Source organism: Mus caroli, unplaced genomic scaffold (assembly GCF_978045245.1).
Source record: "Mus caroli unplaced genomic scaffold, Mus_caroli_1 scaffold_8, whole genome shotgun sequence".
NCBI lineage: Eukaryota > Metazoa > Chordata > Mammalia > Rodentia > Muridae > Mus > Mus caroli.
The window spans coordinates 98,338,440-98,482,618 of NW_028227263.1; the positions used below are offsets into that span (position 1 = coordinate 98,338,440).

Below are 144,179 nucleotides of genomic sequence, written 5' to 3' on the forward strand. Positions count from 1 at the left end.
GTGATTCAGAGCCACTGCTGAAGTACAAGGTTAGGATCTTGACATGTTCTAAAATCTCTGGTCATATTTTCATCTGCCAATCGATTCACAACCCTCTTTGATGTGTTTCTGTTCGAGACACCTTACTCCACATACGTATTCATTAAAATTGATTCTCCTCCAACGGCATTGTATCGCAGAGCCGGAACAGAACCTATCAAACACACAACTCCTCAGTAGAGCACGCCAGAGCTTAGGAACACTGGAGAGCATGCAGCCTGTTCAGGAATGTTTCAAACAGCAGACTTGAGAATGCACAAATATGAAAAAAAAAATCCCAAAAGCGCTGCGCAAAGTGGATCACACAAAAGGCACTTGTTTGCGACAACTGAAGCACAAAGGAAACCACCGCCTGGCTTCACTTCCCCCTGGGAACGCTCCGGAAGAGTGGCTCAAGTTTTCTCTGCTGCTATGTACATGTCTAAAACTGACCGGAAAGCACAATTAACATCCATTTATGGGTGACAAATGCACTCTAGCAAGTGCTTCAGAAGCCGTAGCCCACGAGGGTCCAATGCATACGTAGAGATCCCTCGACAGTCTCTCATGTTGAAAGGCAGGGGGTTGGTTTCGTGAGACTGAATGGATTCTGTTTTCAGAAAGGACACATCTGACACCCATAGTAAGGCCTGACTCTCGGAGCCACTGTGCACCTCAAGCTAAGCACTGTGGGAAGGAGAGAGAAAGGGCGTGTACTTAGACGTGGGTAGAAACCATCCCTGGTCCTCATCCGTTGTCCTGACAGCCATCTGGGAGGAAGTACCACCAAGTTCAAACTCTTTGCAGTATGTGCTGAGCCCCTGGCTCTGGAGTCCGCGGAGAAGCCAAAGCTCCCTCCACTCCACCTCATCTCTGTCACTCTTCCTGCTCTGCCTTGCTTCTGACATGCTGGCCCCCTTGGTGTTTCCTGGGACACCCCACGCAAGGACAGCCCCTGCTTAGAGCCTTTGTACCTGCTGCCTGTTCTACCAAGAGCACCTACTAGATTGCTGCCTTCTTTCCTCTCTGCCCCACCCCCACATCCCCATTCATTCCCTATTTTGCCTCAGTAGCAACTGTTACTACCTGTTATAGTACCACTTTCTTCATTTATTATCTTCCCCAACAAAAGAAGTGATGAAATTTGACATTTTAAAAATGGTTCAGCCGGGCGTGGTGGCGCACACCTTTAATCCCAGCACTCGGGAGGCAGAGGCAGGCGGATTTCTGAGTTCGAGGCCAGCCTGGTCTACAAAGTGAGTTCCAGGACAGCCAGGGCTATACAGAGAAACCCTGTCTCGAAAAAACCCCCCCCAAAAAAAAAAAAGGTTCATGTGTTGTGCACTTTCACTTCAGTAAATTCCCAAAGGTAGTACGGTCATGCTCATTGCATCTGAGGAGACCAGGATCCAGGGTCCATTGTGCAATTTAGCTGGGCATCTAGATGGAGGCTGAACTTCAGCTCTCCCAGTCTCTCCTCACTTGAGAGCCACCACACCAGTACTTTCTTGTGATGAACCTATGGTGTCTTCTCTCCTCCTCCTCCTCCTCCTCTTCATCCCTCTTCTTCTCCTCTTTCCTTTCCTCCTCCTCTGGCACTTGAGATTGGTAAAAGAAAGATAATGTAGAGGAACATTCCAGAACAAGATACATGCTCATGATGCCACAGCAGCATTAAGGTGTTTGAACTGTCTGCACTGACTGCCCCACACAGGTGGGAGCCACTGGGGGCACAGGCTTTTGTTCAGCAGCTCCGCCCTAAACCTAAAGCATTAGTTGTCCTAGGTCGTCTGGATTGGAATCGATGGGCCATGAGAAACGATTGGGGGAACCTGAAATCCTTTTGCTCTTGGTGCTGTAGAAGGTAAGTCTCCTCTCTTCATTTTCAGGTAAGAAAATAGATTTTTTTTTCCCTCTGTCTAGAATGTGGCCTCGTGGCATCTCATGGAGTGACTCTTAGTGAGCTATGGGGTCTCCTCCCTAGAGTGACCGTGTCCCTCCTGAAGCATCTTATCAAATGACACTGCCAGCCTGTCACCACCATGTTACCCATCACTACCAGAAATAGATAGTTCTCTCCCTCCCTCCCTTCCTCCCTCCCTCCCTCTCTCCCTCCCTCCCTCTCTCTCTCTCTCTCTCTCTCTCTCTCTCTCTCTCTCTCTCTCTCTCTGTCTCTGTCTCTCCCTGTCTTTCTCCGTGCAGTGTGTGTGTGTGTGTGTGTGTGTGTGTGTGTGTGTGTGTACATGTGTGAGCATGGGCTGCAATTTCAGGGCCTCTCATGTGCTAGGCAAGCTCTGTGCTGCTGAGCTGCATCTGCAGTAAGGATACTTCTGTCTATTTTTACTTGCTTTCTTCCCCCACTCACTGTGTCTCCTCTTCCTACACCTAGGACCCTGCTGAGTCTCTGCAGGACAGAACGGAAGAATGTGGTGAGGAAGCTGAAGAATAAAGGGAGAAGCTTGCCTGAGGTCAGTGCAGGAAAGGGTCCATGCTAGACACCAAATCCATTCAGTCCCTCAGCAGATGCGATGGGCATCTCCTTCTCCATTCAGCTGCCAAGCTGGGTGCCTGGGTAGATGGGCAAAGCTCCTTCCCACTGGTGGGTCCCAGCTCAGCTATACACAGGCTTGGTCCTCCTTGTCTTCCAGCTCTTCCTTGTCACCTGCACATTTTTCCACCCATAAACACTCTCACGTGGCTCTGCTGTCATGTGAGTGGTTGACACCTGCTCCTGAGGTTGCCAGGAAAATGCAGAGGAGCAGGACCTGGAAGGAAGGGACTAAGTGGACTTCTGAGCTGTGCAGAGAAAGCAATCTATTGCTTCCCTGAAATCCAAAGGGAACTGAGCCTTTAGCTTTTTCTTCTCTTCCCCTTTTCCCCTAGTTCTAGCAACTCCATTTTAAGATGAGAAAACTGGGTCACTGAAAACAAAACAAACGAACAGACACACACACACCCCAAAAAAACCCAAACCTAAACAGCAGCAAATCTGCTGCAAAGCTCAGCTGAGGAGTGAAGCCCCCCCAAAACATAGACAGAGAACGTGGACAAGCCCTACCCACTAGTGAGCGATGGACTAAAACTTGTGAGTCGGTATGTATACCTGTCCTCTGCTGCTCTCTATTCCCATGTCAAAGGCTCTAGTGCTGCTAGGCCCAAGCCAACCCACCATCATGACCATGTCCGGAACACTGTCTGGTACTGGAGTATCTCTGGATTCCAACAAGAAATGACTTCCCACATATTTCGTCATTTTAGCACTTCTGTTTATAAAGATACTAACTTGGAAGGCTGGAGCACTGGCTCAGAGCTCAAGAGCACTGGCTGCTCTCTCAGAGGCCCCAAACTCGATTCCCAGTTCTCACACAGCAGCTCACAACAGTATAACTCCAGTTCTGGGGGAATCTGATGCCCTTTTCTACCCTCTGTGGACACCAGACGCCCATAGGTGGGCACATAGACACACAAGCAAACACACAGGCAAAGTAAAGTGCCCTTTCCCCGCCCTAAACCAGACAAGTATCAAAAATAAATTAAAACCATCTGGAGTTCCACCCTGAGCTGATATCTGGCATTTTTGTGTATTCTTCCAGATCTTTCCCAGACAGCATTAGCTCCTCACAGCATTTGGTAATATCACTCACTGGAGGTGCTAACGTATTTAGGAGGCTAAGAGGCTAATTTCCTTGGCCATGCCTTTCACTTAGCAGGAAGCCATAACACAACCAGATTTAATTTGTCAATTTTTTTAAAAGCATGGAACAATTAACAGCAAATAAGTTGAATTAAAATAAAATTGATTATAGTCTTTCAATATGTCTTAGAATTTGATTTCAGACATAGTAATGGATATGAAAATGAAAGCTTTGGACTATATAAACGGTTGGATCGTCTGGAAACCTGGGCGCCACCTACTGGTCACAGCCTGCCATGACATGCCAACTTTCTAAAAACCCGGAGCCATAGTCGCCCCTTTTCCTGTATGGATTTGTATACTCTCCCAGGAGCTTTTCCAAAACCTCCTTTCCCCTTTGCATTTCACAGTTCCTAGAACACAGGAGTGCACTAATAAATTTTAGCTGAGTGAAAGCAAGATGGATGAATGGATGAGTGGACAGACGGATGGAGGGACAGATGGGTGGGCCTTATTTTCCTTTTTTCCTTATTGTTCCTTGTGAAAAATAAGGGAATAATTCCTGCCCTCCCTGTTTTACAGGTTTCCCTGGAGGAATGAGCGCTTGCCACTGATCTAGACCTTCTGTTGTGACATGGTATGACAAAGCAGGGTGAGACTGTACCAGAGTCAAATGGCTGGGGCAAGCCCAAGGCTGCCTAAACAAGTCTCTATGTTAAACATAAGAAACAGGGACAAATGTACAAACTCTCCAGCCACGCTCCCAGCAGGCATCTGGAAATGGACAGGTGGTTCCCTGCCCTTCTCCCACTTTCAGCTTCTTTCACAGATCCTTCCCAATGTCCGAAGCATAGAGATGTACCTCTCCTGGGCTCACTCGGAGGGGAAGTGATGGATGGCGCTGGTTGTCAGTTCTGCAAGGGTCACTGTGCTCTGGGATGTACGCTGGCCCATCATATGCCCCTCCCTCAAGTTAGGAAAAGTGGTGTTCTGAACCGGGACTGTCAGCCAAGCTGACAGACGGTGTCCATCTGAACGTGTCCACCATCGACATTGCTTGACAAGTGTGGTTCCAGCTTTGCTTTTAGCTCCTGCCAGCAGGGGCTGTGATCTGACTAGAGGCAATATGATGTGGCAGAGGAGGGCTGACATGGAGTTTCATGGGATGACCTAACAAGAAAATGACCATGAAAATCCTTTGTAAAATAAAACGTGGGGTTCAGAGTAAGATATAGCTACCACTTCCCCAAGCAAACATCATGTTAGGGTGTGACTTGACCCTATGCAAAGGCTACAGAGAGATCCCCATATGTGCACGCACCTGTTTTCTTATGGAATCTGACCCTATTCTACAGCTGTGTGAAGAATTCAGCCATGGCCCACTATGTCCTCCCTCCCCTGCTGGCTTTTTTTTTTATAATAGGCTTACATTTTATTCATTCTTTGATTTGCCTTTAACTTAAATGTAGACTTTAGGTTGCATTTCCACTAGATTTTGTGCGCACGCGTACACACACACACACACACACACACACACACACACACAGACACACTTCCTTCTGGTTTGTATGAGGTGGTTTCATTATGTAACACGGTAGACCATGCTGGCCTTGATCTTTTGTCCACCTTCCTGTCTCTGTCTCCCAAGTGTTAGGATTAAAGGTGTGATCCCACATCCAGCTATTACAGTACAGCAAAATTTCTTTGTCTGGTCCATATGTCATCTCAGCCTGCAGACATGGTGAGGACTGAACAAGTCACCAGGATCCAACCCACTGAGGATGTATTCCTATATCCAGAATTTACAGCTCTCTGGCCTGGATTAGAAGTCAGGAGATATTGACAGTGTATCTATCTGACAGAGGGCGGTGAGTTGGAGTACAGAGGCACACCAACTGCTAATGTGAGAACACTGCATACCTAGTAATGAGCACACAGGTTTTCCAGCTCTGGGAGTGGGGCAGAGGCTAACATCCAGGGTTTTTTTGTTTGTTTGTTTGTGTGTTTATTTTGATTTGTATACTTGTATATGAATGTTCACGTGTTTGTGTGCATGTGTGCATACAATTGCATATGCACATGTACGTAGGAGCCAGAAGTTCTTTGAATACCATCTCTCAAATGTGGTTTGCCTTGTTCATTGTGTTTGTTTGGTTGGTTGGTTGGTTTTTGCTGAGGTCTCTCATTGGCCTGGAACTTGACAAATCACCTAAGCTGCCAGGTCAGCAAACCCCATGGATCTATCAGTTTCCACTCACCCAGCACTGAGATCATACATGCTTGCTACCAGGCATGGTAGACAGGAGTTCTGGGGATCAACTAGGGTCCTCCTGACTGCAAGGTAAGCGCCTTACTTACTGAGCTGTCTTCCCAGTCCCTGCATACCTCTGGATGACATTTTCTGACTGCAGTGGTTCTTAACGTTTCCCTTGCTGACCCTGCTTTCTGGGCAAACAAACAAACAAACAAACAAAAAACAAACACAAAGAAGTTCATAGCAGAAGACGTCACATAGCCACATATCTTCCCTGGCTCAGGAACTTCAGGTGCCAGCAGCTAGGTTGTTAATGTCATTTAAAAAAAAAAACAACAACATTATTTTAATTAAAATACTATATCATTTTGACCTTGTGATACCCTGGCTAGTGCACATGTTCACCCACTAGGTAAAGTCCCTATAATAGGCCAGGCACTATAGCAGGCTCCAGGGCATTTCTTAAATCCTGAGTGCAGAATCTCATCCCCAGGGGGTGGTGCCTTCTCTGTCTTGGTGGACCCTTCTTCCCTGACCCCTGTATCTCTCAGCCAAGGTCAAGGCTTGAGCCTCTGTATCTCTCCACGCTGGGCTGTCCTGGGCACTCCAAACACGGGCAAAGTGCTGAGGCACAGAGTCAGGGGAAGTCTGGGCTACTGGACTGTCCATTAGGTCACTGTAGTTACCCAAGCCTGGGGTCAAGAGGCATAGATTCCAGGCCAGGGACCGTAGCTCAACAAATTTGCAAATTTGAATAAGCCCTTCTGAGCCTATTGTTTAAAAGCCCAATAAAGAAGTAAGCTGGGGAAACCACATCTTAGATTCACACCAGCACAATATTCTAATTCTTCCCTTGCAGGTTCCCAACTCCAGAGTAGGGCTTCTATTCTCTTCTGACCTACCTTCCCGGAACAACAAGAAAAAATCACAAGGGGTTGTGGGGGTTAGGAAGAGGAAAGAAGGCAGCCTGCCTTACAATGACACATCTGCGGGCAATGAACAGCCTGGAGCCTTCAACAGTCACTGAAGGATACAATTTCAAGAGTATCCTGGGACCTTTCCTGGCCTGTCACCTGATTTCTTTTAGACCCAGACTAATTTTGTCCAGACTCAAGCTCTGAGTTAATTGTCAGGCCCCCATTTGAATTATTCATGAGTCTCCACACTGGGTAGTGTGAGTGCTGTTCTCTGCAGACGTGTTCATCCTTCCACATCTTCCGTGACTGCTAATGATGAGCCGTCCGGAGAGGCAAAGCCCTTTGACATCCTTGTCTGAGTTTCTCCACTACACAGGAAGACAGTTCCTCCCTTACCTCTGACTCTAGAAGACCTTTAGGTGTGTGGCCGCCGTTGCCTCAAGCTGGGATTCCACATGCAGCTCACGGCCAACGGAAAGTCACACAGACAGTTAAAAAGAAAATAATGAAGGCTGCCATGTGATGATTAAGCTCCAAAGGAATTATGCAATTAGCAAAGGACGTGGATCATACAACATGTGAGTCTAATTGCAGTGCAGGAAAATCTTGCTAAATTAGATAAAGACAGGGTTGCAGCCGCTCTGGTTCACAGATTGAGTTGTAAAGTTGAGGGAAATATAAAAGTTAATTATAAGACAGGAGCGATAGGCACAGGGTATGTACATGCATGGGGAAGATTAGGATTATTAACCAAAGGCGCCATCTCATGCCAAAGATGAAGAATGATAGACATGCCAAGCCCACAATCTGACCACTGCATAATGAAGACAGGACACTTTATAAGATGTGGAAAGCATGCTTCACCTTCACACAGCCAGCACCTGCCACCCTGGGAACATCAACCCTGGCAAGCAGGTTATGCTGGCTCACCAGTCTGCATGCAGATACAGCACATCTCAGGCTGGTCAGCACACTTCCTTTCTGCCCTTCTTATCCAAATTCAATTATGCAGACATCCCGTGGTTGTTATTCTTGCTCTGTGCATTTCCTTGATCTTGTGCATTTGTTGCAGTGTCCCAAGCTGACAGGTGCACACTGGTTATGGAGTCTATAAAACAGCCACTTTGAGAGCAGGCCTATCCATCTGCTGGGCTTTTCTACGCAGAGGCAAAGAACCCTGGGAAAGGTAGTGAGATGCTTAGGAATCACTTAGGAGACACACCTCTGGGGGATTGATCTGGGAAGGGATAGCTCACTCTGAACGTGGGCAGGACGTTCCTGGACTGAGGCCCCACGCTGAAGAAGTGAGAGAGAGAGAGAGAGAGAGAGAGAGAGAGAGAGAGAGAGAGAGAGAGAGTGTTCATGCTCTGCTCCCTAATTGTGCACACAATGACTAGCTGCTCACGTCCCCACTCCTATGCCTTCCTTGGACTACTCCTTTGCTCAAACCAGGAGGCACCATGATGTCTTCCTCCTCCAAGTTTTCTCTAATCAGGTACTTGGTTGCAACAATAAGAAAAGTAACAGAGAGAGCTGCAGTGGAAGCCAGGGTTCTGGGAGCAGAAGACCTGGACTTGAATCTCAAACCTATCACTACCTGTCAAGGCTGTTGCAAGGCTCACAGGAGTGATGCCTGCTACTAGGACTAAGAACAATGTCGGCAACAGGAATCACTCACCGTATTGTAATAGTTCCTCACTACTGTATTTCCCCCAGCCATTAATTCAATCATTTGAACAAGGGCCCACCATGTACTTTGCACTATGACAATGGTCAAACTAGTTCACATGCACACACACACACACACAGAGGCACACAAACCAGAGATACACAAAAACTGGGGAACATATCCACTGGGACACACACACACACACCTCGTATTCACTTTGAGATAAACTCTGGCACACAAATAATTGCACTGAAGCAGCATGGGAGGTGCACTTCTTAAATGTTGCAGAACGTTGAAGGAAGAGCCCCTAAAGCAGCTACTGGAAGCTTCTCTATCGCAGGGCTTCTCAACCTTCCTAATGCTGTGACCCTTCAATACTGCTCTTCGTGCTGTGGTGACCCACGGCCATAAAATTATTTCTGCTGCTACTTCCTAATTGTAATTGTGCTACTGTTGTAAATCGTAATGCAAATCTGTGATATGGGGGCCCCTGGGCAATGGCTGTTCCACCTTCCAAAGGGATCACGACCCACAAGTTGAAGACTGATGCTCTAAAGCTTGGCCAGGAGATTCCGAACGGAGAAGGCTGAAGGGCAGGAGGATGTTAAGATACTGCATAAGCAAAGATTCTGAAATAAAAGAACAAAACTGCCACTAACAACCAAAAAAAAAAAAAAAAAAAAAAAAGCAAGCATTAAACAAAAAAGAAGCAACAACAAAACAAAAGAAAGGTAACTTTAAATGATCACAGATAGCGATGGGTAACCCTGGGGAAGAGCTCAGAGACGGCGACGACATGGGAGGGAGAGTGCACAGCAGGGCTTTATGCTGTGCACAGTGTGACTGGCCCTGGCACATGCAGGGTTATAGGAAGACTGATCTGCCTAGGCCGGGTGGACAGGATGGAGAGCCTAGTGACAAAGGGAGCAGGCCACTGCCCTGGACCAAAGTGAGCTAGTGAGGCTAAGAGTGAAGACAGGATATAGGGACACCAAGGCCAACGGATGTGACTCAGTAACCAGATGGCTGTCCAGGGAAAGGCAGCCCCAGCCTGGTGCTACATACCTACAAGTCTGAAGGAGGAGGACTGCTGTGAGTTTGAGGCCAGTCTGAGCCACACAGATTTAAACCACTGGACCTATAACAAACTCTGTAACCTCTCCCTGGGGGTTAGGGGTGGGGCTGCCTGGAGGTGGGGGAAAGACTCTGTGATTTTGAACTTAGCCCTCTTTTCTTCCTAGGGGAGGAGGCCAGCTGCCCCTCCCCAGGTTCTAACCCCCCAAGAGCTTCTGTTGTCTCCGCAAAAAAAGGGGATTGAACTACCACCTTCTCTGGGGTAAATGAGAGCAAATGGGTGAACCAGCTGGAGTCGATGTGACGTGCCTGTGGCAGGGTCTGCCACATAAAAGACTGCTCAAGGAAGGCTTGAAGAGAATGTCTTGAAATGCAGAACACTAAAAGTATAAGAGCTCAAGCTGCCCTGCTCCTGTCTGTTCATGTTCTGATGACTCAGAAGATTTTTCCGGGATCCTGACACTCATCAGCACTGTCACCCTGCTTAAGCCTTATAGGGACGCTTCTTTGGGCCATAATGAAATAAGCCAGATCACTGTGCAGACCCTGCAGGCAGAGCTTGGGGCGGGGGCGGCTGACAGCCACCCCTGTGGGATGGATCTGCAAATCTGAGTGGGTTTTTGCTGTGTTCTCATCTGCCTGTCATTCCTCTTTCCCAACCGCCCCAGCAAAGCTTCCTCCCACGTGCCTTCTATGAATTCTTGTGACCGACTTTGTGGTGATGGTCCCAGGGGCTGCTGACCAGTCATCCGGTGTGTATGTGGACTTCGACACAGCTGCACACCCGAGCCTAGGATCAGAACGGCCTGAAAGGTGTCTGCTGCCACTCCCTGAGAACAACAGAGCCCACCCAAGGGGACCTATGCTCTACCCCAGCTCTCAGAGCACTGGGGTTTAGTCACTGGAAATTCCACACGAGGGACCTACCACAGAATTTGGAAGTTACAGACAAGAATCCTGACCTGATACTTTCCAATTTTTCTTTGTCACTGGAGACTTTTGCCCCCAAGCTGATCTCTCATTGCAGGCAATTTCCCACTTGAGTCAAACAGCTGCTAGTTAAGGGGAAAAAAAGTCATGACATCCACGGACATGCCAAACTGCAAAAGGAAAAGCCCGTGAGCTCTCAATTCTATACAAAGAAGTACAGGCAATTGAAGAGAGCTAGAAGAGGGAGAGGTGACCCTCCTCAGGGAAACACATGTCAACTGGGCCAAATGGTGAGCCCTGAAACATTAGATGGGCCCAACAGGTTATGTCTGGGAATATACATGTATAAATGCAAACATACACATAATAACATCGATGAAAGAGACTATGAATTTGCAGGAGAGCAGAGAGGAGTATGTGAGGGGGCCAAGGGGAATTCAAATTATAATCTCAAAAATGAACAAAACCATCAAGAGCAGTCTGAGGCAATCCTCTACTGACCTGAAAGATGTCCGTCTGTAAAGCTCAGATGGATCCCAGTTGCTAGGCTTCAAAGTCTAGTGTGTTCTGATTCCCAAGGGAGCCTGACACCAGTACTGAATTGAACAAGGTCCAGGGATTTAACTTCCTCGTGTCAGAGGCAGACAACCACAGCTCAGAGGGGTCTAAGATCATGCAAATGCTAGCTCCTTCTGTGGAACTAATGAGCTAGGAAGGGTCTTGATTAGATTGCTAAGATTATTTCCTTATCATCAAATCGCAACTAATGCTTCCAAACAGTGATCCCCCGCCCCGACCCTGCCCCACACTGTCTGCTTGATTTCCACACTGCCGATAAAGCTGCCTTCACAGAGAAGATACTGAGGCTCAGAGTGCCCAGGAGCTTTCCTGAGGTCCTAGACCTCGTAGGTGTGGAGGCAAAGTTGAGAGCAGGGGCCTTCGGATTCCGAACCATTTCATGAGTAGCCACGGACTCCGGGACTCCAGGGACAGAGTTGGACTTGTAGCGTTTAAGTGTCTGTGTTCTGGGAGCAAGGACAGAACAACATCCAGGAGAGGAGGATGCTGACTGACACACAAATAAGCCAGGAAAGGTCACCCTTCCACCCACTCACTAACTCTGGTAAGAACACGTACTCTTCAAGCGTTCTTCAGGCTAGCTTTCTGAGGCATTCCTAGATACTAAGTCTCAGACATGTAAAGAAAGACCCTGACGCCGGACATCCTCCCACAATGGGCACCTAGGGGGAGGCTGGGAAGGGGCAGAGGGTGCAGAGGCAGCCAATCAGAAGAAACCGTTTACAAGGAATCTCGCTGTGGTGATTAGAACATTTTTTTAAAAAGGCAAATCCAGATACACACATGTATGGATTGTTTTGGATTAGATTACATATGGCACTATGTAACAGCTTTCTTTATTTAGCACATGTTTTTCATGCACTAACTCATCTTCTCCTTGTAAGGCCCACACAGGGTTATATTTTAATTTCTCTCTCAGTATATGTGTATCGGGGTTGTTGAGAAAGTGTTCATGTCTACAGAGTTGTAATGTCATTATGGGGCTTTAAAAGCAAAGTCTGTTTTACTCCAAATCCTATGCTTTGTTTTTTCATTGGGTGTACATGTGTGGTAGGGGCTATGTCTATGCTAGTGACCTCAGAAGACAGAAGCATTTGGATCCTCCAGAGCTGGAGCTGTTGGGCCTTGAACCCAGGCAAACATCTTCCTCTATGAATAAAATGATTGTTTTGGTCCTGGGGATGGAGCCCACATACAGTCTCATGCTTTTTGCTAGGCAAGCACTCTGCCCCTGAAATATCCTACCCCAGCAACCTTGTGTATAGTTCGACTAACAATAAAACGGTGGCAGTGTATTCCAAAGATTGAATGTGTAATAAAGTTCAGCCTATTCTAAAAGCACATGGGCGGACCCAGATGCAGCTCATCTCTAACTGTGGCTGCGAGACCATCGATTGACTGCCGACCAGTTTCCACATGGACAAACCCTTGGAGCTTTCACTGAACATCAGCTAAGATGCAGAGAATGACCTCGAGTGAAGGGTAGATCCTGTTCTCGTAACCGTGTGACAAAGTGATACAGCGAAGAGTAAAACTGTAGCACACCTGAGCATTTGAGAGATGATAGCCAAATTAGATCCTCAAATTCATACCAAAAGGGGTATTCAAAAGGGCTGGGGAGTGAGCAAGAGACCGGCTCAGGAATAGGTAGTTAAAGCTCTTGGTGACTGCCTAGAACCTCATATGGGAAGAGCCATGATCTTCAGAGCCATCAGAGTCTCTCTCTCTCTCTCTCTCTCTCTCTCTCTCTCTCTAGCACTCAGGTCCAAGGCCAGAGAGAACACGATCAGGTTCAACAGCCTCATTTGCGCCAATGCCAGCCACTTCAGGGGGTTGCGGGGTAGGGGCACAGCCACCTCCAGTGAATCAGAAGCCTCAATTCTGAAGAACCCAAACAAGCCACCAATTTGTACAAAACAGGTTCACATCCCTGGAAAAGAAATGAGAAAGGGAAGGCCAGTGAGTAACTGGAGCTGGATCTAGTGTTAGGATCCAAGGGGAGCCAGTTCATTCTGAAGTTGACGCTGAATACAGGTCCCAGTTTCAGGGCAAGATGTTTAGATACATTTTAGTGAGTGAACAACTAGCTGAGGTGTTCGTGTGCTCCCGTGGATTCTCTCTCTCTCTCTCTCTCTCTCTCTCTCTCTCTCTCTCTCTCTCTCTCTCTCTCTCTCTCTCTGTCTCATTTTTAATCTGGTCATTATGAGAGTCACTTTTCTCACTTTACTGAGCACTTGGTGTGTGTTCACAATTGCACTTGACACTTCAGGCGGGGAGAAAAGCATCCTTGCTACTTGGTAGGATAACCATAACCTGCTAAGGTAGAACCAATCAGTGGACCAATCAGTGTTCACCGAGATGCTGGGAAGACCAAGTGAGGACAAAGTCCTCTCTCTCCTGTTCTCTGGGAGCACACGGTGGGGCCAGAGGGAGGAGTCCATAGTAGAAGGGCAACTACCAGGATAGGGATTCTGTACTCAACAGGATGTGAGGCATCTGGCTGGAGGGGATCCACACAGATGATCCTCCCACCATGCTTCCACACTTTAAGCAAAACGCAGCAGTGGCTCATCAGGGAGGTAACGGGGATTATGCCCTGGTTAGGAATTTGTTTGTGTGTGGCCAATCCCCACCCCTACTCCCCAGAACCTGTACACATACTTCTGCCGTGTCCTGGAACTGGACTTCTGCCGTGTCCTTCCACCCTCCTGAGAAGCACAAGAGGACGTGACCTCAGTTCTATAACTGTTTTAGATTCTATGCACATTCATACAATGATAGAATTCAGACTCCACTTCTGTAAAAAAGGGCCCTTTAGAATTTTATGTTGTTTCCTCAAGGCATCTTAAAACTGCAGGGGCAGTAATTGCTCAATAAACAGCAACAATGGCAGCTGCTGCAGCCGAGTCCCTAGCTGCAGATATGTGCCCAGGCTCAGGGAGGAGCTGCCCACAGTATAACAGGCAGGTTTTCAGCTCTAGCTAGGGCAAGCTCTGACCAAGTCCTGCTTCCACAGCCAGCAAGCCCAGGACCAGTGCCAGCTGTCCCATCTCCTAGGTCCCTTGCTCTACTGTTCATCGTCTTAAAACACTTTCAATTTGAGTCTGATACCACTTATTCACAGAGTAACCATTTTTGTTCCAGGGACAAGGGAGGGCTGAGGTCTGGTTGTGAACAGCTGTGGTGATTGGTATGATTTAATGCTCCCAACAGCTGGTTTTGGGTGGATATGCCAATGCATATGGCAAAGGCTAAAATCCAATCTCTAAAGGAAGCCGGACAGACATACAGCTAGTCACTGAAGGACCTGGGAGGAAGGGACTGTGAAAAAGAGAACCCACCAATAGAAAAACATTTCCTTAGCCTCTCATCCTATCCTGGCCATGGGGGAGGACTTGCCTGGCCCTCTCCCACCCATGATTATGGGAAGGGACACGATTCAGAAACCCCTAAGGTTACCTTTGAATCTAAGTACCTCAGATGACATCCATCATCCCCCTACCTTTGATATCTTTTTTTCATAATATTTATTGTTGAATCTGTCACACAATCTTCTGAGTTGTACAACACAGAAGAGTGACAGTGGCGTGGAAAAACTGGCCCAGCTCAGTGAGATATGAGCTATGGTGCAACTCCTATGACCAGACACAAAGGCATGGAAATCTTCTTGGGTTATATAATCAATAACAAAAAAATAAGATTTGAAGGGAAAAGTGACTTCAAGCTTGTCCTCCGACCCCTTCTTTGCACAGTAAGCATGAAGGTATTCTGTGGTCATCTTTCCTTTAACATCATGCCAAACTTCAAATTGACGCACTATATACTTGTGTATGATGCTGGAGATGACCCCTGGGGCCTTGAGCCTGTTAAGTAATCCCTCTGCCCTGAGCTAAATCCCAAGATTCTTGCTTCCTTTTCAAGGTCTCATGACTGACAGCGTCAAGACTTCAAACCTCTCTTCGAAGCACCATTTTTTCATTCTGTTCCACGACTTTGATTACAACTGACAGGGAAGCCACCACTAAACAAAAATGATGTATCCCACCCTTTCTTCCATGTTGAGGGAGGGCTTGAAATGACTGTGACCTGGACTACAAGTCACTGACTTTGCTGTCCTGAGAATTTTCTGAGGCAAGGCATGAGGATATAAGAAGTGGCAAGGGGTGGGGGCTTGGGGGTAGGGTAGAGGTCCTGAATTCTGGCTCTGGATATAAGCTGGGCATCATTCAATCCTTTGGAGCGCTAAGCACTGACAGGTGAAAAATTTGACAAGTAGCCTGACAGACAGTGGCTTAGACAGAAGCCCACACACGACTTCTTGGTGATATATTTAAACTTAGTCCCTGCTCAGTAAAGATTTATCTGTTCTGTAAGCATCCTGTCCTGCCTCATGACGGATTTTTATTTTACATCCGATGCTACAGCCAGCCAGCCCCTTGTGTACAGCACGTGAACATTCAGGTCCAATCCTGGTCTTGAGGAACACTTGGGTGACCCTGAGCAACGGAGCTTCTGATAGCTACTAGAACTGAACAGAGAGACACAAAGATGTGGCAGCATCTTGGAAGCCACCCTCAGGAAGAAGACCCTGGCTCATCACCCAGGGTGATGGGTGATGGGCTCCGCCCAGTGTGCATTCCCTTTGCACCTGGATCCCGGGTGGTGTTATGGCATCCACGCCCTAACCACCGCCAGGAAAACACAGTATCTCCCTTGGAGTCAGTGACGGTTATTTACTGATGGCCAAGCTCAGTGATGGAACTTGGACTGCGTGGCCCCGAGTCCTTCTAGAGGCTGAAGATACAAAGATAAAAGCAGGAAGAGCCCAAACCACAATCTTAGATGTAAGCGTGTTGGGCAACATGCGGTCCGGGCGATCCCAGAGTGATTAGAAAAGGGGAAATGTTACAAGGCAAAGGCGGGTGCAAAAGAACTCGAGCACGGAAAGGCAGAGTTGGGGTGCCGAGCTTCTTTTTCGACTTCTGCAAAATGAGGGTTTTGGACGAGATGGTCTCCTAACTCTAAAATTCCCTTGACCTGTTCGATATACCAGGCCGATGTCAGAGGCTCATAAAAGGAAAAGGAAGAAAAGCGGGAAAGAGCAAAGAGGGGATCGGCAGATGCAGGACACTGGGGACAGGCTTGGCGGGTTTTCTGAGTTTCTCTCCCTCCTCCCACACCTGCGTGTTCAGAGATCGGCCAACGCCCCGCATCCTTGGGCTTCGGACAACGAAGCTCTTTCCTCCTCACACGTTTCTTTCTGGAAACCGTGGGGCAGAAGCTGCTAAGCAGTCATGCAAAGGGTCGCAGAGGGAACGGTGTCGCTAGGGTCCAGAGGGCAGGTGAGCAGACCCGGTTGACGTGGCCCCAAGCTGGGGATGGCGGGGAGCCCTCGAGTCCCAGCCAGCCAGTTCTGGATCAGCCAAATTTCATCCCCCAACTTCGATCTCGGATAAAGGGTGTTTGCAAAAAGAAAAAAAAAGGAAAGAAAAGAAAAGGAAAAAAAAGTTAAAGTTTTTGAGGACTTTTCCCCAAGTCTGGTTGTAGGCGGGGTCGGAGGGTGGTGCCTACAGTCTGATTCGCCGCGGCGGCAGTGCAGAGGCGCGGATTGGCGCGCGGGGCCCCGGGCCGGGAAAGCGGGCGTGGGGGAGGGGAGGCTCCGCGCCCGCGGGAGCGGCTCGCGCCGGGAGCGGGTTAATTTCAAATCGGGGGCTGGACTGCTCCTGGACGGCCACGCTCCCGCGGCCCGCCCGCCGGCCCCCCCAGCCCCGGCCCCGGTGGCGCCCCCGGCACCCACCTCTGCGCGGCGGGGCTAAGCGAGTCTCCCTGAGACGCGCTGGCTCCCTGAGACGCGCAGCCAGGATTCGGGGCCACCCCGGACCGTCAGCTCTGAAGGAGGATTGACAGGTGAGCGGGAAGCAGACTGTCGCGGTGGGGTTGTGGGATCCCGGGAAGGCCAGGGTGAAGGCGGCCGTTTCCCGCCTCCCGCCCAGCCGGGGCCCGTGGGGAGGAGCCGAGCTCCCGCGCAGAGGGCGGGGGAGGGGCTCGCCCGCGCTCCAGCCCCGCGCACTCGGGGGCGGTGCCAGCTACGGTCCCGCTTTCCGCGCCAAATTTTTAAATCGAAGGCGGAAGGTCCGGCCCCGCCTTGGGGACCTCTAGCCAATCGCGGGCCTTCGCCGGGCTTACTGATTGGCTCGGAGCCGTCGCCCTGGAAACCGTGAGATGCTGTCTGGCGGCCCCCGGGGGCGGTGCAGTTGGCGGGGAGGAGGAGCCAGTGCTTGTGCCGGGCCGGACGCGGGCTACTGCAGGGGACTGTACCTGGGACCCGGAGCACAGCTTACGGTGCGCTTTGGCATCGCGGTGATTTCGGCACCTAGGGAACCCTTCCCTCGCCCCAGTACTTCGTGTATTGAAAGAAGCCTGAAAAAGGGGGTCAAAATCCCAAAGCTCTCTGTAAATGCCCGGTCGTGCGCTTAGAGCGCAGAGGCTGAATTGGAGGGTTGTTCTCAAGCCACTTCACAAGTCCTTCCTTCTGAGCCTGTGCACGTGTGTGTTAGGCGAGAAACTTCAGCATCTCCCCCGATGCAGGCTCGGTGCGTGCTCCATCGGAACCCGGGCTCGTGCGCTCTGTCCGCAGCCCGGATCAGTGCACAGGTGGGTGCTTGCTACAGCCATCTCTGAACCTGAGAGAGGACTGTCACTGCAGATTCTGTGTTTGCTTGAAGTCTCGTGACAGAAGGGTTTGATGGAGGAATTTACTGCTGTCTGTTGGCGCGGTCTGCCTAGAGGCGCTGTCTGTCCTCGAGGCAAAAATAAACCTGGTTTGTCATTTTTTTGTTTGTTTCCGGGGGCTCTTGTGTACGTGAATCATTTTCATCAGCTCTTAATTCTCGCTTTACTTTTTTTCCTTTTAAGGATAGTAAAAAACTTTAATCGATTGGACTACTTAAACCACTGGAACTTGGGGAGGAACTTCAGATTTTTCGTTTTTAAAGACACACTAAATGTATGAGGAATTGACAAAATGGAGAACCAAAAGGTATTTTTAAAGTTCAGTCTATACTGTTGCAATGTCAAATGAAGTATCATCCTGAGTTTTTCGTTAATAAGTTTTCCTTAAATTTTTTGTTTGATAGTCATGAATGCTGTATCCTTTTGTTAACTTTTACAGAAATCCAGAAGGAAATATTAATTTTTGAAGAGGAATAGGGTTGTCCAAGCTTAAAGTAACCTTTTTGTTTCAAAAGTTTAGTATAAATTTCATATATATGGAAAAAGCTTTGGGTTTTTTTGTTGTCCTTAAAAAAATATGTATATGTTATTTACATGAACCATTGGAATTCAGAAAGGTCATAATTTGATATTGGATTTCTTTGTAAGATAACATTTTAAAATGTCAGCCCTTTTACCTACTGGGCCTCCAAATGCTGTTCCTGACAAATCTCCTGGAAGCATTTAGATGTTAGCTCAATGCTGTCCTTGGCAGTGTTCACTGAAACCCCATCCTTGGATCAGCACCTCCTGAGGGCACCATACTGAACTGAAAATTCCGGTGCCAGCCCCATGTGACCTCCCTGTGCCTCGAATCCTCTTCTGCTAAGTAGCAGATTCAGCAGAAATACACACTGGAAGAGCACTTGATGAGCCCTTAGTTTCATGGTTGTAATAGAGGATTGTTAACCCAGGCTCCCAAAGTGACTGAGGAAACAGTGTATCTCTGTTCTCTGAGTTGTTGCCTTCCAAATCCCTTTCTTTAAGAATGGTGCACTGTCTGGTGTCTAAAAGTGAAGAGGGCCCAGTCTCTACTCTCAGTATGAATTGCTATTAACTTACCAGTGTAGGTAAGTGCTAACTTACCATAGCAGGAACTAGCTCTGAGGCCTTAAATGGCTAACCTTATTACTTCCCTTGGTCCCATTTTCTTCATCTGTGCTTCAAGCGTTGATGTTGAAAGCAGATTTTTCTGGTCAGAAGTCCTGCTGGTAGGTGGGAGGCCCTAACCATAAGGGCACCCTCACCTTGGCTGCTTGAGCCTGTTCCCGGTATGCCAATGAGCAACCAGTGCTCACAGCCACTCCACTGGGTGGAGCCTGGTGTGGGTCCTGAAAGCCTTTACTTGATGTCTCATTAGTAGGAATTTAGAAGTAATCAGTTACTTAGAGTGATTGGTTCTAGGAAGGAAAGGGAAGGGATTGAGCTCTAAACTATCTTTACAGCCCTCCTTTCTCAAAATAGAATTTAAAAATAAAACCTGTAGTTAATGTTATTTATTTATTAATGTGAATTCTTAGATCACATGGTGAAGACATTTAGATCCATAGTATCCACCAAGTTAAAAGTGGGAAGTTTAACTATTAAATTTACCGTAGTAGCAAGGAACATGCCTGTAATCACAACAGAGGCAGAGGCAGGAGGGTTGTTAATTTAGGGTCAGCTTGTTACTACATAGTAAGTTCCAGACTGGTTGGAATGTATAGTGAGACCTTGTCTCAAGCAAAAAAGGAAAATACTATCAAGAGATCACTGTGATATTCTTAACCTATTTGGTCAATATGAAAGGCAGAAAACTTTCTGATAGGTTCTGTTTTACAATGAACTCAGTTATTAATTCCTTCTAAACCAGGAAAACCTCTTTTCTGAGCCACATAAAAGGGGACTGATGAAAAGCCCCCTGCATACGTCCTCGAAGGCCAACATGGTGTTGGCTGAGATCCAGCCTGATTTGGGCCCTGTAACCACACCAACCAAGCCCAAGGAAGTCTCCCAAGGAGAGCCATGGACACCCACAGCCAACCTGAAAATGCTTATCAGCGCCGTGAGCCCAGAGATCCGAAGTCGAGATCAGAAAAGGGGCCTGTCTGACAACCAAAGTGCGTTACCTGAAGCTAGAGACTGTTTGCACGTAGGTTTACAGGGGGGACTGGGTGGCGTCTGGGGCCTTGTGGAGGAAGGGACGGTCAGTGTGGAGCCCGGAGCTGTTGGAAGGCTGCTGTTGACCTGCTGAACATGGGAAGAGTTTGTAGCTTTGCAGCACAACACCGGGAATTGTGCTCTATGAGTGAGCTTCATCCCAGGCTTTAAGACCATTCTTATTCCCCTCCCACTTTGTTGCAGCTGTTCAAACCGCGCCCGCGTGTGTGTGTGTGTGTGTGTGTGTGTGGGGGGGGGGGTAAGAGGAGTTAGTCATCTAGCACAGAGGCCCCCCAATAAATCTGTCATGCTTTATTCCAGAATGAGACATTATTTACCTTTCCCTCTGCAGGAACACTTATCTGGAGACGAGTTTGAGAAATCCCAGCCGAGTCGGAAGGAGAAGAGCTTGGGGTTGCTATGCCACAAATTCTTAGCGCGGTACCCCAAGTACCCCAACCCTGCTGTGAATAACGACATCTGCCTGGATGAGGTGGCCGAGGAGCTCAGTACGTATGCCAGTTGCCAGGATGGTTAATGATTAGTGTGAGTCTGTGGACTTAACTCTTTTGGATCTGAGCTCATATAGTCACACTTATCACAGATTCAGATAAGACCGTGTGGGAATTCAAAGCCTCACAAGTCCTGTCAATTTGAGCATAACTCAGTCTTAGAAGCAAACAAATGCCGATGGAGAGTTTCTGGGTTCGAGTTGTCCCTGAAGCTGCACAGGAAGGAAATGGTGTTTTATGACTTGTTTCACAAACAGCTGCAGCTCTGGCATTCACCTTGACCCTACTAGTGTATCCACAGTTGCATAAAGGGAAGATCTGCCTCTCTGCCATTTGAGACTGAGGATGGGTTAGGCAGCTATTCTGACTTTGGCATAAATTATGGGTGTCCTCTCTTTACCACTTGTTAAAGACCTAATTCTAGAGCAGGAAAGGAGGCTAGCAGATAAAAAGTAGCTTTGCGGTCATTAAAATACGTTTTTGTGTGCATGTGTAAGTATGGGTGACTATGTGTGTTCCTGTGTGCACAGGGCCAGAGGCCAACTTTGGATATCTTTCAGAGACCTTGGTTTCTGAGAACAAGGAATCTCACTGGGACCTGGGGCTCACCAATTCAACTTTGCAGTATATGCAGGATAGTGATTTAATGTGTAGTTTCACTCCATAAAGAAAAAGACTGCCTTTCTAAGCAGGAACATTAATACACTGCTTGGATCCACCTGTTCTTCATATACACTCTGTCTGGCTAGGTGTTTTGTGTGTGTGTGTGTGTGTGTGTGTGTGCAGGAGCTTGTATAGATCTGTAAAAATTTGAACCTATCTTCAGTAGAACAATGGTTACCAAGCAAAGGACATATGCGAGTTAGGCAATATATGTTACAGAAAAGGGGCGGGTTATCTAGAACATCATAAAAGGGCCAGGCATGTGGGAGCAGTGCTTTCTGACCATAAACTAAAGGCTCAGATCAGGCCTGGCTCTAATGCAGACATCCAGTCCAGGTCTTGTAAGAAGAGAAGCAGAGGCCTGTGAGAACTGGTGGGGAAGGGCTCCTGGTGTGTGTGTGTGGGGGGGGGGGGGTGGCGAGGAACAACCCAGGAAAGAACCCTTTATGCTGGTTCTCAACTGGAAGTCACCAGGAACAGCAAGAAGCCACTAGGGGGAGCTCTATTAAGCACATTTCCAGAAAGGATAGATCCTGTCCCGGAATGAAATGGAATCAATAGTAAAGGTACATTTCTGAAATAAGCAGAACCTCACCATGCAGAACACTGAAACCCTCTCTGGATGTACAAGAGCCGTAGAACTGCTAATCTTGGCATCACTGGTGCTAGGTAGAACGTGGACCAAATTAGATCCCAAAGAAATGTAACTTTCTGTTCTTTCATTTTGGTTTCTAAGAAATGACATCATGGGTTTTATGCTTTTTTGAAATCTCAGCAGTTTTAAACGAAGTGTGTGTGTGTGTGTGTGTGTGTGCGCGCGTGTGTTTGGTCTTGGAGACCAGAAAAAAATGTTGAATCCCTTGTAGCTGGAGTTACAAGTGGCTGTGAGCCGCCCACTGTGGTAGTAGGAACTGAACTCTGGTCTTCTGGTAGAGCAGCAAGCGCTCTTAACCATTAAGCCATCTCTCCCTCCCTAAATCTCAGCACTTTGTGCCTGTGATATGATTGTGGCAGGTAGACGTGGGTAGTAGGAGGGGAATAAAGGAATGGGCTCAAAATTGTGGCAGTTAGACTATTAGAGGCTTGTCTTCCCACTTCCCAGCTATCATTGAGGCAAGTCTGAACTTCTATGCCTTCAACAGTAAAATACAGGTAACAATGGTCACCACGCGCATTAGAATACAATTGTCCTGGATGATACAATCTAGATCCCTCCGTAGACGGTGACTGTAATTTAAATGAGCTCGGTTCTGTGAGAGAGCCACGCCTTTCTCCCCTCTACAGTGCTTGTGGTGTGTACTGTATTACTGCATTATTCAGCTGTCCCTGCTGACTAGTAGGAAGAGTTACTCCATTGCGAACACACAGTGAAAAGTCTGTGCCTTCTTGGCAGATGTTGAACGTCGGCGGATTTATGACATTGTGAATGTCCTAGAGAGCCTGCACATGGTGAGCCGCCTTGCCAAAAACAGGTACACTTGGCATGGCCGGCACAACCTCACCAAAACCCTCGGGACGCTGAAGAGTGTCGGGGAAGAGAACAAGTACGCTGAGCAGATCATGATGATCAAAAGGAAAGAATATGAGCAAGAGTTTGATTTTATCAAGAGCTGTGGCATAGAGGACCACGTGATCAAGTCACACACTGGCCAGAATGGGCATTCAGACATGTGCTTCGTAGAACTCCCTGGAGTGGAATTCCGGGCAGGTGAGAGGCGATATTGCATGGTGCTCCTTGCAGGTTGCAAAAAAAAGATGCCACGGAGACTCCGGCGGCTATTCGGCACTGCCATAGCTTGTGTTTGGGGTTGGGTTTGGTTTGATGAGACGGGTGTCTCTGTACCCGAGTCTGGCCTTGAGTTCCTGATGGTCCTCTCACTCTGCTCCCCCAGTACTAAGGATTTGGGTGTGTGCCGCCATGCCCAGCCACCACTGCAGCTGTTGGCTATATGGTCCAGTGGTGCTATTTTTAAGGCTTGTTACTTTGCCTCCTTGAATGTTAATTCCCTAATCCCCGTTCTTCTCCAAAGCTTCTGTAAACAGCCGCAAAGACAAGTCCTTACGAGTGATGAGCCAGAAGTTTGTGATGCTGTTCTTGGTGTCGACGCCTCAGATAGTGAGCCTGGAAATTGCTGCCAAGATTTTAATTGGGGAAGACCACGTGGAAGATCTGGATAAAAGCAAGTATAAAAGTAAGTGTCACAACTGCCCGGGAGGCCTGGGAACCATTCGTGAACAACAGAACTCCACTTAACCGTTTGATCGGGCACCGAGCAGATTTCTGGGTACACGTCTATATTTGATCTCTGCCCGCCTACCTCATCCCCACCCCTCCAGTGAGGCTACCGCTAACCGGTGGAATTCAGCAAGACATAGAACCTTCTTATGGTCTGGTGCTTTAGTGCCACCTGACACTGTGACTGTCCCCATTTGATGTGGTTAGAAGCTCCCACGACTCAAATGAGCAATCCGTTGTAATGTAGGTCCAGCTTCTGGACCTCATCCCTCTACTAATGCTGATACGTGAGGGTAGAAGTCATCTTCACTAAATTGTCCCCTGATGGTCTTGCAACACAGATGGCTTGCCACTTTGAAGGAGTTCTAGACAGACGGCTGCTGTGAATTCAGCTGGCTCCGAACCAGCTCTCTCTTTGCATGGTTGTGGCGGGCATTGAAGGAACCTCCACAGAAAAGGTGTGGAAAGGAGCCGAGTAGACAGGCATGAGCATCCTTCCACATGCTTGTATCCACAGGAAGATGATGCAGACATAGCTACTGGGGGAATCAATAAGGCAGAGCTGTCCCGAGAGCTTGTAGATTGTCTGGGCCTTTGCCCTGAGATGCCATATCCTGTAAAGCTCTGGATAGTGTGTAGAAGTAAGTTAAGACATCCCTGGGTTGATAGTTCATCCACAAGACAGAATTAAGTAGAGAGTAAGGCACTAATACTGTCAGTGCTTGGAAAAAGTGTAATTTGAGGAGACGCATCTTGATACTGCCAATGGGTCCTCTGCTTTTCTGAATCACCAGGGCTTTTCAGCTCCACGCTGCCACTGGTCAGTCACAGCCTTGGAAGCTGTTCCAGGAACTACAAATGTGTCATTTGCCAAATCCTTGGGGGAATAAACACAGAGCAGGGCTGTGAAGCAGGAGACTCAGTTTGTAACTCCGTACTCTGAACACTGACACAAGGGCAGACTTGTTAAAGGCAAAGTGTTTCAAGATCAGGGAGGTGTGTAGAGTCTTTGCATATTTTGCAGGGTTAGTATATATGTTTGTGGTATAGAACTTTGCAAGCTTATAATACTGTGTAAATCTCATTATAAACTATCATGGTTAGAAAAGCCATACATTTCCAACTGCTCCATTTCTGATTCTTCCCGTTCTGACTCATGAGAAGACACCTAGGAACATGACATTTCACAAACAGATCATCTCATCCAGTTACTTCCAACAGGAACCTAGTTACCACCGCTCTTTCAAAACTCAGGACCAGCAGACACTCCTGAAAAATGTAAAACTCTTTTTCTGTTTTGTTTTGTTTTGTTTTAATTCAAGCAGTGTTGCTAGAAGCTATAGTTGTTGTATATATATCATATTATAGTTATTGTTAGACTAACTTGAAATGAGTCAGGAGTTTCTGCCTGGTGCTGGCAGGTAGCTCTTGGATACACCTGACTTTCTTAGGAGACAAAATCCTGTGGTCTTTCATTATTCTATTTAATGCTATACATGCTTTTTTCACCCCCTCCCCCACCCCCCAGCAAAAATTAGGAGGCTGTATGACATTGCTAATGTCCTGAGTAGCTTGGATCTTATCAAGAAAGTCCATGTTACAGAAGAAAGAGGTCGAAAGCCAGCTTTTAAATGGACGGGCCCAGAAATCAGCCCAAACAACAGTGGTATGTATGCTTTTGTTGTTGTTGTTTTTATTTATTGTTTGTCTTTTAAATCTAGAGGGATTCTCTCCCCTCCTCCCTACATAGCCCCACACGTGGGAAGACTATATGTAGATAATTGGAAAAACAGTGCAAGATGAACACTCCCACAAAAGGTGGCTACCATGACTTTGGGCGCACTTGCAGGGAGAGGTCCTTTGGAGCAGGAATTTGGAATGAAGGCTCTGGAGCAATAGTGACGACTGCTAAACCCAGGGCCACAATATTTTCATTAACGTTTATGCTTGGCCAGTGTCTTCTGTGGCTGTGCTCGTAGATCTATTGTGGGATGCATTTCTGAAGAGGGGCCTCCCAAGTGGCGCAGGCACGAGGGTCACCAGCTTCCACCAGCTCTCACATTCCCCTGATGAGAAAGTAAGCAAGACTTTATATACTACAAGAGAGGAAAATCAATAGTGAATGCACTCCGGCATTTCTCTGGTCTTGAAATACAGTCCGATCTCCATAGCCACCTGTTTAATATTGAAGGGTTCAACCATAGAATGAAAACATTGCTTTGGTCTGTACTGAATGTGTGCAGATGTCTTCCCGGTCACTGCTCCCTAAAGAATATGCTGTGACAACTCTTGGTAAACATGGGCATTATGTTAGGTATTTCAAGTAACGAAGAGAAGACTCAGCATAGACTGGAGGCTGTGTTTAGCTTCTATGCCACTGTACGTGAGGGGCTTGTGCTTCTGCAACTCTTGGCATGTAAGAGACATTCTGGGACACGTCCTCCTCAGATGTGGAGGACCAGCTGCACAGTGCAATGTCAGAGACGGAGCATGAAGAACCGTCTCTAACTGCTAGGTTCCCGGTGCAGAACGTTGAGAGCAGGAGCACACCGTGGGCACCCTACGCCGTTACCTTTTGCTGCATTTTGATTTCCTCTGTGACAGGGAAGCAGGGTCAACTGTGCTTTCACACAGTGGCTTTTTCCGTTTCAGGCTCCAGCCCCATCATGCCTCTTCCTGCCTCCTTAAAGGCCGAGCAGTCTGCAAAAGAGAACTGTGCCAAAAACCTCTTCTCTACTCGGGGGAAACCCAGCTTCACTCGACACCCGTCCCTCATCAAGTTGGTAAAGAGCATAGAAAGTGATCGGAGGAAGATCAGTTCTGCTCCCAGCAGCCCTGTCAAGAGCAGCAAAGGTACGTTTCCCTGGAAGGCCAGGGCCCCACTCAGGAGCACTTCCTATCAGCCTACTTGATCGCTCGCACACAAAAGATAAAAAGTGCTTTGTGGGGTTTACCTGCAGTACGTCTAGGTGGCGGATGCATGCTTTCTGGTCCCTGGATGCCCGAGTTTTCTTTCGAGTGACTACTCAATCTTTGCCTTTGACCATCCTCTCCCTTCTCTATTTTACCAGCTGAGAGTTCTCAAAATTCTCCACCCATCCCGAACAAAATGGCTCAGCTTGCCGCTATTTGCAAGATGCAGTTGGAAGAGCAGTCAAGGTAGGCTGGCAGTGTGGCTGGAAAGGACATGTATTGCCATCTCAGTGTGGTCTTAGACACTTGGAAACTGGAGAGAGAGAGTCTTTACAGTATCTGTCCTTAGCCAAAACAGACCAAAAAGCTGTTGCTGTTGTCATGAAAGTGTGGCTTTAACTGGGGCAAAAAGTGGTAGGATGCGGGGATTGGCAAACGGTTCAGTAGGTAAGGTACCTGGGGCTCAAACGTGAGGAGCTGAGCTGAGATCCCTGATGCCCACATAAAAGGCCTGGCATGGCAGCACCCGTCTTTAATCACACAGTGAAGGTGTGGCCGCAGCTAGAGGCTCCCTCGAACTCATTACCCCAGCCGCCACAGCTAAACTGATAACAGCACCCATCTTTAATCCCACTGTGGCCACTGAAGGATTCCCGGAGCTCATTGGCTGGCCAGTCCATCTAAACTGATGACCTCCAGGCTCCCTGAAAAGATGAAAATCACTAAGGAAGACGTCTCATGTCAACCTTTGGCCTCCAGTGCCTGTATGTTCACACACATCCAGACAAGAATACTTAGGAGCAGTGTGGCTCCATGATGTTCCATAAATCTTCTCTTTCAGTGAACCCAGGAAGAAAGTGAAAGTAAACCTAGCAAGATCTGGGCACTATAAACCACTGGCTCCCCTGGACCCTACAGTGAACACTGAGCTAGAGCTGCTTGCACCGTCCCTTATCCAGCCCCTGGGCGTGGTCCCCCTGATCCCTAGCCCATTGTCATCTGCAGTGCCTGTGATCCTACCTCAGGCCCCTTCGGGCCCATCCTATGCCATCTACTTACAACCTGCCCAAGCCCAAATGTTGACACCACCCCCTGGCCTGAGCCCAACCGTCTGCCCCACCCAGCCCTCTAATGCTACTGGATCCAAAGACCCTACAGACGCCCCTGCTGAGAAGACGGCCACAGACACCACAACCGGAAGCTTGCAGCCAGCACCAGAAAGGCAAGGTGCTAAGCATCGAAGCAAGGAGACGACCGGAGATCGGGGCACAAAGAGGACGATCACCGCAGAGGACAGTGGTCCCAGTTCTGTAAAGAAACCTAAAGAGGACCTGAAAGCGCTTGAGAACGTCCCCACCCCCACGGTGAGTATAGCTTGAAATGGGATGGTGCTTTTTAAATTGTAGCAATCCCGAGGCTGACTCCACAAGAATCTGGTGACTCGTGAAGTTTACCAAAGCAAAGAACTGTCTCTCAGAAGACAAAGAATGATCCCTTAACATCCCCTATCCAAATGAGGTCCCAGGCAGCTAATCCTCACGAGGATGACAGCAGGGACATTTTTAAGCCTTGAGAGGAAAAGCTGACTTGCTCTCTTTTTAAAGCGTCACAAGTGGCTGTCCCTAAGTCCTTTTCTCCGTTCCCATTACTGGAACACAAACACCTGTCATGGGAGTCATAAATAGTTTCTAAGCAGTTGTCACCACAACTGCAGGGATACACAGGCCTCCCTCCCGTAACTCATGCCTTCTGAGTCATCCCCCAGCGTTTGCTTGAAGTCATGTACCTGGCATCTGTTGGCTGGGAGAGAATTTGCCCACCCCATCTTTTCCTTCCTCAAATTTCCCACGTTTTCCGTGTAAGCCGAACCATCAAGCTGATCTTGTCCACCCAGAGGTACGGTGGATGCCTTGGCTTCCAGAGATGTTGGCCCTCTAGGTGATTTTCTTAGGTAAGATTAGATCAGGAAAGAGTGAATAGTTACTGGACGACTACACACATTGTGTGTTGTAGACGCGAAAGTCTTACTCAGAAGTCCCCCTTGAGTCACAGGACCATGGCCCATGAAACAAAGTGTCGTTAATGGGATGCAACCGAGCACAGAAGCAGAACTCAGTCTCTTCCTTTGCCCCTGCTGTTGTGCTATTTGCCTTCTCCACATCTTGTTCTTCTTTATCTGTCATGAGTTTATTTCTCCAACACCCCACACCCCTCCCTCCCACCTACTAGGTTAGAAGAAATTGCCCCAGATCAAGTCTAACCCAGCACCCTCCTTTGATACCTGCTTCTGTGTACTCACCCCAGTTTTTGTGGGATTAGGTTGCATGAAGAGATGTATAAAGGGCTTTGTGGTCCCTCTAGGACACCGTATTGGCAGGGTGGCATTGTATGTCACTGCTTGTTGAGGCAGCTTGAGTCTGGAATCTTCCCCAAGGATGGCCTCCTAGGAACCATTCAAGTCATCAGCTATCTCATGTATTATTTTATGCATGGCCCTGGTGTACATTGGCCCTGGCTTGACTCGGTATTCTGGAAGGGCCATAATCTCTCTAGGCCAGTGTGTGTGTATGATTTTGCTATGGTTTCCTGGTGTTCCCTGGGTACCCCAGATTAGAGGTTTTAGATTTCTTCTGTCCCCTAGTTCTCCTCTCTGTTGAATTCATCTTAACTCTTTAGTGTGGACTGAACAGAAAAAGAAAATGATTCAGGTGCTAAATCCATTCATTAGACATGTTCTGAGAACCCAGACCTGAAGGGATGGAGTGGAGTCAGTATGCAAATAAATGCAGCCATATCTGATAGTAGGTCATAAAGAGAGAGAAAACGAAACAGGATAAATGATCAGGAGATAGGGGTACAGGAGGCAGTAGGAGGTGACATTCAAGAGGAAAAACAAAATCCATTTTGCTAACTTCAAGAAATGGTATTATAGGCTAAAAGAATTATAAATGTAATTTGTTGAAATTGAGTAAGTTGGTAATCACAGTAACTTGTCCATCAGAGAGGATAACTATCAGTGACATTAGCAGCCCTGTGTACAATGCCAAAACCCAGCCATTAAGCGGTTCTCGGCCCCTGCATCTTTCAGGGCACCATCTCCCGATGACTTTGAACAATACCAGGCACTTAAGAAACAATTTAAGTCTTTCAGTGCCATAGACTCTGAGTTCCGTTAGTTCCCAAGGAAAAGACCGATCAAAAGCTGGGGATCAAAGTGTGGGCTGTTGTTTTGACAACAGAGAAGCAACTGAAGGAGGATGAAAGGGGAACCTCTGCTTCTAAGAGACGCTTTCAGAGTCCCCCGTCCCAGCACAGGGTGGGGGGCACATCAACAGCCACAATGGAGGCTTGTGCCTACTGGCATCTGGGCCTCTAATATGTACCAATTGGTGCTGCTTTTCTGCCTGTCAGCTTTGGCCTCTGGCTCAGTTTGCTTTCCACGGGACGAAGAGAAGAAAGAGCCTGCTTGTGCAGTACTTTTATGTCTAAAGCAGGAGCTCTGAAAACCTGGAAGGCCAGCTAGCACATGTGTTTGGCTCCCTAGGATGTAGGTTTCTGTTGAGGTACCCCACTCAACTCTGTCCCTGTTGGGGTACAAACAGTCCCTATACAATGGGTGTGGCTGCATTCTGATGAAGCCTGTGCAAAAAAAAAAAAAAAGAGTGGGGGCGGACGTGGTCTTGGGCTGTATTCAGCCACTCCTTTTACTAAATGGAGTACCTGACCCCATGTTCTTCTAGTGTGCATGTTGTGTGAGGTAAATGCTTTCTCCTTATTTTGTAGCCCCTGTTCCCATCAGGATACCTAATCCCTCTTACCCAGTGCTCATCCCTGGGGCCAGACTCTATGTTGTCTAACACAGAAAACTCAGGTACACCCTCTCCAAACCACCGGATCTATGGCTCCCCAATTGCAGGTGAGTAGATACCATGTATCATGTATTAAGATGTGAGCTGGCCTGCAGTTCACTTACAGGATGTCAGCTTCCTGGACTTCCTGCTTTAAGAGGTCACCCCCCGCCCCCTTTCTTTTCCAGGTGTGATCCCAGTGGCATCATCGGAACTCACTGCTGTGAATTTTCCCCCATTCCATGTGACACCTCTGAAACTTATGGTCTCCCCAACATCTATGGCGGCCGTACCTGTTGGGAACAGCCCAGCCCTCAACTCCGGCCACCCTGCTCCCGCCCAGAACCCAAGCTCGGCCATCGTAAACTTTACCCTGCAGCACTTGGGACTCATCTCCCCGGGCGTGCAGATGTCTGCCAGCCCGGGGCCTGGAGCTGGCACAGTCCCAGTATCCCCACGTGTAGAAGCAGCTAGCGTCATACCAGATAACTTGAGCTCTCGGCAAAGGAGGGCCACCAACCATGACTCGCCAGTCCTGGGCCAGAGCCAACTAAACGGACAACCAGTCGTGGGGACAGGGGCACAGCAGGTAAGAGGATTTGCGTGTTAGGCCTAAAACTTGAAGGTGACCTTGACCTTCTGATTCTTTTCTTCTGCCTCCCATGTTGCTGGGATTGCCATTTAATTTGATTACTTGTGTCATGGGAGGGCACATGTTTGCCTTCCTTCATCGGAGAGGGAATTAATTATGACAGGGTGAATGGCTGAGGGCAACCCTTCCTTTCAGACCCAAGAAGAATGCCCAAGGAATCCATATTACTAGGCTGTCATGAGGTTTTGTTTCTTAGCAAAGTAATTGAGAGTTCAAAGGAATGCACTGAGGCTCACCTTGCCCACCTAGGGTATATTAGTCTCCCAGCCATCCAGATATCATCTAGCTGGGTCTTGAGTCTTCTGGGGAGCATGGTTCACCAGGCGTCTGATACCTTTTTCCCTCATTCTCTCCAATCAGCCTGTTCCTGTGACACCCAAAGGCTCCCAGTTGGTGGCTGAAAATTTCTTCCGTACTCCAGGTGGACCAACTAAGCCTACCAGCTCACCCTACACAGATTTCGATGGTGCTAACAGAACCTCCTTTGGAACCCTCTTTGTCCCACAGCGCAAACTGGAAGTCTCAACTGAGGATATCCACTGATTGACAAGATGGTGGCTTAATTTAATTTTTCTAAAGAGCTATTTAATGAGACCATATACACATAGAGATGGAGAGAACACCACCTTTAACAATACTGTAAATATTTGGGGTTTTTACTCAATATCACAGCAGATATACACACATGCACGTGCGAGTGCACCCACCCATACACACACACACACACACACACACACACACACACGCACCCATACATGTGCACACATTTGTCCAAGACCAAATTCAGTCTTCAGTACTATAAAATGTTGAACTAAGGTACATTAACTTCTGGGGGGGATTAATTTTTTCACCTGTGCCTCTATTATTATGCAAAGTAACTTTATTAAAGTTTACTTCCCTTTCAGCAAATGTTTGACTTACCTAACACAGCACCTGCTCAAACTTTTTGCACAAAGGAAATGCTGTGTGATGTATAATGTATTTTTACATAGGGAGGCGATAACTATATTTTTTTTTTTTGTAATTTCTTTAATCCTTTGCTGTTGCAGTCTGTCTTTTTGTAGAGTTTACAACCCTCCTCAATCAAGTCTATGGAAAAAAATTATTTATAAAATGTATTTTTAATCATAAGTTGTTGAAATTAAAACTCTTCTAAAATGCACTTAACATTTTCATTTGGCCACATAGGGCACTCTCTGTTGGGAGAAACTGACAACTTACCTAATCTCAGAGGCAGGTGTTTGGGAATGGCTTCCTTGGATACTCAGGGGTCATAGGTAGGTTTCACATTCTCCCAACCCCTTGCCCTGTCACAACCCAGAGCATTGCTAGAATAGTGAACGACGTGATGTGGATGGGCTAAGAGAGCGGGTGAAAGGCAGGGGAGCAAAGATAGTCCTAGCTCTGCCCGGCAGCCATTGTCCTACCCCTTCTCTATGGAGCAGCTCTAGGGAGGGAAGAGCAGTAAGGGTTCTTTCTTCTTGGCAGGGAACCAACACATACTACACCCCAGTGGCCTCTAGGAAAAAGAATAACTATGGTGTGCTCAAGGTGCATCCTCTTGACCCCATAAGAGACAGGCTGCATGCTGAGAAGACAAGAGCCGCCTCTGGCCAGGGCTGTTTCCTATGTGCTAATGTTGGAAACTACAGACATTTGGATTGCGTGTTATGAACCCAGATCACAAGGCTACTGAGATAGAATTTGAGGGCCGGGCGTGGTGGCGCACGCCTTTAATCCCAGCACTTGGGAGGCAGAGGCAGGCGGATTTCTGAGTTCGAGGCCAGCCTGGTCTACAAAGTGAGTTCCAGGACAGCCAGGGCTACACAGAGAAACCCTGTCTCGAAAAACCAAAAAAAAAAAAAAAAAAAAAGAATTTGAGGCAACAAGTCCATAGTCATTGCTAGGAGTCAACCTTCCCATCCATCTCCGTGAAACCGAAGACCTGTGGGAGGCTTTGCACGGCTCTGGACATTCATAGGGTCGCCTCTCTTTAGATATGCACTCTGTATGACCAATGCCAGGTAAGATGACAGATTTTCCTGCTAGTTTAGAGAGCCCTTCTCCTTGAGTGTGTGTAGGTCCGGTGCCTTGCTTCCAATCAAGACGTCACTGAATGAATGTGGTGTGTGTAGTCTTGTGTGTGGTTATCAGCTCCTACTGAACTAGTTCACATCTCAACTTGAATCTTTGCCGCTTGCTGGCTTTGAGGACTTAACCACCAGAGTCCAACACTGCAAGGAAATAGAGGTGGCCTTTTGGATCTAAAGGTAGCCGGCAGCTAACACAACCAGAAGGAAACAACTCTAGTTCTGCCAGTAGCCACAGAGAACTGGATTCTGCCAGCAGCCTCATGGTGGAGAGCAGGGTACGAAGGGTCCCCGAATGGCTAATGTGTTGAAGGTTTGGTCCCCAGGGCATCAGTGTTTGGAACCAGCAGATGAGCTGGAGCATGAATGATTAAACCGTTGACAAACTCATACTTTGATGAAATATGAGGAAGTGGTAGAAACCTTAGGAGGTGGAGCCTGTTTAAAGAAAGCAGTTCTTGAGGGGTCGGGGGTGTGTGTGGAGGATGCAGTCCTTCAAAGGTATGTCCGGGCCTGGCCCCTTCAGCAGTCCTTGACTCATGGCTGCCATGCACAGAACAGTTTTGCACCAGACAGTCCCCTTTGCTCCCCCCTCCCAAAAAACAATAGTCAAATGGCCATGTGCAGGGAGTGCCAAAGTTGTTAGTATCTTTAGATTGTTTTCTGAGATATTTTAGTCACCGCAACAGAAAGCTGACAAGAATCAGTCCACGGGGGAGCCTCAGAAGGATCACAGTCCCAACTGCCTTGGCTGCAGCCTTGAACACCAAGCAGAGGTCCCTGGGCCATGCCAGGCAACTGGCACACTGAAGCAGATAGTACATGGGTGCTGTTTTAAGAGATACTAAGTTTGTGGTAACTCCGTTGAACAACAACAGATAATGTGCAGCCACATAGCCCGCCAGCGTCCATCCATACCCTCTTCCTGTCGGGGTATGGTTCGTAGGTTTTGTGGGCATTCACAGAAGGAAACGTGACTCTGCAGGATTTTCTGGGAACACACCCCATTTCCTCGGCTGGGAACAACTGTCAAGATACGAGGCACTGCACTAATAAAACTTCTCTGAACATTTCTTCCCCAAACTCCTATCTCTCTCCCCATCTTCCCCTTGTGAGACAGGGTTTAATATGCCTAGGTTGACCTCAAAGTCACTATACAGATGAAGATGACCTTGAACTACTGATCCTCCTGCTTCTACCTCCTGAGCGCTGGGCTTACAGGCCTGCCTCACCACTCCTCCTTTATGCAGGGCTAGGGATCGAACCCAGGGCCTAGTGTATGCTGAATCAGCATTCTACCAGCTGAACTATATCCTCAACTAGTTTCCCCTTAAGGAATTTTATTTCCATGGGGATGGAGCCCAGTGGGCCATAGCTGGAGGCTGCCTCAATGCTAACCAAGAATGGATCAGATATCCAGCCTCATCTGAACTCCTGGAGTAGGATGCTGTGAACGTCTACCAGTCGCCTTGCCATTTTGACTCCTTAGTGCACCTTGGCCGCCTCTGCAAGTGCACTTACTTGTCTCACCCTCTGCAAAGGCTCCCACCTATGTGTAAATCTGAACTGAAGCCATCTGCCAATCCCCTGATCCTTTGTCATCTGATAACTATCTCTTGCTCAGAGCAAGTCATCATTTCTGTGACTGGAAAACCAAAGGACACCAGATCACGGAGAGAAAATACAGCTAAGGACTTCAGAATACCAATCTCGCCAGGACTTGTCAGGATGGTCAACTGGTAGAGAAGCAGGTAGGAGACAACATCAGATTCCAGCCAAGACATCTGAGGTCTGCTTAGATCCTGTAGACGGTCCCTGGTTTATGCTTTGCATTATGACTGTGGGACTTCACTATAGCATAAAAGCGGTAGGCATTTATCAGAAGCAGGGCTTTAGGTTTTTGAATCTGGATCATGTCCTGGGCTAGTAATATGCATTGCAGTGGTCTCTTATACTAGGCATTGCTTGCTGCACCTCCCAGGCTCGTGGGATTGTGAAGGAATCCAGATGTTTTCCCCCAGAGCATTGCTCTGCTGATCTGTGATGCTGTTGGAAGATTTAACATATTATTCATTTTCATCTTAAGCTAGGATGGTCTACCAGGATGTAAGCAGAGGCATCTGTGTGTGCAACTTTTTAAAAGTCTGCATTTGATTTTACACTTAGACATTTTGATCCTGTTGTACAAAACTCATTTGCTCTGCTGTTTCATACAATATTCTCTATGTGAAAATTCTTCCCAAGTTTTATCATGAGTGAAAATATTTTTAGGGCTGGGGAAGTACCTTAGTAGTATGCGTGGCTGGTATGCACAAAGCTCTGGGTCTGATCCCCAGTCCTGCATAACAAAGACATGGTGGTACATGCTTGTAATCCCAACACTTATGAAGTCAAGAGGGGGAGGGAGGATCAGGGGTTTAAATACTTCTGATAGTGAGCCAGAGGGCCACCTTCAGCTAATGAGAAACAAGAGAAGAAGAAACATTTTTATTTTAGATACAATAGATTAGGATCGTTCTAAAATGATAATGTAGTTCCTGGGTTCCTAAAGAGGATTGTAACACAGTTTAAACTTCTCATCATGGTTCTTAGGCTCCTGGCTACTGTTTAGGAACACAAACTCAAGGAACAGAACATAGGCATCTGAAAATACAGACGTTATTAATTGGGCAAATGAACATCCTTCTGCGATTTATAGCCCAGGATTTTATGCTTTTCTAGTTCTACATTTTAAATTTTTATTATGTTTGTTTACTTACTAATTAATTGATTCATTTACTTATTGTGTCCGTGTGTCCTCGCTCTAGCATACTTGTGGTCAGAAGGCAACTTGCAGAATCAGGTTTCTCCTTCCACCATGGGGAAGCTGGGAATTTGACTCAAGTCATCAGGCTAGGTGGCAAGTGCCTTTACCTGCTGAGCTATATACTGGCCCGTTGGTCCATGTTTTAGAGTTCTTGGTCTCCAGCTTTGACGTCAGCTTCTGTTTGCTTTGTCCTTCTTCCATTATGATGGATCTCTTTCCTGACCCAGAAAAATCTGAAGACTTCCAAGGGAACTCATGTTATCAAATTTGCTTTTGTAAACCACTCGAAGAGGGGGCTGGAGAGATGGCTCAGTGGTTAAGAGCACTGATTGCTCTTCCAGGGGTCCTGAGTTCAATTCCCAGCAACCACATGGAGGCTCACAACCATCTGTAATGGGATCCAATGCCCTCTTCTGGTGTGTCTGAAGGCAGCTACAGTACTCATATACACAAAATAAATAAGCCACTCCAAGTAGAAGATTCCTTTCTGACCACGTAGGGAAGATCTTTTCCTCTCAGATGGGGAACAGAACCATACCTTAGGTCAGACTTTCCCCGACAATCAATGATCTTTTTCACTATCCCAGAAGCCCAAATGTGTTAACACTGGAGAGCTACAAACCTCAGTAATACTGGAAGTATGCCAAATTATAATAATTTCGTATCTATCTTCACTAGCAGTTCAACCCTTGGACAGGACAGTCATGTCTACATAGAGATATTCTAAACAAAAAAGTTTTAGAAGTGCTGGGTAGAAGTGAGGTTGAAAGTTGTCAGAAATAAATGCTGTTGGCTCCTGCTGTTAGCCAGCCTGAAAGCAGTATTGCAAGATAATTATTATCAAGCCCATTTTGGGAAGGCTACTTTCTGAAAGGTAAGGGTGCAAGTCTCCCCCATACAGTAGGCATGCAGGGCCAGTGTATAAGTGCAGATGTGCCTCGTGACAGCATCTGCACTGATCCCACCATATCACTTGCAAACTGACTCCAAGTTGCTCGTGACAAATGAGAACAGTGCATAACAACTTGCATTACCCATGGGAGGCAGCCATCTCTGCTATCTCACTCAGGCTCTCTGCATGAGAGGCGATTTACTCTGTATCAAGCTGCTTACCCCAGAACGTTGCATCAAATTTGGTTATGCTATGGCTGAGGTTTGAGTTGGTCCAAATGAGAATTTGCACAAGACGTCGGAAGCAGAAACAAAGCCACCATTACTCTCTGAAGGTCACGGATATTTAATGCAGTGACAGACAGGAAGGTACCAAGGGGCTCCAACTTGCCATCTTCTACTTCTTCAGGGTGCCAGGTTCTGCTTGGAGCAGTGGCTGCAGCTTGTCACCAGAAATATGTTGTTTCCCTATTACTGGCCATCTTGTTCTCTTTGGTTCCTAGACATCCTCAGCTTCTCAGACCAGCATGTATATATGGTTTCACGGATCAAAGCAACCTGACATTTCAAACCCCCGCTTCCCTCTCTCCTCCCCTAAATGTGTCAAGGTCTATTTCCTTTAAGTTATTTCTAACTCACAGTAGTTCTTCTTCCCCTACTAAGTCCCAAACATATCATGTGGGACTTACAGAGGAAATGGGTTGGAGTCCAAGATTGCAGGAGGCTGCCTGCTTCCCACAGCCCAGAGAATAGGATGTACCTACAAGTCACAACTTGGCAAGCTATGGGCCATTTTATTGGCCAGTACTTTCAAAGCTGCAAATTCCAGAGCCGAAACATTCTGAGATCAAAGTGCCCTTTACAAATGCATCACATGGAGTTTAGTCACCTCCCAGCAGCCTCTGACCCAGCTGGTGTAAATGCCTGGAGCTCCCTCACCAAAGATGTTTGGCCTAAGAGCCGAAGTCTGGTTTCTTATGCTGCTTGTGTGCCCTGGGTAAGGAACTCAACCTCTCAGAATGGTTGTTCTCCCCTGAGAACAACCTCAGTGAAGCTCACTGCTCCCCACAACAGACATGAACATAGAAGGGTGACTAGTTAAGGGGAAGGGCATCAATGGAGTAATTGGAGTGTTGGATGGTGAAAACATAATATACCTGTATGAAAATACAATGAAAATCATTACTGTGCATGATTACCATATGCATAATAGTTTGGTGGTAACAAAAGTCCCAGAAAACAAAAAGAAGTTATATTGTATCTCAAGGAGTTGTGTTTGAGGTCCTTTACGGAAAGCAAACTTATTCAACCTTACTAGTGCTTCAAGGTGCAAAAGGAGAAAGAGCATTCAGACAATGGTGTCAAGCAAATGGGAAAGGGCTGGTCCTAAGGAGGAAAGGGGGCTCCAGGGAAACCACTAATCCTCAGACTTCAACACACAGGCTGTGTGTTCCTTTTGGCTAATACCACATAAAGCAGATTTAGAGCTGACGGCTGCTACTATGGCAGGAAGTGGCTACTTCCATGAGAGAATTCTGACACACGGAGATCCCTCTCATGCTTCTGTTGGGTTTATGCCTTCACTTTACTTCTTAGCCCTAGAACTGTCCTTTGCCCTCTCGATCGTCCCTTGTGTGTCGTGACCCTGTAATCTAGAGCTTTCGGTGAGGACTGAAGGGAGCCGGCAGCCTGGCACCTCGGGAACAAGGAGCTGTGTGAGTCATTCTGCATCATAGTCTTCCAGGTCCTGGAAGGTTGGCTTCCTATTTCAACCTTAATTTTGGGTCCCCAAACCAGTGCTAGGTTGGCTGTATCAAAACCACCCAGAAGGCATCAGTGGAGTGTGACCTACAATTTTTGGAGGGTTCTTTTTCCTGAGGCTAGTATAGAATAGAGTTCTTGAACCTATGGTTGGTTTGTTGTTGTTGTTGTTGTTGTATTTGTTCTTTAAGATTTTTAGGTAGTTCTGTTGCTAGCTATGAAGATTAATAATCTAGGGAAATCTTCCAGTGTCCAAATTGTCCCTGAAGACGTCTGACGTTAGTCAAGACAAATAAAACTCCATCACATGCTCTCTGGTTGCAAATCCAGCTATCTGAATGTATGAGCAGTGTGGCAATGAGCTGGGCGGTTCTTTATTTCTCACCTGGGACACTGGAACCTCCACCTTCAGAAGGTGAGACACCAGGTTGACTGATGCCAAAACACACAACAAACCAAGCAATGTCTATGAGAAGGTTTCTAATGGGGCCCATAGATTTTGTACATAATGTTCACAGCGGCAGGGGATATTTGGAAATTAACTGGCCAACATGAAGGTAAAAGAGAAACCAAACAAAAGGAAAGGAAAGGCTGGCCAGCTCTGACAGGAAGAGATAATAGACACCAAACTGAATTGCAAAATAATTCTGAAGTGAATGCTATGACGCCGCCTTTGCGAAGAAAGATGAATTCTCCTGAAATGATGGAATCAGCCTCTCTTCAGAATAATAATAAACTTTTGAGAAAAGAAACAGTGGGAATTTAGACTTTAAGATATACCTGAAAAATTGTCCATTGGGGCTCAATAAGACAAATAGGCTAATGCATTATTTAACAGAGATATTATATTAGTCTGGCCCAGAGCCAGTAGAATGGGCTAGAGAGTCCAGGGAGGCTCACAGTAACTACAGTCAGTTAGTCAGTCAGTGTAGCACTTCAGGGGAGGAGGGTCGGTGCCTTTCATCACATAGGGATAGAACACTTAGTAGCCACACACGAAAGTACAACCCCCACCCCAGTCTTCACCTTACACCCTGCAAAAATCTATTTCATGTAGACACAGGCCTAAGTATAAAATATAAACTTACCCAACATTTAGGAGAAATGCTACGTTGGGTTGAGTGAAAATGTTTATGTACAACCCCCAAGTATGACCTATAAAATTGGACCTATGTAACCTATAACCTGGACTTCAAAATGAATTTTAAAATGTTCATAAAGATACTGTTTAAAAAAGGAAAAAGGAAAAACCTGACCTGGAAGGCTGGCCTGTTATAGAACCTGATTTATATGAAAATCTGGAGAGGGCAAAAGTTTGTGGTGGAGAACAGATTAGTGGTTATAGGTGATTAGGAGCAAAAGTAGATGTGACCATAGAGGAAATCACAGGACAATCTGGGGATCTATTAGGGTTCCTTAGAGGAGCAGGATTAATAAAATAAATATACAAATTCAAGGAGGTTTTATTAGATTGGCCTAATACTATCTCACACTGGAGAGAATCCAGCAGTTTCTTGGTACACAAGATTGGCTGCCTCTGTACTCTCAGACTGGTGTTGAATGCTTGAAGACTTCTTGGAGAGTGACTGGTCTTTATTACAATATAATGCTACAGTAATATCAGTGCAGAAATGCAACAGTAGCAGACAGCAGGATGGAGGAACTCCCCAGTAAGATTGGAGGAAGATAAGCAGGCAAAAGTCTAAGTTTTCTGGTTCTGTCTCCCTTTTATCGGGCAGAAGGGACCACCCACATCTAGGGTGGGCCTTCTCACTTCAAATAATCCAATCTGTGAAATTCATCCCAGACCTTTCCAGCAGCTTGTGTTTTAGTTGATTCCAGATCTAATCAAGTTGACCAGAGTTAATCCTCACCAGGGTGGTGATGGTCACTTGGATCTATATGTTCATTAGAACACATGCAACAATACACCAAAAGGCACATGCAGTTAGAGATATTTTTATAAAATTGCTGTGCCATACTCTGGATTGTTGCCAGACCTTACCTGAAGGTTTCCTGTGATAAAGCATATTCACTGGTTTTGAAGATCACAGATCCCACTAAAGTAGGTCTTCTTCCCAGTGGATCTGCTGGAAATGGGTTACAGGTTCCCAAGCTGTCTGTCCTTCCAGCCTCAGGCAGGTGGAAGCCACTGCACTGCTCTCCCACAGTGGGCTATAAGAAATGTTTCATTTTCTATCACTGTCATAGAGTGGGAAACAAACCATTGCCCTGTAAAATAGCTTGAAATTTTTCTTTTATGTTAAAATAAAATCAATTCATCTGCTACTCTGCACTCACTGATTTTAGTTTTGTTTTGCTTTCCCCTGAAACAGAGTTTCTCGTAACTTTGGCAACCTGTAACCCATTTCCATCTGACTGGGAACTGGTTCTGTAGACCAGGCTGGCCTTGAACTCAGAGATCCACCTACTTCTGCCTCCTGAATACTGGGATTAAAGGTTTGGGCCACTACCGCTTGTCAGTTTTCTTCCTCTTTTCCCTGGGTTTATTTGTGTATATATTTTATGTATGAGTGCTCTGTCTGTGTGTACACATGCATACCAGAAGGGGGTGTCAAATCCCATTATAGAAGTTTGTGAGCCACCATGTGGTTGCTGGGAATCGAACTCAGGACCTCTGGAAGGGTTCTTAATCTCTCAGCCATTTTCTTTCAGCTAATTCTTTCCAGCTCCATTTTCTTGAAAGAATGTGATTCCTTTCTTTATGATAGTTCATCATATATTTGAAGATTTCTTGTAGGTTTCATCTCCAGGTCTTCTCTGAGTATATGTGTCTGGTTCTTCGGGATTTCCTTTGCAATGATCTAAGATTATCACTTCCCAGAGTGTAGGCTTCATTTTCAATATTTCTTCCCAATCACCACACTAGAAAATGATATTTAACTTCCAACTAGCTTCTACTTTACAAAGATGGGCTTTGTTATTGAAATGGATCCCATGGTCTCGGATTTCACATGTGCAGAAAAGAATGCATAATGAAACCTTCTTTGCAGGTCAGCCAACATTAAGTGTCAACTTTTGTGGTCAGTCTCTCCTTGGCTCCATAGCCTCTGGGAATTCTTAGAGAGCTTGGAAAGTGTAGGATTGGGAGACAACCCACAATCCAAAGGAATTCGTGGACCTGAAACATTACCAAACAAATCAACGATAACTACCACTCCACTCCTATCGTCGTATCTCAGCAGCTATAAAAGAATCCACAGCTATAAAAAGATCTGCAGTTGTCACAGCACATGCTCAACCTTTTCCTGAAGTGATTCATGATCACCATGACCACTTTCTTTCAAATACTACGGAGGCAAACTCTTGTCATCTTCCAGGAGCCAGGATGTCTTTCTTACGTACTAGCTGATCTCAGAGCAGCGTTCCTTGCTTGACTAGCATCTGACTGCCTTGGCAATCACACCATAGCTGATAGATACTGCACTGTGTACAGACTCATTAAGAAATCCATTTTTCCTTCTTGCTTTATGGAGCATCAATTGAAATCCTTTGACCTGGGACATAAGACACAGCAAAATAGTTCAGAAACAGCTTTGAAGTCTGCCATCCCCCACGACATCTGATCCTCAGCGAACTTTGGAAGCAGGTTGAATTTGATCACAAGTGGTTTCTTTTAGGCTTTCTAATTGCTAAATCCAGGAAATACAAACAAAACAAAACCTAATCTGACTAGGGCTGGTGGCTCATGCCTTTGTCTTAGCATCCGGGAAGCTAAAATAGGAGGATTACAAGCAAATCAAGGTCAGCTTGAGCTGTATTTTACGAAAGTCTGAGCTACAGAGCAAAACTCTGTTTCTAAAATAAAGCAGCAACAAAACAAAGGCTGGATATGTGGCTCAGTTGGAAGAGTATTATTTACTTAGCATGCAAGGGGTTTTGGGTTTGACCCCTACCACTGCATAAACCAGGGAATGATGGCCTGTGTCAGTGATCCCAGGATTTTTGAGGTAGAGAGAAGTGAATTAGATGTTCAAGGTCATCTTCAGCTACATAGGGAGTTCCAAGATAGACTGGGAAACAAGAGACCCTGTCTCCAAAGGGAAACAGACAAAACAAAAGAAAACAACCTTATCTTATAGGTTATGAGAATAGCTCTGGGTCAGGTTTCTATAGGGCACATGGTGGACCTTGCTGCCAGAGAAATGGGCATGAGACTGAAGAGGCAGAACATGCTTAAAACTCAGAAATCTCTGAGCTCTTGGAGACAGCAAGAGTCTAGCTAACTCCCTCCCTATTTTCATGCCTGCTTTGGGGCACATAACCTTGCCTGTCAACTAGATGATCATAGGCAATCAATTATGAAATTCTCCCCCATGCAAATAGAACATCACCAGCATCTTAGTCTCAGCCAATAGAATGTATTTACCCCTCCCCCCAAATCCCATCCCACTCCCCAAGGTTCATATAGTCCCTGTCCACATGGAATAAAGCCCACAATTGATTTCACCGAAGATCATCTGAAACTGGGGGTTCACTCATTCTCTCCCAACGGGGCCCAGGGTGGGGGGAATGAGTGTGTATTCATACTAAGCAGTGGTATATGGAAACCTTGTGACTTCTACCCAGTTCTTCTGTGAATCCCAATATTTACTAAGACACAAGGACCACTTTTAAGAAATAGAAACATCAGGAGTCCTTTTTTTTTTTTTAATGGAAAGGTTGTCACAGCATTCATTTGGAGCCAGAGACAGTGTTTCATAACACTTTGAATGCTTCAGCTTTAACTGAGTTTGTGTCCATTTTGGGCAGCTTTTTAGAGGGACTTGAATTATAAACTCATCATCTAATAATCTTCTGTTTCATCTTCAAGTGTTTACCAGGTGTGGCAGGTGTAGTCTGTCCTCCATTTTTACTATCTCATGGATTACCTAATATTTACTTGTTTGCTTGTTTATTGATATGTTCTTACTCATAACCCTCAGATGGCCTGGAAGTCACCTTGAAGATTAGGTTGGTATTGAATTTATGGCAATCCTCCTGCCTCTGCCTCCCAAGAATTGGTGTGAGCCATACACTCAACAGAGTTGAGCTATTTCTGAAGTCTCTTTCTTCTCCTTGGGTTGTTACCCACCATCCAGCACCAAAGCAAAAGGGGTTGCTCTAGCAATACAACAAACTACCACGGAAGGGAGGAGGGCTGTTCTTGTACTTCCCTCCATATCTAGAGCTCCTACTCAACAAAATACCCTGTGCCTTTCCTAATGCCTCATCTTATGAATAGGGCCACCAAAGACAAATGACAATCTAGATTGACCACTTCTGTTGAGAAAGATCGTTCACACTCAGAGGGAAGTGAAGGCTCAGCTTACATGGCTGGAAAAATAAGGATGATCAAATTATAGCCTTGGAGGTCTTCTCATCTAAGTGCACACCCCACAGATAACAAAACCAGAAAGGTGTATGGCTAATAGTAACAAAGCTATATATAACTAGAACCATAGCTGAGGAGTTTAGGGGTGTGGCTCAGTGGGAGAGTACTTACCTAATGTGTAGATTCTGTACCCAGCATGGATAAAACATACACAAAAAACTTTCTATTCTAATCTAGCGTTCTTGCACCATCAACACAATAAATCTAAGTAAAGCCAATACAAGACCTCCAGCTGTTGTGAAAGCTTATTTAACCACTATTTGAATATTTTAAATGAAATGGCTATACCCATAAGTAATGTTTTTGTCTGACTATTTACATCATTGGTTGCTGCTTATCTTAGAGATGGTGGGAATTTAGCTCCTTCAGATCAGTCAGAATCAGACCAGTGAGATGGGCCAGCAGGTAAGCTGTTTTGCAGCACATACTTGGTGAGCTGAGTTCCAACCCCAAGCCCTGTGTGATGGTGGAAGGAGAGAACTGACTCCCCCAAAGTCCTCTGGCCTCCACATATTCATAAGTGCACACATACATATATCTCACACATAGAAATAATAGAAGTTACATTACAAAACTATCAAAAGCATTCAGTTATAGAATTTATTATGGTTTGTTTTTGTTTTGTTTTGTTTTTTGGGTTTTTTGTTTTTGGTTTTTGCCAGTGAGGTACAAAGTCTTCCTGTGTAATAGCCCAGGCTAGCCTCAAGTTCCCATTCCTTCTGCTTTGGCATCCTCAGTGCTGAGGTTATAACAAAAGATTCAAACAAAAATCTCCAGAAATATGCTAGGGATCAAAACCAAGGACTAGCCCTTACCAAGCTCACTGAAAAACGTACCCAAAAAGGCACATCCTGCCTAGAACAGGCGGTGTAAAGACCCTAGGGAAAAAGAATCATGTGAGTAGCTTTCTGAAGGATGAGGAAGATTCCACCAGGGACGACGTGAAGGTGGAGAACATTCCTGGCGGAGCACGGAACATGAGCAAAGCAGAGAGGCACGAAAGCCCTGGCTATTTTGGGAACACCGCGATTAGACTGGAGAGGCTGAAAGATAGGCTAAAGGAAGGGCCAAGGAGACGTTGGGAAGCTGGTTTGGAGTAAGATGAAGAAACTCAAATGCCATGTCAAAGTTTTGAACATGACCTCATGGCAGGGGACTCGAGCAGAGGCCTTCCAGTTCAAAGTAGCCATGGTCAGATCTGCTTCGGGTGACTCTGGTGGGTGTAACAGATGAGAGGAAGGTGGCAAAGCTCAGAGAGTGCTTCTAGAAAAGTCTACCAAGACATCTGAGGGAGGGCAAAAAGAGGAGCCACAAAAAGAGAAAGAAGAAATGGATTCAGAAGACACTAAACATTTTTTGTTGGCATAGGTGACCAGTGCCTATTCAGTTTACCGAACTATCTACTAAGACAGTGTCACAGACTGAATGGTGGTCACATGATTTGCCTTGGTCAGTTTGCTGGCTGTGGTAGCCACTTCAGAGACTATATTGCTCAAGGATACTCTAAAGGGATTCAATATAGAAGCAGTTTCTCCTGACCATGAAGGACTAAATAAAGCTCTGCTAACTTTTAATGTAAGCTAAAGTTAAGTTTGTATTTTCTCTGTGCAGGCGTCAGACCTAGAGTCCTCCAAGGCATCGGTGTAGTAACACTGTAGCCAGTTTCCAACAAGCCATTGCCTTTGGTGTGGAGTCCTGGGTCCAAGCTTTGACTTACTAGCAATATGATTGAACCTCTCAGGCCAGCTTCTTCATCAGCAAAGAGGGCGTAATTGCACCTATATTCTTCCTCTGCTTCAGAGAGAAAAAAACAGACATAGAAGGACAGAAAGACAGACAGATGAACGCAAGAGAAACCATTCAGAGAGCAACAGAGAGCTCTGAAGTTGAAAAGTATTATGTAAGAACACTGCTATCACAGAACTGAACAATTAAAAATGCCCAAATAACGCGAACAATTGAGCTATTTGCTTTTTCCAGTCTCACCTCCTTTTAGTAAAAATGACAATTTTGTTACGCAGTTTTGGTAGAAACAGCCATTGAAACACACTCAGGTGTCTGTCCATTTCTATGCCTTTCAGAGACAAGACACTGGGCCAGGATCAACCCCTGAGGGGAGGGTTTGAGTTAACTCTCTTTTTGAAATAAGAACCACAGACAAATATCAGACCACTGGTGCATAGAGACAGCCCATAGCCCTGGTTACTTTAAGAATGCTGCTGACATAGAATACATCAGGGCCCAATTATATTTCTTTTCAGAGGAGATTGGATGAGTGGATGGAAGCAGAGGCTCCTAGTTGCCAGCTTCTTCATTAAAATATTCCTTCTTTTGTGTGTCACCGTTCAGAGCAGTGATTTCTAAAGCCAGGAATTGTGAGCAGCCACCAGGGGAACATGGGAGATAATGGAGAATGAGAAAAAGAATTAGAGATGCTATTTTATTTCCTTCCTTCCCAGTGCACAGCTTAAACATGCCTCGTAATATGCATATTATAGGGATGTGTTAATAACGTAGATACACATAATATATATGTAAATGTGAGCATTCGCATATGCAATATTGGTATGTTGCTCAAAAATGTTTGCTGAACAGACCAAGATCAAACTAACATAAGGACCATTGTGGGAAGGGTTTTAGAGTTAGACCTACATCTGAGTGCCTTTGTTCCTTTGTGGCTGATGTGTTCCAATGACTTGCTAAGGGTTAGCTACTCCAGGGGCACCTAATAGGGGAAGATGTGAATTCTCAGCCCAGGGCTGCCAGACTTGCATGTGTGTGTGTGAGGATTGACTGTCTTAAGGAGCTGCATCTTCATTGCTCACCAATACAGTGAGAGGAATAATAATACCTTCTTGGCAAAGCTATGGTGTGGATTAACGGAGAGGTTCTACAGCAGAGCAGCCCAATAGAACTTCTATAGAAATGGACCTTTCCCCTCTATGCTACCGTAGGCACCTGACGAATGACACACAAGGACTAAGAAATCTCACATCTTATTTAAATTTAAACCATTTCAATCTGAATAGCCAAATGTGGCTACTGGTTAGACTGAGATTCCAGAAAGAAATTTAATATGAAAAAAATGTAAAAAAAAATGTAGGGAATAGGGGAAAACAGAGAGTGTCCATCAGAAGGTAAGAAATATAGAAAGTAGAAGTTTTGGATTGCTGGAGAAAGAGGGCCCAAGCACACAGCAGAGCCCAGTGCTGAGGGTGAGGGCTGTTCTGGGGGACACTTCAAATGGAATCAGTAGAAATATAGGTGAGAAACTGTGACGACCACCATCATAGTGAGCAAGGAAACAGGTCAAGGGTCAGTGTGGCCCAAGTCTAAGGTGCCAGGAGCTAGAGAGATTCACAGAGAACTAGTGACCTTGAGAGGTGTTGGAGATTTCCATCCCATACCTAGATGACACAGCACAGCACTGTTCAGCAGGATCCATCCCTGCCCCACTATTGAAGGGAAATTATTAGGAACCCTAAAGTCAATGCATAAAAGAAACAATAACCAAGAAAACAGAACAGAGAAAATAGACTTGTCCTCAGTGTCATTAACGTCTGTAGAGATTCAGGATGATATGCCAACCATAGGACAAGAATGGGCTGGCTAAAAAAAAAAGAAAAAAAATTAGATGTGCTAACAATTATATAGAGCCAAGTGCAATCCCACAAACATTTTGAGTTCAAGACCCAGCTGGGCTATGCGGTGAGACAAAATTTTGAAAAACTTATAAATGGAATTATTATTTTTTAAAGATTTTTATTTATTTATTTATTATATGTAAGTACACTGTAGCTGTCTTCAGACACACCAGAAGAGGGAGTCAGATCTCATTACGGATGGTTGTGAGCCACCATGTGGTTGCTGGGTTCCTTACATTATGGTAACCACCAACCATAAAATTATTTTTGTTGCTACTTCATATCTGTAATTTTGCTACTGTTATTAATCAAAATGTAAATATCTTTGTGTTTTTTGATGGTCTCATGTGATCCCTGTGAAAGTGTCATTCAACTCAAAGGGGGTCAATATCCACAGGTTGAGAACCACTGTTCCAGTCAATGGTGAGCTAAGACATTTTTGAATAAATACAAAAAGAAAATGTTCTAATTTCTAATAGTCATTAGAGAGAGGAATTAATTTAAAACATTAAAAATTTCCAAAGCTAAAAAGAAAAACCACTGAATTTTCAGACTGAAATTACCCATTAGATTTCAAGTGGCATAAACTTTAAAAGACAAAAAAAAATATATCGTAAAATTTAAGAGGTCATAAAAGTTTTCCAAAGGAAACAAGTTAATGAGGAACCTGAATAAACTGGCACCACCACCACTGGCCACTCTAGCACGACTGGGCTATATTACAGATGGTTCCCTCCCAGTTCTGACTAAAGGCCATTTTGAATATAGATTCTCAGATGTAAGCATGATAATCGCCCAAGTGCAGATTGAATTTGGTCCCTAAAAAATACACATTTACATCCTTCTGACCTCGGCATCTCAGGATGTGGTGCTGTATTTGGAAACAGGGGCTTCAGAGAAAGAACTGGGTCACAGGAGTAGGCTCTTATCCAACATAACTGGTATCCTTATAAGAAAGCATGAGACTGACCACACATACACAGAAGGACGATCACAGAAAGACATAAAAGAGAAGACTTGCCTACATGCCTGTGGTTTCAGAGAAGCCTATCCTGGGACACTTCGATTTGTCACAGCTGAGATCCTTTTGGCTATGTAAGAATTTGGTAAAGTCCATATAGAATAGACTCTCTTAATGAATTGACCCAGAACATTCTAGTGCTCAGATTTTAAAATGTAACATGAAAAAGTCATTCTTAATCTTGTTTTATTGACTTTATGTGTTGATGTCCCATTTAACATTAATTATGTTAAAAAGTATTGGTGTCAAAAGCACACAAAATTTTGACGGGTTTTGTTTTATTTCAAATTTTTTGATATGTTAATTTTTTTGAGGCAGAGGCTGGCTTTGAACATGTTATGTGGCTGAGAATGGTAACTTCTGATCATCTAGCTTCCACCTTAAGGACTGAACTAATTCTCTCTCTCTCTCTCTCTCTCTCTCTCTCTCTCTCTCTCTCTCTCTCTCTCTCTCTCTCTCAACTTTAAACACTGCCATCCTACAAGAATCCTTAAGATCCCCCAACCTTGCAGGGCAGTCATCTCTGCTTTATTTCTCAGACAAATAAGCTATGCTGTTCCCCATGATAACACAGATGGAGCAGATTTCTTATAAAGCAATGCTATGCCCATCTTTGTGAAATTACCACAAGCCCTGGTCTAAACCATGAAATATTCCATTAATCAATATAGTTAGTGACTCAAGACTTGAGAGAAAACATTTCTTCATTAGACACACAGGCCTTTGATGATTAGCTGATGTCAGTCCCACCTCCCCGCACACCCTCCTTGAAGAGATTAGTTAAGTGTGCTCCAGGCCCCCATCACTCTTATTTTTAGCTCTGAGTTCTCACAGTGCAGTGACCTGGGTCTTGGAATTCCAAAGGGCTCCCAGGCATGGCTCATGATCCATTTGCAGGTAGCCTGCACTGATTTCCAGAACAGGCAGGGCATTAGGGGTGGGGGTGTGTGGAGGGGAGTGTTGCAAAAATTATTTTAAATATAAAACCCTTTATACAAGTTGAAGTCTTCAGTCAGAAGCTGTACACTTCACAAATGCATCCCTTGGTGCCTTAGGCAAATGGCAATTAAAATAGAACCCAACTGATATTGTTCTCCGGGAGGCTCCCGGCTGGCATGGGGGGTGGGGTGGGGAACACAACTAAGGGCTTTGGTCACGGGCTATTTTTGGCAATTGTGTTACTCGTGTCTTATTCACCCCCTCTCCTCAGCCTCCCCACTGCCCTTCCCTCAGCGAGCCAAGACTGGTGACAGCCTCTATATATTTAAAGAGGACAAGAGTCCCCTTACTCAGTTGAGCCGACAGAGACCACACAGGCAGGCAGGTAAGTAGACCACAACAGGCATTTGGGTGGGCTGGCTGATTGACTGGGTGACTGGATGGGACTTTATGGAGTCCTATACAGTGGAGGCATATTTTACAACCAAGTCTCAGCACCCACCCTGGCTACAGATGAGGAGGATCAAGTTTATATACTTGACCCATATACGGCTCTAGCATTAGTTTTGAACTTCCTAAAAGTATGATTGATATTGGGTGGCAGGACTTGGGGAGCATGTGTGAAGGTCTGCATTTGATTTCCTGGCACCCTAAAAACAAAGCAAAACAAAAAGTTGGGAGCAATGGCCATGGGATTAATCTGGGTCTAAAGTCATTGTCATAGTGGAATGGTCCCATCTTCTGAGGCAGATGACAGGAAAGCAGAGTAAGATGAAGTTCAGACGTACACCGCAGTCTCAGATCGGCCACAGAAGACACAAATGAGTAACTCTAAGGAGGGGTCTTGGTCACTTTTCCTTCAAGGGTTTGATGCGAAAGTAGTGACATTTTTTAAACTCCACATTGTTATATGGTGATAAGACAACTGTATAGTATATCAGATCTGTCAGATATCCGATAGCACAGAAGAGCACCTTTCCCACCTCAGTTCATGAAACGCTGCTGCTCACAAGGTGTGGGTGGATGAATGAGATCCCAGATTGGTTTATTTTAAAATAAACACACACCAAAGATGTTCAGCCACAGGCATGCTTTTAGCTGTTTAAAATTAATCAAAACTGGTCCTTAAAAAAGACATCATGATGCTGAAAATTCATTACAACCTCTTATTAAATGGGAAGATGAATTCCTTGCCCGTGATGAGAGGTGACTCCCAGTATTCTCTCCAGGTCTCAATCAAGGGTTTCTTTTCAATATCCAGTCAATGAGAATAAGACATGGTTTTAAGCAATGGCCTGGATGCTGTGCAGATCAAAGCTGCCACCTCTGATGTCTGTTCTGGCCCTTAGCCATGGTGGTGACCCCTCCATGGGGGAGCTGGGTAACCATTGGAGGGCGCTCGTCTAATTGTGGTGTGGTGCAACGCCAGTTAATAAGCAGTATGGACTGCCTCCTAGCTCAGGGGTAGAGCAGAGGGAGGCACAAGCCACGAAGTAGGGTAGGGGAGTGGGGGTAGTCTGCATACTCAGTTTCCTTTGAGGACTGAGCACTAAGGGAAACAAGGTAAGAGGAGCATGCTCTGCTGGCTTTTACAAAAGAAAGACCAGGGGTATCTCATAGGAAGCAAGGGGATAGCCATCTACATGAAATGACCACAGCTCTCTCAATTACAAAATGTTCCATCGTTCAACCAGTTCATTGCAGTGTGTGTAAAACTGTTTTATGTCCCAGAAAATGTGGAGAGTTTCCTGATTTGGCTTTGATTTATTTCTGAATAACCCTCTCCTTGGTGTTCAGTGTGAGGAGCTCCCACGGTTAAGAGGAGATATAGCTGAGCCAGGGCTTAGTGTCTGCCTGGACATACAAAATATCTGTCAGAGGCAAGAGAGCTCAGCAGAGAGGCAGCCTTGGGGCAGAGGAGCAAGTGGCACCATGCAGCAGACAAACCAGAAGGACCTCACCCAGAAAATGGAAACAGAACTGTGATAGATGCAGAACTGTGCTAGATGCAGAACTGTGCTAGATGCAGAACAACTGTGATAGATGCAAACACTTAACTCTTGAGAACCATAGGAAGAAAAGCAAAGTAAACAAGAGTCAAAGGTTCAAATCATAACTGAGTATCTCTTAGCTTCCCAGTTGTCACTTTCAGAACAGTAAAATGAAAGGATGACCACCTATCTCCAGGGATCTGTGTGGGCTAAATAAGATCCAGGGAAGCTTTATGAATTCAATATGGCTGCATGCATAAATGAAGCCTTTCAGAAAGGGTGCAGGGCCTTCTCTGCATTAGGAAGGATGCCCTGTGAAGTACGAGATGATGACAAAGTCTGGCAGTCAGAGTGGCTAACGAGCTGGTCAGCGGTGAGAGGTGATTGATGTGTTTGTCAAGAGAATGGATACAGGCCTAGGAGTATCGTATACAGGAAATACAACTCCAGGCAGGCAGCCTTCCAAGCACAAGCATGCTGCCCAGATGTCTGGGAATACTCACTGTATAGAGAGTTGGGAGTAAGATCCAAAGAGAAATATGATTCCTGCCTAGGTGGAAACTGAGAGATGCAGGGATTTTTTCTAGGAGCTCTGAAGCTCAGGGCCTACGCAGAGCTCCACTAAGGTCATTGTTGGACACAGCGGCCAGCATCGACTGCTGCTTACCTGCTCTCATGCAATCTCAGAACATGTGAGGGCTTCCCTAGAGTCTCAGAAAGTCCTGGAAAAGTCATTCTGTAGGGGAAGAAACTAAAGTTCAAGGGACTGCTGCAATCACACAGGGTCACATGGCCAGAAAGCAGCAGAGCCAGGATGTGATCAGGATACGGCATGGTCTTTAAAGCACAAAGGTCAAAGCAGAACCAAGAACAGAAGTAAGCATACTACAGAGATAATTTCAGAGCAGGGTACTGCAATTGCGCATTATGGTCTTGTTAGTCACATATCCACCATGCCTGAGAGCCAACATTCATGTTTTTTTTTCTAAGCACCAAGGGCTTCCAAGGCTTTATGAAAGGTGGTGGTGGAGAGACTTCATACATACACCTGGCTTAGAAGATCAGGAGGAAGCCACCCACTGCCCTCGACTCCTACTGTAGGAGCAAAATGGGTGAGCTTCTCCTCAGCCATAGGAACTCTCTATGGGCATGCTTCCCTTCAAAACCCCTGTGATTAGTAAGTCAAGCTCAGCGAGAGCTTCAGAGAGGCAGAGTGGGTCGGAGGCCAACTTAGTCAGTGATACAGGCAGCCTGAGATGCGAGCAGACACTCCCCTGGGCTGACACCCACACATGGGTGACTGAGATTCTAAAAACTGGAGAAACAGTTGATTTGTGGTCTGAAATGAATATTCACGAAGAAGGAAAAAAAGAGAGGTTTACTTGTATTACAAAAAGAGATTCAAACACTGCACAGCAAATCACATCAATCAACTATCATGGTAATCTAAAGGCAGCAACAATCATTGGATCCTTATGTGCACTAAGAGTGTATATGTAGTCACTGTTATTACCTTCAGCATCCTGAGACAAACCTGCTCATTTTGACATCCATGGGGGCTGTGCTCAGGAGTCTGAGCCGTGTGCCTCAGATCAGACTGCTAATGTCCTGAATGGAGCTTTAGTTCTTTCAAAAGTGCCTTTTCACACTTCATCTTCTGCCTTGCTGAATTAAGGGAAGAGATGGCACTTAAGAGGGGACTCTGCTGAGCAGCGTTTCTGCAAAGAGAGGTTTCTATCCTTCACAGTTCAGGTCCTTAAATTGGTCTCAGGGCTTGAAGGATGCTTCGCTGTATTTTAGTTACGTAGATGTCCATCCCCAAAGGAGATGAGAATCAACAATGAAAAGAGACTTCCAGCTTTAGAGGAGTCCTTCCGTGTTTGAGCACCACTTATTCCTGGGTTGTCCCTTATGTTACCAAGTTGAAACCCCCAGGACTCCTCTCATCAATGCTTTCTATGCCCCATAAAGAGATGATGGATCTATAAGACCTCAGTTCCCACCAGATGAGATGCTTAGTCACTGGAATTGCTCACCCATGTCTGTCTCCTGGAAGACATGTTATAGCAGAAGCTTGTATAAGGGTCAAGTTAATTAGCCTTTTAAATGTAGCTCTCTCATTTTTTGGTTGTGTGATTTTGGTCAAACTATCTATCTAGCTTTCTGTATAGTTTTCTCATTTCCAGCTTAGGAACAGCACAATTTACTGTGTTGGGCTGCTGTAAGTATCACCGATAATGTATGAAATGCATTGATGTAAGCATGAACAGTGGTTGGCATCAGTATGGGAGCACAGGTCTGGAGTCAGAGAGTGGAGTTCCAGCCTAACCATGAGATCTAGGACAGGGATGTTAATTCCCCAAGTGCACATTTCCCTACCTGAACAGTTGGTTTCAACAGCACCTGCCTGGAAGGGTTACTGGTCAGGTGTTATTGCAGTGTCTGCTCCAAGGCCAGTGCTCTAGAACCTTTCACATCAGTGGCAATTTCTGAGATAGTACTAACTCTACCACAAAGTCCAGGAAGGGTTCCTATGAAAACTTTGTCTCAGCCCGTGTTGACGTTCAACTCACCATGTGAAAGCTTCTGTTAGACTTGGCCAGTGAGCCAGCAGTGAGCTGAACAAGTTACTGAGCTGCTGGAGGTCTCCGCTCCAACTATTGGCATAAGCATCACTCCCAGATCCATCCATCTATCTATCTATCTATCTATCTATCTATCTATCTATCTATCTATCTATCTATCTTTGTTTTTCTGAGACAGAGTTTCTCTGTGTCCAGGACAGACAAGACTGTCTTGGAACTCACTCTGTAGGCCAGACTGGCCTCTAACTTAGAGATCGCCTCTGTCTCCCTAGTGCTGGGATTAAAGGCGTGTACCACTACCGCCTGCCTGCCTCCCAGATTTTTAAATGGACTCTAAGAAGAAGTAACACAACCACTAAGTGGCTATTTTTGTCTACCCCACTTTGTCCTAGAATACCATCTTTTACTTTTATAGTTAGTTGCAGGGAGTGGGGGGTGGGTAGGAAGAGGAAGAGAAAGGAAGAGGAGGAAGTGGAAAAGGATGAAGGGAAAAAGAAAGGGAGGGAGGGAGAAAGAAAGGAAGGGAATGCAGACTACTGTCCAATAAGTAGTTTGGACTTATTTTAGAAAATTCAGATGACACAAGACAGTTTAGAGTGGTAGCAGAACCAATTAGAACTTCCATTCTGTTACTGAGTACCATACCGAAGCAATTCTCTGAGCACTTCCCAAAGAGCCCCCATTTAGGAAAGGATACTAACGGTAGGAGAGGTTAACGACTTTCCTGGACCACAAAGCATTGAAGAAGCTAGAAAGTGGACCCAGATCTGATTCCACTGACTCACTATATATAGAGAGTTCCCACTTAGGAACAATTCTCTTTCACAGTACTATTCTTTAAGAAGCCCATTCGAGACCATCTCTCAGTGGGATCTGAGTAGCTGAGACTGTCCAACCTGTCCCCAGCTGGTATGTTAGACTCCACCTTCTACCCCATCCTTATAAATTCTTGTCTCCCCTTTTCAACTCTGACCCATGGTTTGTCTATGGCAACAGCAACCTCAGGAAACCCAGAAAGCAGTGCCAGGTGGTGTGATGGTGACCCAGGTGATAAACAGTGCTGACTGACAGTCAAGTCTATATTTGGTGTTCTACCTTCAATGACCCTTGCCAGTTCCAAGTAACGCTGATAAACAAATGGCCCATCTCTTGGTACTGTGCCAAGGTAAATATTCATCCTGAGCCCAGTTCTGGGTGTTGAAACACAGCTATTCCAAAGCAATGCAGAAGCCAAAAAGGCCATTTGTAAGCCAGGACCTAAATGTACTTTCAAATCGCAGTGACTTAATTAGCACACTGGTAGTGTTTGAGAAACCTGCAATAGAGAAAATAATCACATTTGCCTTAGAATAGCTCAATAGTGCTTTAAATTCCCACCATATTTCCATGACCCTCACAAAGAGCCTGTGCACAAGAAGATATTAACATTTATTTTCCTTAAGTTCCAGCGACAAATGACAATCAGAACCCATGTTTTCCAATTCAGGACACACTATGATTTCGGCAATGAGCATTGGAAGACATTTTCCTTGCATAGCTCCAATTGCTGTATCGGTTCCCTTCTCTTAAATGAATCTTTATGTGTTTCTATTTTGGGTTTTGAGTCCTGATGTATGTAAGGCATAGAGTTCTGATCACTTACAAGCAAGGTTGGTGAGCTGCCTTAGCTGGTAAGGAGGTATTATATGTAATCTCATTCTCATTTTGTAAGGTATACCTAGACAAATGCATGGACACACACACACACACACACACACACACACTCATATACTCTCCCAAGAGGCATATCAGTCTCCCATTTAACTTGCTGGGCATGCCGATGAAATCACCAGCAATAAGAAATGAGAAATATGACCCAGGGCTGTTTGCACAGAGAGTTCCACATCATTCCTTTCACAAGGTCACTGTCATGTTCACAGATGAAACATATTACATTTCTTCTGTTTGTATGACGTTGAAACCCACTATCAAAATGAACATGAACACAATCACATGATGCCTCTCTTTTCTAGAAAATGTGTTATCTTTCACAAGTGAAGGATGGATCCAGGAAATAGAAATTAGCTAAGAATTAACATTAAGTGTTTGTTCTTGTGTATCCATCTTGGCTGAAAATGAGTATGTTGGGCAATTTTCAAAATTCGTTGCAACCCAAGAGTCTATAGTTTGAATGGAGTCTAATAGAAATATGTAGGCTCTTTTTGGAGATATGAAGTTATTATGCTTTTTTCTTTAATTCTTAAATCTTCCTGAAATGCTCTCCCAACTTTTTGTTTTGTATCTGCTGGATTCTTCTTCACCCTTAAAAACTGTCTGGATATGGTCTCTTCTGTGTCCTGTGACTCATGGCTGTTCTCTTGTCTGAATTACCATGATGCTCTGGTGCAAAGTGTTCTGGCTCCTGTCTGCTTTCCTCACTAGAATATGGGCTTCTTCAATGTCAGGAGACACAAGTCACCATTCTTCTATGTTTGTGCCTCGATTCACTACTTAGTACCCAGTACAGTGTAGCAGAGAGGCAGGTAGTAAGCACGTGGTGAATGAACGAATGAATGAATGAATGCAGACTTGATTCAGCCTTTCCTCCCATTCTTTCTGTTCCTCTGAATCAATTAAGTGGCAGAACAGAAACTTCCACGAAATGTTTCCTTTTGCTTTGAAGCTTTCGCTAAAATTTTTCTAAGTAAACAGAGAAGACAGAGAAGAAGCTTGGACTTCTGATGGGAAAGGTATTTCAGAGGATGCTCAGATAGGGACTGTCCCTCAGCCCAGTGTCAGTGGTGTCAGGTTCAGCGGTCTGTTTTCTGTTTACTTTTTGTTTCCTAGCAAAATCTGTCATTGTTATGAGACTGTGAGACACAACCCAGAGAGCTGACCCAAGAGGGCTTAGTGCTAATCGCAGCTATTATAGGAAGGCAACTGTCTTTCCAGAAGGGAAAGGGAAGGCCAGAATAGCCTCAGAAAGTGGCAGGATAGTGCTTAGTGTCCATGATATCATGACACACTAAGCTTTTAAAAGGCCAAAGGGATCCTGGGAAAGCCCAGTCACCGAGGCAGATGGCAAGGGGGCTTCATACGTGTACTGGGTACCAACAGATTAATTCAGCTTCACTCCCAGGAAGCTAAACACTGGGGTTCACACTTACAGGCCCACTCACGGCAATTGTGCTTTACTCTTTGCTAACATCTCTTAAACACCATCCGCCAGTGAAAAGCTGAGAGAAGAGAGGTGTGACTATAGGCAGAATGTGTCTTAAAGGTGCAGGGCGACAGGTCAGTATTGTCTCCCATGAGTCCCCCTGAGCTCTGAAGTCCCTTCCCACACACTGAATCACCTGGTCCCCTAACAACACTGTGACATCCCAGAAAGAAGTGTCTGGGATGAAGTAGAAAAAAGGCCCTGCAGCCCCTCTAGATGCACATAGCATGCTAAGGGCAGCTGGGAGAGAACACAGTCTATCTTGCCAGATTGCTGAGCTACTAGAGTGCTGAACTGTACGACTGGAAATGGTATTCTTAGACAACAGACTATTTACATAGTCTATATTTTTGCCAACTGGATAAGCTAAGACTGCAAGCTACTATTTGCAGCATCCACACTGCCTGCTCCAAGGAGTTCCAAACCAGAACCTTCACCGTATCTAGTCAGATTTAAGGTGGTCTGGGGAGAGTTGAGCCAGACATGAACATGTCATGTTCAGAAGCTAAGCCCACTTCCGATGAGATACCTTTCAAACTTTAGATGACAAAATATAGTATTAGCATACAATTTTACAAACATAAGACTAGCCGTCTATTCCTTCCAGGAACCATGGGAGATACATAGGGGCAGATGTTTGTGGCATTTAACAAAGAGGGAACTGAGCTGATTTGGTAAATGGATTTCTCAAAGCCTCTAGCATCTGAGCCATTTGTTGAATGAGTAAATGAAGATGTGACCGAATGAGCCAGGCTGTCCCCTAGTCCTCAGATCACTGTACTTCTAGGTCAGTTTCCCCTTAATGCCATCTAAACCTAGGGTATTTGCTTTATATCCTCTTAGATTGACCTTGGCCCAGAGTCTTCACCATGCCAAACTGGGGTGGAGGTGCAAAATGTGGAGCCTGTGAAAAGACGGTCTACCATGCAGAAGAAATCCAGTGCAATGGGAGGAGTTTCCACAAGACCTGTTTCCACTGCAGTGAGTTGGACAGACCCCTATGGGGGGGGGGTCTCGGGTGCTACGGGGTGGGGGTGGGGATTCAAAGTTCTCATTTAGTCCTACCACTGTCTGTCGGTGGTTCTCATGCTGTGGGCAGCATGTAGGAGCATGAGCAGGAAGTCATGAGACATGCTGCCTGTGGACTCCACGGGCATTAGGCACAGCACTCCCTCGAGCACTTTCTCTAGCTGTGTACCAGCTCAGAGGTGCTCTCACCAGGCTCAAAGTCAGGACAAGTGGGTCTGGCCCTGTTCTCTGTAGCTTAGCAAAGAAAGGAAACTAGCAGTTGTCTGGGGCTAGATTTGGCTCTTTGTGTGGTCCTGGTCAGCTGTCACTGAAGCTACCTGTGACTGGTCTTCCCTAAGAAAGGACTTACTTAGGTCAGGAAGTGGGCAGCAATTCCATTTCTGTAAATTTTGGGCTTAGGCATCAGAACTTCTTGGAGGAACTCTTTACCATCAGCTGCCAGACAGATTTACAAATGGCCAAACTAAGGGAGCTCTGAGCAACTGTGATCTACCTGAGGGTCTGTCATGTGACTTTGGTCAAGCCATTTCTCATCTCTAATCCCGAGTGGTATGCAGAGTGAGGACTAAGGGCTAGTACTTAGTCCTTTTCTGGGAGAAATGGGCTATGGCTTTGAGATGGTCATTTACTGTCTCTGCTTCTAGTCTGCTTCTAGGTTAAGGTGATGGATAGCTCACAGGTTAGCTTTGCTCAGTATCTGGCAGGGTCCATCAGCTGGATCCGTTCTAACTCTTATGCCCCACCCTAGTGGTTGCAAACAGAACTTCAGTGCCCAAGTTCCGAGTATGAGAGTGAGAGCTATATACTCCAAATGTATCTGTCAGATGGCCTAGTCGGCCATCACTGGAAAGAGAGGCCCATTGGTCATGCAAACTTTATATGCCCCTGTACAGTGGAACGCCAAAAAGTGGGAGTGAGTGGGTAAGGGAGTGGGGGGCGAGGGTATGGAGGACTTTTGGGATAGCACTGGAAATGTAAATGAGGAAAATACCTAATAAAAATATTTTTAAAAAAAAGAAACAATGACATGCTGTGTTCTCAGCTGCAGGCCCTGGTCCTCCCCTTCTCAGCAAGCATATTTATAGAGGAAAAGGAGGGTTAGCGATTAGATTGACAAACCCACTAGTACTTTGGGTTTTAATAATGGGTAATTATCTTTTAAGACATCTTATACATTCCTCATATTGATGGCTTATTTATAACTATCTAGAACCTATTATCCATTCTGAAAGCCTTTCGGTCTTTCTCGAAAACAGCTAATGTTCTTTAAAGTGAATAGCATCAGAAAGAATGCTAGAATTAGACAAGAAGTAAAGTTTGAATCTAGGATTTTCCATTCACTGTGTCCCTTGGGGAGTTGTTTTACCACCGTGGGCCTCAGTTTCTCTATCCATAGGATGAAGATGGATTTTCCCCATGGTTTGTTATAGAAGAAAACTGGGGACCTAAACCTGGAAATTCAGCCTCCCAGGTTTTGTCTTGCTTGTATTCATTAATTTTGATGTTGGCATAGGAGGTGGAGTGGATGGAAGCTTCCCACTGGGGACTGTCTTGACTTCTGTCAAGACAGATGCTGGCTGTGCTCAATTGGAGCCACAGGAGAAGGCTCTGGGCACTTGATAGCATATCCCGTTTGCCCCAGCCCATGGGTACGGTGAGAGATGAGCAGTGTGGGCTTCAGCTGTGGGGCTCTGGGGAGAGGCACACTTTCCTATATTATCTCCAAGAGATTGACCAGACTCCAGCCAAGCATAGGCTGGCAAGAATCAGGGCTCAGAGAGGCAACCCTACCTCAGTTTATCCTACCAGGGTTGTTCTGACTTCTAGATTATTCCAGAGCTGACTGACTCTTCCATTTTAGTTATACAAAAGAAATAAATGCAAACCATATAACACTCCATAGTACTCACCTGTAACCATACATGCAACATTTCATAGTACTCACCCTATAACCATACATGTAACATCCCATAGTACTCACCATTTTTTTTAAAAGATTTATTTATTTATTATATGTAAGTACACTGTAGCTGTCTTCAGACACTCCAGAAGAGGGCGCCAGATCTTGTTACGGATGGTTGTGAGCCACCATGTGGTTGCTGGGATTTGAACTCTGGACCTTCGGAAGAGCAGTCGGGTGCTCTTACCCACTGAGCCATCTCACCAGCCCAGTACTCACCATTTTATAAATATACCTATCAGGAACTAGGTAAAATCAATGTTAAAATATCTCATTTAACACAATACATATGAGATATCTGTCCTTTATATGTCTCATTACTGGTGAGATATTTTCTATTCTCTTAGTGTTCACATTGTTTAAAGTTGGGTATGATTTTGTGAGCATATTAGTATATCATCCATAGCTGGTTGCCATGGTGCCGGACAGGACAGTTTTCTATTGCTATGTAAAAAAGTTCTTCAGGGGAAAGAAGAGGCCAGCTGGATGGCTTAGTGGGTAAGAGTGTTTGCTGCTAAGACCGATGACCCCCCCACCCCACTAAATAAAATATAATAACTTATGTTTAAAAAGCTCATTAGAAGCCAGAATTAGCCAGGACTTGTGAGGTTCTCTTCACAAGCTGTCATGGAGAGCTGAGAGTGAGAAGTAGGTGAGGCACAGGAAGTGAGGTCAGTGTCAGCTCCGGAATTCAATACCGTGTACCAGAGGGAGTCAGTGATATCTAATGACAAGTAAATTCACCCACACAGTCACTCACCAGACATTTGCAGACCCAGGTGCTTTGTTACAGTCTGGACATGGTAAGATAGAACAGCCCTGTCTTCTGGAATTCAGCATCTAAACCATCAGCAAATATGTTAGCAACCACAGAGGACAGAGACTGATGACAAGCAAGGGCAGACACGGTATCTGCTTTTTACGCCCCAGTGTAAGACATTTCCCCTAAATTATTCTTCAAAGACAAATCCGTTCTTTATTTAAAGCATTTTAAAGTGTCTCATGCTATTGGAGACCCAACTGAACAACTTGATTTTTTTTTTTTAGCAAAGAATTTGTGACCAGTAGATACTTGAATAAATTCTCTCCCAGACTTCCCTCTTCAAAGCTCCACAACCTTTAGCCTCTGGCCCATTCTACTTCATTGGGAACCTCAACTTCTTCTTTTATTTCTGTCTCAATTTCACTATTTTTTTTTAACAACAAAATACCACTTCAGGAATACATACTAACCTGGGACAATCTCACCTGTGCCAGATTGCTTACAAAGATCACTTGGAGAAACTGTTGTTGTTGTTGGTTTTTTTTTTTTTAAGAAACATATAAAAAGAATATACATGTCGTATTATTTCTGAGGTTATGATCCATTTAAAGAGTATGGCTATAAGTACTTAGCAGCCATTATTGCAAAGCACTATAGCGTTTTGGTTGAGTTGTGGAAATTCTTTACACTTTACACTGTCTTAGTGTTGTGGTGAGTAAGAGGCTGTACATGTGGAGATGGTTTTCATGCTGTAGCCTCCTGGTCAGGGAACAAACAAGGTCTGCCTGTCAAGGGCTCAGGTAGAGACCTAAGTGAACATGAGCTGTTCAGGGAGGCTAGCTACAATCAGCTGTCCCAGAAATGAGTGGTTGAAAGGGGGATGCCAAGAAACAATGGGATCCCTGAGTGTGTGTGAGATTAGGAACAAGGAGAATTTCCAAATCCATGTGTATTGCTAGATATTATTTGATGATTTAACATTTTTATTTACTTCCTTGAAAGTCCCACCTTCAGGATTGCTTGTGTAACTCAACAGTGGGTATGCCTGAGGCCCTCAGTTAAATTCCAAACACCATATGTGCACACATACACACACATCACACACACACACACACACACACACACACACACACACACACACACACACACACAACTTTGGTCCCTACTTCCCGACTTCCCTGACACCATTCAGCATTGACTCACTGGATGGTCAGAAGCACTATGGCGAGCAGGTCCAAGACTACATACATGATTGCAGTGCTTTCTGCCCCCTTTCCAGCTGGGGATGCCAAACATCACAACTTGTCTCTTCTCTGAGTGTCAAAATGAGTGACTCAGGACAAATGCTCTGAATATTTCAGATGTGTTCTTGGCTTGGGGCTCTGTGCATCAGGTACAGAGAGAGAGAGAGAGAGAGAGAGAGAGAGAGAGAGAGAGAGAGAGAGAGAGAGAGAGAGAGATGGGGAGCTCACCTCTAACTCCCTGACCCTTCCATTCCTCTGCAGTGGCCTGCAGGAAAGCTCTGGACAGCACCACAGTGGCAGCTCATGAGTCAGAGATCTACTGTAAGGTCTGCTATGGGCGCAGGTATGGCCCCAAGGGGATCGGGTTCGGACAAGGCGCTGGCTGCCTCAGCACAGACACTGGCGAGCATCTTGGCCTGCAGTTCCAACAGTAAGTTACTGCCATGCTTCTTTTTTCTCTGTGACTCTCAAATTATCAAGACAGTTCACTCTGTTCCCATAGCAACATTTTCTAGAAGTGGGAGAATGGACTCTATTGTTGATTCACCAACAATAGGAACACTCACTCTGACCAAGTCCTAACAATGTGTTGTCTCTCTGAAGACTTTCTTTAAATTATCTGTCTTTCTAAAGGGCAATTACTTTTACATGGCGGTTCTTGGTTTGCATGTCAAGAGAAAACCAAGACTGTACAGATGTTTCATTATTTGGCCTTTGTAAACTGCACGGAGTCTCTTTGCTTCACCCTTGAGAGCTTCTGTGTAAATCACATAAATGCAGCAGGAAAGCAATGGCCATTCTCTGTGTGCTTGCCGTTAACGATTTCTTTCTTAGGCTGTAAGATGAGTAACGTCTGCAATGCGAGGGAAGGGTCTGGGGATGAGTCTCTGAAGGAAAGAATCAATTCTAATGCTTTTCGTGGGCCTTCTTGACTGCCTGCAGCCCATACAGTGCTGATGCTCCCCAACTCAATCCTAAGGGTGTGGGAAATCACAAGGGCCACGGCCAGCTCAGTCTCCCCACCCCAAACCCCAGTTTCACTGCTGATCACCACTGACCATGAGCCAGAATTGAAAACAGTCTGACGGTGGCTGAGCTACAGCTGCAGTCTGGCCAGTGGGTATCTGTCTGGGCTTAGCTCTATGGTGGCTGGCCAGAAAGATTAGCTCAACTGTGTAAGTCCCTCAGAGAGCAGTCTGTTATTTGGTCCCTTAAGAACAGAGTCATCCACCATGGAGCCTGGAAAAGTTTAGGGACGTGTGTTCACTGTTAACTAGGGACACCCCTCCTTTATTTTTTCTCATTACTCACCCATCCCAGCTGGAGACCTTTTGTTAAAGACTAGGACATGATGCCAACTGCATTCTCTGTCTTGCATCATTTAAAGTCCATTTTCTGCCACTGGGAAAACAGGAAACCAAGGTTTCTTTCCAGCTCCACCAGCAGGAGATGCCGACTCTTATTATTGCCTGTCAGTCCCTCTTTCCCCACTATCCATATCCACTTCAAACATCAGTAAGGCTCAGGGGATACCAAGTATGAGGAAATATTGAAGAGTACAGATGCAGGGCGCTGAGTCTTTCCTCTATTTTAGATACTGCTCTTAAGGGAACAGGTGACTTTGGGATGAATGACAAGGGGTAAATTGTTATAATAGATCACAGATTTCACTACTCAGATAGTCAGCTGGCTTCATGATCATACAGAGAAATCTGAAGCAAAAATCAAACCAACAACAGCACAACAATAACAACACACGGATGTGTACAGAACACTCACCAAAGTGTGAAAGCAAAGGTGTAAAAGCTGGCTCACATTTGGCCACCCACACCAACAGGAGCTGAGTTCGGTGCTTTAACACAGTCATCATACTTAACATGCTCAACAACTGAGACAGGTCCCATGATTGCCCCATTTTCCAGATGAAGAGAAAGAGGCAACACAGTGGAGTGAGGTACTCCACGCAAGACACAATTTTCAGAGTGCGTGCCAAGGGAAGTCTTCATTTAATTTATGCTTCCACCAGATCCCCAAAGCCAGCTCGAGCAGCCACCACGAGCAACCCTTCCAAATTCTCTGCAAAGTTTGGAGAATCAGAGAAGTGCCCACGATGTGGAAAGTCGGTATACGCGGCTGAGAAGGTCATGGGAGGTGGCAAGGTGAGGTCACAGTGAGGATGTCTGGGTGAGCCAAATCACAGAGTCTCATCTCCAGTGGGTCTGTGGGAGAACTGAAAGTGGGAACTGTGGGAGGGGGCCAGACCCTTCATCTTCCTTAGCTCCCACAACCTATTTTAGAAACCATACATTTCCCAATTTTGTGACTGCTGCCCTTTGAGAACTACAACTAGTATACTTTGTCATCATAAGAATTAGTGTACTGGGGTGAAGGCATATAGTTATCTTCATGGGTACAAAGATGCACATGTCCCTCTTCCTCTTCCCCTAATTCTGTGCCCACTCCCTCTGGAGGTGTCAGCTCTGGGACTCTATCAGTGCTGTCTACCTCAGCCTGATTCTGCTATCACTCCAGTTTAGTCGTACATGTCCTGGCTTGCAGGAAAGTCATCAAACATACACAGAAATGTGCCCTGCCCTGATGATTCTCTGTTTCAAGCCTGAAGTCAGGGTGTTTACCAAAGAAACTGAACTGGGGGAGGGGGATGTGTTTATTCCATATATGGCGAGGGGGAGCCTTGAAGGGATCTATCTAACTTGAAGCTTAGGACTGTTCCCACACAACGACCAGCCATTTGTAGACACACAAGAACCAATGGGCCATGCCCGACAGACGAGGATGTGTGAGAGAGAGGTGGCTTGCTGGAAGGCTAAGCCATGCACCTCTCTGCTATCATAGTTTACAGATAGTGAAAACAAGATTGGCTTGCCTGGGTAACTGCCTGGCTCCTCATCTCTCACTTTCTGGAACTTTAATATAAACATCACCACTGCCTGTTGGGCAAGTGTTTCTTAACTAGTTTGTCGTCCCCTCACCCCCCCAACCTTGTCACTCAGGGGAAGCCCTTTTCTGTTGAGTTTATTCTGAAGAATCCCACATGCAAATCATCATTCTAAATCCACTAGCAGGGTTCTAAGAATTGCTGGCTAAAACCACTGCATCTTATTTTCTTGAAAGCCCTGGGATTATTAGTTGAGGGCCCCTTACATAAGAGAAAGGCTAGGGCAGTAGGACTGCTTTGTGTGCGGCTTGCCTCCCTGATAAATAACTCTCTGTGACTCCCAGCCCTGGCACAAGACCTGCTTCCGCTGTGCCATCTGTGGGAAGAGCCTGGAGTCTACAAATGTCACTGACAAGGATGGGGAGCTCTACTGCAAAGGTAAGGGGTTGTACAGACTTTCTTGAAGCTTATTTGACCCAGGGGTCTGAAGGGAGGGGAAGATGTGCCATGCTTAGAGGCCTGCCTATGTCTGCCACGAATCAGGATGCTCAACTTGGAAGTTTGGGCTCTTGGAAGAAATGGTGTAGCCACTGGCCTCAGCTCTGGGTTTCCCCACTGGAAATGTGCAGATGCTCATGGGTTGAGGACCACAGGTACCTGGAAGGGCAAGGAGGAAAAATGGTGTCCTGCCTTAGGCCTAGACAATCAGCATGGTAATCCCTCTGAAAATGCAAACCTAGCTCTTCTTGTGGTAGGCATATAGTGGTGCCTGGCTGAGGGGAGGGTCACCCTGCCTCATCTGTATGCCTTCTTCTCTCCTCCTGACATTTGCTTCTGATGTTGCAAGTCACTTAGCAATCACAGGGACTAAACTGATCCTTTCAGCCCTGCCCCTCGACCTCTTCCACAATTCCTTGGTCCTGTGTGGAGATGACAAAGCCTAGCTCCCTCCTGACACCTAGTAAAGAAAGGCCACACTAGGGGACAAAGTTAACTTGTCCTCAACCCTGCAGCATCTCTATTCTGCAGCTCAGAAGAACATCATCATCTAATGATGTTTGAGGTGGGCAGAGAAAAGGAGAGACTATGTGGGGTGTGTGTGTGTCAGGGGTAAAGAGGGATTGCTACTTGAGGTGAGGTAACAGGTATGGCAGCACATACCTGTAATCCCCACAACGAGGAAGGCAGAAGCAAATAGAGAGTAAGTTCAAGGCCAGGATAGGTTATACAACTGTCTCAAACAGATCCAAAAACTACAGAGTGCCAAAACTTTCTCCATGATGACACAGGACAGGAATTCACGTGCTATTTAACAGCTATATGAATGTGCACACACAAACATAAGTATATATGTATATACATAATGTATATATATATACACACATATAAGTATATATGTATATATAAATATATGTGTATGTATATAAATATATATATATAATTTATGAACTTTATATTCCTATTGAAGCAGCCCCCTCTCCTCCTGATCTCCCTCCCCCATCTCCCCTTCCCTTCTCCTCTGAGAAGGGAGAGACCCCTCTGGGAATCACCCCACCTTGGCACATCAAGTCACAGCAGGACTAGGAACATTCTCTCCCATTGAGGCCAGACAAGGCAGTCCAGTTAGGGGAATGCGATCCAAGGTAGGCAACGGATTCAGAGATGGCCCCTGTTGTAGTTGTTGGGGGCCCACCTGGAGATCAAGATGCACATCTGCTACATATGTGTGGGGGCCTAGGTTGGAGGCCAAGGATCCAGGTTAGTTGGCTCTGTTGGTCTTTTTGTGGAGTTCCTCTTCTCTTCAGCTCCTTTAATCCTTCCCCAACTCTTCCCACAAGACTCCCAGGGCTTTGTCTAATATGTGGCTGTGGATCCATGCATCCATTTCTAAAATCTCTCTCTCTCTCTCTCTCTCTCTCTCTCTCTCTCTCTCTCTCCCCATCTATGGACATAGATAGAGACATATTTGGGCTTGAAGGGTAATATGGGTGTGAAAAGGGGCATTCCAGGAACAGGAAACAGCAACCTCTTAGGAAGGACAGTATAGTACATGACAGGAGCTGCAAGCATTTCTGAGTGCCTGGTGGGTGTGGCAGTGCAGAAGGCTGGGCAGGTAATTCTAGCTGGTTTATGTAGAGTATTGTATAACAGAGTGTCACTAACTCCATGAAGTACAAAGACATAAATGAAGGTTACTAGCAAAGCCAAGTACAGTTTGGTTTCTTTAAAAGTTAAATTTACCCAAAGGTTACCACTGGCAAGTAAAAAGGATGATGTTCAGGCAGGACCTAAAATAGCAATGCTAATCAATCTATTCTCTCTTATCTTCTGGTTCACAGTTTGCTATGCCAAAAATTTTGGCCCCACAGGCATTGGGTTTGGAGGGCTTACACAGCAAGTGGAAAAGAAGGAGTGAAGCTGCCTGCTTTCTCACAGCCCTATCAGTCAACAGCAGTGCCACGTGACCCCACAGATGTAGTTTGTCCCCAACAGCCTCCTTTGTAGCTGGACAGCATTTCTCTTCAGAAGCAGTCATAGGCTGCACCGAAGTAACAAGAGACCACTGGAAATGTAATCTGCAACAGATGCTTCACGATTTACTGTTCTTGGGGTGGGAGGGGCAATAAATGTTTTAGTGGTACCATCTCTATATTTGTCTTCTTTGCAGAGAGAAAGAGGGACAGAGGGAGGGAGGGAGGGAGGGAGGGACAGAGGGAGGGTGTGTGTGTGAGAGAGAGAGAGAGAACACTAGTTTTTAAAAACCATCTGCAAAAGATGAATTTCAGAGTTGGCCATGCAAAGGAAGATGATGTTCCAGTGTTTGGTACGGAAGGAAGCGCCCTCTCTTCCTCATAACTGAGGGAAGAGAAGAACACAGGAGGAAATAGAAGCCATGAAAGCAAATTCTGAGAGGAAAAGCTAAGCTAAGAGAAGGACTGAAAAACCAAAAAAAAAAAAAAAAAAAAAGAAAAAAAAAAAGCCGGGCGTGGTGGCGCACGCCTTTAGTCCCAGCACTCGGGAGGCAGAGGCAGGCGGATTTCTGAGTTCGAGGCCAGCCTGGGCTACAAAGTGAGCTCCAGGACAGCCAGAGCTATAAAGAGAAACCCTGTCTCGAAAAACCAAAAAAAAAAAAAAAAAAAAAAAAAGAGAAGGACTGAAAGGCTGATCATTTAGTCCTATCCTGGGCTTTCCACACGTGTGGAAACTGGGAGATATCAGCAAGGCTTGGCCTACGGTCCTGTTACAAATGACAAGATGGTTTCCTCTTATTCTACAATTCTTTGGGGTTCAGCAAGTTTCTCAAAACTCCTCTTACATCAAATTGCTGGCCTCACGAATAAAACAGCCAATTAAACACGTCTTTCTTTAATTCTTTGGTGGCTTGAGTCTTTAAGCAACCACAACATTTTCCCTACCTCTCTGCAATTCCTTAATTACTTGGAAAGCAAATAAAAAAATATAAATCTTTTGATAAAAAGCTATGAATGCTAGGCAAACCTATCAGTTTCTCTATGCTCCAAGTTCCAAGAAATGTTATCTTTAAAACAAGCAGTCATGTTAGGGTGGTGGCGCCTGACTTTAATCACAGCACTTGGGAAGCAGAGGCAGACAAATCTCTGAGTCTGGTCTACAGAGTGAGTCCCCTGACAGCCAGAGCTACAAAGAAAAAATCCTGTCTCAAAAAACAAAACAACATCCCCGCCCCAACCCAAACCCAAACAACAAAACTCAAGCAGCCATTTATCTTATGTGATGAGTAGGACAAGGATCTCTGGATTTTAAGAGCCATACACTATTTTGGCTTGTCATAGACTCCAAGCCTGTCCAGGAGTCAGTCACATGTGTTCCATAACTGCAGGACAATGCAACTCCCTCTTTCTTGGCTGCAGTTCAGACACCAGCCCCACCAAGTATGTGTCCAGGAGATGAAGATAAAACTGTCACCCATTAGCTTTGGCCTGCCTCTTATCTTCTTGCCCAACTTTCCAAAGTCTCTTTGCTTTTGACTCAAGGGTACTTCTAGAACACATCTCTCCATTCTCATTTGGTTTAAGTATGAGTTCACTAGGGCTGCTGTAGTAAAGTACAACAGACTGGGGGGCTCAACCATTTAGATCATTTCTCCTGTGCTAGAGGCTGAAAGGTCATGATCAAAGGGTCACCATGATTGGCTTCTTTTAAGTCTTACTACTTGGCCTATCCCGGCTACCTCCTGTCTTCACATGGTCTTCCTAGCCAATGTTGTCTATGTCCTAAAGCTGGCTTTTAATCCTTAGGACACCAGAGCGAATCAAGGTGTATATATCATATGGATATATGATCTGATCCAATCCTAATTTCTTCTCTAAAGGCTTTGTCTCCAAATACACTCATATTCTGAGAGATTAGACCAGAGGACTTCACATTCTGGGGAGGCAATTCCACCCAGTAAATAAAAGAGCCTATTATATACGGACCTTCACAAATTAGCCTCAGTCTGGTCCTTCAGTTTAGGCTTCAACCAACTTCCAGCTACACTCAAGTTTAAATCTGTCCTAACGCCCTGCTCTCTGCCCACCATTTAGTGGGCTCTTTGCTGATGCTCTTCTTTCTGCTTGAAATTCCTGTAAAATGGAGCTCCCCTCCATCTTTATTCCTTAACCTAATGGTTTAACCCGGTCAACTACCACCCATCAACTCCAAGTCAAATGCTTTGCAAAGTTTGTTTTTTTGGTTTTTTTCAAATACCTGAGCAGATGAATCCACCTCTGAGCAGTATACAATCTCTTCTTTTTTTCTTTTTATTAGATATTTTATTTACACTTCAAATGTTATCCCTTTTCCCAGTTTCTCTCCTCTCCCTGCTTCTATGAGGGTGTTCCCCACTCACTCAGCCACTCCTGCCTTCCTGCCCTGGTTTTCCCCTACATTGGGGCATTGAACCTTCACAGGACCAAAGGCCTCTTCTACCCACTGAAGGCCATCCTCTGCTACATATGTGGCTGGAGCAGCATGTGTACTTTTTGGTTTGTAGTTTAGTTCCTGCGGGGTCTGGTTGGTTGATAGTGTTCTTTCTGAGGTTGCAAACCCTTCAGCTCCTTGGGTCCTTTCTCTAGCTCCTCCATTGCGGACCCCATGCTCAGTCCAATGGTTGGCTGCGTGCATCCACCTCTGTATTTGTCAGGCTCTGGCAGAGCCTCTCAGGAGACAGCTATATCAGGCTCCTGTCATCATGCACTTCTTGGCATCCGCAATAGTGTCTGGATTTGGTACTTGACTTACCAAGTTCAGTACAACCATGTTATTCTATTTCCTGTTGCTTTGGTGCCCATCCTGTCCTCTGTAAAGAGTACCATTCACAAGCAATCCCTTGAGAGTGTCCACTGAGCTCTTCTTGGCCTCTAAATTCTGATGTGCTATTTGCATTCCTGTGAACAGCTTCTAATGTTTGCTATATTACAGTACAGTTTCATGTATGTTAGCTTCCCCTCTGCCTTTTACAAAGCTCCATGATTACAATAGCTCAACAAATCACTGTGGAATAACTCACAGATACATGAAATGTACTTTCCATCTGTGAAGACCTAGAATATGGAGGAAGGAGAGATCCTTGAAGAACTGACCAGTGGCCCAGAGTAACATTGGTACACAGAACAGCATCATTCTGGGGTGGGCAGGCCATGAGGAGAAACTTAGCTTTCCCCCATGACAAGAACCCAAGGAAGGAATCAGTGAGAAAAGTAACTGGGAGAGCTGTGCAATCTACAGCAAGAGTTAGGTGGATGCAGCATTGGCTCTAGAACAGGAATCAGTAGCTACAATCACTGACCGACTGATAATTAACTTCATTATGTCTCTCACCCATCTTTTCAAGACTCTAAAGATGTTAAGCATTAGAGACTAAGTCTCAAGTATAAAAAAATGTTTTTATTAAGTGTGAAAGCAAAACAGATACATCTATTTAAATATTCTTTACATATTTATAGATACAATAAAGACAAATAACTTATCAAAAATTACAAGTTTAAAGAGTACTATTTTTAAAAAGCCAATATAGTATTTGAAAATACATTATTTTATCCATAATCAGTGACTATTAGGTTTTTTTGAAAAGTAACTCATGTTCTTGGGGAAAATATTTTCATATTTTTTTAAAAGATGCTTGCCAGATTGCTCAGTAACAGGCCATCTTTCTAGGTCTGACAGAAGGTCCACTCTTGCTGAAGACTGTATTCCTTATCCTTTGACTGTGGTGAGCTGAGTATCTCACTTCACTTTCAGCTCTCAGAGCACCAGCATAAACAAAAACAGGTCAGAGTGCATTTTGAGGTGCTTTTTTCATACAGAGCGAAGGACTTTCTCTTTGGCTGGGTGGAAAACCATGGTGTACTGGGATGTCCAATCTATGATGCAGGGCTTCACTAAGCCAAAGCAGCCACACTGAAAGAAATCTGCCAGGTTCTGTGTGAAGCCGAGGCTGTAAAGAAAAGAAGACAGGACAGCTCAGCATCTCTTGCGCTGATCCTGACAAGTGTTCACCCAAACCATAAGCATTCACTGAGTATCTGCAAACCTACACTCTCAGAGGACCTCTGGAAAGGTAAGAGGTGAGCAGCCAGAACCTTAAAGCTGAAACCTAGCTCCATCTGTGGACCCGAATTGCTACTGTGAGACCCTGACAGCAGGTCAACAAATGCAATATGTTTCTGCATCACTTCTCCTCACTCCCAGTCACTGCCATTGCTAACCTTACTCTTTCTACTCCCACTGACTGTGAGAGCTCACATACGCTAGAGTCATAACTAGGGAGGGAGCCTTTCCCCAAGCTTCTGAACCATGCTCCTGTCCCAGTTCTTCCCAGTTTACCTGACACACTGAAGACTGTCTTGTCTGTAGAACCCTTATACATTCACACCCTCTTACTTTCCAAACTCAACCCTTTCAAGATACCTCTCTGCTCTGAGGAGCCTATCCAACCTCCTCATTTATGTATTCAAGACTCAATGTCACCAACAAACCTCCCACTCCTATGTCAGCTGTTTTCCCATGATTGTGAACTTTGAGCCTGGAACACTCTCTCACCCTTATCTCTGGCTGATTCTCAAGATCTAGCTGATATTCACATTCTTTTAGAGCCTCCAACCGTAACTGTCTTCGGCATCACTTTTTTTCTATCAAATTCCTGAAACAGTTCTTACTCCAGCACAGGGAATATTTAACTTTAATGCACACACCTATGTTCTATCTTTTATGCTAAAGCCAATCTACACACAGCAAACTGTGTATGTACCCCTGGACCATCTGCTGTTAGAATGGCTCTCTCTACATGAGCATCATGCTGCTGTCTGTAAAGGCCTAACCTAACTGGAGAACGTCTTTCCAGGAAGAGGGCTGCAGGTGTGGAACTGACTGAGTGACAGTGGGGAGACATGCTGGCAATCACAGGGTTAAGCTCAAGAAATGTTACTGAATTTGCTAACAAGTGGGCAAAGAAGTAAGATCTTGATTTGGACAGGAATTTGGAGGTTAGTCTCAAAGTGACTCTAAGGTCTTTAGTTCCTTGGTCTCATCCTTAGCAAATAAGGCTCAACTCTCACCTGTGCTGCTCCATGGAGGTTCCTGTAGGCCTCAGCCTGCCCTCCCTCCCTTCTCTATCAGATCCTGCCTGATATACATCTCTTCTACCTCTATTACGAGACGTCTGTATTTTAAGAACGTTGGAATTAGAGGCGTGCACGAACACCTCTGACCTGCTTCCAGATTTCAATAAAGCAAATATTCACCCCTTTAGCTTAACCACCAAGACACAGACTATGACTGCCAGTTTGAAGTGAGCATCACCAGCTTTACACCACTCTCCAGTCCTGAGCACAGCCATCTCCTCTCTCCACTATAAATCCACACTGTAATCTCAAACCTCGCTGATTCCTTTGTCTAACCGCCAAACACTAAGCAGGCTTTGAAGCAGACTGCTCATGAGATACGCAGTGAGTGCTCAATCTGGAGGGCTCTCCGTCACCTCTGCCATACGCCCAGCCTCCAAGACACTGATGTAGGTGGCAGGAGATAAGCTTCAAAGCCTGTCCTTTCACATGACAAGATCAGACTTCCTACCAAGCACTCTATTTTTCAAATTGGGAACAGGTTTTACAGAGCTAAAGTTCTAAGGAGATATATATTCCAAATCTAAAAATGCAGCTTTTCCCTGACCCAGGTGGGCACATTACAAAGAGAAATAAAAGAATTTCTGGGGCTAGAAGGCCATGCTGAAGTTCTGGCAAAGCACACTACCTGATGCTTTCTACAGAGAACCCTGAGGCTGGCTTGTCAGACACATGCCAGCTTAACTATCTCACACTGACTCCTTGCCAGCAAGACACAACCTTGTGACACTTGGTTCAACTGGAGAATCTCCATCCTGGCAAAACTTCAAAGTAACTTATATTTGCACTGAGTCCAGTGGACTGAATTCATGACCCCATCGGGTATATGACCTTATCATTTAAAACCTAACCTTGAGGCTTCCAAGAAAAAACAGGCTCAGTTCCATGAGATAGGTTAGAAAATGGAACTGGGTCAGGAAATCAGTACCTGGGAATCTTCCACAGACTTGGTGACCAGATCAGAATTCACTTACTTGTATGGTGTTTTCCTGAGAGACAATGTCTGTTTCATGTGCCTGCTTTGCTTTAAGAGGCTGATTCTCTCATGGGAGGTGAGGCCCAGAAATGCAATCTGAAAAAGATGGAATTACAAGAATTACAACATGGATTAAGAATTATAACATCATAGCTCTACTATTCTTAAAAGTGCATTATAAGATGGTGGCAACTGTTTAGTATTCTCACCCTCAGACTTCCAGCAAAAGATCACATTGAGGACAAAGAGTCACAACCTTACCCTGTATTTTACCATGTAAATATAATGGCTAGACTTATTGTCTGGATTTTATTAACACTCAAGAAAACTCTGCACATTGACTCGGAATTATAAAAATATTTTTTCACTAATTCCTGTCATGTCTTATGGCCATATTTAGCTTTCAACAGAAGAACACACATTTGTTGAACAACTGAAATAGGGTCAGGTAGTATCAGTGCAATTACCACAATTTTGAGTTCTGAGCTTTTCTTTAAAAAGGCTAATACACCAAAGGGAACAACATCCAAAGTCATAAATTTGAAGAGTAAGGACTAAAGGTAATTAAGAAACTCTGAAATCATTATAGACCACAGAAGTTCACAGGGTTAGCTAATCTAAACCTTGGAACACCCCAAGTATCAATATCCAATTTGTATAACGGAGTTATTAGCCACCCTCCTCATACTGTGTTGAGGATCTGAGATAAATGTCTAAGACACACGTTGAGGATCAGGAGGCGAGGCAAGTGCTCCAAGGCTGCAGAGCTAAGAGACAGGAGAGCTGGGACCAGCAGGTCAGTGTGAGGACACAGACTCTGCTCCTAATCAGCAGCCTGCCTGCTCAGTTTGCTCTAATGCAGATAAAAGTATCTTAAATCAGAATATTCAGGAAATCAAAGTTTTCAAAGAACTGGATTGTTTTATTCCTTAAATAAACAATTGTGCAATTCTTGTTTGTGAAAATTATCTGAAACCTTTAGTCCATTTTTCTTCCTCAGTACAGACAGGTTTTGCTATGCAGCCCAAACTGGCCTTGAACTTATTATCATGCTTTAACCTCTAGAGAGCTTGCATTTCAGATGTTGTGACTCCATGCACCCCTTAGCTATTAAGGATGTCTGAACTCATATAGCTCCTTATCACTGGGCCCCTGGTTAGCAAGACTTTTGTTAGACACTGTTTTCGTATCCATAAAATAGAGCTACTACTATGGTTCGTTCCCTATCTCAAGAGTGCATGATGTGTAAATGTTGTGGAAAGTGTTCTTATAAATGACAGTATCAACTGTGTGAGCACTTCCTGTGACAGTATCAACTGTGTGAGCACTCCCTGTGACAGTATCAACTGTGTGAGCACTCCCTGTGACAGTATCACCTGTGTGAGCACTCCCTGTGACAGTATCACCTGTGTGAGCACTCCCTGTGACAGTATCACCTGTGTGAGCACTCCCTGATGACACTGACTCTCCCTCGCTACCTGAGCAGCTGACTTCGTCAGGGTTAATTCCTTTCCCCAGAGTCTTCCTGACGTCCTTCTCTTGTCCTCTCACGCTTACCATTACTCCCCCATATGAGTGGGATCTGCTCTGCTTCTGCTGAATAATAGTCTAAACCTCAGTATTAATTAATAGCTGGCTAAAAATGCTCACTGTTGCCCATTCCATGCATGCAGACCATAGTAACGGGACACAGGACAGGGGAGGAAGCTTCACAGAAAACCAAGGCTGTTATTGTCCTGGTATATGAACTTTTTCAACTCATGTTCACTCTGTCCCCTGGTTAGTGACCTGTCTTTTATCTTCCCCTCTCTTGCATCTACCTAAGTGGTATATAAGGTAACAGAATCAGAAGAATTGAAGGAAAATAACTGCTTTGCATTTGCCTAATACTTTACAGTTTATATGTTTTCACACACTATATAGCTTAAACATAAGATGACAAGACCCCTGAATGGGACTGTTAGAAGGAACAAGTCTCCACTTGCTGGGTGACTCTGAGCAACTCAATTCACTTTTCTGTACCATAAAACTAAAAGGCCAGATTAGACCATTCCTAAGTAGGGACAGCCTCAGCAATTTATTATTCTAACCTTTAAGCTGCCGGTGAGAATAGATGGACACTACTGTCCTCATCTTACAGACAAGGAAACTAATAATGAAGAGTGGGAGATGGCATGCTAGACTCACAGAGGGAGCCTTGGAGGTGGAACTGGACGCTGGTCTTCAGATTTTAAAGTCAAGTCTTTCTACCCAACTATTAGTCTCTGAAAATGTCATTCAGAGCCATATGAGAAATACCTGAAAGAGTTGATTTATTAATAAAAATGTTGACCATGAGAAGTGGAAAGCTGCTAGCATGAAGATATACAGAACCCAGGGAGAACAGGCCACTATCTGATTGAGGTAGGTCCATAGTCCATCTTCCTTGAATGTTGTGGCACAATGATTTGACCAGTCTGTAAATCCACGTGGGGAAAAAAAGAAAGCATTATTAACAATGGCAAAAAAATATCCTCCAAGAAGATTAAAAGTATATAGTTCTATTTAGGGAGCAACAATAACATAGATCTAAATTCAACCTTAGGGATGGGGAGAGAGTTCAGGGTGGAAAGTATCCTTAGCATACACATGCTCTTGGCCCAAGACCTAAGCCTCAAAAGTAAAACAAAACAACCAAAACAAAAGCAGAAATCCAACTCAGAAGTTTGCTTTCTAAATGCCAGCTCAGCTCCTGGCAATGAGAATGGGCCTGAGTGGTCGTGAGGCTGTGATGGCACCCCACCAGCAGTCGATAAGGAAAGGAATACAAACAAAAAGGGCCCAGAAAAATCTTCACTTAGCATACTCAGTGTAAAATACACTGGCCAGAAATTTTTAAGGGCTTGACAATTGCAGATGATGACATCTAAGCTATGCTCTTTTAGGGACATTATGGACTAAATATATACACTGAATGTTCAGATGAACAGGGACTACTGTGGCACAATACATAATACTCAATCCAAATGCCTTTTCAGGACACAACCTCTGATGGAGAGCGAGGCTTGGTGTACTTCTGCTACCTGCCATAATCCTCTTAGAAAGAAAGGCCAGGATAAAGGGCTTCACAAGACAGATTAGTCTAGCACAAGGATAGAGAGCAAGATTCAAACACTAATGCCCACTTTATCCTCCAGGAAATCTACATGCCAATTAAGAGTGACCCATGAACTGAGAGCAGCTGCAAGGAGAAAACAGGTAAGAAGCGGCAGAAACAAGGAAACAGATCTTCAAGGTCACGGGGCTCCTGGGCTGTGACTGTACATAAAGGGTAGATCATTTCTGAAGTGAGAATCTGCAGATTTGTTCTTTGATGATTCTCTGACAATCTTTAAGCAGTTTCAGACATCCCCCCAAGGCAGCAGGAGCATCTCCTGGGACAGGAAGAAAACGAGCCCAAGACTGTCCATTTTAGTCTTGAATATCTATTTCTCCTTTTTAAATTCAAACCATCTTTTATGAATATATGCCTAAAGCACCCCAAGAGCTGAGTAACAATCAGGGCAAGACATTAAAGCAAATGATACATTTTAGAGCTTCTCATTAGTGTAGCAAAGGAAGAGGCATCCTATGTACCTGATGGGAGAAAGAAAAAGCAAGAATATAATTTCCACAGCAGGTGGAAGAAACAGCTGTTGAATGGGGAAAATAGCTAGCTTCTTTTAGCTTATGGATTTCTACTTCCTCCTGTTTTTTTTTTTTTTAGAAAACAGCACCACCAACAGTGACTTCACAACTAGTATCAAAGATATGGCTGCAAGTGGTCATCTACATTATCTTATGCAAGGTAACAATAACAATTTAATCCATGCTAATACAGCCTTCCCAGGCAGTCAATGGCCAATGACAGGGAACTCCACACCTACCCCCTTTACTGAAAAGAGATTTTTTTCTCACATAATAGATCCTTATTATGGTTTCCCCTCTCAATTCTTCCCCACTTCCCTTCCATCCAAATTCACCTCCTTTCATGACAGAGAATTCTTATTCCACACAAGTCATTCTCATCTTCAGGTAATTCTGACACTTACACGCCCTCTCTTGATATGATCTAATACCTTTCTTCCTGTAACTTGTAGGATGCTGACTTTCTGATTTACCCCTTTCTACTTTTAAAAAAAGGCCTGACAAAAGATGAAGTGACTAGAGGCTGTGCTGAGACAGAAACAGCTAACAGTGAGGAGGTGTACAGCACGACTCTAGTGACAACAACATGAACGGTAGACAAAGGAGGAGGGGTGCCAATGAGGCCTCGTTAAGAGCAACGGAGTACAAACTCCTGTTTACTGTCTGGAGAAATGAGAAATGACTTAGTACCTTCATTAGTGACAAAGCATGCTCAGCTGGGCTATAGAAGTGTGAATCAATGTAACTCCTCACAAAATATTGTATGAAAACTGGTTAAAGCCATAAAGAGAAAACAAAGAAGGGAAGAAAATAAATGTCTGTCATAAAAAAACAAGTTGGGAAGATTGAATGTGGTGGAAAATTGCTGCTGTCTTTATCAGCATTGTCTTATGCTGGACCTTGACACCAAGTAACAAGATTATTTTTAGTGAGGAGTGGTGTGAAGTCTGGCTCCTTTTGGCTTGTCATGTCCAAGAGACAAGCTGGTCCATGGGCCAACTTAGAAGGCTTCCAAGAACAGGCTTTATGGTCAAGCCTAAGAAGGGAGTTGTCAGAGAAACTGTTAAGATTTTGAATGTTTTTGTGCTTATAAGACAATCTAAGGTGGTTAAAAATGCTCAGGACTAGCCGGGCAGTGGTGGCACATGTCTTTAATCCTAGCACTTGAGAGGCAGAAGCAGGCTAATTTCTGAGTTCGAGGCCAGCTTGGTCTACGGAGTGAGTTCCAGGACAGCCAGGGCTACACAGAGAAACCCTGTCTCGAAAAACAAACAAACAAACAAACAAACAAACAAACAAACAAACTGCTCAGGACTGCTATGGATTTGGACAAGGACTAAGCTCACTTTTGACTGTATTAGGCCTGTCTGAGCCGGCCATGGTTATGTTCCATAAAGCATTTCCTAGAGAACGAACATCCAACATGTCAGGAGGAAAAGGGTGTGGCAGTGGCTGAAGTCTGCACTATGACTATATCAGAGTACAAAGCAACCTGCAAGCAAGAAAACCCAAACAAAATAGAATCTGTAACTGTGGCTGCTTGTAGACAGGGAAGTCAGGGAACAGTGTACAGTGAGCTGTCTTAGTGCTGGTGACCGGCCTGTTAATTAAGGCTGGATGCCAAGCCTGATGACCCGAGTCTGGTCCCTGAAGCTTACATGGTGGAAGGAGAGAACTGATTCCTGCAAATTATCTTCCTCCCACCTCACCCCCACCCTGCAAACAAAAAATAGATAAAAGACAACAAAACTACCCCCCACCCCCATGCCTACATTTAAACAAGGAAGAGACAGCATGAGAGGACAATAGAGCTAAGGTTTGGGAGGTAGAGGCAAAAAGAAAACACTATGTTTCCGAGGACTTTAGCTCCCAGCAATAACCTAAGACATGAGGGGCTACAACCAGAGGGGTAACCAGATGTGAAAGATCAGAAGTCAAGTAGTCAAGTCCATGACTAAGTATTCTCAGTCTTCAAAATACATAAATACTTAAAAGCCTGAAGTTCTAAATACTTAGATAAATAAATGCCAGCACTAAGGTTCTTCCCCTAGGACACCCACTTCAGGGTGTGAAGAGTATAGTTACACAATTCTCAAGAGTTCACCAACATCCTTTAGATGTTAGTTTAAACCCTGTCCTTCACCAGTCACCTCAGCACAGCCCTGTGTAATACCTAGGCACCTTTACTAAATGCTACTGAAGGTTAATTTCTGTTCCTGGACTGGAGAACAAGTGAGCCAATATTTTCTTCCCAACTGCTCCACTGTGGCAGCTTTCCCTGGTTTCTTGGTTTTGATTCTTCTCAAATGGCTTACACTCTCAGAGCTTTGCTCTTTAATGTACTATGACCACTATCCTCCCACCTGCCCACCACCAGCGCCTTCTTTTCCTCTCTTCTTTACTCACTAAGGTAAAGTGCTTTGCACCCTGGCAGCTGTTTCTCTTCACAGGAGGGTAAGCCTATACTTGACATAATCAATTCTATTCGACCACTTAGATTTATCCAGGTATTCTTTCTAAGTACTGCGGAGTTACCTCTTATTATACTTCTTACAGTTTCTTAGTGTGAGGCTTAAAGGCCTCCATTTCATTCTTTCACTAGAGGTATGGTTTACATACTGGCCAGAATGTGACAGACAAGGGCTCACAAGGAAAAGAACTGGGTATGGGTGCATAAGCTTATAAGAAGCATTTATACTTACAGACGAAAGATCCATATATGATCCAGTCACATACCATGGAAAGGGAAAGCAAGAAGAAGATGTAATGATGATGGTTGCCAAAACCTGAGTCAGAAAGAAAGAAAACATTTGACATTTTTTTTCCTGATGAATCCCTAGATAATACTACTTTTCTGTGAAAAAATTTCTATGTAAACAGAAATAAGGCTTGCTTTGCTTTTGAATACTACTCAAGCAGACAGCTCTGATAGTCAGATGTCCATGTTAACTAATATTCCCTACTAACCTAGAAAAAGACAGTTTGCATAGAGCAAAGTTAATTAGGCAGAACCAGCTTTGGACTGGCCTACACTGTTAGTGGGAAGTAGCAGGCGAAATCACATCTGGTCTCTTCCCATGGAATGTGTTCAGGGACATCAAAGACTAACTTGAAAGGGAACAGAAACAGCAAGTGTGAGGAGCAGCAAGTCCACACCATCCTTGGTGGACACTAGAAACAGCTGAGGAGAACCCACAGCCTACAGAAAGGCTGCAGTATGTCAGACACTTGGTGGTGAATGTGGGAGCCTTTTGCTGCTAACAACATAAACGATCTTCAGTTACCACCATATCAGTCTCATTTTCCTTAGAAGCAGGAATATTCAGTACCATCAAGACACACTGTGACAAGTATCCCTTGTTTATGATTACTCGCTGTGTTACTGTGGCAAGGTCACTTGGTTTCTCTGATCCCACAGTCTCACTTGTAATAGCAAGAAGAGATCAGACCTCTGTCACTTCATAGGCGTGTGTCAATCAAATAGGACTATGGAGACGGAAACACTGTCAAATATAATTTGATAAACACACAGTAGTTGGGCCCCTTATGACGGTTCCCCTGCTGTCATTCAATTTAACTGGTAGAGTATCAATCATTTAATCTTTATGACAGAAAGATTGGGATCCCATCCCCAGAAGAAAAGAGACCATCCGACTGTATCACAGGACTCTCCCTGATCTGCCGCCTCAGGCTCCCCAGGGGTACAAAGCAAACCCTTAGTGAAGACAATCACAGATTAACTGTGGCTCATCTCCTGTCTGAGCACTTAAGGAGGCAGGTGGAAAGAGAAGTAAGAAAGTCAAGCTACAACCTAAGGAGAGAGTGTGACATTTGGCGTGGAGAACTAATATGACAAAGATGATCTCAATCATTTACACCTTTGCTCTGAAATGCAGACAGTAATAACAGCCTCACAGGTGTGTCCTAACGATCAAATCAGAGACCACACATGAAAATATTTCATAATCTCCAAAATACTACACAACTGACAATAACTGTCATTAACAATGTTAGTTACTTCCCAAGTCTTTATTGTAAAGATTCTTGAAGAGCTACAGAATGGAGACCTTGGACGGGTTTCTATTTCTTTCTGCACCACATTCATAACTACATGTGCTTAATTTCACCACAGAGGTTAAGTAAAAAGTTAAGTCTCTCACCTATGCAGCGTCCAGTCCAAAAGCAGTGCTGATCAAAGCGAGCCACACAGGAGTTGCACACGTGGCAATGGAGTGATCTTAAAGGCTTCCTTATCTGAGGGCAATTAAGAGAGGCCTAAGCAAAAATGGTCTTTGGCAGCAACAAATCATAGCAAAACTTTAATCTTACGTCATAGAAGACGGGCACAAATAATCCTAAATAGATGATTCAGTCACTGAGAAGCTCTGGAAGGCCTTACTAATATGTATTTCTGTACGTGACAGGAATGAGCCTCACTAAGAGAGCTCTGATTTCAGAGACTGTTCATACTGGCTAAGGAAAACTCAGGCAGTGCCACATTCGGCATCAGCACTGGAATAAGAAAATGGAAATCACAGTTCCACTTCAGGTTCTTCTAATCATTCACTCCCTTCTAAGCCTCAACTCAACTGCAAAGTAAGAGATTTCAGTTATGTAGTTTTAAGATGCTAAGGTGCTTCTGACTTGCAGAATTCTGACATCCACTTCTTGTCAGGAAAGGCAAATGAAAAGCACTATGGATAGGTTACAGAGATTAGGCACAGAGAGCTTTGTGAGTATTCATGTTCTCTTACATGCTCATAGTGGAAAACTGGTCTGACAGAAATACAAAATTAGAACCAGGTAAAAAGGAAAGTGCATTCACATGCCATGAGGATTGAATAAATGCTTATGTAACCAATGCTACTAAGAATTTGCCCTTACTATGAAAAACAAAGTATTAACAAAAGAGACTCACAAGACATGATGTGCAAAATGTTCTGAAGTCCAGAGAGCCAGTCTCTGCGAGGGTGACGATATTCTGAAAGACAAACACCTGGCCTTAGGGTGCATTTAACTGGGCAGTGCTATCTATCCACAGTCATATGCCATTTGCACAGCTTTTATCCACCTCCAGCTTCGCAAGTAGCCAGAATAGCAACGTGGAATACTCCTAGCCACGTCACTCCATTCTTGAAACAATGTAACTTTTCAAGGTGTTCTGTTAGGCAGTGGCCAAGAAGTCTGACTGCTAGAGATTATCCTTCCATGCCCCTTTACCACCTTCTCACAAATGGCAGTTACAGCTTGCTGGGCAAAGAAAGAAACATAGATACAAACAGACACACAGACAGACAGACACACACCCCACTCATGAAGGATAAGCACCCAAACGGAAAGCCGCAAGCACAGGCCTCGCTCGCTTGCTCGGCCTTCCAGGACAGGCCTTCGGTGGTGGAAGACAAGGTTCTCCCTAACTTCTAAACTCTAGAAACAGATGCAAAGAGGCCATGTCTCTGGCAATTTCACACATGAGGAAGAAAAGGGGGTACCCCCCTCAGCTATTAGGAAGCAGGAACCTGATAAGGTACATTCTCATCACTTGGACATGCAGGCAGGCATTCAAGACTAAAATTGTAATGAAGAGGGAGATCTGACAAGTCTAATAAAACTCAAGTGTAATAAAGTTTGATGAAGGATCACTTTTTACAGAAAATAGGTGTTTCTAAAAAGACTTGTATACAAATGACAAAGTGTAACCGCAGAAATCTCATTTTGATGATCTAATCTGCCCACATTTTATGTTGTACCTATTAAGTAGCAGACAAAGGCCAGCATGGCTGCATCTCTCAGAAAAACACAACAGAAAAAGACTCACCACTTTCCTCTCTTCCTCCGAAGCCTTAGTGAAGCCTGGATCAGTTGCCCAAGTCTTGTAGAAAAAATAGAGAAAGGCCATGATGCTGAAAATAAAAGCAAAATAGAAAGGGCTACCTGCTGCATGTTAAAGGCACGTTAAGGAACACAGCCGACCTCTACTGAGAAAAGCATCATGTGCGAAGCAAGCATCCCCATGAAGCATCATCGTCTCCATGAACCTCTCTCTCCTGCATCCCGCCCCTGACTTCCCTATTTACACACACCACCCAAAGTGTCCCTCTTCCATTTTCTAATCCGACAGAATCTGCTCCTGGTTAGTCAGTAACTAATGCTTCGTCATTGTTGAAGCCCATTTTAAGTACTAAAGAAAACCAGCAACCATTCTGAAAACTGAAAAAACATCCAAGCCTTCCAAAGATAACTTCTTAAGGTGTAACTGTGGCTGTCCTCAGACCATCCAGAAACACATTCTCTGTTCTTTTTCACAAGACACTTCAAAGAAATGCACTTGGGTCTGAGATTTCAATGCATTTTCCCTGTAAAGTAGATAAATGCTTATACGAGTTTCTTACTAGAGTTTAGTAACCTGCCCTTGTAACTGTTCTAAATTAGAAATTGTCCTCCTGATGGCCAGATGGCGATGAAAATGAATGGAAATCTGCAATTGACAGGGCTGAGGAGGTAGGGGGCATCTCCAGGAAGAGACAGAGACCTGGGATATGGGAGGTACCCAAGAATCAATGGGAGTGACTTTAGCTGTGATTCACAGCACTGGGGATATGGAAACTGGAAAGGTCACCGCCTGTACCCAGGCAGGAACTCCAATGGAGTGATAGGGAAACCAACCCACCCACAATTTATCCTATCTATAAGAAATGCAGGGGCTGGTGTGTGTGTGTGTGTGTGTGTGTGTTATGACAATGAGTAAAGTGAGGTGGGGATAAAGCAGACCATGCTGGGGAAAATGAGACCATACCATTATGGACATGTCTACATTTCTGAACCTTTTCTATTAAGATAGCAAATTCTTCTGACCTTTTCCTCACAGGTACCAAACTTGCACCATGGTGTGAAACACTGGCAGTCCATCTTCTTCTGTTTCCTATCTAGGGTTTAGATATAATGTCTATTATGCTTGCAGAAAGGAGTCTAGCAAGGATGTCCTCTGAGAGGCTCCACCCAGCAGCTGACTTAAAGACAGATGCAGATAACCACAGCCAAACAGTGGATGGAGCTTGGGGACTTTTATGGAAGGATAGGAGGAAGATGGCCTCTAATAGGAGGAAAGATTACTGCCTTGATGTGCCTGGGTAGGGGGATACCCATGCAGCGAGAAGGGGAAGAGGGATGGAGGGAAAGGATGTGGGAGGGGGAGGCTGGGAGGGGAAGTGAGTGGGATGTAAAGTGAGTAAGTAAAAGAAAATACTAATAAAGAAGGAAGATCAACCTGGACTCTTGGAGTTCTCAAGAGTCTGAACTACCAACCAAAGAACAGACAGGGGCTGGACCTAGGCCTCTCCCAGTATATGTAGCAGATGTGCAGCTTGGGCTTTATGTGGGTTCAGAACTGGAGTGGGGGTTGGGTGCAGAGCTATCCCAAAAGTGGTTGCCTGTATATGGGATATGTTCTTCTAGCTGGGCTGCCTTGTCTGGCCTGAGTGGGAGAGGACGGACCTAGCCTCACAGAGACTTGATGTGCCTGGGTAAGGGGATACCCAGGCAGGGAGAAGAGAAGGGGGGATGGAGGGAAAGACCGTGGGAGGGGGCAGTGAGTGGGATATAAAGTGAGTAAGTAAAAGAAAATACTAATACATAAAAAAAAACCCTGCCCTCCTTGCACATTATATCCTATTTGGGAAAAGCTGTTAATATGAGTAGATTGATACTGAAAAAGGTTATAAGGATTAAAAACTGTCCACTTTAAAATGTTTTTAAAAATTACAAAGTACCATTTTGCTCCAGAGAAGAAATGAGTGTGTAGTAATAAGTCAATGAGAAAGTAGTAAGTCTGACTTTACCCAATGTAAATACTATTGGCTCAGCACAGTAAGTATTGCCTTACAAGGTGTTACTGAGCTACCTTCTACTAACTTCAGAGGCCATAAAACAGATGCTCAACTCTTACTACTCAAAGTTGGAAACTGAACTTTGAGCTGAATGTCAACACCTGGAAGGCTAAGGCAGTAGGCTTTTGAGTTGACAACTTGGGGTACAGAGGGAATTCTAGGCTAGTGTGAGCTGCTTTGTGTGGACACGCACGTTCCTGTACTACTACTAAATTAGAGTCGGACAGCTTTCTTGAAAGCTCAGTCATGAGTCACACCAACTCTCTTCCCTCTTTTGTTCCTTTTCTGGTGTAAGTATGAGACCTAGGAGTTTGTGCTGGACTTGAACTCATCGTGGAGCCCAGGTTAGCCTCAAGCTTTCCATTCTCCTACCTCATCTCCCAAGTGCTGGAATCACAGGTGTGTATCAGCATAGCAAGCTCCTTAGATTATTTGCTATTTGACCTAAAAACTAAGTCCTATCTATAGCTGACTCTGAAATCATATAGGGATTTACACCTACCTATCTAGCACTTAGACTTAAGTATAGCAGGACCATAAAGGAAGCACTCAGTGGCTCATCATTTCTTACCAAATCTTAATTGTAGTCATTACTAAGGCTCATTTCTTTCATCCAGTCCTTCTCATATAATCCAAATACATTACTTATTGCACACATGAAAGAACCTAAAGAAAACAATCACTGAGTTGTCCCTAAAACATGAGGTATCATTTATAAATAGCGATGATGGAGTGAGGACTGTATACAGCTCTTTATACATCATAGCATAGTAACTCTTGCAGCTTCCTCAAGAGTTTGGTACTATTGCCCCCAACTGACGGAAAAACAGACTTGGTGAAGTTAAGTAACTTGCCCAATGGCACATTAACATAAAGAAAAGGTCATCTTTGTTAGTGATTATCCCTGCCTATCTTGTGAGAGCCTTGGGTTCAAATCCCTGACAGGGAGGAAAGCCAGCCTTTACACTGGGAGCAGTAGTACATGCCTGTAATTCTAACACTCAGGAGAGTTATCTGAATCTTAGTGAATTTGAGGCCAGCTTGGCCAAAACAGTAAGTTCCAGGGTAGCCAGCACCACAAAGTGAGATCTCATCTGCAACAACGAAATAAGAAAAAGGTCCTGAAATTTAGAACCAAGACAACATGCTTTCAGAGTGTTCTTGACCCTTTTCCCATAAGAGATCACTGGGACAGAAGAAGCCCAGGGCCAATCCTAATTGGCAGCCTCAGAAAGGCAAGTCTAAATATTTGGGCTCTGTCTTTACAGGCAAAACAGCAGCTGATCCACAGGGCAGTTCTAGCAGCATGTAACACTCAGCCTGGAAAACACTAGCCTTGAGTGAGGTGTGCCATCTACTGGCTTGCATGCCTTCACTCTAGCATATGAGTTCCTCCTGACACTTAAGATTCTATCTAGCTATGAAAATCAATTTTCCTAACATAATAAATACACCTTTACAAGTACCAAGCAGTTCCTAGTTTACAGTCAAGTGAGAATTTCTGCAAATGAGGTTAATAAATGATGGGATTTTATGTCTTGTTAATTTTTGATTCTGCAAAATCAAAATAATCTGACGTATAAAATCTAGAATAACTGAAGTTGCTTATATTTACCTATAATTTCAAAATCTGTTCAGTGACATAAAAATATCAATCATCCCTTTTCAATACAATGCCCCCTGTCCTAGCTTCTATGAAAACTGAGTCACCTATAAATGATCTGATAGGAACTGTGGTAGTCTTCAGTGGTAATAAGAAAGCTAGTGTTAATTAAAACAACCACCAAATCAGTAATTACAGGACAAAGGTTAGAGATATTTTCTTTTAAGCCCAGTGATATCTATACTACTTATGCTTTCATTTAGGTTAAAGGAAAATAACCCATATTAGAAACAAAGGTTAGAATTAAACAGCTAAACAGTATTAAAGCAAAAACAGGTACAATGGCTATAGATATGTGCACTCTGAAAACTCATATGCCATCCTCTTTGTTCCTATGGGAAAGATCCTTACGTCTCTCCTATGTATTTCCTCGATAAGCACCCTCTTCTTTTCAGAAATACCGTTGACGCAGAACATAGAAAGTAAGGCAATAAGCTAAGAAGCACACTTCTTCCCCATCACATTTCTTCCTGTCATATAAGCAAAGGAGTGTTACAACGGCTTCATAGCAAGGACAAAGAAGGAAGTCTGGAAAGAGATGAAGACTGGACATGTGTATGCTGTTACAAATGGAAATAATATTTTGCTGTGTTTTGGTTTTTGGAGATAGGGTTTCTCAGTGTAACCATTCCTGGCTATCCTGGACTCGCTTTGTAGTCCAGGCTGGCTTAGAACTCCCGGAGATCTGCCTGCCTCTGCCTCCTGAGTGCTGGGATTAAAGGTATGTGCCACCATGCCCAGTTGGCATTAATGATTTTTGAAAGTAAAACAAGATATGCATTTCATCTAAGCTTAAAGGATATCAGGAAAGAATAAGATGAACCAAGTCATAAATATCCAAAAAATGGAACTTAGCAGAAAGACTGTCGGTAAGTACACAAGGTTCTTATAGCCAACCAAAAACCTGTAAAGAAAAGGGTAGAGCATGTTAGTGAAGTAAGGCACTGGTATGGTTCATGTTAATTATTCTAATTCTCCAACAACAATGACAGTTACACCAGCAGCAGCTTTCTTCCCCGACTGTCAGTTTATTCTTGCACATGAGAAAACTGTACAATAACCTTCCAAAAGTACACATTCCAGTTCCTCTAAGCTACTCATAACTATTTCATTCATAGAAACAATACATTTTCAATGAATAGTTTATATTTCTATTGTGATAAATCATATCATATTTTTCATATAATTTTTAAATATACCAAAACATAAAAATGTAAATAGAAATTCACCTTCACCTGTAAGCAAGTTTCTGTTTATGACACAGCAGGTGTACAGAGCCTGAGCACTCTGACTCTGAGCTGGCGTCAGAGGCAGACACAACAGCTAAAAGGGCAGTAGTCACCACACACTAACAGCCTTACTGCTACAACAAGCAGCCTGATGATCTGCATAACTGTTCAAAAGGTCAGTACTACAGTTTCAAAAGTAAAACACAGAAATGCCTTCCATATCAAACTCAATATAGTCACCTTAGAAACAAATATAGTTTACCCAGATATATCTTTTTTTTAATTAGATATTTTCTTTATTTACATTTCAAATGTTATCCCCTTTCCTAGTTTCCCCTCCGAAAAATCCCCTACCCTTTCCCCCCTCGCCCTGCTCCCCAACCCACCCACTCCCATTCCTGGACCTGGCATTCTCCTATATTGGGGCATATAATTTTCACAGGACCTAGGGTCTCTCCTCCCACTGATGACCAACTAGGCCATCCTCTGCTACATATACAGCTAGAGCCACAAGTTCCACCATGTGTTTTCTTTGATTGGTGGTTTAGGAGCTCTGGAGGTACTTGTTAGTTCATATTGATGTTCCTCCTATGGGGCTTCAGAGCCCTTCAGCTCCTTGGGTACTTTCTCTAGCTCCTTCATTGGGGACCTTGTGCTCCGTCCAATGGATGATTGTGAGTATCCACTTCTGTATTTGTCAGGCACTGGCAGAGCCTCACAGGAGACAGCTATGTCAGGCTCCTGTCGGCTAGTGGTGGATTTTAAAAAAGAGTGGAGAGGAAGCAAGGGTTGGCAACTGGTACCTATGACAGGAACATTTAAATTGTTTAGTTCAAAGAAAAAAAATGCCATGAGGACCACAGCCATAATTAAGATAAAAACATATCTAAGAAGAACCAAGGACTTCAACTTGGCACCAGGTACATGCTACAATAGGAAAAAATGGAGTCTGTCTGTGCAAACTCCATGTCTGAACTAAGACTTTCCAGGGAAAAGGAGGGCACTTGGTCTAATTAAATAGTTCAATGAATTCCCAAGCTATAAGAGCTTGCTATTTGTGACAGGTGTCACGTAGCAGTCTGGATCAAGAAGCTTAACAAGAAAATGATGCAGAAATTGATCTGCCTGAGCGCTATGTGGGTACACTATAGGAATGAAGGCAGGAGACCAGGTAGGAGGCTTGGCAGGATAAATGTTGGGAGCGAAGGTAAGGGGAAAACCAAGGATGCAAGGGACTCAAGGATGACACCTACACTCATGCGGAGCTGACACCTTGTCGATCAGGCAGGGAAGAGACTGCACTATGACAGGATTGATTACAAGTACAGACCATGCACCAGATACTGTTCTAAGCATTTACACGCATTAGCCATGAACTGGCCATTATTGCCATTATCCTCGCTTACAGATGAAGAAACTGAGGCACAGAGAGAAAGAACAGCTTGTCTGAGATCAGACTGGTATGTATAAAGGCTAAACCTGGATCCAGGTCATATGATTCATCAGTATAATCATGCACATTTCTGTGTGTGTTAGCTTTAAAGAAAACTACAATGTATTTACAGTTTCATTACCTCCCCTCATTATAATCAGGCTGCTTTACCTAAAAACAGTCAAGTAGAAAAATAACTAGTGTAAAATGAACTTAGAGATAGATGAGGAAGAAAATTGTGAAAAAATGGGTAAATGCTTCAAGATATAAAATTGTTAGAGAACTCTGTCCATTGCTGACAAACTGAATGATGTAATGTGTGGCCCACATTATTTACTTTCCATCAATTGTCGGTTCAACCACACTACTGGGTTGAACAACTGGCTTTCAGCCCAAAGCTATGCCACCAAACCCTTCCTCCCTAGCACCCTGACGATGCTGTCACATGGTTCAGTAATATTTATGCTTAACGTCAATTTGAAATTCCAGCTGATAGAGAACAGAAGTAGATAGTTACATTGGGAATGCAATAATCAGCCTTGAAATACTAATATACACACCTTGGAAACAAAGATGTCAGAAAAAACAATGCTACTAGAAGACATCCTTTTAAAAGCCAAGAATCTGAATTGAAGTCCAGGATGTATCCAACAGCCCACAGGGTGATCATAGAGAGTATCAGCAGCAGGAAGAGCTATTGAGAAATTAGAGTTTTAGAACTTTTGATTGCACTCATAACAATAGCTAGTTCAGTAGAAGAACTACTTTGTAAGTACAGTACAACTTAATGGAACTAATAAATTTTCTTCATATTGCTGTCAAATTTAAAAAATGATTGATTTATATAACAGAGACAATCTTACAAATTTTGCCTAATATTTTGCATTGTTTTTTCCCTCAAAAATGGCATTCTTAAAAGGAAAGTGGTAATAAAAATATTTTCTTTTAGTTAGTATTCTACATCACCACGAACAAAGCAATTAAAGGGAATACCAAAATCAATACAATCCAGACTAAACTGAAGGCTTATAGTAACTGCACCTTGAGCCCCAGCTAGTATGAGCCCTCGCTAAGAATACCAGAGAAATAGTTCTGAAGGGGCCTCTGAGCATGGTTTGGAACATGTGGAACTGTGAATGGCTATGGACACCAGATGGCAGATCCAGGAGGCAGTCTGCACAATGGGCCTAGCGTTTTGCAAGTCTTGAGAGTAATCTGCACAGAGGTGGGAAAGCAGTAAATGAGGACCTTCCTCAAGATTATGAAGGCAGAAAGAAGCAGGATCTCCGACAACACAAGCAGTCAAAATTAAGAACAAAGGATTCCCAAATGTAACTAAGAAAGAATGATGGGAAAGCCAGGCTGAAAACCTGGGAAAGGTTTCAGAGAAGCAGGAAACAAAGGAGGGGTCTTGGGACTCAGGGGGGTCAAAGACTAAAATATTTCTCTAGGTTGCCAGTGCTTCAGCTTGCTTTGACAATGTTAAAGGAATGAAACCCGGAGCCAACAGGCCACGGGTAGTGGTACTGGGCTCTACAAGCATTTTGGTGCCTTGTGTATAAGTCTCTATAAAGCAAGCTAGGTTTTTGAAATAGCAAGGAGGAAAAGTGCTCTCTGCCTTATTTTCCTCCACTTTTACTCATGTATCTGGAAGGAGATAATTTCAAATGGCATCAAGTCTTCAAAATGTTTCCAGTTCTAACTTACTGATGTAAAAATAAATTTAGAATCTATAATATAATCACAAAATAGTTTCAGAACAGAGAAATAACTGTAAATCTTGGATATAACAGTCTTCTACACGAACCACACTATTTATTTACTGTGTGAGGTGCTATTCTACCCACGGGAGATAATGAACTGAAAGGCTTTCTTTCATGAAGCTGAAATTCCAGCTGAGAAGACAAGCAGAAATGTTAAAGGACATAAAAAGCTGGACCATGTGGAGCTTAGCAGGTGTGCTAGCTAGTTCTAGGTCAACTTGACACAACTTGGTTATCTGGGAAGACGGAACCGAAATTGAAAAAAAGTCCTCACTAAATTGGCAGGTGGGGCATTTTTAGAATGGATGATTGATGTGGGAGGGCCCAGACCACTGTGGGAGGTACCCAACCTGGGTAGGAGGTCCAGTATGTCACAGGAAAGGAAGCTGAGCAGGTAAGGTGGACAAGGGAAAAAAGCAGCACTCCCACACGGACTCTGCATCAGTCCCTACTTCCACTTTCCTACCCTGATTTCCTTCCCAGACTTCTTTTGAGGAAGGACTGTGAAGTGTAAGTTACAACAATAAACTTCCCCCACCTCAAGTTGCTTTTGGCTATGGTGTTTTATTACAGCAATAGAAACCCTAACTAAGACAGCAGGCAGCTGTCAGGATTTAGCTTTTACACCAGAAGAATGGGAAGATATCTGGGAATTTGAGGTAAATATGACTTACATTTTCAAGTACTCATCTGTTGTACTAACATGGCATTGGAGATGTGTGTGTGTGTGTGTGTGTGTGTGTGTGTGTGTGTGTGTGTCAAATTCTATCTATAAATGAAAGGCAGGAGCATTTGGAGTGCTTCTCTTGAGATGTGAAGATGAGTGAAGGTGGGAAGGAAGAGAACAGGAGTTCTGGTTCTATTGCGCCATCTGCAGGTGCCTACAGGACACTTCCTGATGTGCTATACTGCAGTGTCTATCAGACACGGATTGGCTGAGTTGAATAGGTGACTGAGTTTAGCAATCTAGATGATCTACGCTGAAGAGAGAAATCTGGGGGATGGCAAGATGCAGTTGCCTCTTAGGGAACTAACTAGTAGGTAGAAAGGAAGGTCTAGGACAGAATCTTGGCATACTGAATTCAAAGAAGTTGGGGAGTCCTCTCCCTACTTTACCCCAACTGACAATTAAGTACAGCACTCGTGAATTTTTATGTAAAAATCTTGCAACTGCTAATCAGAATTATTCTGAAAGTATAACTATTAATATGACTTGAAAAGACACTATTGTATTTGAGAACAAAAGCATTAATCAACCAAATACCCATTTTGTCAATGTGAATTATATTCACACAGCTATGGCTTCGTTTTCTTAGCCATTTAGGAGAGAAAGCTAAAGTTCCTAAACTTTTCTTTTCTTTTCAACTGTTTAGCTCACTTTAAATTTGGAACACTATAGTGAGGAATTGCAAAGTTTTAAAAAATGTGATTTTTCAATAGGAAAATAAATCTACATGAAGACTAATGGGGCTGGACTAACATGGCATTTGTGAAGTGATGAGGTCAGGTTCCAGAGATATAGTGACAGTAAGACCAGGCAGGACACCAGCATGGATAAATGGGATGACTGACAGCACAACCATGACAGACAGGTAGGAAGGAAGAGCTACCTAAGGAGATGAGGAGGCTCAGTCACAGGCTGGCAGGGCAGAAGGCCAGTTTTGATACCTCACATTGCAAACGTCTACTAGATGCTGAACTGTTCTCAAGTAGGTACCACTCTAACAATCAAACCTATTCTACACTTCAATTCATTCCTTAAGTCAATTTGCAAATATCCACCAGGTAACATATAGTTTATTGCCATCTACCTCAGAAATTAACGTTGAACAACCAGTGAAATGCCCTATTTCTTACTTTGGGCAGTGCGATGCATAGGAAAGATGCTATGAGCAGATCCTCTGCAGCACAAAGTTTAATCTCTAGCCTTCTCTGCTGCCCTAAAGACAAAGGCTAACAACTTCTTTACACACAATACCTCGCATTTGTGCAGCCATCGCCAAAGCCGAAACTGTTTGTTGGTTCTCATCTTGGCCTCTGTTCTTAGCATGTGACTAATGAGCTGGTTTTTACTTTGTAGAGCCATATCAAGAGGTGTTTCTCCCTAAAAAAATAAATTATAATAACATATTTTTAAAATATATTACAGGTTTAAAACACCTTTCACCAGAATCATAGAGTCAACATGTTTATGCTGAGAGTAGTTACTATTGTTAATATTTATCTTCTAGGACCTCGCTACCAGTGTATTACATACCCATCTTTTAACTGAAGATACAAAGAAGTGAAGAAAAGAATACCAGGTCATACCTTAGCATTTCGGATGTCCAGGCTAGAACCAGCTTCCAAAAGCTTATCAACTGCACTGACATTTCCTGCTGCAACTGCCCAGTGAAGAGGAGTGTTCTGATGTGTTTTATCAACAACACTGAGAGAGGGATTAAACTTTAAAAGAAATCCAGTTGGTTCTGGCCTGTCTCAAAACAGTAACAATATCACAAGGCATTAGTAAGGATGAAGATACAAGAAGACATTGCAAAGAGAAGTTTTAAGATTAGTGTATCGTTAACCAGCACGTGCTCTAAAGAACTAAGGGATCTCTCAGAGTTCTAGTCTAGTTATTAACAAGAAAGATCAAAGAAACAAGAAAGATAGTCCTTAAAAATGCTTACTGTAGCCATGATGCAATTTAGATAGTAATACAGGAGATAAGAAAGATTTTTTCATGTTGCTGTTTTATTTAGTGATTAATATTTTAAAAATCCTGTCTACTTAACCTTAGCCAATATTAAGTGCTGTACAATTAAACACTAAGCATGTCTCACTTAAGCAGGCATGTATCTGACCTCATCCTATCATAGACTCCCATTATGTACCGGCTCTATCAGTGTCTTCAGAGCAGTCAGCAATAGCAGAGAACCTCAAATTCACTGCCGTTAGAAAAGTAGGTTTACCATAGAGATCTGTGATTAGGAGAACATTTAAATTTGTCACTTCTTCAGGTACAAAAGAGGCATCAGTCACTTAATGAGTATACGCTAAGGAATACGAACTCAGTAAACTTTCAAACTTTCCCGTCAAAGCTACCAAGAGAAAATGTACTGGATGGTGTATTCTATGTACACCTCCTCAGGCCCACGTGGAAAGTCTCCAGCATCTCACAGACCAAAGGACTTGAGAATATATTCACAGAAAGCTCACAGGAACCAAGAAGCAGACTGACGGGATCCGGTAACACTCACCCAATTACTTTGTAAGCCGATAGCATGAGAGGCGTCTGTCCGTTGACATCTGTCATATTCACACTCTAGTCAAAAAGGAATCAATTAGCAGAACTGTGAACACAGTATAAAACGTTGCATTTCTTAGTAGGTAAATACTTCCTGAACACCTTCATCTCTGTAACTGTTAAATGGTTCTAATATTACTTAAGTTAAAAAAAGTGCTTTTTTAAAACAGGGTGAAAATCCATAGAATGCTACAAAATATTTTAAAGGGAGAATATGAATATAAAGTGTTGTATAATGTGAAAGAAAAATGGAGGGTAGCTGACAATCTCCACTGAAAATGAGAGCTCTTGAAATCACCTGGCTTAAATCCTGCTGCATGGGCTCACACTACCATCCACCCAGTAACAGTGGGTTACTTATCTTCAGAGTCACTGCTTCAAATAGTTAAACAAGAAAAAAAAATCAAAACTCCTTTTATATTTATTGGAAGAGAAGGAAAAAGGGAAGCATATCCTGACAAGGATATAGTCCTTTTACAAAACACAGCAAGTGTGAGGTACAACAGTGCTCTGATCAAGTGAAAGAATGTAAGTTACTGAGGGTTCTTATGGCCCCGGAGAAAGAGAACTAACTCGGGAAGCAGCACGAGGGTCTCCTTTCTCGTACATTTTAAAAACTGAAGCCCAAGAGGTTATAATTATTCCACTTCACTGCGCTGTCTGAGAGAAAGTGCTTATAGAGGGAAAATAATCAATCCAATGGCATTTGTGCAAACATGTTTCCACACTCATTCCAGACAAGACTGCTAACACACAAACCACCCTGCTGTCAGAGCACACTCCAGCAAGCACAGCTGACAGCAGAACTCCCACTGGTGACAGCCTATAATTTAATCCATGCTCTGAAGAACGTCATTTTCGTCGAATTACACAGAGAACAATAAATGAGATGCTCATATTCAAATTGGCCTCCCATTTGAGCTCAAATAATGAAAGCAAACGATGGGTTAATAGTGACCTGACAACCATTTCTACACTCAAGCAGAAGAAAAATACAGGCTCTGAGGTCAATTGAAAAAACCCTGAAAATTACTGGTATCGTAAGAAAAGCTATTACAGGTTTATAAGTTTCAGAACCATTAAGTGATGCTGAGCTAAAATAACCTGTCTTTCTCCCTCTAATGAAGAAAAAAAAAATCCAGTGTTCAAGAGCTAGGTTGGCTTACTAAGGTTAGTTCTGAGTATCTGGATAGCCATTAACTCCAATTTAAAACTGACGGTAGACCAGGGCCAATAACCCTCCCAATATCTTCAAATTACACTACCCAGAATATAAGGTGCATGACAAAACATACCTGTCCCTTTGAGATGAGATACGCTATGATGGGCATGTGCTGAAACAGGACCGCCAGATGGATGCTGCTGAATCCCTCTCCATCAATCAGAGTGGGGTCTGCACCGTGCTGGAGTAATAATATGACCATAGGCAAATGCCCTTGTCTGTGAACAGGAAAATTTCCAATGTGCTTTATTCTGTAGAAGCAGAATTCATGCAGAGAACCAAATAACACCCAAGAAGAAACCACAGAATCCCTCTAAGGCATGAGGAATTCTTTTTTATTTATGTATAGGTGTGTATATGTGCCCATATGTGTGCATGCCAGAGGAGGCCAGAAGAGGGTCTCTGATTCCCTGGAGCTGAAGTTGCATGCAGGGAGTTGTGAATCACCTCACAGTGGGTTCTAGAACAGAATTCTGGTCTTCTGCAAGAGCAGCAAGTACTCTTAACCACTGAACCATTTTGTGAGCCACAAATGTCTTTTACTTAAATAGTACAACTCAGAATTACATGACCATGCTTGGGGCAAATGATAAACTTGATAACCTCACAATCTAAATTAAACCTTATGCTGCTATAGCATGTAATACCAATGACTAATGTGAACAATGAAAACCTTAAAACCCTGCCAGCTTCACCCCTGGTTTTGAAACTAAAACATGATCATGAGCCAGAAACATTATAGTATAATATTAAGACTATGGATACATTGTAAAAATATTAAGATAGGAACCATATATATTAATAAACCACATTATTAATAACCATATAGAGCCATACACACACACATGCACTATATATGTGTGTGTGTGTGTATATATATATATATATATATATATCTCCAAACATAACTCATTTTCATGGACACTACCATCAGTATCTTGAAGGACAAGAGTGATGCTTAGGTTCTTCAAAAGTCTTGCCTATGGAAACAAGAGTCAGCTCTCTGCCTTGCAGTAACAATTAATTTCACTTGAGTTACAACCTCAGCAAGCAGAGTGGGTTAGGCAGACAGATTTAGACCTTCAGCTTCAGAGGATCAGTGCACCTCACAGCAAAGAAGAAGATACCATAAATGCCATGTTAAGCCGGCCTACTCAAGATTATCCTGCATCAACTTCAAAGGACTTTACCCATTTGATCTTAAGAGACAGAGATATACTTTAAAGAGATTGAGGGATTCAATCACCTTAAAACGGCACTACACTGAGTTTCCAAATGAGTAGCTAAGGTTGAAGATTGACTTTAGAGTTGAACTACTGTATTCATTTATACGAACCAAATAGAGATATTCATTCCAGTTTTAGAACAGAAATCCCAACACATTTGAGTCTGATAATCACACTGGAGCATACGATCCAACACTAAACCAACTCTTCTAGAAACCCCAAAGCCTCACTGTATTTTCAAAAACAAAAACAAAACAAGAACAAAAACACCCCCCCCCCACTCACTCCCCAGGGAACAAAAGAAAACAAAAACCAAAAATAATACCCATTCCCCTGCCTGCAGCTGGGGTTATGACATGCTGCCACTAGCCTCGTATGTCAAAACTTCCCCAGGCATCTTACCGGATGGCCCAGTGAAGAGGAGTTGAATTTAGGTCACCACCCAACTGATCTATCACAGCACCTTTGGAAATATAAAACCTGTTAAAAGCAATGAAAATGAGACATGAAATTTAAGATTCACATTGAGAAAGAAAAGGCTTTCTTCTATCCTTCCCCTCCCTCCCTCACAAGATGAAGTCTCATGTATCCCAGGCTGGCCTCAAACTCACTAGGCAGCCAAAGATGACCTTAAACTAACTTCTGATCCTGTCTCCACTTCCTGAGTGCTGGGAATGCAGGGGTGCACCACCAGACCCAGTTTTTATTTGGCACTGGGATCCAACCCAGGACTCCGTTGTCTGATAGGCAAGTACTCTACCAACCCAATTTTCTTCACACTGTATTATAAAACAGAAATTATAGTAATTCTCCTGAAGGGCCCAGATCTATGGAAGTCTCAAAAGGATGTATGACAGCATCCGACAAATCTCTGGTGAAACACTTAATACTATAGTCATAATTATTTTTGCTATAGTTAGCGTTCCTCTATCACCCACAAGCCCAACACATGGAAACTTTCCTGAACATTCTAATGACTATAGCACTCTTAAATAGCTTCAAAGTAGAAAGAGAAAGGTGAGATTTTATCATTTTTAGCATTTCATAATTAGACATAGCATATGGGAATAAATTCTTAAAATAGTAAAAAATGGATTTAAAATCATTTTAGAAAAATTAGAAATTATGAATGTTCCATTTTGGGAACAAAGAATATGAGGTACTGTATATAGTGAACTTATTATGTAATGAAAATAACTTTCTTCTCTAGTTTAGAGTAGTTTATTTCCTTACTTCAAAGATGTGCTTCATGTATCACATTATCTAAAGACTATACCACAGTTTGTCTGTTGGTATGATGTGTTATAAGATTTTAAACTACTAAATTTTAATTTTTTTAAGCCTTAAACATTTTACACATATAGTCCTGATTTGAGACATACACATTCAAACCCTTACTACCCACCCGCATTGGACACGCTAAATTAGAAGAACTCCATAAACCATTATATGCTCACTGCAAAGTATATTCCACATTTAACTGTTTTCAAAGTCTAATTCTCTACATATCTACTCCGTCTGATGTTATAACCCAAAATATTTCATTGCTTCTTCTAGACTAAGATGCAACTTCTATCTTGAGAAAGCAATCTTATTCTTCTGTTTTCAAAACACATCCTCTTTCACTATCCTTTATCTTTATGATGGGACCGATTTATGACTGGCCTGCTCCAGTACCATGGTAACTGATGTGTGGCAAATTCCAAGTTTTAATAGTTGCCTAACCCATACAAAAACAAAAGAAAGTTCTGGAACCATAAAGATCACTACATGTGCACACACACACACACACACATATACACACACACACATTCCATCTTACTTTACAAGCTCCAGCCTGTTGTTAATGGCAGCCCAGTGAAGAAGAGACACATTTTCTCTGTCTGGTTGTCTGACATCATATCCTGCTTCTACCAGCTCTTTACATCGTTCAAAAATTCCGTATCTTAAATAAAAAAGAAAAGCACAATTAGTATATTATAATAATTTTATATGTCAAAATTTCTTCCATTTACCATGATTTTTACTATTATTATTTTTTAATTTTAGTGCAAACAACTTTTTAGTCAACATGGAAATACTAAGCAGGTTCCCCCTGGTATCCTTGGAGTCCTGTACCCTGGAATCCTTCCAGATCCCAACATCTATGCATCTGTTCAAATCCCTTATAAAATAAGGTGTCATTATCTTCCCACATACCTTATGTCATATAGGTTACTTCTACAATACAGATGCCATGTAAATAACTGCCATATTGTATTATATAAGTAATAATGACAGATTTAAAATTCTATGAATGTACAGTACAAGTTCAGGTGCAGTATTTCTGTTTTTATTTTTGCCTTTTTATGTTGTTTTTCCCATTTGTTTATTTATTCATTCATTCATTCATTCATTCATTCACTTTACATCCCAATATACATCCCAGTATTCACTGCCCCTCTCCTCCCCCAATTTCTCTTTCCCCTTCTCCTCTGAGAGGGGGTAGGACAACATGTGAATTCGAGAATGGTTGAAATTGTGATTGCTGAATTCCACAATGGAGAATTCTTAGACATGGTCTAATTCTACTGCACAAAAGGAACATAGTGCAAAGCCAAACTAAAGCAAGCTCAGTGTACTAACTGATGGATTCACTCAGATGGAGCCGAAACACACTGCCTTAAGCCTTGATCCTCACACCTGCTCTCCTTCAGTAATTTCATTTGTCTAAAAACATACGGTGTTGGCTCCTGACTACAATCTTATCTCTGAAGCAAACCACACCTAAGCAACTAAGCAACTACCTTACAATGTAGGTGAAACCCTAAAAGCAAACTTGGAATGCGATAAATTCAAAAAGAAATAGCCAGGATGTTGAGCCAGGCAGGAGTCCTTCCTGGAGAACTGAAACATGGCACACATGCTGTAATTTAAGAAAGGAGGACATTCTGGCCAGGAAGAATAGCAGGTACAAAACCTGAGCTGTGAAACACTACACAGATGTTCAGAGCAAAAGAAACAACGCAGCAATGGTGAGTGTAATGCAATGGAGAGGGAATGGCAAGGGCAAGACCACACAAGGTGGATGAGACTGAGTTCATCTTCAGTTCAGTGGCAAACCAAGAAAGTCATTAGAGAAGGAAAAGTGCTGAGAATTTGAGTTTTAAGAAAGATTACGTTAGTGGCAATAGGGAAGAAGCAGCTTAGATCAGCGTAAGAATAGAATTCAGAGACCATAATGGAGGTGATAACTGAGAATACAGATGAGAACATTAAGTGTGAGATGGACAAAAGGAACAGAAAAGGAGAGTCTAGAAGATATTGATTCTGCTGAGTTATTCTTTTAAATGCTTTCATAATTTTAAAAATCATATATTACCAACATACATTTTAACAGAAACTAACCACAACATACATTTTTAGCAGTTTCTCTGAAACTTATTTCTATTTAGAACGACCTGAAAATTGCAACTTGCCCCTCAGAGGTCAAAACTCAAATCAACTGGCAAAATGATCTCACTTTTTCACAATTAAATGCAAATATTTTGCCTGATAAACATTTTCATGTCCAAACAATACACGGAAGCTTCTGATAATGGTACATTGTCATAGCTGGACTATCCATCTTTTAAAGGTCACTTTGGACATTTTACTGGGAAAGACTATTCCTTTTATTTGAGAAACACAAGAGAACACATTATTGGTTGCATATAATGTTGTCTCTCTGGTTCTGTCTTCTTTCCAAATACCTATATAAAGCATCAACATGTGGGTCGTGACCCCTTTGGAGGTTAAACAACTCTTTTACAGGGTGTGGGGTGATGTGCTGAGAGGAGGCCTGGTAAGGTTGAGCTAAGGTTTGAAGCCCGGGGGACCCTGGAAGGTTGGTAGGAGCTTTGCCTGCTCCCAGAACCAGGACCCTGTCAACCCGTAGCCACAGCCACCCCCCCATTCCCCAGAGGTTTGTGGCTGTCAGACACATAAGGGCAGCACTCTAAGCTCTCCCCCATGTAGATAAGGTATCCTCAAGTTCTCAGACCAAGCCAATAGGAAGCACCTATTGTTAGACCCTGACCCACCCCAAAACTGTATATAAGGATCCTCTCCAGACGAAATAAAGGTGTGTGAGACCTACTCTGTTGTCTGAGAGCCTCTGTCATAAGAGCTGCAACACCACTGCCAGGGAAGAGACCTGCTCTCCCAAAAATTCCACTAGAAGCTCCCCCGCACCCCTCGCTGGCTAGTCAGCCTCTGGCTGGCTCAGCCCGGCCAGACTCGGTGCAGATCTACCAGTGTAGCATCCTGGAGCAACAGAAACGATGGCAGCGGTGGAGGCAGAGGTGGAGGTAGCTGCAGCAGCAGAGGCAGTGGAGGCAATTCCCATTCCCTGCTCGCATTCTCCCCACTTTGCCTGAACCCCTGAAAGCCTCCAGTACACAGGCCCACAACAGGGGTCACTTAAGACCATCAGAAAACACAGACATTTATATGACAACTCATAACAATAGCAAAATTACAGTTATGAAATAGCAATGAAAATAATTTTATGGCTAGGGTCACTACAACATGAGTAACTGTATTAAAGGGTTGCAGCATTTGAAGGTCGAGGACCAATGGTCTAAAAGTATCTTCACAAACACTTGAGAAGGTCTAAGACCTAAAGGACCATCAAAGACGAATTCTTACTACAGTTCCCTGTGAAGGCGGATGATGTCTACCATTCGGCACAACAGAGCTTACCTGATGACAGAGACATTACAATTTCCCATTCTGATTAAAGCCAACATTCCCCTTAAGAATCCTCTCATCTTCAGAGCAATATAAACTATCAAATAATATTCACCCAAAGCAGTAGACCCAGGGTCTTTAAACTAACTTTATATAAATTGGTAATCAGAATAACCCTTTCAGGTAACTGTCACTATATGAATATTGAACATGAACATTAGTTAGTGTTAAAGCCAGACAGGGTTTTAACAGGAATGATAGATACCAAGATAGATAGGTAATCCTAATTCATTTATGTTGATTAATGAGTGTGACTTACATTAAATGGACATTATAATGTTTATACTTGATTTCTAAAATATAAATTACTACTTTCAAAATATGCTCAAAAGCAAGAGGTGAGATGGTCCCTGAAATGAACAGGCTCCATGAAGATGGCCTGGCAATAACTGACAACATGGATATCCACATAATGGCCACAGTAAGTAGAAATTTTTAAAATTCATTTCTATTTTCAGCACAAGAAACAGACCTATTAGAATATACTTCTACCCATCTGTTCTGTGGTGCCACCAAACAAAAATGCAGGAAATATATAATAATTAACGATTAAATCCATAAATGTGGGCTGCTATTTCCCATTCCACTTCTGTATTAGGTTGTAACACACTTTAAATTTAAATTAGAGTCTAGTTTTAATCTTGTTTCAGATCATTCATTTGTTCAGTAAACATTTTACCAGGCAGCTAATAAAAGACAAAAACTATACAAAAGGCCTGGGGCTTCAAAGATAAAGAAGATAAGTTCTGCTGAAAACTTACTGGAAGTGCCCGATACATGAACAGTCAAGGTATACCACACTAAGTACTCTGATGCTGGAATGGCAAATGCATTTGGCGCTGGTATGGAGCTGTTTGGATATAAAGTGCCCATAGAGTGCTATCAACTGCATACCCGTTATCATAATTAAAGAGACTCTAAGGATAAGACAGAGCATCCAGTAGACTCACTGTGTAGCTTTGACAATGTCACAGTTACTCGAGTCCTCTATAAGAGGAAGAATTTCTTTTGCTTTTGCAAGTTCTTTGTTTTCATGTACACAGATGCCGTGTCGTCCAAATCCTGGAACATGGGAGCCATGGCTGTGATTCCTGCACTGAAGAGTAAGAGCAGTTGACAAAGCATGTAGAAGAATTAATATCATAATTCAATCATGTAATGAAGCATTTTATACCATTAACAATACCTATGCTAACAAATCAAATTGCTTTAGTCCCTTACAGGAGTGTCTTAATGAAGATTTTACCTTCAAAGATGCTTAAAATAAGAAAAATCCAAATTATAAATGTCATAAAACAGGTCATCTGACAAGGCACACATGTGCCTTGATAGCTGCAGTAGTAGAGGGTCATGGGTACTGACACTGAAGGAGCATTACCAGGATCTTGTTTTCAGAGTTGTGGTAGCACACCCTAAAAAGTATTCTCACTCCCTAATGATGAAGCTCTTGCAATTAATTTCCTTTCCCTTTGAAGATGGAAATCCCAGAGGCAAGGAATCTGACAAAGGGGTGGTGGAATAATGTAGTCTACGACAGGGTGAATAAGACTGTCTTAGCAGCAGCTCCTATTGGTTTTGCAAAAGCAGGGTGCTATGAAACAAAAGGGACTACAAAAAGCCAAGGGCGAGGACTGAGAGTAGCTTCTGGAAGTGAAAGTGACAGACATCAAGAAAGTGAAAATGTCTATCAAGCAACCGCAGGGAGTTGAACTGCATTACTAACCACACAAGCTTGAGAAAGAACTCTAAGTTACATAAGGGAACACATCTCAGCCATGACACCAGCTTGTGAGACCCTGAGCAAAGGATCTAGGCAAGCTGTGTTTGGATTTATGACAAGCAGAAACACTGAGCTAATAAACAAGAACTCTGTATGGTCATTTATCATGCAGCAACAGCCAGTATAGAAGTGACCAGGTTGATGTAAAATGACCCAACATTATCATACCACCATCAACTTATTTATGTGGCCACTTACTTGGATCTTCCGAGCTTGGGACTACTAACAGTACTTCTGTGCGCACTTTTGTATATGTTTCTTGAGTATTCATGCATAAACAATTCTTAACAATATATAATCAGTTTAACTGTCTGGCATTTAAGGTATGCTAAGCACATCTTAAAATGGCCACATCAATTAAGCTTTCCAGAGCAGGGCCTGGAAACTTTCATGGCTCTCATCCTCACAAACTGTTGGTATCATCAAACTCTGCTTGCTGTTGCTTTATGGGACTTCTAGTTTGTCTCAGATGGCAGCACTTAAATACCTGAGTGCAAGTTCTTTTCTCAGCTATTTATAAAATAAAGTAGGGCCTTCTACTTTAGTGTACAAGGCAATAACCAGGATTAGGTCTCACCACTGACTATCCTATTTTAAAGAAGACCTAGAAAACGGGATAAACCACCTGAAATAAACTATTTTAACTATGAATAACAGGAAAGTATCCAAGAAATGAGAACTTAAGAAACTTAAAGTTTGTTTTTGAGAGACAGGCGGGGGGGGGGGGGGGGGCGGTGCAGAGGGAGAGGGAGCGTGAGCACACATGAATGAATGAAAGGGCATGGAATTGGGTAGGTGAGGAGACTGGATGGATCTGGGAGGGATTGAGACAAGGAAAGCCATGATCAGAACACAGTGTGTGAAATACTTTTTTCAATTAAAAAAAAAAAAAATCAGAGGAGTGAACCTCTTTGAGAAAATACTTTCAATATGTCCAACCTGTGGCCACTAGCCTCATGTACTTAAAGACACATATGATGTGGCTGAATATGACCAACAGGACACAGTAAACTTACTTAACACATTGAGATTGTTGGTGACTCTTTTAGGCAACTTTGTAACAACGCTGGGCTATAATATTAAAAGGGCTGCTAGACACCAAACCTGTACGTTATTGTGGATGCTGGAAAGTGCTTGCTGAACATATAAATGCACACAGATATATACAAACATTAAGCATGAGGAATGCAGTGGTAATTGGAAGATATGACAAAGCAGTGTCAACAATATTTTGAGGAGAAAAGGAGACTTCTTGATACTATAGGGCTAATTAATAAGAAGACTGAACACTGGATGTACACAGAAGTCAAATGTTTAAATTCATGAAGTAAAAACAGACAGAACTGAAAAAAGAAATCAGTTCACAATTATAGGGATTACAACACTTCTTTCACTTACTGTAGCATGAGAGGACACAATATAACACAGGATAGACAAAACAAAAACAAAACAATCAAAAACAATCTGGGAGCTAGAAAGAGACTTTAAAAGAGCACTATCCATTAATTTAGTCAACTGTTAGCACAACAGATGTACGGTATATTTCATAAGGGTCTTAATTTACATAATCCTAAGGGCGAATGAGGCTGAACACCATTTGAAATGAACACTATTTGTGTTTATATCTATACGTGCTAATCTGTCTTCTGCAAATCTTCTATGACGCTTCTGTTCAAGCGTCTCACATCTAGCCTCTAACTTGTGCTCTTCCTGCTTCAGCTTCCTAAGAGCTGGGTTAACTGTCATGTGCTAACACGTCCACCTGTTATTTTTCATCTGTGCCTTTTGTTTTCTTACTGTTAAGTTTTAAGAGTTCTTGATATTAAACAGTCTAGATAAGTACAAGAGATATGTGACTTTCAAAATACTTTCTCCTGGACTGTAGCTTTCCTTTCCTTAAAAGAATTGTTCATCAGGTAAGTTTTAAATTTTGTTGTTCAGTTTGTCAACTTATTATTTCACAGATGTTTTGGTCTTGTGCTCAATTCCAGGAATTACCCATGAAATCTCAATTATTGTAGCTACTGAGGAAAGTTCTAGCACTTATGCTGCCAAAAGATCCCTTTCTTGCTTCTTGAGTGAATTACATTGCTCATGGAGTTCTGTCTACAGGAATGCCCTCTTCCAGGGCTCAAATCTTTAACAGGGGCAAACCAGAGGTGACAAAGGTAAATTATCTGCTGGGTTTGTGGAGCTTGATTTCTGGTTGTCTTTAATATGATTTACCATTTACTTTTCCAGGGTCCTTCAGGAGATGTTTTAAAGTCTGCCAGACTTCATATCTACATTCAATGGGAGAGAGAGGTGTGCTTTTATCACTTCATCTCACCTAGAACGAGAGCCATAATGCTCTTTTGAATAGGTTTGTTCAGATCTATCTGCTGAATAAGCAAACACAGAATCATATAAAGTCAAAACTAACAGGTACTTAGCTACATTAAAAGGAAAGTAAGAACTTTTTAGGATTCTCTGTATCATAGTAATTATGATCTATTCAGATGGAAGAAAACTGGCTCTACATAGTCTATGATTCTGATCCATTTGGTTTTCTCTGGTCCACCTAAGATTCCAGTTCACAAATATTCAAGGGACCAGGATACCATGTTTTATTTTTTTTTCTAAGATACACGGGTTTTTGGGGAGAAGGAGAAAAAAAAAAGGAAAGACATATATAGCTAAATACTTCTCCACAGGGGAGGAAAGGGTCAAAATTGAACATTATACATGAACATTATACATGAACATAAGGTTATATCAGTGGCAGTTTTTATAGTATCAGTCCCCAGTTTTTCTTATTTTCAAGATCAAGAGGTGAAGGTCTATGTCACCTTCTCTTGACTCTAAGCTCTGTGAACTGCTTCACTAATAAAATATTGTAGAAACATGGCTGTGCCCCTTTGTAAGCCTAGGCTTTAGAAATTGGCAGCTTCCTCTTCTTGTCTCTTTAGACACATTTCTTTTGGAATCCAGCTACCATGCTGTGCAGAAGACCAGGTATCTGTTGAGAGTCAGCATCAACTGCCAGATCTTCGAGGAAAAACACTCCTAGATAATACCAGTCCTAGCTAGCGATTTACAACTAGCTTATGAGTCTTTCCTGCTGAGGCTGTAGACACAATGGAACAGGGAGACAAACCAACCTGAACCAGTATCTTCAAATTTCTGATGCATCGATCCATGAGTTAACAATGGCTGTTTTCCATGCCATTATGCTTTTGAGCATGCTCAACAGAGCATCTCTAAGCTATACAGTAATTATGATGCAATCAAATTATTTTTAAAATAGTAAGCATTCATGAAGATACAGTGGATTCTAAGAGGAAATCATGATCTGGAAAACTCTGGCAAGGCTGACTGGCAAATAAAATAGGGGTAGGGAGGTGTGACAGAAAACCATTAAACTTTGTCATAATATTAACAGAAGTATCAGAGTTAAGTTTCTAAATTTACTATTGGGTGAACACTAGTGTCAGATTCATTTTTTTTTTTTAATGCTTGACACAAAGCAATGATTAATGCATCTGATACAAATCACTACCTTCATGGTACTTATACTCAGCAGAGGAGAGAGAGCAAGCGCATCATCAGGATCAACAGCATATTGCATGGTATTAAATGCCGGGGAGAAATATGAACCCAGGAGGGGGGCCAGGGAGTGATATCGTTAGTGATGACAATGAGAAAGGCCTGCATTTTTAAGTATAAAGGCATCAAAATGGTATACTGTGGTGAGATTTGTCTGAAGATATTATAGAAATGGAGGAATAAGCCACATCAATACTCAGGAGAGACTTCAGACAGAGCACTCCTGATAAAACAAGGAAGTAATATGGCCTGTAGCCCGGTGTACCTGGGAGTTTCTTGAGCAAACAAAAACTGTAAACGGTGAGGTATTAAACATAACTGGGATCCAGGCAGGGTAGGAAAATTCTGACAAAGCAAAACAAAACAAAAAGACCTATCAGCACTAAGAAGCAAATTCAACAACAGGGATGCTTTGTCTGTTTTGTTCATGAAGAATAGAGCCCAACTTCCAGGACACATTCACAACACATTTACTGGATGGATGAATGGAATCTCGGCTTTGCCACTCAGCTGCTCTCTAGCGTGTGACTACATTGTCTTGAGTGTCCGTTCACTTTTAAAATTAGAAATAATTACTCTTACATAGCTCACAAGTGAGTAGTGAAGACCAAGACTGGGGGATTTCTAAGAAGGGTAAGCTAGCTCTTCACGTTATAACTGAAGAAAGCAGCCACAGCAATTATCATTAACAACAGTCTATCTTGCCCCACCAACCTCAACCTCTAAAATCATTCTCTCCCTTCTGATGTCATGGAACCTGAGCTGGGTTATTTCCCCCTCAGCATGGAGGAGTAAACCTAAGCTCTCACAGGCTTTTATTAATGAGTGACAGTAATTAAGAAATGAGGCCTACTCTTACTGATGTTTGAGCCTGAGAAAAATAATGAGAGACTGTTTCACGTAAAGAGTCTATGTTCTTTCGTAGCAATTCAGGCTCCCTGCACATCATTTTTTCATTTCTTTTAAAATACAAGAACTCCCAATAAAAACACCTCAGCATGTTATTTTCCACTTAAACCTACACCAAACTGGTTGAAGAAGAAAAATAGAGAGCTATGAAGAACACTCTTGGGATTGGGGAAATTTTTTTTTTAAAGAGTCCAAGCAACATGACTACCTCAAACTGCTTGAAGAAATCAATCTACTTCTAGCATACCTTGAATTAGAGACTGTCAGTTTACTCTCCTGTAGATGGGGATTTCTTTTGCTTAAAAACTTTGAAGCTGGGATAAAAGGGTGCACATAAATGCATGTAGCACACGCTAAACATTTGCTAGGATTGAAGAAGCCTGAAAATATTAAGTTGTAATCTATTCAATGCCAGTTATTAGTCTTTAGAAGTCACAATCAAAAGGAACAATTTCTTAGTTCTCTTGGCTTTTATAGCTTCCCCTTTGGCCTCCTCTGTCCTCTGGGATTAATCTAGCCCTTCTCAGAATAGACTCCTTGGGGATTTTGCAGATGGTACCACCGGAGCGCCCTTCCTCCTGCCTCCACAGCCTCGATGCTTTCAAGGAGTAGGAAGGATGTGGGTAGCAACAAGAGCTAAGACAAGGTGGAGAGAAGGCGGCAGCCTAGGCGCTAGGGCTGGAAATTTCTCAACAGAATCTCTCAGACTCCAGGGTAAGGTCTAAGGCTGGCTGTGCTATCTGAGGTGTGTCACCTGACACCTTACAGGTTCCAGCCGACTTAGGCACCGGTGCGTGACGCCCAGCCGCCGAATGGAGGCGACAGGAGCGCCCGGCCTCGCTCTGCGGCCACCTCAAAGGACAAGCAGCATCTTTCTTAGTGTGGCCAAGGCCCAGGTCCCGCCGTCCTCGCGGAGCCGCCTCACCTGGCCGCGGCTTAGGTCCCCACCGCCGCCCACGTCCAGCCGCGCTCACCTGCGAGCCCAGGCCCGGGCCCTCCATCACGCCCAGCGCCCGCCCGGCCGCGGCTCCAGCGCAAAGTGGCGGCCGCGGCTCCCCGAGCACGCCTCAGCCGCCTCTCACCCACTTCCGGCTCGCGCTCCGCCCTCCTAACTGCGCTCATCCTAGCGCTGTCAATCCGCCACGAGAAGCCAATCCCCGGCCTCTCTCTCACGGGGGCGGGACTTTCTCACCTCTAGAGAACAGCCGGTCATCCCCGCCCCCTGCCCCGCCCCCGCTATGTTCTTTCCTTCAGCCCCACCCTTGGCACCTCTTAGGGTTCCCACTCAGAAGGCTCTACAGGTGCAGGTTCAGGCTGTTATTCCAACGTCCCCGAGTGGGCTACCCCAAAGCTAGCTGTCCTTGTGGAGATCTCTCCCTCACCTCAATCTTCTCAACTGTGAATCAAGAACAAACTTCATGTAAGCGTTTGGAAAATTAGCTGAAGAAAAGTATTTACAGTCCCACAGCAGGGGTTTTGGCAGATGAAGAGCATCCTGCCTCATGGACAACCTCACAGATGTTAGCTGTTCTGGGCATTGGGAGTTCCTAACTGCTGCTCTTCAGTCATTTCAGTCATGTGTTCTTGAGCAAGATACTTTTAGCATCAGGGCCTGGTTCCTCAAAGAAAGCAGAAGATGTGAGCGGTGGTAAAGGCACTTGCCAACAAGTGTCATGACCTGAGTTTGTTCTCCAGGATCATGGTGGGAAGAGAAAAGTCTTGATGCTTTCCACTGATCCTTACACACACACACACACACACACACACACACACACACACACACAGCTCGCTCACCAAGCCACCTCCACACACAAATAAAATAATAAACAAAACAAAAATACATTTTAACAAAAAAGAAAGCAGAAAATATGAGAGTTCCACAGGGAGGGTGGAGATATAACTGAATAAGCCTCACCAGTCCCTTTTGGTGGACTGCATGAAGGACCGGGCATATAAGTCTTGCACACATTGGTGGGCTATGAAACAAGAATACTCTTGGTTCTTACCAGTGGGGAGCTCTCTCCTACCTCAGTGTCCAGAAAACAATGGGGCTTTCCTGGGCCTGCACTCAGCTCAGTTCTTTGTGATAATTCCTTGATGTGTCTGTTACCAAGCCCAGCTTGGTTAGATCCTTAGAGGCAAAGTCAGAATAGAATTAATATTGTGACTCTATGAAACCATGAAATAAGTGTCTGGAAATAAAGTGCTGGGTTACCCATGAAAAAAATATTATCCTGAAACAGTAAAATTATAAGTGTATTATTATGGTCAGTGGTCCTACTTATTGGACACACCATAGGTTACCCACAAAGCCTACACCCACTGAAGATGGGAAACATACTGTGTTTGTCTAGGAACTCCCAGTGCCCAGAACAGCACTGAGACCTAGAAACTATTTACCATAATTACAGTGAGTAGATGGGTGGATGTACAAATGTGTCATCAACTTTTATGATGCTACGCAGAGCAAACTGAGTGACAAATCGAAGGATGGGCAAGTGACTTCCTCCAGAGCAAGAGGAAAAGGCAGGTGGTTTGGATAACATAGGATGAAGCCTGGGGAGGCTCTCCAAGAGGAGAGAACCTTGTAATGTGGCCACTCCCTGATCATTACCTAATCTGGTGTCTGTTTATTGATCACTTAGCATGCATTAGCAACTGTACCGGTGCTCTGCATACGTTATATCTAATCCATGGGATGGTTTTAGCTGATTCCATAAATTCCCAATTTGCTTAATGCTTGGCAGAGAGAGGGTTCAATATCATTTCTTTTATTAGTTAGTGCTTTGGCTAATGTTATTTGGTTCTTTCATCTTATTAAGGTGCCGTGGAACTCTAGGGATGCTTGAAATCTATCCCATGATTTGTTTTGATGTCCTATCATACTGGAAGAGTCTGCACTGAATAATTTCTGACACCCCACTTCTTAGCCAGGCTCCTGAATCCACACTGCTCATTAGTTTTATCCCTCCAACAAGCTACTCGAGGTTAAGATAAGCACATCTGTGTCTAATTCCTCTATGGAAGGGAGCCCAGTGATGTGAAGGGCTGTCGCCGTCTCTCACCTTTGAGAATACCTTTGTAGACATGCCCCAGTAGACAAGCATGACTGTGTGTGTGAGCTCCTGAAGCTGCCCAGGTTTGACTCACAGCTTCAGCCTTCAGTGATTTTGTGATCTTCAAAATGCTGCTCTACCTTTGTCCTTTGTCTCTCATCTGTAAATAGGACACCAAATGATGTTTACTTCATGGTACTGTTGAAAGAATTAAATGAATCAATGCATGTGAAGTGTGTAGAGGACAGCTTGGTATACTCTAGGCTTGGTAAATGGGTTAGTTAGTATCATTATAATTGCCACATTCCTCCTCAGGTGTGGGATGAGCATTGGTTGGGACCAGTTGGGTGCTATTGTGTCAAGGGGACAGCAAGCCTGGCTTCTAGTTTACACTCTGTGTGTGTGTGTGTGTGTGTGTTATATTTCCGGGATTGCCATAAAAAAATCAGTACTGGCTGAATGGCCAAAAGGCCGGTGAATTGCGATCATATAGAGTGGAACGTTGGAAGCCTAAGGTCAAGGTCTCAGCAGGCTTGGTTTCTTCTGAGGCTGGTCTACTTAGCTTGCGGATGGTCATGTCCTCCATGTGCCTTCTCAGATCTCCATTGCATGTATCTGTATCTTAATTCCTTCTCCTTGTATGGGCAGGATTTAAACTGGATTAGAGCCCACCCTGACCATACCTTACCCTTATTACCTTATATAAAAAGCCCTAAGGGCAAATACAGTTATGAAGGGGGAGAGGCAGGGCATTTGTCTGCCCACAACACTGTGATTCTAAGCAAACCATTTCCCCTTTTTGTAGATATCCTCATGTGTATATTTTCATGAAAGCTGAAGCTGAAAGCACTCTTTTATGGTTCCTCTTGGTTTTGATCACTTAGCTTTCCTAAGTAAGATTAATCCGTCTCTTTCTCTCTAATACTCTTACATAGGTGGAACTATCCTCACCCTGCAAGCACAGATTAACTTTCCCTTACATACCAGACACTACTCAGCATTGGGAAAGCATTTGGGCAAGGAAGAGGCCTGTTCTCTTGATCCCCATGGCTTACTGTCTAGCACCAAGAGAAAGATTCTTAAACTAGCTCACCAGTACTCACCTATTAAACTCAGCCTTCTAGTACTCGCAGAGATCATTATCTTTCTTCATGACTATGGGCTATTTGTGAACATCCATTTTTATCTTCCCTCTACTGTGCTTTGTATATCTGGCAAACAGTGAAGCCAAACAAGAAATGTCCAAATATATAAACAAGTACCCAACCACAATGTAAAAATTTGTCTGTAAGGATGATGTCAAAGGTGACCCAGATCCACAAATCATACTAAGTGCTTTTTTTTTTTTACAATGTTGAGAAATTATTTGATTTGAGTATTTCATATTAGGATATCTTAATGTCTGCTGTCACAGTGTCACAGTATCAGTGACGACTGACTTTATTCTCCTTAAACTTTTGATTCTGGGCTTATTTATTGCTCCTTCTGGCTAGGCCATGGGCATGTTTTTAAGCAGAGGACTATGATTGTTATCATAGTGGCACCAAAATGTCCCTTTGGAATGTCAAAACAAAGCAAACAGACGGTGATAACAATAAAAACAACAAAGCCCACGCATTCCTCTGTGGACAGTTCCTCACACGCACCAGGTAGAAAATGCCAGTGCTCTTTGCCATAGGCTGGAGGCTAGTTTAGGAGGAGTGCTTGCTGAGACAAGTGTTAGCTGGGATCCTGATTTGTGCCAGGTACAGGCTAAGACACTTTTAGAGGCTAAACGTAGTGGACAATGGTGCCTGCTCTTCTGGTGGCAATAGATAAAGAGGGGCAGAGATGGCACATGCTAAAGGGGAAAAGTTCCAAGAGGCCACGGGGACCCACTTGCCCGGGAGGCAGGGTGTGATGGAGAGTTACCTTCGGAACATCATGGGACCTGCTCAGACGTCTTGCTCAATCCTTTGTTTTTTGCCTGTGGACAAGTCTTACTCATAAAAACATTGAAAACCTTTTATTTCATTTGTGAAACATCAAGATCTAGTCATGAGATGTGAGCTATTTTAAACAACACTATGAATGTGTGTGAGGCGGTGGACCATGAGAGGAAGCCTGGTTAGGTTGAGCAGGGTTGGAAGTCCCAGGGGCCCAAAGGGACAGCAGGAGCTTCTCCTGTTCCTGACACCAGGCCCCCTATCACATAGCCACAGCTCCCCATAGGGAGAGTTTTACCATCAGCCAGGTAGGGGCATCGTGCCCAAGTCCCTCCACATGTAGATGAGGCATCCCTAAAATCTCAGACCAAGCCAATAGGAAGCACCTGCTGTCAGACCCCATGCCACCCCAAAACTGTAAATAAGATCCTATCCAGAAGGAATCAAAGGTATGTGAGAATTACTCTATTGCCTGAGAGCATGTGTCCTATAGAGCTGTAACACTTCCTGGGAAGAGAACTCTTTCTCTGCTTGAAGTTCCCTTGCACCTCACTCACTAGCTAGTGGTTGCACTTCTCCCTCCCTGCTCCTTTCCCCTTCGTTTGAAAGCTCCCACCGGGCCAGGTCAGAGACCTATATAGGTAGCATCTGGTGTATAGACTGGCAAATGTGTGCCGAGTTAGGAGCCCATGTGTGGTTTATATTGTATGTGCTAAATTAGCCAGAACCATGTATGTGTGTAATCATTGGTGTGTGTGGGTATGTGTGGTTGTATGTGCACTCATGCAAGTGTATATGCGTCTGTGTCTATCTGTGTATAGGAGAGACAGAGATCACTGGGAGGAGAATAACAGACACAAAGTATTCTGCTATGGGCATTAAATCTACCTTGACTGATGGAGCTATGGCAAGACTCCCGTTTCTACCTTATGATACATGATCATCACTGAGCATTGTTTGTGTACCCAGTTTCTCAGTCTAGGTGCTTCTCAAAGACACTGAAATATCCTCTCCTTGGGAGTGACCTTCCCAGATTCATAGCCCAGGTTAAGATGCTCCATTAAGCATACTAATAGCACCCTCTAATGCTTCCACTACGGCCTTGATAGAACATTAGGGCTTATTGCATTCACATTTAGAACATCTGTCTTTCTTACATACGGCCAGCAGTTTTGTGAGCACAGAACCTGACTTGTCTCAACATAGACTTATTCCCAACACACGAAACAGTACAGGGCCCACGGGAGCTGCTCACCCTTCAGTTGTTGAGTGCAAAAATAGATACCAGTCATTTTTTTGTTTATATCTCTGGCAGCTAGCACAATTCCCAGGTGCTCAAAACATTGATCTGCATTAAAGAATCCCATCTCTGGCTCTGCAGCTTGCAAATCACATTACTCCCACTTTGCCACTTTGGTTTCGGTTTAAACAAGACTATGGGCCAAGCAGGGCAGGGATCAGCACCTCCCCTATGGCCTTGGAGTTATGCACCTCAGTGGGACAATCATTTGTGTAAGAGCATCCAGCAAGACAATATCAAAGAGTTAAAACTGAGAATACTCAGTGATGAGGGCAGCGCCAGTTCCTACTTGTAGTGCTGGTATCACAGTTACCAGGGAGAGTTAAGTTCAGAACCCCTGAGTTAGCTCCACGTGCAGAGCCTTTCAAAACTGTATCCAGGTGCTGTCAGGGACTTCTCAAGCTCACAGCTGCTCTGGAGAATCAAAGTGGGACATAGGTCCCAGAGCTTCTCTCTAGGAAGGCCTACCACTCTGAGTTTCTATGTTCTAATCAGTCAAGTGGCAAGAGGAACAGCAACCACTTCACAGGAGACAAATTAAACCAACGTATGTTCTCTTAGCTCAGTGGTCCCCAAGCTTCCTAATTCTGGGACTCTTGAATACAGTTCCTCATGTTGTACTGACACCCCCCCCCCCAGCCACCAACCATAAAATTATTTTTGTTGATACCTCATAACATAAGTTTGCTATTATTATGAATCATAACATAAGTATCTGTGTTTTCTTGTGCCTTCAGGTGACCCTTGTGAAAGGCTCTTTCAACTCCCAGAGGGGTTGTAACACACAGGACAAGAACCGCTGTCCTAGACCATGAGGATAGCTCTGACTGTATAGCATGTCATGGGCCCATGGCCTCCTGCTTGCCGGTCACTGAACCTATGCATTTCTATTCAGAATCTTTAAAGAGAGAGAAGCCACTTGGTAGTTATTTATTCAGTGGCTTACGGGTTCTCTAGTTACTTATCTATCTTGTCCATGCAGCTGTCTAGAGTGTCTTGTTTCTGCCAGGATCTTCAAGGGTTTTAAGTAGGAACAATCTACAGAAAAGAGAACCTACAGTACATGCAATTCCAAGCACTCAAAGTCATTTACCCCCAAGTCTAAATAAATCCAGGACCATTTATCAATGTTCTGGGCCACCAGAGAAAAATACCACAATGAGTGACTTGTGAATGGAGCTGTGGTCTTTGTAAAGCTCTAGGGCTGGAGCCCCCTTGCCATTTCTTCATGTCTGTGGTCACGATCAAACCTTGCGTGCTATGTGGGTATATCCTTTCAACTTCTGCTTCTTCCATGCCATTCACCCCATTTTCTGTCTCCGCACTGTTCTCCCCTTTTTGTAAAGGTAGCAGCCCCTGGTTTAGGTCCCATCCTTGCTCTATGCAAACCCTATTTCCAAGTACAGTCACATTCACAGGCGCCAGGACTTAAGATGTGAGCATCTGTTTTTAGAGGGCAGAGTTCAACCGGCAGCTGAAAGTGAGGGGAGGAAGTGAGATCTCTCCCAATTCCTGTCAGTCTGAGATGCTTGATGTTGGAGTAGTGAGAAATGAGCTTGAAATCAGTCTGAGATGAGAAGTACTTTCATGAGAATGAGGCCAAGACAGAATGTGATAAAGAAGGGCTTAGAGATTATCGTGATCTGAATATGCTTGGCTCAGGGAGTGGCACTATTAGGAGGTATGGCCTTGTTGGAGTAGGTGGGTCACTAAAGGGGTGGACTTTGAAACTCTCCTCCTAACCATGTGGGAGCCAGTCTCCTGCTTGCCTCCGGATCAAGAGGTAGAACTCTCAGCTCCTCCAGCCCATGCCTGCCCGGTCCCTGCCATGTGCCTTGATGATAATGGACTGAACCTCTGAACCTGTAAGCCAGCCCCAATTAAATGTTGTCCTTTATAAAAGTTGCCTTAGTCATGGTGTCTGTTCACAGCAATGGAAACCCTCACAAAGACAGATACTCAAGAGACAGCAAAGACCACTGGGATCCTGGAGGTAAAGGAAACAAAAATATCAGAAATTTGGGTGAAATGGATTCTCCTATCTTGGTCAAGTATAAACTGTGCGAGTCACAAGGATCCAGAGTCAGCTTCTCACACCATCTAGGAGAGTAGAAAAATAATTAATATTCAGAGGGAAGAGAGCAAGACCGAGATGGGAAGAACAAATGAGAGGGAGAGGGGAAAACAAAGACTGAGGGGGAGCTGGGACCTGGATGACCGTCACCTCTGCCCCACAGCACAGCACTCTGCAGTGTCCTTGCCTCACTGTATTATACCTGTCTGTCACTGCCTCCAGTCAGGAAAGCCCAGATCTCAATAAATAATTGCTGGTGGAAGGGGTAAAGCGTGGCAGAAACTCTACCCTAAAGACATGGTCGAGGAGGAAGAGTGGAGAAAGATATATACTCTAGAAGTTAACCCACAGATCCATTTTGAAGAGCTGCTTAGGTCCTTGTTCCTAAAAGTTGAGTTAGGAGAAGAATGGCTTACCTTCCCCCTTTGCTTCAGGAAGCTGCAGGCTTTGGGTGGAAGTTCATTGTACAGGTGCTAACACCGGTCATACGATGAGCTCAACTGTCTCGAAGCTTCATATAACATAACCATGAAGAGCTCACAGGGCTCGTCTGTCCTCAGGGTAGAACAGTTCAGAACAGAGAAAGATACTGTGTCACTGGGATGGCCTGAATGGAAGACACTAGAAGCCAGGCTTCCAGTTGTGATCAGAGCTGAGCCACTTCACAGACCCATAGAGTATCTTTTCCTGGGTCATCTTCCTTCTCCCTTAGAGATGCAGAAATTAAACCTGGTAAAGGAATTGTGCTGGGCAGAGGAAGAAGCATTGGGCAAGAATCCCAATGTCCTTCAAATATACACCAGCCATCACCGGCACAGGGCCTCGGACAAGACACTCAGTCTCTGATCTTAAATTTCCTTTCCTGCAAAATGAATCTGTGGATGAAGCATACCTGAGTGCATTTTGCAACATGGTACCACGAGAAATCTTCCTGTGTTGTTCATCTTATGGACCAGACAAGAAAAAGAAAAAAAAAAAAGAAAATTATCAGCTACAAGGCCAAGATAGTTTGGTCCCAGCCTCCAGCGAAGGACAAGCTGGAGTCCTGTGTCTGAAAGAGAGAAACACTTCCATGATGCTACTTTGGGCAGAATCTGGGGTGAGGAACCCATGAGGAGAGCGAAAAGAACAACTCTAGAAGCCTGAGCATTCTGTCCTGACTTCCTGCAGGTAGATCACTGTACTATGAGGAAGATATAAAAACTGGTGAAAACATTCCCAAATAAGCAGAATTATCCTAACTGTATAAAAATGAATTATTTTAAGCAATAAAGATGAAACTAAGAATTCTGTGAAGTCCTGGGTAGCTTAGAGCAGTTACAGATACATAGACGTTTACAAAAATCATCAGCACAAAATTGATCATTTTTTAACTAATGGGTAATTTTGATTTACAGGTTTATTTATTTGTTATCTATTTTATTTTGAGGAGTCAGTTTGCCAGCTGGGAATGACTCAGAATCATAAATCAGGCTTACAAGGATCTAAATTCAGGGAATGGAGTAAGCAGAACTCAGGAAGTAATGTAAGGGCAAATGTGATACCACAATGGGTAGTCCCTCCTATCAAGGCTATAAAGACTGAGGTTCTATCCCTGGGAAACACATGCTGGAGGGAAAGAACTGACTTCTGCAAGTTGCTCTCTGATTTTTCAAATGTCTGAAAGGGAGATGATCTGAGTTCAATTCCTAAATGTGGAAAAGGGGAAGCAGCTCCACAAAGTTGCACTGTGGCCTCTACATAGGCACTACAGCACCAAACACACACATTCGTGCACACACACACACACACACACACACACACACTCACACGCAATGCACACATACATGCTTAGTTGCTCACTAATAACAAATTTAAAGACATATGCTAGAGGTCCTCTACTCTTGTGTTCTGTGTGTCAGGGCTCTTTTACTCTGTCACATCCAGTAGAAGCTATCATTGTTATCTCCAGAACACCTATAGCAATGCATGTACACTCTACCATCCATCTTTTCAGTTACATCTAAACAGATCTTTATATCACTATTGGTTCTGTTTGTCTTCAAGGGGCTGTGAACATTTTCAGTGACGTTTCTCTTTTACAGTGAAGCCTACTGATAATTGAAAGAATGATGGCACCACCTCTTTCCAGTGTGCTGCCTTCCTGGTTAAACATCTTCAGTCGTCTCAGCCATCCTTCAGTTGTTATGGAGACGAAGTGATGGGGACTACTGATCTGGGAAACAGATGGAGCTAGCTCTTCACTGGACTCTTGCCCAGGAGCTGGGTCTCCTTAGCCAAGTCACAGGTCTGCTCCTATTTTGTGAGGGTTTCTAGAAGCCTAAATGAAAGAACCATATGGTATGGTACGATACTTGGGAATGAGTGCTTTGGGTGGTTGGTGGCGCCAGAATCATGATTGGATTAAGGATATGTTAGTTGAAATTACTTCCTTTTCAGGAGGCTTGTACATAAAAAAGGAATGGTATTGAAACTTCTGTGAATGAAACAAACAAACAAACAAACAAACAAAAAAAAAAACAAAACTTGGGCTCTGTGACCTGGCCAGGATGAACAACAGAAGTACTAGAGTCACAATGAGAAAATATGAGTCTTGGAGTCCAAAGGAGTCTGTGAAGTGAGGATGACAGAGCTTCCCACCTTCCAGGTGACTGGCATTGTAGGAACAAATTGTATGCTATCTGTGATTTGCAGAATGAACACTCCCCTTGTTCCCAGCTACCTTGGGCTTCCCCACATTCACGTTTACATGTTGTATTATAGACGCATGTGCACTCCACATTGTAGAAAGGAATACACATGTACTTGCGATTACTAACCTAGTATCACACATCATGACTGATTGGATTGTTCTGAATTAACCTTCTCCCAGTCCATGTGCCCCAGAAGGGAGTACAAGGTCGATCCCAGCAGAACTAAGTTGATTCAGACTTTTCAGAATTGCCTAAACATCAACAGAATGAGGAAAGGAGAAAGAGATGGTAACTGGAGAAACATAGACTTCACACGTTTCAGAAACATGGCTGATCGCCTGACTAGCTCTCAAATGATTGATTGCCTTAGCTCCCTGCCTCCCCCCTCAACATAACCTGTCACCTAGAGATTAGATGGAAGACAGTTTTCTAGGATGTGAATCTACTTGTTCTTGCATTGCTAACTTTCTGAATAAAGCATAAAAGATTCAATTTCTGACTCTGTTCGTTGGCATCTGAGTGACAGGCAGCAGTGAACTTGGGCACTCTAGTTACATGATCACAATTTGTCAATGTCTGTTTCTTCCCGTGGACAGTAAGTCACTGTGTTGGGGAAGTGTTGATTCTGTCTATCAGCGCTTCCTGTCCATGGAAACGGGCCTGCCCTTCATCCTGAGTGGTTTCAGGGCACTGCCATTCACATTCAGTACACGTCTGTTGTGAGCACTGGGCCGAGTCCATTGTCAGCCTGAATAATGATGATTCTTTAAGCCATTCAGACTCCTACCACTCGACTAACTCTCAAGGCTCTTGAACAGGCAAGTTTCTTTCTTTTGAATAATGAATTTTGAGAATACAAGCTCCGGACAAAATTGATTTAGCTAGTATATTTTGTGGGCCTAAATATTATTTTAGTTGTGGGAGGTCTCATCATGTCAACATATACCTCTTTAGATATTTTCAACTCAGCAACTTTAACAGAGGTAAATGGTTATGTGGTATGAAAGGGGCTGAGAGGAAAACCAAGACTGGGTTGATGTCAAGCTTTGTACTTGTGGGGTTGGGGGGTGGGGGAGGGAAGCTGTCACCCCTAAGACTGGGAGATGAAAGGCTGGAAGCCATGTTGGCAGATCTTGAGCCTCAGGAGAAAAAGCCTAGGTTGGACTTTCAGACACAGAGTTTTCCCAGAGGCACCAGGGCTGAGGCTGCAGAGAGCACTACAAACTGTGGGAGAACAGCTGAGGCTCTGAGGAGGTAGCGTCACATAAAGATGCTAGAAGTACCCAAAATGTCTGTTGTTCCCTACTTCTGTGGAAGGGAGGCTAGAGAAGTTCTCAGCTTTATTCTTGGAGAGAGCCTCTTCTCTCCTCCCTTATTCAAGTTCCACCAGAGCCATATTGGCAAAGACTCTTAGAAGGCTATTTAGTAAGAAAGTGTGGGGTTTGCCTGAATTTCTACAGTCTGAGCTGCCTCTAAACCTGAAATCAGGCAAAAGATCATCCAATGTGCAACATGCTAGGGCTTGATCTAGGGTCTGGGATAACAGTAGACAAGACTGTCTATATCTAAAACAGATATAAACCTGTTGTCTAGCAGTTGTGAGATGGACATTAAAAAGACAGCCCACATTCAAAGAAGTTAATGTGGCATTATGTAAGGGAGTGGTTTTTAACCTGTAGGTCACTACCACTTTGGGGTCACCTAAGATAATCAGAAAATACAGATTATGTTTCAGAACAGTAGCAAAATTACAGCAATGAAAATAATTTTGTGACTGGGGGTTACCACATCATGAGGGACCTTATTAAAGGGTCACAGCATAGGAAGGATGAGAACCACTGATACAAGGTATCATTTGATCTCACTTTCAAGAAACTGGACAGGAGATGGAGGTTACTTGTTTAAGAGTCAAACTGATTATTGGTTTGTTGCTTGGGCTGGACTATGGTGATTAATTGCTTAGTGAAATAGTAATCTATACATGGCTCTAAACTTATTTTTAAGATGTAGATAACATTTAAAACTAAGCTTTTTGCCATATGTGGTGTGGATAGGCTTCATCCAATCAGTTGAAGGATTTAAGAGCGAAGATTGAGCTTGCCCCTCCCAAACAGAACACATTTCTCTCTCTCCAGCTAGCAACATCGAAATTCTAACTTTTGGATTCAAGACGGTGATATCAGTTCTTACCCAGATCTCTTTCCAGCCTGCAACTTGTGTTCGGCTTTCAGATATGTCATTCCAAGACGACGTGAGCCAGTCCCTTAAAAACCTACCAACTATGGCCTCATGAACCAATGTATGTACCTCTATCAACTATCTACTTGTCTTTCATCTTCCTGTTTATCTTCTAATTGTGTATAGATTAATCACCTATCATCGACCCAGTCCTTCCTATTGAGTCTTTTTCCCTGGAGAGTCATGACTGTTCCAGAGCAGGAGGAGATGGGTTTCCAGCCTAAGTTATCCCCACATTAAAAAAAAAAAAAGCCATGGAGAGGGAGCTTGTCAGTGCAAACTATACTGTGAAGTCTGACAAAAGAGTGGTGTTCCTAGAGGTGGGTTCAGTCAGCCCTCAGCGGCCTTCTGCAGAAGGCAGTTGGTGCAAGTTACACACATATTTGTCCATTTGCACTCTCTCTCTCTCTCTCTCTCTCTCTCTCTCTCTCTCTGTATCCTCTCTCTTTCCCCCTCTCATGTTCATGTGTAGGTACCTATGTGTGGAGACAAGAGATCAATCCTGAATACTGTTTTTCAGCTGCCACCCACCTTCTCTTTTGAGACAGGGCCTCTTCATTGGCTTGGATCTCATGGATTAGACTGTGCTGGGTGGCAAGAGTCTCAGGCCCCAGTGATCCACCTGTCTCCAGCTCCTCAGCATTCAGGTTACAAGCATGAACAGCCATACTTGGCTTTTTTATGTAGGGTCTGGGCATTGGAAGGTCTTCCTGTTTACCCAGCAAGCACTGAGCCAACAGATCTATCTACCTAGCCTGCTCCCTATTGTTTTAAACTGTAGTATTTTCATTCCAGAAAGTTACAAATACTTCGGGGAGAAAATAAAACAAAAATAATATAGAATGCCTTCATTGTCTATTGACAAATTGGAAGGTTATTTCTTTATTAAGAAAACAAGCTTTGGGTCTTCCATTGTCCAATGTAAGGTTCTGGGCTGGTTAACTTGTCAAGTGATCTTTAAAAAGTATATGCTTACTTTAAAGTTTACTTCCTGGATATTTTAGAGATCTAGTCAAGGAAGTAGTTTACTTGGCTCCACCCACTTCTCCTATTTCCACCCCCATACTCCATCACTACCAGGAGAAGTGGCACTTCCTCTCCAGGTTACCTTTCTTCCCAGGAAGCCTCAGGTTTCTTATTTTCCCCTTTAGGGTTCTGGGTGCCTCTTTATTATTGAATTATTGCAATAATATTGCAAAGACTTCACTTTGAGATGAATAACCCCAGGGCCGAGAGAGTCTTCTTGGCAGGCTAGTAGTGTATTCGTTTGCTTCTCTGTTGGGATAAACACCATAAACATAAAGAAAATATAAGGAAAGGGTTCATTTTATTTTATAGCTTATGGTGGCCTGTCATGAAGAATTCCATGCAATACTGCGGTGTACTGGCTTGTTCTCCATGGCTCACTCTTTTATTCTCTCTCTCTCTCTCTCTCTCTCTCTCTCTCTCTCTCTCTCTCTCTCTCTCTCTCTCTTTGGAGACAGGGTTTCTCTATGTATCCCTGGTTGTCCTGGACTAGATTTGTAGACCAGGCTGAGCTTGAATTCACTGAGATCCTCCTGCCTCTGCTTCCTGAGTGCTGGGATTAAAGGCATGTGCTACCATGCCTGGTCAACTCATTTTTAAAAATACAACCTGGGGGCTGGAGAGATGACTCAGTGGTTAAGAGCACTGACTGCTTTTCCAGAGATCCTGAGTTTAATCCCCAGCAACCATGTGGTGGCTCACAACCGTCTGTAATGGGATCCGATGCCCTGAGGATTGTGACAGTTTACTCACATACATAAAAAAATAGACAAAATTAAAAGATAAAAACATGGTTACCTTTACCACCTAATAAAATACAACCCAAAACCACCTGACCAGTAATGGCACTTCTCACAGTGGCCTGGATTGACACCACCTGCAATGGGCTCTCTGACATTAATCATCACTAGAAAAAAATTCCTCAAAGTTTGACGACAGGCCCATTAGATAGAGGGATTTTTTTTTTCAGTTGAGCTTCCCTCTTTCCCAGATTATCCCAGTTTGTAATCAAGTTGACAAAGGCCATACCAGTACAACTAGACTTTCACTGGTAAACATAGAACCAATGATCATCCTTTTCTCTGTTTCGTCCTGACCTCGAGTCACTGCGGATATGTGCTCCTGTCCTACTTTGTCTGGTATTTGTGCGTGCCCAGTTCAGACACAGTTAAAAGCTCAACTGCCACTGGAGTTGTGAAAGTCAGGAGACAGTATCAACTTTCCTTCATAGAAATTCAGCATCAGTTTTCCTTACAAGAGGCTCAGAAAAGCCAGACTTAATACCTCTTCAAGTATAAAGTTTAGCCCATTGCAAATCTTACTTCTCCTGGACCACTGTGACCATCTCAGCACTTTCCCTGAATGCAGAAAATGGAATGTTCCATGGAGACAGGCAGACCCCAAAGCGGAGAATGGGAGGCTGAATGAAGTATGCAAAGCTGGCCTCCTAAATTCTTTTACAAGGTAAGTCACTTTTATATTTGAGATGAGGTGAGAGAGGCAGATGGAGGCTCGGGAGACAGAAATTAGAGAGGCGTGTTATTATAGGCTTCCTCCACAAGGAAGGATGAAGCCAGGGAGAGGAAAATTACCAGAACTGTTTGAGTAAATGAACGAATCAGTGAGTAACACGGGTGCTGATCATCCTTCACTGGCCATTTGCTGTGGAGACTGGATCCTGCATGCTGTAACCGTCATCATCGGCATGTCTCCAAGTAGGATAGCCTCAGCTAAATGCACTGTACTGCCTGGAATAGCTAAGGCGCCAGACTGAGAAAGTCACTGTTGTTTTCAGGTTAAAAAAAAAAAAAAACAACCTGCAAAAGCAGCTGCTGATATATGTCATTCAGTTTCAAAAGTGGAACACTTATCTGTTTGCTGGATAATTTTTCTTTGCTCAGGCTGGAGGGGTTGGGCTTGTTGGGATGGTTAGAGAAGTTGTATGAAGTCTTGCCTCAAGTGAGTTTCCTGTAGAGGTTCCCTATGGAGACAACAGTGATTGGAGGTTATGTTAGGTCAGAGAAGATTTGCCTTGACTGAGGACTGTAGCTGTCCTGCTTCCTTCCCTGTGTTTAAGTGCCCCAACTCAAGAGGAACCTCATTTTCCATCAGTAATCCAGTAGTAAAACAGTAGGGCCAGGTGGAAAGAGGCCAGGATCTCATAAACACCAGCTATAGATTAACTTGACCCAGCAGGAGTTTCAGGAAGCTAGAGCTGGGGCACTGCCAGGCTCTGACGAGGAGTGTTGCCCATATACGTGATGTCGGGAAAGGCAGTGTGGCAGATCAAAAGGTAAAGACCAGGAGTCAGGCATTTATTTGTTTTTCATCTGAGGCAGGATAGTCTATGTAGCCTAGACTGGCCTTGGACAAGCTTGTGATCTGCCTGAGTGCCTGAGTTACAGGTGGGGGTCATCACTACAGGGTTTAACACAAACATTTTATTTCATGTTAGTTCATTATAGTCCATCTATCTAATGTAGGTCTTCTGAGAATTAGGCTCTTCACCGGTGAAGTCAGGTGAGCAATGTTAAACACCTTCCAAAATCTCTTCCACTACAAACCACCAGATCCCAGGCACCTCTACCCTTGTGGAATCTTCATTGAGTAAAATAATTTCTTTTGAAAAATATGGTTCCATACCCTCTGTGTCTTCCTGCAGCAGATATCGTACTCTGAGTGTGGTAGGTGAAGAATATTAATAAAGCACAGGGCACACTGACTTGAGATCTAATATTTGCACCGTGGTTTTCCATGATGGACATCTCCGAGATCCTGGTTATTAGCATCCCAGGCCTCTCCACGTCATATTCCACGATGTCTCCAGACACATGGCTCCAGGAATACCTCACTGTGAAGAATTCTGCTTCTCATAATGACTTTCTGCCCTAATTGTAACCAAAAGGCGAGGAGCTGATATTGGTTGGTTCATTGTCTCTATTTTGCTGGCCTTGGACTTTCTGCCTGTGGAATGATTTTACAGCACACCTAAGCTCCGCCTCACTTGCCAGCTTCTTCCCAGAGGAGAGAAGAAAACAATAATATGCAGCCCTGACACCTTCAGAAACAAATACAAAGTGTGTGCTATGGTGCAGAGACAAAGTCTTTCTCTTCAGAAAGTTCCATTAGCTTAACCTGCTGTCATTGTATCCATGAGCTGAAGGGAATGCTGAACAAAACACTGTACTGACAGGATATGGACCAAGTGGGTTAATCATTAATATAGGTAGAGTAATATGTCTATGGTATGTATTAATAAGCTCTATATTATATTTAATATATCTGCTTATAATAGAGACCTTTAAATTTTTATAATTTAATTTAATTTTTAAAAATTTATTTATTCAACTTACATCCAAGTATCAGACCTCCCTCTTCTCCCAGTATTTTCTCACACAGATCCCCTCTCCCCTCTGAGAAGGGAGAGTCCCCCTGGGTATCAGCCCCCCTCCTCATCAAGTCACTGCAGGACTGTGCACATCCTCTTCCATGTAGGACAGACAAGGTGGCCTGACCCAATTAGGGAAATGGAATCCACAGGTAGGCAACAGACTTAGGGACAACCCCTGCTCCATTGTTGGGGGACCCACATGAAGACCAAGCTGCACATCTGCTACATATGTTCAGGGAGCCTATGCCCAGCCCATTCTTACTCTTTAGTTGGTGATTCAGTCTCTAGAGCCCCCAAGAGTACAGGGTAGTGGACTCTTGTCTTCCTGTGGAGTCCCTCTCCTTTTTGGGTCTCTCGATCCTTCCCCCAACTCTACTATAAGACTTCATCTAATCTTTGGCTGTGGGTCTCTGCATCTGTATTCATTGGCTGTGGGGTGGAGCCCCTCAGAAGACAGTTATGCTAGGCTCTTGTCTGTAAGCATAACAGAATATCATTAATAGTGTTAGGGATTGCTTCTTGCCCATGGAATGGGTCTCTATTTGGACCAGTCGTTGGCTGGCCATTCCCTCCATCTCTGCTCTATCTTTGTCCCTGCACATCTCGTAGGCAGGACATATTTTGGGTCAAAGGTTTTGTGGGTGGACTACCATCCTTATCCCTCCACTGGGAGTCCTACCAGGCTTCAGGAAGTGGCCATTTCAGGATCCATAGCCCCTACTGCTAGGAGTCTCAACTAGAGTCACTTCTACAGACACCCTGAGGTCTCCTCTATCCAGGGCCAATAGGAACATTTCTTGTTGGCAATGGAACATGCATGAAAAATACATATTAGTGTTGTTCAATGTATATGCATATGTGTATAGGTTTGTTTGTATGTGTGTATATTTTTATTTGGAATGTTTGGAAGAGAAAGGAAATTAGCACTTAATGAGGGTATTAGTTTCCATAATTTCTGTAATAGTTACCACAAACTTGGTATATTATTTTTCTGTAACCAAGTATCTGATAAAAAAACCAACAAATGTCTGTCTGGGCTTACAGATTGAAGATATAGTCCACCATGGTGGGCAGGCATGGAAGCAGGAGCCTGAGGCATCTGGTCACATTCTATTCATAATGAGGAAATACAGATGAAGGTTTGCTCCTTTCTCCCTTTCTATACAGACATGGACCCCTGCCCTTGGGGATGGCACCACTCACATTAAGGGTAGGTCTGCTATCCTCAATTGAATGTCTCTGAAAATACCCTCACATATATGCCCAGGTACCTCTTAGGTGATTTCAAATCCAGTCAAGTTGACATGAAAATTAATCATCACAATTGATTAAATAAGTAACTAATTAAAAATTACAGAAGTTCATTCTCTTGGTCCTAGTGGGACATCAGCATCCTTGTGTCAAAATCAGGGTGTCAACAAGGCACAATCCTTCTGAAGGCTCTGAAAATCAGTTTTTCCAACGTTTCCTGTCCATTCTTTGGGGCTTGTGGACACACTGATCTTTGTTCTATTCCATTTATTCTTCTCCTGTGTGTGTAGAACCTCTTTGTCTTTTACAAGTATATCCATGACTACATTTATGGAGCACTCTCTATAATCCAGAGTAATATTCCAATATCAAGAGCCTCAGTTTAAATGCAGCTGCAGAAACACAGCTCCTTCCTTTACCATATAAGGTAATGCTCACAGATCCCAGGATCAGGACTAGAATTCCTGTCAGAGGTCACATTTTACTCCAGCATTTGCTCTGCCGGCCTGTAGCTCCTCTGTGAGCTTTCTGTGAGGAATGTGCAGTAATAAAAGGCCCTGGTTTGGACATCAGGGGGCCTGAGTCTTTAGGTCACCAGACTAATTTCCAGTACCCTCCCTTTTCTGTGCCTCTCAAAGATAATGGTAATTGATCACAATGTGATTTTATTTTATTTTGCCAAACCTCTGGTTTTGAACTCAGAACTCTCAACAGAGTCTTCTAGGAAGTCAGTGTGTATTGAAGCCTATTTGATTTTTGTTGTTGTTGTTGGTTTTTTTTTTTTTTTTTGAGACAGGGTTTCTCTGTGTAGCCCTGGCTGTCCTGAAATTCACTCTGTAGATCAGGTTGGCCTCGAACTCAGAGATCCGCCTGCCTCTGCCTCCCAAGTGCTGGGATTAAAGGCATGTGCCACCACTGCCCGACTTGAAGCCTATTTGATACCTCTGTTTTGAATGCTGTTTTCAATCATCTATAAAATCCCATGCATATCCACCTCTACATAGTATAAGTTTCAAAAATTGTAGTAAGTTGGGGAAACAGTTTCTGAGTGCTAAATGTGAGCAAACAGAGACTAAGCATTCAGTAATGATAGCTTAAAAATAACATCATCAAGTCTGGAGATCATGTGCTCATGTCTTGCCTGGCTCGCAGTAGCCATCTGGTATGTGTTAATTTGAAGTCAGACCTGTATGCTTGCCAGACATGCAGCCATCAGCAACTCTGTCAAGGGCTAGGAGCTGTGCACTCCACTAGGTAGTCTTCCTGAGTGTGACAGCAAGTGCTCTCTCATTCTAAACTCAAGCATCACTTTGTTTATCCTCTTCAAGGCTCCATGGGATAGACCCAAGGACAAGTCAATCTCTGTCTCTGCAGATGAATAACCAAAAACTCTTTCCCCAGTTTCCAAGTGTCTCGTTTTGTTTTCTTTCCTTCCTATCCCTCAACATTTTGGTGTCTTAAAATGGTTTCAATAGGGCTTGTTCTGAGATCCAGCTCCTAGCTTACTTCTATTGCAGACCAACTTGCTGTGTGATCCTGACATGCACTGATATGACAAAGCTTTCTCTGCTATAGAACAAGAAGTGTCTAGAACCCCTGTCCTTCCTGACTTCTAGGGATGTTGTCAAACACCATGAACACAGATTGTCACGTGTAAACTGTTTCAAACTTGGCCTCACAGTCTAGTTGAATGACCATGACAAAGTCATTGAAAGTTGCTGGTCCAGTTGCTGGTTTTTGTTTTGCTTGTTACATTAGAATGTTAATACCTAGGTTCTAAAATGGCTAGTGCAGGCAGGTCATATTGAATGCATAACACCTATCTAATGAAGTTCAGGCTTGTAAGAGCCGTTACTTTAAAGGGATTACCTTAACCAAAAGAGATTGTATGGATAAGCAGGAGGCACAAGTAGGCAGGGTAGGGAACTCGAATCATACAGGAAAGCCAAGAACAGGAGTGAACATGTGAAGTCTTGGCAGTTGGCTCAGGAAGTTACAGCATGAAGGTGAAGACCAGGTGGATTGTGTTGAGGCAATCCCAGTGATAATAGTTACCACCTAGGATCAAATTATTCTGTGTATTTGCATGCACAAATATTGGTCAAGTATTATTTCCCTTTTTAGACATGGCATAAGAAGACTAGAGAGGTCAAATGGCTTAACCAAGATCATGTAGAAGACAAAGGCTTTGAAACCAGGCTTGAGTGTTGTCCATGACCTCTGCTCTTAACTGCAAGGTTAAGGCATTTGTGGAAGCCCCTGCACTGTGCTGGCCACAGAGTAAGGTGTTTAATGTTGTGGGATTCTCTACTGCAAAAGCAGGAGGATCCTTGGGTCCACTACTGGGTAGGACCCAGCAGGAGATTGAAGGCCATTTCTTCAGGTTTCCAGACTGTCAGTGCTCAGGTGTTCCTGAGTTAGGAATGAAAAAGGATAGAAGAGATTGTGAGTTTGGACTTCTTGGAAATGATCTCTGATATAGCAGCCTCTGTAGACTGAAGTATGCATTGCCCCCTGCAGGTAAAGAAGTCTGTGGAGAAAGCTTCATCTGGAACGAGCTCTGCTTTCTCACTAATCCTCCATGTTCTACAGCCTTGTTTTAAATGATTCCTTCCACCCCTACCATGGATTTAACCACCATCCTGTCATTACAACATCTTCATATCAAGGATGCAATTCGTTTCCATTGCCTGTGTACCCAGTCCTGGCTACAAGCTGTGTTCCTATACCCAACCTCGTACAAATTCAAACTATGGGCAATGTGATTGGTAAGTATAAGGTAAGGCTAACTATTATAGGAAGGAGTCATTCTTAGAAGTTAGGCAGGACCTGGCTTATAACAGTAGAAGCCCAAGGTTGGAGCCTTTCTTGTTGTAGGACAACAGTCCCTCAGTGAGAGGCAGGCTAGATCATGCCTAGCTGCTATGCAAAGCAGAGAGATTAATGGCTACCAGAGGATGATGCTATTTTATAAAGGAAGATACTGAGGCTCAGAGACATTAAGTGGCCTGCCTGAAGGATGCACATCTGTAATGACAGAACCACCCATCATACCCAGGCCTTTGGTGTTGTCTTCCATGATCAACTCTACCATACTGTGCTGTGCAGTGGTCTGATTACACTTCTCATCATTTTCTGTCTATGATGGGTTTATCACCTTGGTACCACTGTTCAGCCCATTCTCTGTGTCTATGGAGGAGCCTTGCCTTACACTCTATGTCTTTCCCTCCTGGAGTTCTCAGGTTCACCAGGAGGCTGACTGAGGAGAGGAGTTGGGGCCAATAGGGGTATACAAATTGCTACACATCTTCCATGGAGCTCGTAATACACATCAAAAGACTTAATAACATAGGTGATCTGTAATGCAAAAATTCCAGGACTAGAATGTTATTCTGTGGAATACAGGCACAAGCAATACAGGTAACTACAAAACATAATAGATCTTGGAAGGGACCATGTAAAGACAGTACACTCATGAGATAGGATACACAGCAATGATGTCAGTTCACATTTATTATGTGGAAAGGAGTTACATGATAAACTGAAAAATAGAATGTGTCTATAGTATGATCCTGTCTTCTGTAAATAAACTACACCGGGGTATGAATGTGTTTATAGAGAATGTGTGCTCTCCTACTCAACTGCCAACCTCTCACTTAACTGACAGAACTAAAATGGTGAGTGAGTCCTCCCTTCCCCACATGGGAAGCCTCAGGCTGGCTGAGACTTCTAGGTGGAAGGCTCTGAGGCTTCGGATCCCCTCACATGCCTTTGCTCCTAGTGGACAGTTGTGTGCTCCACAGGAGTCACTTGTGTAATTATCTGCATGCCAGTTCACCTTTATTGTGATTTCACAATTAAATATCACATAAATAGAAAACCCCCAATGACACTTTAATCCATGAAGATGAGTAATCAAGAGAACGCAGAGGCTATTTTGTTGTAGATAAGGTAAGGTAACTATGAAGGGAACAGAGGCAGACCTGGAGAGCCCAGAGCATCATTTCAGAATGCTTCACAGACAGTTTTAGGTTCTCTCTCCTCTTGCTTTGGCATCTCATAGACAGCAGCATCCTTGATATCTATGAGAAAGGCAGTCAGACTCCCTTCAGTTGCCACTCAAACAGCAACATTGAAACGTTGGCATGCTGTTAACAGATTAAATATGCAAATACATTCTTATTATTTTTATTTTTTATTTCAACAAAATCCTTACTTTGTTAATGTTTTCAACTAATTCTTTACTTAGCTAACTTGACTACAGGACCTCAGCACAGTCAGATTCAGTGTAGGCCTAGGAAAAGCAAGACATGGATGTATCTAGAAGAAAACAGATGTCAGTTGCATCTTACATTTTTATATCTCTCTCTATTTTTTTTCTTTAAAGAATAAGGCTGTCAGTTACTTTAAGGAGCAGACAATACCCCCACTGAGGACAGGGCAAGTAGAAAGAATTCCATGGTGAAAGGAATGATATGTTTAGTTTCCAGGGTGCTCTGGGCAGACTCTGCCCATCTTTGCTGGTGACAGGCAGTGTTGGGATTACTTTGTAATGCATTTAAACTGTGATAATAAGCTTGACTCCTTAGTTCTGCCCTATCCTGAGGGCCAGGTGATGTCAACACTCAGACATCTCAGGACTCTTAATTACTATGGGAAGAGGATACCACTGTGATGGGCATTCCTCAGTAACAATATACCAAGGGAGCCATGAGTCAGTGGGGTCACAGCCGGGATAGACAGCGGAGAAGAACCGCTTAAGTGACTCAAATTATCCTCTTTTCTCATAGGTTTGCTAGGGTGTCAAAAAGTCATAGTCATTAAACACCCCACGAGCACATGCACACAGGCGCGCGCGCGCACACACACACACACACACACACAATTGATATTGTTTTCTTCCCTTGAAACATTTAAAGTAATACAATTCCCTTTTTTTAATTTAAAAATACTTATTAAAATAACTTTAAAAATTAAAAAAATAACTTCAGCTATAATCAGCCATTCTAAAATTTAATAAAAGTGCAGAAAAAATCCAAACAAAACTAAACAAATTGGAGGTAGGAAATGATTCGATGGGTAAAGTACTGGCATGAAAGTGTGAGGACCTGAGTTCAAATCCCCAGCACCCATAATAGTTGGGCATGAAAGTACGTGCCAGTAACCCCAATGCTGGGGAGGTGCAGAAAGAGGATCCCAGGGGCTTGCGGGATACCTAGTCTAACAAACTGGTGAGCTCCCAGTTCAGTGGGACACCCTATCTCAAAAATCAGATAGAGAAGCATAGCAGAAGACAGACAGTGTTAACCTTGACCACCCTACCACATGTGTGCACATGCATGTGCACATATACACCCAGAAGTGCACACATATGAACATACAGGTACACACTCCCCCTACCCCTACACAACTAAAAGAAAACTAGACCAACTATTCCAGTGCCTTTCCATGATACCCACTGCCTCAGTTCTTAGCCTGTCTGAGAAAAACAAAGCAAAACACAACACAACACAACACAACAAAACACAACAAAACAAAATCAAATCCTAATAAGGTTGAAGTCCTACCCTTGGAAGTAGGATTGCTAATTGCAAGGACGTTTTGGGGTTCTGGAATTTGGAGCAGCTCAAAAAGAAAAGGGAAAGGAGAGCTATGGGGGTATAATGCACTTGAAATGTTCTAGTGACATCATTATCTTTCTGAGGACAGAGACACGAGTTCAAATCCTATTTGCTTAACCTTTTTCAGGTAGGCCGTAACAGCAAAAAGGCTATAAGCATTTGCTTACCATGGTATTCCCAGGCACAGTGCTTTGTATAGACAAGGCAGTAAATAAGTTGAATAGATGAACAAACTAAAGGCACTAAGTACAAGGTAGATGATCACTGAGTACAAGGCTCCTTTATTTCGTCCTTCTCAGTCACTGTTTAACATACTATGCTGAAATAATTGTGTATTCACAGGAAGTTTCGAAAGCAATATAGGGAAGTCCCTTATACCTGTTGCCCAGCTACCTACAATGGTGATGTCACTTGTATTCACTTGTTTATGCCTTTTCACAATCAATACACAACTGCCCATCATCACAAAGGATCTCTCTGCTCATATTCTCACACCTTACACCTCATCTGTTTTTCTCACCCGATCTCTTGGGAGTTCCCCATCTCTACAAACTGTCATTTTGTAAGTGGGTTCATATAGTCTCTCACTTTTCGAGACCATCTTTTTCCACTTGCTATAGTCCTTTTACAATCCATCCATATCGTTTTGTTTATTAATAATTTAGTCCTTTTCATTGCTGGGTCATTTTCATGGTACAGCTATATCATAGTATGTTAACTGTACCCACTGAACGACATCTGGGTTGTTTGCCATGTTTCTCTGTTATAAATGATGCTGTTACAAACATTGTTTGTCAGATTTCATGTGAAGATCCATTTCTCTGAGATGAATGCCCATTACTGTGACTGGCAGGTCGCACACTACAAGCATCCTTAACATTTTAAGAAACTGCTGTCCATTTCCAGACTGGATCTACCACACTACATGTTCACCAAGAACCTTCAAGATCCAGTATCTCTCATCAGCATTTGCTTCCTCAGTATTTTTTGCCATTAGCATTGTATCAAGCATTAGAATTTCTGTTCCTCTGAAGGCTAGCAATGGTGGCCAACCACCTGCCTCCTGTAGGGCAGCATCTGTGTTCTCTTATTTTCTAATTGCATTTTTTTTTGAGTTTGGAAGTTCTTTCTTTATCTTGGAAATGGCCCTTTTGTCATAGACACCACTTGCAAATATTTTTTTCTTCAGTGAGTACTTTTCATTCAGTCCTCTTAACGTCTTTCATAGAACATAACAAATCTTGTTTTAATGAAGTCCAGTTGGTTTCCCCCTATTGCTGTGATTTGTTTGGGGTTGTGTCTAGGAACTCTTTTCCTGACAAGAGGTGACCAGTGTTGCTTTGCAGGTTGCCATTTAAAAGCTTCAGGGCTTTGCCTTTTCCATTTAAGAATCTACCTGTGCCCATGGACACTGTATAAGAGAAGGCCAAGGCTCATCCTGTCGACTGTTTACTTTCTGCCCTTTGTTTCTGCCTAGAGAGGTGTCCATGTCCGTTCTACAAGAGTCTCAGAAGAAAGATAATTTGTAGAGAGGCAAGTTTAGAACTTTCCAAGTTCTAAAAGGAGCTGGATGCTATAGAAACCTAACAATTGGGTGAGTATTTTTTTTTCTGTCATCACATTGTGCAAACAAATGCTGTCAATCCTAGGTACCCAGGAAACTCCTGCTTACTGATGCATCATGGTGCAGCCTAAGAAAAATGTCAGTTGGAAGCAGAAAGCAAGCATTGCAAACTCCTATTGTACATGATAGCATATCATTTAAAGTTTGAAAATGGTGATTCTAGGTAATTACAGACACACGCATTATTGATTGACCAAAATCCTGTGATCTGTGATAGGATGCTAAAAGAGATGTGATAGGGACACTTCATCCAGATGTGGGATCCAGGAATGCTTCCTGGAGAAGTGACACGGAATCTTAGGCCTAGATGATAAGTAGCAGAAAGGTAGGTGGACTGGAGGAGGTGTGACAGAAATAAGAAGACCCTTCAAGGTATTGAAAGCAACATAAACAAAGGCTAACAGGCATAGGTTCTTAATTATCCAGTGTCACTTATGATGTGTAAGGGAGGTGAGGTCAAAATGCAAAGACCCTCAAAGGTCATGGTATCTGACTACTTAGGATATTGGCAATCCACTGGATGGCATCTAGGTCTGTATTTCAGTGATCTCACTCTTGAAGCCTGGGGGCTGACTCATGGGACTCTGGGCAGTAGGTCTGGGCAGTGCTTAGGAGACTGTTGCCAGACACATTGGAACCAGCTGGAGCACTGGGAATAGAGCACAGTGAATACATTTACAACAAGGTAGAATCAGGTTCATGGAGGAGGGGCATTTAGTGTTTTTAGAGGTGAGAAGCAGTAGTCATGCTATAGCTAGAAACCAGACACTGTGTTAAAGGACTTGCTGAGGTTGGTACCTCTGACTAGACATTCCCAGTGAGAAAGTCAGTTCATCCTCCACTGTTGGATGGCCCTGCTGAGCAAAACTCTGCATCCTGTTAAGGAAGCTGTTCCTTATAAGGACAGCTACCTCTTCTGTAAGCATCTGGGCCACCAACACAACATTGTCCCACCATGGAAATCTCTAGTCACCCTGGACATTAGGAACAGGTCTGGGCCAAGAGCCTTAACCAGGGAAACAGGTTCAACAAGGCTCTCTCTGACTCATTCTTTAATACCAGGCAGACTGGATTTAGGAACCTGTGACCCAGTCACACCAGGAAGGATTTCCTGCCTCTTCTCCTCCAGTGAGAATCAATAATCAGTAACTCATCACTGACTATTACTGGGTGTGTGGGTTTTTTTCCTGGTATGTAAATTCTTTTTGAGGTTAGAGATCTCCTTTTACAGAATTTAGTATATAACAGATTAAAAAAACCAAACTTCTTGACCTCCCAAATAGTAAACAACTAAATGTGCAAAAGAACCACCATTACACAGGACATCAAAAGCTATACATTTCCTATGAAACAATACGTGCACAGATTTTTCAAAGCTGTGTAAATGCAATAAAGAGCACAACACATTTTGGTCATTTTATTAAATGAGATTAAATAGTTTAAGTTTCAACTACTAAACAGAACTTTGGATGGTGAAAACACAGAACTTTTGCTGACTTTAAGTTTACATGGGTGTGTGTTTTTGAGTGGGTCATGGAGAACATAAGGTGGGACACTGGTTGTCTTCAAGAAGTGTGCAGCTTTGATGAGGGGAGAGAGTACAGAAGGGCAGTCAGGGAAAGTTTTTTACAGAGAAGATGGGGCCACAGCCAGACATCAAAGCATGAGGAAATATCAATTGATCAGAAGGATAAGGACTTAATATTGGGGTGGAAAAAGGATCCCATGGGGTGTGGGGAATGGGGATGGGAGGGGCATAGCAGCTAAGGAGAATCCAGGAAAGGAAAAGAAGACATTGTGGTCACATCAGAGATGGTATATAAGAGAACTGAAAGATAATACTACACAGAAAATATGGAGGGTCCCAGCTCCCAAGGCTGGATTCTTATGGTGGCTGGGACAGTCACCAAGGGCTCTTGAGCTAGAGAATGAGACACACAGTGGCAGATGCTTTAGTGTCAGGGTGTGATATACTCTGTCATTTCCAGGTGAATGGTATTCCATTGTGTCTAGAAAGGTAAAAGCCCTTCCAAGAAATGGTCTAGGAACTCCAGAGAGGCCTCTTACTGGCTTTGCTTTAGCTCATTCTCAGGTCACTTTCCCAGAGCTTTTATAGAGGGACACAGAGAAACAGAAACTAGTCACATGAACTGGGATTTTGAGTAGCACCAATGAAACCTTGAAACCTTGGATTTGGGAACAGAACCGACTACGTGATTTTCAGGGCCCCTTGTTGACTATTAGGAATTTTAAGTTGACAACACAAAGCAAAGCCCACATCACACACTCATGATCCTAGTCCTGACTTGGAAAAGGATAAACACTGGTTCCTATCTAAATGCTTATGATGGGTCACAGTGAGAGTTTTAGCTCTCTGTTCTGGGCAGGTGAGAGCTCAGTATTATAGCTACCACAGTACAAGAAAAAAACAATAGACAAGGGACAGGGAGCCTAAGTTCTAATCCTGGCTTAGGTTCTGAGTCATTTAACTTTTGTATCTTGGTTTTCTGTCTCATTGCAAGGGTTCAGTGGTTTCCTGCTCTGTCCTTTCCATAATGAAGGGTGGCTCTAGACTATGCAACAGGGTGTGTTGTTGGGCTTTCTGGAAGGAAGACAGACAGACTTTCAGTTGCATAATGAGCTGAGTCAAATGTATTTGTACCCCAGAGCAACCCCTCTTCTAACCACCAAGTGTGTGTATGTGTTTGTATGTATGTTTGTTATTTTTAAAGCATAAGCAAAGTCATTTTAGGCTATTCTCAGATGAATGTGTCTGAAGAGAGCTCATACTCTAACTCTTGTAGGCCAGGGAAACTGACTTTCTGTGTGCCTTAGTTCCCTCTTCTGTACAATGGAAGAACTAGATCTGAGGATAGCCAAGGTTGTTTTTGTCTCTCTGTTCTGTGTTTTCTTCGCATTTGTGGCCCAACACTTAGCACCCCATGGTGCTGGGATGAACTTACTTGTCTATGTCAACCAATCGTAAGCTCACTAAGCTCGAAAATGACATATGATTCACATCTGCATCTCCAGTTTTTGGCACAGTATCTATGCTTAAGTAAGAGTTTAATGAAAAGACCAATGCACATACAGGGTTTCTTTCGGGGTGGGGGTGGGGGTGAGGGTATGGGAGAAACTAAAAGCAAATACACTGTGGAAACAAAAGCAAATACTGAATACTGAAGAATAAAAAAGTTTCTGGCTTAGCAAACATCCCATGCTTCATTATTAATCCATGTGATCTGAGAACTTATCCTACTCAAGGCTAAAGGTGGGTATATCCTAAGTGGAAAGCTGGCACAGATGGATCTTTCAAGACATTTGGTGTCAGAATGTAGTGTAAGAAGCTTGCTACCCATGTGGTAGAATAAAAGAAAAACTCTATTAGCATAATTATTTTAAGTAGTTTCTATATTTATTAGCTAAGAGGAAGGAAGCAGGGAGGAAAAGGCTGGGGATTTTATTGAGGGAGGGTGAACGCAGCTGATGTATTTATGTCCTCCAGAGGTCAAGAAGGTGAGAGAACCAAGGCCACAGCTTCTCGTCCCTGCCAGTCTCTTTTAGCTGAAAATCTGACAAAAGTGTTCTGTGACATGCACGCGGAACACAACTATCAGTCAGGGGTTGGACAAAGTTGCTTTTAAGTTTCCTTAAAATTCTGCAACCACCTTGTCATCGGGGCACAGAGCTTACAAGGAGATGATGGTAGACAACATAAACAGTGAGGTAGACCAGTACTCTCAGCATGTGCTCATCAGCTTCACTAGTAACTGGTGAGAGAAGATGGGCCTTTTGAGACAAGACACCACTTGTTTTGTATGGCAGCCCTAGGAAGGAGTGACATATGTGGAGTGCCTCAAGTGGGGTCATAGGGCTTCAGATCATTCTCTTGTAATTCTGATGTGATCTTAGGTACAACCCACCATCTCTGTGGGTTGCAAATTTCCATTGAAAAGCAAGAATCTGAACAGGGTGACTGGTATGTTTCTTGGGTATTGCAGAGCCATCCTGAAGGAATTAACACTCATCTCACCTCTGTGCCTCCCAGGCAGGTCCATGCTTAATGTAAATCATCCCAGTACAAGGAGAAAGACAGGTCCTTGTCAAGTCTCACCCATGTCACCAGAGAGTCACAGTGTCAGCACCAGCCCCAACAGGAAAACCCACATGCCTGCCAATGACACCCAGACCCTCCTGTTTGGGCTACAGTATGAGAGGGTCATGCTTGGTAAAGAAAGGCTTAAGTTTGACTAAGTGCAGCTGACATCCTGGTGGCAGAGCTGATCCCGACTCAGCTCCAAGTTCTCAGTTCATAATTTGCCCTGCAATTTATCAACGAATATCCACATAGCATTATTGAGGTGACTGATCTTTGTCACTGAATCTGTCATGGCACATTAGCCATCTATTCACTCAACAATGTGCCTTGAACTTTTATATACACTGAATATGTTATCTCGAATGGATGCATGGTTGAATGGATGATGGATGAGGAAGATCATTAGGAAGGAGCCGGGCAATGCTCTAGCAGACCCAGGATCCATCCCATAGCTTTATTCCACTGTTAGGCATAAAAGAAACTTACATCAAAGTGGTTTGTGAATGGATGAAAAGGAAATGTGTTAAATCAAGTAAAAGCTAAAAAATTAGCACTAGTTTGCAAGAAGCCCCCTACTACCCTGAAGTTCTGCTTTCATTATCTTTAGGCTATCCCATCCAGTGGCCGAAAGGGTTCCGCGTTTGAACCCTTCTAGCTTGGTAACCTCAAAGAAAAGATTGTTTTTTTTCCCCTTAGGAGTTCCCAAAAAGTCTTCAAGAGGCTTCTTAATGGCCCAGCCTGTGCCACTTGCAAACAAATATTGTGGTTAGGAGGGGTTGAGTGCTGATTGGTTAGACTTGGTGTGGTCCTTACTAACACACTCACAAAGTATAGAGAAAATGTCATGCACAATGATGCTCAGGGACTGAGCTTGTGTGCAGGGTGACTGTCAGAAAAGAAAAGAAAAGAAAAGAAAAGAAAGGGCTGGACGATGGGCAGGAACAACCCTCACATGTCCTTTCCTTGGACAGCTTTCTATCCGCTGCCCATTTGCTATTTGCATGTTTACAGCTCTCTGCCCTGTGTTCACTGCATAGCCCTCTAGTGATCTTAAGCCCCTCCAGGATGTGGAGGCTAGCTTCTTTTTCTCACTTGTGTCTTTCAGGTTACCAGCCTTAGGTCTGTCTATTGGAGACCACCTCAAAGCCCAGCTGAGGACTAAGGTGAAGTGAAACTGTTGTGGGGAGCCAGGCTAAACCACTGTCTCCTATGGAGCTGACTAGCAAGGAGGCATGCTTCCCCATCCAGTCCCTCCTCCTGACAGTCCATGAACTAGCTCAGAAGGTGAACACTTCCAGGTGTAGGTCAGTTCTTTTCTTTGAATGCCAAGGAAAGAAATCTCCAGGGACTGCAGCCACCTTCCTTATCCAACTCCTAATTTCTGACATTAAAAAAATCAGCCTCTGCCTTTCACATCCACACAGAGAAGGGTGGGGCCTGACTAATGAATGTTTGAGAAGTCCTTTGAGATCTTAGATGAAAGGCACCTTGTAAAATACAATTAAAAATAATAGGGGTAATTATTAGCCAGGCTGGTCCCTGCAGGATAATTACAGAGCTTTTGCCTGGCAAATCTTGAATTCATGCAGAAAAACATGGGTTCAAGCAAGAAGACTGATTTGAGATTTGGGGTCTGCCGGCTTCAAAGATGGAGTTCTCCTGGTTCCTTCTGAAATCTGAGAAGCATGTCAGCAGGTCAGAACTGAGACAGGACTTAGGGGTTGTTGTCTGGGCAACATATTTGAATGGCAGATGAAGCCACTGGGTCCCTGAGAGGAGATGTGATAGTTTCAAGCTACATACCAGGCATTGCAGGGCTGCATCTCTGGAGGTTCAGGCCTAGGTCATCTGAGTTCAGGGGTTTGTGTCACCATATCCTATTCAATCCTTGCCAACATGATCTTTTGGTGGCACCAAAGAGTCTTACATGAAAGTCTCCACAATGGAGCCCATATCCTAGCTCTGATATGTGTGAAAGATGGTAGTTAGCCAGTCAAGTTTCTGGTGCCACACTCCAATAATAATAACAGCTTCCCTGGGCTGCCAAGAGGAGCTGAGGAGTGCTGTAAAGGGAAGGCTGCCTGGGACCTACTTGCTCACTCTACGCTGTTCTGAGTGTGGGCCTGAGATTAATCCATTGCTATTTCTCCATGGCCACTCCATGCGTAGTGAACATCTGTCATGAGTCAAACATTGTGCTAGGCTCTCCAGGACTGTGATTTCTTTCAACTATCACCAGCTTTCCCCAAGGTCAACTGTTCAAACTCAGGTTCAGGTTGATTAGTGAACTTGTTCAAGACCATGCAGCTGAGAGGGAGGCAGGGCTTGCCCTGGGTCATATGTCATACTGCTCTCTCTTGTGAAATGAGATGGGCATTTGATTGTCATCCAACTAGAACCTCACAGGGATTATCTGCTGGGGAAAACTGGGAGATAAGGTATGGTGTTGGCCTATGAGGGTGTCATCATTATTTAGTTATTCTGAAGGTCTGTTTTGATGAAAGAAGTTAAAAGACTCTCCCAAGAGGGGCTGTGAGCCCCCATCATTAGCTTTAGATTGAAGAATTTTAGATTGGAACCTAGAGAAAGGGTTTAGTGACTAAGAGCACTTTCTACTTTTTCAGAAGACCTAGGTCAATCTCCAGTTACTGCATAGCAACTTACAGCCATCTGTAACTCTAAGTCCAGGGATCTGGTGCCCTCTTCTGGATTCCAGAGACACCAAGAACACATATAGGGATATACATATATGCAAGCAAAACATTCATACATAGAAAATAAAAATAAAAAAATCATTAAAAAATGAAATCTAGATCAGAGTTTGAGAGGTAGCTTTGTTGCTAAAATTCTTGTTGTATAGGAATAAGGAACTAAATCCAGTTCCTAGCATCCTCATAGAAATCCAGGAGTGGTTGTACCTGTTTGTAATCCCAGCAGTATGGAAGTATGGAAAGTTGGCTCCCTGGGGCTCATCAGGCAACCAGCCAGCCTAGATAATTGGCTAGTTCCAAGTGACTAGATGGATGGATTCTGAAGATTGACACTCAAGGTTTACCTATGGCTTCCAAACACACAGATGCGCATTTGCACACAAAATGTGCACGTGCATGCACACATACACACACACACACACACACACACACTCTCTCTCCCTCTCTCTCCCTCTCTCTCCCTCTCTCTCCCTCTCTCTCTCTCTCTCTCTCTCTCTCTCTCTCTCTCTCTGTCTGGCTCTCTCTGGCTCTCTCTGTCTCTGTCTCTGTCTCTGTCTTTGTCTCTCTCTGTCTCTCTCTCTGTCTCTCTCACAGGGAGGGGGAAAATCTAGATGAGTTCCTTAGGAACTAAGAAACTCCGCATTGTTAGGGCCTTGACCCTCTACCAGCATCTTAGAACATGATATGTGGGTGGTGGGTGAGGGGCCTCCAGATCTCCTTCCATATAGGGCCTCCCAGTTTCAATGGGGGCAACACTGGTAGCATCTTATCAACTGGGATTCTATACCAGCATAAATCGTTACTCCTGACATTCCAGCTTGAAAAGATTCTAGAATAAAAAGTAGGTGACTGTGCTTCAGGCTAGTGAACTTTGGCTCAACTCACCACATTTGCAGAGGCCAAACACAAACAGGTCGGAGCATTCATGCCTCTGAGCTCAGCTTACTTGATGAGATATGGGATCAGGGAGGCAGACACTTGACATTCAGTTGTAAACCCCAGTGCGTTCCATTTCTTTCAGGCTCCCCATCAACAATGAAAGTGAAGATTAGAACCTACTGGTTATACCACATATGTGTAGAAGGGACCAGGCCTCTTCAACTGGCTGAGGTTGGCAAAGGAAGAAAGCTGACTGGAGAATCACTAAGCACTCTCTGCAGATCGCCTCCACAGCTTAGACCTTTCCCTGATACCCTCTGGGAACCTGGAGAGGGAACCACTCTGCTTATAGATGTTTAAGTCATTCTTGTGGATGTGCCCAGAGTCCACCAAGAGATTGGCAGCATCTGACACAAGCAACGGCAAAGTTAACTCAGAGGTCATTGTGCCAGCTGCCTCTGGCAGGAATTTCTTAGGGCTTTTCTGGTGATATGTATCAATGGTCACTTGTGACAGAGTACTATCCTCTGACTCCAGCCATCATCCATCTCTGAGTAATCCTCACCTACAGCTAAGGGGTCTGTCCTCTGGAACTACAGTGATGTAGGTGCCTCTGCTCAGAGCCACCGGTGATGGCAGCTTTATCCAAGATGAAATCCTCCACACTTGAGAGGTACGATAGTGTGTGTTGCATTAGGCATCAGAAAGTCTTAGCTTCAAACCTTACCTCAACAACTTATTCACTCTGTGACTGAGAAACTCAGCCTCTCTGAGCCACAGGATAGCCATCCATAAAATGAGTACACTTCTTTGGCATTGTGAGGCTGTAACACATAGAAAAACCATTGTCAATCACAGGCACTCAAAACTAACTCATGCTCTCTTCACATGTCAAGATTCATTTATTTTTCTCAACATTTTTTTAAAGACCTCTTTTTTTTTTTAAAAGATTTATTTATTATATGTAAGTACACTGTAGTTATCTTCAGACACTCCAGAAGAGGGCATCAGATTTCATTATGGATGGTTGTGAGCCACCATGTGGTTGCTGGGATTTGAACTCGGGACCTTCAGAAGAGCAGTCGGCGCTCTTAACCACTGAGCCATCTCACCAGCCTCCTTTTCCCAACATTTATTTAGTACTTATTCTTTTACTTATTTTTGCCAAGTACTTCGTTTGGTGCTGAGGACTGACTAGGGAGTGAAATGTGGTGTCATGAATACCCACCCACATTCTCACCCAAACTCACCACTGACTAGCCCGTCTGAGATAGCAGACTGACTTTGGATCCCAGGATCTTACTTCTTCTAGCCTTGTGCCTTCCTGAGTCTTTCTAAGCCCATCATCAACCTACCTCTGTACATGGATGTTGAGGGACAGCGTGGGGTGAGGTTTATGGGGGTATTATCCCAGTTCCTTCCTGGCGCAGCTTGAGCATGCTGGAAGAAGCTGCCACACTTCAGGGGGCAGGGATATGGAATACAACATGAACCTCATAAGGAGCATAAGGTGGGGCATTTTGCCTTGGGAATTTAAAGCAATCTTACTTCATTTTATAGTTCTAACTGCTAGACTCTGGATGGCTTCCTCCGTTCACCTTCTACCCAGAGAAGTAGACTTGGTATGCAGAGGGACACAGTCCTGTCCCTTTAGCTGGGCTGTGGATACTTAATGAAACAGTACTAGTCAGAAATTCTTACATGCAGCCAAAGAAAGTCTAGTCCTATCTCTGTCTCTAAGGAAGTTTTTTAGATCCATGACGGCTAGTAGCTGATGGTTTTGATTGTGCAGGCACTCAGCCTGCTGTTGGGAGATACAGAGTGTCTTACCTTCCTTGAGAGTTAAGAAGAGCAGTGATGGAACTCAGGGCTGGTGCACCTTCTGTCCTCAGCATAAGTCTAAGGCAGTCACACAGTCTGGAGGGTGTGAAGGAAGCTGTTGGCAGGAGATGGCTCATGAGGCACAAGGGCACTTTGAAAACTCCAGGGCTCTGAGCCCACTTCCTGGTGGCCATGCCCGCATCAGGAACTACTCAGAACCGACTCTGAAAGCTGTGCTCTCTGATGGATTAAAAGACAACAGTTGACAGAGTTGTCCAAAATGGATCCTCATCTTTCTCTTTGAGCAACTGGACCTTGAGAGAAGCAGGTGGAAGGAACCGCAGTCTTGTTTGGTGCCACTCTCAGACACCACACAAACTCTAACCCCATCCCTGCTCTGGATCA

General features: G+C 43.9%; 3 protein-coding genes across 4 annotated transcripts; 2 read left to right on the top strand and 1 right to left on the bottom strand.

Moving 5' to 3' along the window:
- Window positions 1–19,712: 19,712 nt before the first annotated feature.
- On the top strand, window positions 19,713–31,780 carry E2f8 (E2F transcription factor 8). Its single transcript, XM_021167356.2, has 11 exons — window positions 19,713–19,977; window positions 20,338–20,494; window positions 22,554–22,868; window positions 23,191–23,352; window positions 24,925–25,062; window positions 26,049–26,249; window positions 26,468–26,555; window positions 27,151–27,673; window positions 30,093–30,225; window positions 30,346–30,746; window positions 31,170–31,780. Exons 1-11 carry the CDS (start codon window positions 19,735–19,737, stop codon window positions 31,350–31,352), a joined length of 2,544 nt encoding a protein of 847 aa, XP_021023015.2. The 5' UTR covers window positions 19,713–19,734; the 3' UTR covers window positions 31,353–31,780.
- A 17,852-nt stretch (window positions 31,781–49,632) lies between these two features.
- Csrp3 (cysteine and glycine rich protein 3) lies at window positions 49,633–67,674 on the top strand. The gene is made up of 6 exons (XM_021168399.3): window positions 49,633–49,741; window positions 57,975–58,112; window positions 62,389–62,557; window positions 64,154–64,286; window positions 65,371–65,464; window positions 67,366–67,674. Exons 2-6 carry the CDS (start codon window positions 58,001–58,003, stop codon window positions 67,440–67,442), a joined length of 585 nt encoding a protein of 194 aa, XP_021024058.1. The 5' UTR covers window positions 49,633–49,741; window positions 57,975–58,000; the 3' UTR covers window positions 67,443–67,674.
- A 3,239-nt stretch (window positions 67,675–70,913) lies between these two features.
- Zdhhc13 (zDHHC palmitoyltransferase 13) lies at window positions 70,914–109,165 on the bottom strand. Of its 2 annotated transcripts, none has more exons than XM_085841710.1 (17): window positions 109,040–109,165; window positions 102,742–102,887; window positions 98,844–98,966; window positions 97,424–97,501; window positions 95,869–96,013; window positions 94,527–94,591; window positions 93,595–93,757; window positions 93,263–93,388; window positions 90,082–90,215; window positions 87,662–87,764; window positions 83,130–83,252; window positions 82,230–82,292; window positions 81,472–81,565; window positions 80,014–80,097; window positions 75,944–76,101; window positions 73,644–73,741; window positions 70,914–71,483 (listed from the first exon to the last, which is right to left on the bottom strand). In XM_085841710.1, the coding sequence occupies exons 1-17, from the start codon at window positions 109,064–109,066 to the stop codon at window positions 71,345–71,347; spliced, it is 1,869 nt and encodes a 622-aa protein (XP_085697836.1). In that variant the 5' UTR covers window positions 109,067–109,165; the 3' UTR covers window positions 70,914–71,344. The 2 variants fall into 2 exon arrangements, with proteins under 2 accessions (XP_085697836.1, XP_085697837.1); XM_085841711.1 differs by having other exon boundaries at window positions 102,742–102,882; window positions 109,040–109,156.
- Window positions 109,166–144,179: the final 35,014 nt, after the last annotated feature.

Coding starts and splice junctions, on each gene's coding strand:
- E2f8 (XM_021167356.2), top strand. CDS start 19,735: ATGAAAAGCCCCCTGCATACGTCCTCGAAGGCCAACATGGTGTTGGCT. Junction 26,556..27,150: donor CAGTTGGAAGAGCAGTCAAG/GTAGGCTGGCAG, acceptor CTTCTCTTTCAG/TGAACCCAGGAAGAAAGTGA. Junction 30,747..31,169: donor TGGGGACAGGGGCACAGCAG/GTAAGAGGATTT, acceptor CTCTCCAATCAG/CCTGTTCCTGTGACACCCAA.
- Csrp3 (XM_021168399.3), top strand. CDS start 58,001: ATGCCAAACTGGGGTGGAGGTGCAAAATGTGGAGCCTGTGAAAAGACG. Junction 64,287..65,370: donor AGGTCATGGGAGGTGGCAAG/GTGAGGTCACAG, acceptor TGTGACTCCCAG/CCCTGGCACAAGACCTGCTT. Junction 65,465..67,365: donor TGGGGAGCTCTACTGCAAAG/GTAAGGGGTTGT, acceptor TCTGGTTCACAG/TTTGCTATGCCAAAAATTTT.
- Zdhhc13 (XM_085841710.1), bottom strand. CDS start 109,066: ATGGAGGGCCCGGGCCTGGGCTCGCAG. Junction 93,758..94,526: donor TCGGCTTACAAAGTAATTGG/GTGAGTGTTACC, acceptor GTTTTGAGACAG/GCCAGAACCAACTGGATTTC. Junction 93,389..93,594: donor TGGACATCCGAAATGCTAAG/GTATGACCTGGT, acceptor TTATTTTTTTAG/GGAGAAACACCTCTTGATAT.